At 36.7% G+C, this 144,179-nt stretch overlaps 1 protein-coding gene across 1 annotated transcript; it reads right to left on the bottom strand.

Moving 5' to 3' along the window:
- Window positions 1-33,322: 33,322 nt before the first annotated feature.
- On the bottom strand, window positions 33,323-122,383 carry YTHDC2 (YTH domain containing 2). Its single transcript, XM_036734275.1, has 29 exons — window positions 121,915-122,383; window positions 119,404-119,494; window positions 113,628-113,824; window positions 110,838-111,037; window positions 106,661-106,827; window positions 105,907-106,009; window positions 103,335-103,491; window positions 98,283-98,390; window positions 94,737-94,885; window positions 93,445-93,580; window positions 89,514-89,640; window positions 89,264-89,329; window positions 82,650-82,828; window positions 82,309-82,405; window positions 82,023-82,110; window positions 81,854-81,934; window positions 77,767-77,849; window positions 69,363-69,468; window positions 68,484-68,603; window positions 66,758-67,030; window positions 62,736-62,862; window positions 58,923-59,128; window positions 57,393-57,588; window positions 50,460-50,569; window positions 49,324-49,616; window positions 38,963-39,140; window positions 37,625-37,828; window positions 34,929-35,111; window positions 33,323-33,742 (listed from the first exon to the last, which is right to left on the bottom strand). The coding sequence occupies exons 1-29, from the start codon at window positions 122,108-122,110 to the stop codon at window positions 33,662-33,664; spliced, it is 4,302 nt and encodes a 1,433-aa protein (XP_036590170.1). The 5' UTR covers window positions 122,111-122,383; the 3' UTR covers window positions 33,323-33,661.
- Window positions 122,384-144,179: the final 21,796 nt, after the last annotated feature.

The raw sequence follows: 144,179 nt of genomic DNA, 5'->3' as shown, positions 1-144,179 counted from the left end.
AGAGAGAGGTAAATTTGCTGGCAAAATATTTTCCTTCTAAGCTCTATGCATACAGCTGCATTCACATAGACTCTGAGAGACACACAAACACAAAAAAACCCAACATATAAACAGACCAACAGCTATGAGACAGTGGCCCTAATATTCCCTTACTAGCAAGGCTTTTCAATTACCAACCTTCTGCACAAGCATGTTCCTATTCTCAATTTGATCCTTGCTAAATGTATCCAGAGGTGTTGTTAACTCACACACACAAATACACACAAGCACACCTAACACAAATAGCACTATGAAAAGATAGGCAAAAGACTGCAGCTTTCTTAAAAATAATTTTATGTACACAAATGAAAGCCCCCTTTTAGGTCATGTTCATATGTAAATGTATGTATGTATGTGCGCATGTATATGTGTGTATGTATGTGTGTGTATACACACACACACACACAATTTAGATTTAGATTCTCATTTATAGTTTTCTAGATACCAAAGAAAGACTGTGTCCCATTGAGGGTTTTGATGGAGGATCCTGCCTTGTCTAGAAATGATTTGAATTTGTCGCAATCAAAAGAACCCAACTGTGGCTGGCAATGATGGGCATCAGACTTTGTTAAATTCTGCCTATTATCCAAATACTTGCAAGTAATTGGTCCATTATTTGAAAATACGTTCCCTTACTGTCAGAGCAGATCCAAAATTGCCCATGGATCTTTATCAACCATCAATCAAAGAGCCAGGAGTTCAAAGATTCAGGAAATCACTTAGCTAAGTTGAACCATCAAGTCTTTTCCATACTGGACACTAGAGGTCCATGCTGGTACCTGGTGTCTGAGGTTGAAAACAGTGGCTGGGCAGGCAGGAGTCTTCAAATTCCACTTCTGACTCCAGAAATAAAGAGGGCTACCAAAGTAGCAGTAGCAAGGGTCTTTAATCAAGGTAAGGGAATTGCAATTCAGGACACTGCACTGATGTACTGAAGTGCCTGAGAGGGTCAGAGGGGGCAGGGTTTAAATGTTTCAATAGGGAAGGAATTTCATGGAAGGTGCCACCTCATGATGTTGTTAAATAAGTTGTTTTGCATAACAACCAAAACTCCATAGAGAAGCTTAGGGAGGCTCCAGGACTGGTGAAGTCGGGTCAGAACAGAGGGCTCCAGGTATAGCAACAGGGAGTTTCTGGAGAGATCACAGGACTGGCTCCAAATGTTTCAAACCTGCTCCAACCATGGGGTCCGGGTCAGGGTTAGATAGCCCCTTCTGATGATTGCATTCAACACTATTAACACATCTAATTTGTACTACACACTAGACTGTTGATATAGAAATGTCCAAAGATTCATTCATTCATTCATAGGTACTGCTGCTAATCATACTTATTAACACAGAGAGACATTTTAAGAACCAATTTTATTGTACGCTCAGAACATAGACTGGGGGTATCTATGAAAACGTCCCCTGAGCATCAGATAAAATTTTCATAAAACTTATATAGTTTCTAGTTGTCATTATTTAAAAAGAAAATACAATTGGAATTTAAAGCTACCAAAAAGGAAAGGGAAAGATTTATATTTCAAAGATAAACTTGCAAAAATTTTAGCAGCCTAGTGGAGAGGAAAGAGCAGAAGGGGAGAAATTATATCAGGTCAAACTATAAATTGATTAACAAATTCTGAGAGGAGTTACTCTGGAATTAACAACTAGCAAATGGTCATCAAAAAATGGAACCTTTGTAATAGTTTAAGAATCCTTTTATTTTGCTAAAAATTTGACTTTTCCCACCTAAGGTGCCCTACCTTAATCAAAACTGATTTGTAAATATGCCTACATGAATCTATCTAAATTCTGTCTCATATTTCCCAGGAGAAGAGACTATGTATGATACACATTTGTCCATCACCTACTGACGGTGTGCGTCACACTCTTGAGTGTGATTAATAAATTGAAATTTCTGTCTGTCTGCAACCTGTGCTGACTTATTTGTGCAATGCCTAGCAAGAACCATAAAAATTCTTGCAATAATCTATAACCAGTTGAGCATCTTCGTTAAATTATTGGATACCTTGGCTAAATTCCATATTATAAGGAAAGTCTCAGCCAGTTATGTGATCTTACTTACAAATAAAATGGCCACACTGGAGCCAAATAGAAAGGAAATTAAAAACTTTTATGACCTTGTAATAAATTACTTTTTTGCCAACATGGTAATGAGGTATATTTTAAAAAGTTCTGCATCACCCAGCAGAACCTCCACAGAGAGCTTTAGGAACATTTCCAGGTTAAAATAAATATGAAAGGCAGCCTTGAAAAGTAAAAGAAGTTGAGGGGTGGTAGGGCAGGATTACAAAAGGGTGTAGATGGGGAAAGTGCTTCAGTGAGGTTTATGACAATGGGGAGAGGTTTAAGGCTAATAGTAAAATGTATGCATATGAATTCCTCAAGGCTTTCCCCTTTCCACTACTGGTTGCCTAACTAAATCACTGTCTGCATACCAGTTACTGCTGAGCCCAGGCAATCACTCTAATTCACCAAATCCAAGGGAAAGTTTTGTAGCCCTGGACCTTTCTTTAAGTTGCAAGATTTCTTTTCTCTTACCTCTATAGGCCTGCAAACTATAGTCCCCCCACTCCCCATCCCATACACCCTGTGATTCAGCATTTCCTCTTGCTCTGAATGAGACACAGCTTATAAAAATGGCAAAATATTCCAGTCACATTGGAGAGAAGGAGGAAGAGGAGGAGGAGGAGGAAGTGCTAGTAAAAGATATGTAGTTCTGATTTGCTTTATGTAATGCTTCCCCACCTCCGTCCCCACCAAGTTATGTGTCATTTGTCCCAAACCAAATCATTAATGGCAGAAGAATTAATTCCTTGGCACACCAAGCAAATCCTAGAGATGATGGGCTACGTTTCCTCATAACTAAAATGAAAATGGTTCTGCTTCTTATTTTTATCCTTATGCATTTATCTGGCATCTTCTGATCAGCAAACAAAGGGGTTTTAATAAAGACTTGGAAAATCACGCTAATCTTGCCTTTGCTGCCAATCACACACACACATACACACACACACACACACACACACACACACACACAATGAATTAAAAAGTCAGCTATCAAGCAAACTGCAAGAATATATTGAAATTCTCCCTTTGGGTATGGGAGCGCAAGGAAGCCATTTAAAGTAACTGTATAAAAATCTGTTTTACCTGGATGTTTATCTGCTTTCTGTGAAAGCAGATTTATAAACTTATTGGGAAATCAGAGGTTATTTCTACCTATGACTGTTGTGGTATTAGGTTATTTCCCATCAAGCTCATGTGGTAGGTTACTACTGCTGAATAAATCTACCACAATGCAGAAATTATAGAGGTTAAAAACCTAGGTTTGATTATGCTTAAGCACATGTTCAGGAGGGAAAAAATCCTAAACTCATATTGGAGTTTTTGGCAAGCCTTTATAGAGAAAATAATGTCAGAGAAATAATTTTTAATTACTTTAATTAATTAATTTTAACTAACATGCTATCTTGAAAAGTTTCTTGAATAGACTAAAGTTGGTCTTTAAATGATTTTCTTCTACAAAAAGAAGATTCAGGCTCCCTTTGGCAATAATTTCAAATTTAAATATATTAATTTGGGTATTTTCTTAGATAAAAACTTCCAATTTAGATCACTTAGATTTGGAGCCATGGGAAAAATCATAATTCAACTAATAAGAGTAATGAAACAAATGAAAAAGCCAAGAGACTGAGTGTCTGGGTAATTAATAATCAGTTTATTAATTAGGCTAGCTGAGAATCAATAAATCGATGGCCAGTAGTTTCTCTTGGTAACCAAAGACCCACCATAGAGATCACTGAATGCTTAAATACTTTGGTAAAAGGGGGTGTCCCTGAGAGGTAGAAATCAACTCTGGTGAACAATCAATGAGAGGGTGGACATATTAATGAGAAAGTAGGCTAAAAGTTTTCAGCCTCTCCCACTGAGAATGTGACTTGATCTTGAGACTTAGCGGCCTCCAGCAATCTGGAAAAAGGAATCTACCTCTACCTGAACCACTCTGGTTGATTTTCTCCTTCATGAGCTGAGTTCTTCTAGATTGCGATGGAGGGGTACAAGGGGTACAAGGGCATGGGCTCAATGTTTTAGAGCTGGGATGCACTTAGATTAGATTCTGTTTACACTATAAACAAAAGTAAGGTTCCCTAGTTGGATGGGTTCCAGCCCAAGATCAGTCAGGAAGCATGTACCCAGAGGACTAGGCCAATCTTATCTATCAGCTCTGTCCTTCAGAAACTGGCTGAATGATCTGCAGGGACTGGTCCGTGAATGAGAAAATCAAAAGGAAAAACCTCAGTCCTAATTTAATATTTGGTTATTAATATAACAGAAAGATAATCACATCTCTGTACTATTTGCAAGGTCCTGTGCTGAGAGCATTACAATATTATCTCATTTGGTCCCTACAACACCTCAGAGAGGCAGATGCTATTATAATCCCCATTTTCCAGTTGAGGAAAGTGAGTCAAACGGAATTTAAATGACTTCCCCAAAGTCATACGGCTAGTTAAAAGTCTGAGATAGGATTTTTGAATCCAGGTCTTCTTTATTCTAGGCCCACTCTATCGTACCACCTAGCTACCTAACTGAAAGAAGTATCTCATCCTGGCTTATCCTAGAGCTCTTTACTCAGAAATGAATGGTTTTATTAGTTTCAATGTCAATCTTTAAATCACTAAAGACAATTTTGCATTTCCCAAGTAATAATATCATCAGCATCACTGTTTCTTTTTGACAGTACGACTAGAATGCTATTTCTTGGGCTTCTAAATAATTAACACTAAGCAGGATGTCACTTCTGTCATTTGAAAACTTTATTGTTAATCCAAAACTTTATAGTTAATAATAATGAAATAATAATAATAATAATAATAATAATGAAAACTTTATAGTTAATCCAAATCAATTCAATTCAACCATTACTTTGGACACTTTAGCACTACGTACCTATATACTATGCACATTGGAATATGCATACGTGTGCAATACTGGAAAAATTAGTTACTGTTAGGAACCCCTGAGAAACCCCCTAGCTTCTGACAAGCACCCCCAGAAAGAATGGACTCAGATCTCTTCGGCATTTAGCAGATATCCCTGGGGCCCTGTGACTCCACCAAGGAATGTCAATAGATAGGACCATCCCACTGAAGCTTAACCTGGCAGACCCTTTCTGTCTAGTAGATATCCCTGGGGCTCCATGACTCCACCAAGGAATGTCAATAAGATTATCCCACTTAATGATAACCTATCAGAATCTTTTGATCAGTCAGGACCCTTTGTTCCTGTTCCCCCCACCCTGTGACCTGGCCTGTAGGTTCCAGGAGATAATTAACCTCTGTACCCATATGTCCTATAAAAGCCACACATTCACCCCAACACGGGGCCATTGATTTAGGTAGCAACCCCGATGGCCGCCGGCTAATAAATTCTCCATTTAAAACTTATACTCTGTGGCATGTCTCACTCGCTTCTGGTACAACATTTTGGAGGCCCCAGCGAGATGAGGTGGTATTTCGTGTTACCGCCCTGGAGACACACACAGAATTTCGGACCTCAACAGGGAGTCTCTGCCCCCAATCCACCTTCTCTCACTTCAGAGGGCCGACTCCTGGGGATTTCTTTTCCTAGGACTCTGATGTGGGGTGATGGTCTCTGAGAATGGGCTCTTTACTGACTTGTCCCTTTTTAGCCTACAGAGAATTCTGGTTTTCAGACCTCTAGAGGTAAGTTTTCTGGTTTGGGGCTAGCCGTTTGCTCTCTGTTATCACGATAACCCTAACGAGGCAGTGGTGCAGAGTTGGGGGGCTGGGACGCCTGCTTCCCCCATTGGGGTGTGGGGAGATTGGGGGTGTTTTCCTTGAAGAGGAAACCTGGTTTACTTTCTTTCCTCTGAGGGGACCTATTTAGCCTTCAATTGACCCATGCTAGTGGTTTTCTGTTTGTGTTGAGGTGTGAGAGAGATTGGGGTCGTATCTCTGAGGAGGAGAATCTTTCCTCCGAGGGGACTTGTTTAGCCTTCGATTTCACCTACACTGTTGGTTCTCTGTCATGTTTTGAATTTGTCGGTGTCCGTGTGTCTATGTCAAAATTGTGAAATGTCTATGTTTCGTTAAAAAATCTGAAACATAGGCAGCCAGAGATTTCAGGCTGCAACTAGGGAAACAGACTCCTTTCCTTGTGGTTCCCGTTTGGCCAACGTGGAACTACGGTGGAAATGAGTTAAAATTTTGGCAGATTCTGGTTTTTAAACTGTTAAAAAGTTTGGAAATTGGTTAGTTGAATTTTGGGAGAAAAGACTCCTGGAATTGTAAAGTCATTCCAGGAGCTCACTCTTGCTGAAACACCTCCTCCCAATGAATGCCTTCTGGCTAAAAAAAAAAACCTCTGTTAAGGTCTTCAGTGGGACTCTTGCATTTGTCTTAGTCCCTGATCACAGTTAGGAGGGAATCTTTTCCCTTAGATTCAAGTGCAAAAAAGGTTTTTTAGGGAGTAAGCAAAGGGTGAAGTTTGCTTGAATTACAATCATTGAGATCTTTTCACTATTGTTGTCCTGTCTCTGACCAAGCTAGGGCTGCAGTAAAAGTTGGAGCAGTTAAATCAGGCTCCTCTCCTCCCAGATTAGATTAGAAGAGAATGCAGGAGAACTGTAGTGAAAACATAAATTGCCCTCCCCACCAGGCAAAAGGAGGAGAGGGACAGAAACTCACAGACTGACAGTCAGTCCTGTGCCCCTGGGTACCTTTGTAGCCCGTCCTTGTGGCAAAGTTTTAAAAAAGTAAATTTGTGAAAGAGAGAGCTAGAAACTTGTATAAAGGAATTTAGGGGTGTTGTAGAATAGCAGCTTGAGACCACCTGGCTAGCCAGGGGCCCATGTGCTGCTCTTAGCTGCCATGTGCTCCTGGCCTCACCCTTCCCCCACCCTCCACATTGAAAGATTATAGGAGCTGAAGCTAAAAAGAAACTTGTAAAGAAATAGGGCTGGTTAGTTAGTGCTTGGAAGGGTAGGCTCTTTTGCCCTCAGGGGGCTGCCAGGCCCCACCTAGGGAGGAGCCCTTAGAAAACTAAAAGGGATTTTCCCCTTTATGTGAGACAGCAGGCTGAAGCGGAAACTAGAAATATTTTAGCTTGGTAGAAAAAATGAGTGGGGGAGTGTGTTGGCAACCAAAAATGGGCTCCTTAGCACTTAGTCAACAAGTGCCCTTGACTAGTTTGGCTTTTTCCCCTGAACTGAATGCTGTTTGTATGTTGGACTGGAGTAAGCTTGTTGGCCCCTTCACCTTTCTTCTCTTGCTTAAGCTGATGGAAAGAACCTGTGCTTTCCTGGTCAACCCCTTCACCTTGCTTAAGCTGATGGAAAGAACCTGTGCTTTCCTGGTCAACCCCTTCACCTTGCTTAAGCAGATTGAAAGAACCTGTGCTTTCCCCGGCGTACCTTACACCCCCACAGAAGCCGGATGGTTAAAAGCAGCTCCTGTTGGAGCCAGAGGCTGCTATAGCTACAGCCACAGCCACAGCCACAGCCACAGCCACAGCCACAGCCACAGCCACAGCCACAGCTGAAGCAGGAGCTGCCAGTGGCAGAGCTGACCTACGGGAGGAAGCTGAACAAGGACTTCAGGCCAGTGGGTAATCTTTTTACCATAGAGGGGGAAGCATGATTTTGCTTTATGCAATCATGCTTCTCTGTAGCCTCCTGGTCACTCTTTCCAGGCGTACTTATTGGGCCTGGAAGCTTTTGATCAATATATCAAAATGGGGTTGCTGGTTCATGGGTTGGTTACTGTGGAGCCTAAATATATGTTTTGATTCTTCTGCCTTCTACTTTGAGAGTTTCTCATATCCGGCGGTTCCGAACCTTTCAGACATATATATGACCCTCTTTGAGATTATAAACTCTGCCCTCCTAATACAGGGAGTTGCAAGCCCATGTGCTCTTAAGGACCACTCCCTCTTATCTTCCTTAGGAGTCAAAAAAAAATCCTTTTAGGCATTTTTGTATAAGATGAAGCTTGGAAAAAGTGGGTGCAAATTAAGTTTCTCTTTCTTTTATAAGTTCATTCATGGCCAGGCAAAAGTTCCTAATACCTGGGCCAGAGGTAGTGGGTGTTGAAGAATATACAGCTAAATAAAGTGTATTTAAGATGTTAATGTATTATTATATGTGATGCATGTATTTATATATTAATGTATTAATATAAAAATACCAGAAGTAATAGGATCAACAATTTCTATATGTGATAATCTGGAAATGCAATTAATGTCATCTGAAATTTATTGTTTCTATATTTCTAAAATTATACTGTATTTCTAACATTCTCTTAGATTGTGTAATTTGAGAAGACCATTATGGGATTTTAATCTGAGTTTGATACATGTGAATTGGATGTTTTTAAAGATGAAAAGTTGGTAATTTTAAACTGTCATATTTGGTTTAGAAATGTATCTACCTAGACTGAAATGAGTAGTTCAAATTTTACATACATAATAATGTTTAGGGCATCATTACATTTCTATGATATAAAAATATTTTGTTAGAGTTGCATTAGGTCAAGAAGTTGGACAATTGCTGTAACCTAAGAAATTATTACCTCCAAGTTTTGTCTGGAAGTTCAGTTGAAATTGTTCTTGTTATAAATCAACTATTTATACAAAGGCCTTGTTAGGTCTTCGTGTAATCTCTGTCAATTCAGGACACATTGTGAGCTGTTAAAATGTGGTTTTATAAACAGTAATCTTTTCTTTTTCAATGCTGAGAGTATTGGGCCTTAGAAATTAAAATGTTACCACTAGTGGTTATAAAGCAGATTTGATTTGCTTATCCAACTCAGTTGTGATCACTAGACTGGTAATTAATTAGAATCTGTTTCAAGTTTTTAAATACATGATAATTGCTTGTGGTGTACTTATTTCTAAATTTGTTATATTATACCAATTGGTTAACATCGCATTACCTATGCTGCTAGAAAAATAATTTCTCTTATAATCTGGATGTTGTTAGATTAAGAATTGTACTTAATTAAGAAATTGAGGTTATTAACTGAACCAAGGACATTTGGATATTCAAAGTTTTCAGAGTAGAGGGATTCCTATGGACAAAGCTTTTAAAGTCCTGGTAGACTTTGTTATTGTGATAAAGCTAATTTAATTGGGTATGTAATTATAAAACTAAGTGTCCTCCATATTACAACACTTTTTGACTAAGGAACTTTGTAATATCTAGGAAATCTGTGCAATATTTAAGAATGAGGACATTTGGCACCAACTTAGTTAATGAATTCTAGCTTTTAAGGGTTAATTTGCTTTAAGGAAAGAGAAGGAGATAGATGTCTATCATTCTAAAACCTTCTAAATAATTCTCTTCAGAAAGGTTTAGTGAATATTCCTTTTTAACAGCAGGATAAAATTTTAAACTGTTTTAAAGAAGGGAAATACTTTTGAAAATGTTCTTTAAAAATCTTGTGAGGAGCTCTACATTCTTTACTCCTCCCCGCCCTTAGTTTAGATAAGAAGACAGAATTTCACCTTAGCCCACCTGTCAGAAGGGAAGAAAGGGGGAAGGGCAGCAATTACTGGAATTTGAGTTTTACTGAAAAGCCTCCAACCTGGCTTCTTAAAAATTGATAATATTAGACTAAGACTTGAGATGGGTTTGGTCTGGTAGTTTAATTAGTGAAGTCTGCCATGTCATGGAGAAGAACCCACCCTCAGGGTGAGATGAGATGGCAGATCTCTTTAATAAGTGTTCCTTTCCTTTAGAATGAGTTAACACGAAAAACAAATCCGCTTTTTGTGTGTTTAAGAAGCTGGAATGGGATTCCAGTATACACAGTTATGACAGTAAAAGTACTAACTTGTGAGTTGTTTTCTCTTATGGTTGAAATGTAAAGGAAGACTGAGTAATGGGTTTGAAAGATTTGGAAAGGGAGAGGGAAAATAGGAAAGGCAGATAACAGAGTTTCAGGACAAATGGGAGTTAGCTAACCCTCCCCTGTCCTGAGAATGATAGTTCCAGATGGTATAAGTAAGTTGGAAATAAGTGTGAGGAAGTATTTAGAAGGTGGAAAAGTTATGTAGCTTGATTTGATAATTATTAGCTCAATGAAATTTGGGCAGTCTCATCTGAAGGATATTTATTTGCTATTTAAGATTTTATGGGACTACAATTTAATATTGTTTTAAGCTCTGATTATAGGAATAGGTCACGTGAAGCCAGTAATAGTATGGCAGGCATTACAAGCTGAGAACTTTAAAGGTGGCTGTCTGTGCCTGGGAAACAGTTTTGAAGATGACCTTGGACATGGCCTAGGTAGAATCTTCCTGACTCTACTTCCCAATTCTTCTATTTCCTTTCTGAAAAGGAAAGTCCCCACCTGGTTACTCCTAAGCCCTGTTTTCAGCACCTGGTGACTATATGATTGGCTATCAGATATGACTCATGCCTGGAATCAAACAGAGCTAAGGAAGTTCTTCCCTTCTGGTAAGATGTATGACATTGTCCCTCATTTCTTTCATAGCAAATTTATATTATCAAGAAGTTTTGTAAGCACTATGCTAAATCTGTTAGGTAATAGATGAATATTGAAATATCTCTGAGTTATTATAATAGGATACAGGTATGAATAGCTTACAATTTTAACCTATGTTCATGGCCAAATAAAACATCAAAATAATATAGGGATAACATCTTCCAAAAGGGGGAAATGATTAGAAAAAGCAAATAAGGCAAAGATATAATGTGATCAATGTCTAATAAAAGGAAGGGATAGTGAATTTTGAAAAAAGGCAATAGGATCAGATTGGTTTCCCTAAGAATTATGTACAGATGTGTATGATTGTCTCTAAAATTTATCAATTCTGGAAATTCGGGCTGATAAGTATGTTTTGGAAATAAGATCTTAAATTTGGATGCTAGCACAAGAAAATTGTATAAGATAGTGGTACAAGTGAAAATAGATCCTCTTTGTAAAGTATCTGTAAGTTATATTAAGTTAAAATTGTCTGAGAATATCTAGATCTGAAGTAGAGAAGCAGAACTCTCTTTTACTATCAAGGGACCAGATAACTACAATCAGGCATCTGGGATTTAAAAGGGCTGCTTGAATGGACATTGTAAATATGTAACTGTAATTTAAAGTTACTCTGTATACAAAATGTGCAATTAAGTGCTGGAATTAAATCAGAAACATCTTTAGATTTGTTAAGAATGGTTTGTGGACTATTTGTAAATGCCATCAGAAAGACATGGCATGGCTAAAAGTTTATGATGTTATATATGATTGTTAATAATGATTGCATTACTTTGTATGGTTCATGTTTAAGTTTTCTTGGCTATCTAATTTCTTGGTTATCCCCCTCTATTGTGAATCATCTAAGTCTGTACCTGACTCAATGTAATTGTGCAGTTCGGTAAATTATGAAAGAAAAACTTTATTGTAATTGTTTGAACTCAGCCCTGTGTGGCTGGAATACTGATGTACTTATTGTATTTGTTTGGACTTAGCCCTGCATGGCTGGGACCTATGTTGTGCTTTTTTTTTTCTCTCAATCATCAAATCACATGGGTTCTGGGAGCCCCTGGTAGGTGGCTATCGACTCCTTGCTCCTTCTGTCACATCTGAGGAGTGGAAACTGAGCCTATAGGAGACCTTGCCCCGCAATTCCAAAGAGCCTGAGAGGGACAGCATTAGACGCAGAAGGCTCCAGAACCAGAACCTGAGCAAGACCTGCTTTTTTCCTTTCTGAGTCTTGTGTTCCCAAGACTGTTTTCCTGAATTTTAATATTATGTTCCCTCTGCTTGCTTACAATCCGTTTACAATTTCTGCCCATCCCTGGGGATGTCCAAACACAGAAAAGGGAAAACCTGACTCCACCTAGATAGGGATTTTAGAACTTCAGCCCTGAGGAAGATAGAGGTTTTTCCATACCTTAATTGGTCTTTAGGAGAAACTTTCAGTTTGCCTTTGACCAAAAGGGGGAAATGTGGAACGTTTTATACCATTTTTTAATTTCTGGAATGTTTTATACCTTTTTTAAATTTCTGGAGTGCAGTACCTGGGAGGCTCCTTGGGCTCTCCTTGAGTCTTCCAACTAGGTCTGGCCTTCCCCTGGGGCCATCGGCCTAGCGTTATCATTAGGCCAGAATCTATGCCTGAGCCTTGCCCTTTATTGTTACTATCAAAATGCATGCCTTCCCCAGGCTCACCCCTGCTTAGCGTTTTGGTTGGCCCCCTCATTTTATTACTATGTCCCATCAGGTCGTTCCTTTTTCAAAGATTTGAATACCTCCATAAAAGGAAGTGGGAAATGTAATACTGGAAAAATCAGTTACTGTTAGGAACCCCTGAGAAACCCTCTAGCTTCTGACAAGCACCCCCAGAAAGAATGGACTCAGATCTCTTCGGCATTTAGCAGATATCCCTGGGGCCCTGTGACTCCACCAAGGAATGTCAATAGATAGGACCATCCCACAGAAGGATAACCTGGCAGACCCTTTCTGTCTAGTAGATATCCCTGGGGCTTTGTGACTCCACCAAGGAATGTCAATAAGATTATCCCACTTAACGATAACCTATCAGAATCTTTTGATCAGTCAGGACCCTTTGTTCCTGTTCCCCCCGCCCTGTGACCTGGCCTGTAGGTTCCAGGAGATAATTAACCTCTGTACCCCCATATGTCCTATAAAAGCCACACATTCACCCCAACACGGGGCCATTGATTTGGGTAGCAACCCCGATGGCCACCGGCTAATAAATTCTCCATTTAAAATTTATACTCTGGGGTGTGTCTCACTTGCTTCTGGTACAACACTTGGTGTATTAAACCAAAGATGAAAACAGTACCTGACCTCAAGGAACTTACACTCAACTGAGGGAAAAAAAATTATACATGCACAAATCACTACAAAACATATATATATATTTACCTGGGATTGTCTGGATATGCCCAGATCACTCAAGGAGGCCTCTGCATCTCTTACATGGCTGAGTATAACCTCTTTCGATTGATTGCATTTTTAAAAACCGCTAGGACTAAGATTGTATACCTCTTTCTGACACCACCCTGAAGGACTGGAGTCATTTTCAGAGAGCTTAGACACCCAACACTTCCTTAAGGGTAACTAGAGAACTCTGAGGGAAGGGTGAAATATAACACATTGGAACTTCAGGCTATAAAGGCAACAGCAGTCACTATTACATGTGGGATTTTGTTGAGGATAAACTGGGCTCTTTATTTTTGCAGGGATTCCTAGATAGATTATCAGCTTGGGTCTTTTGATTTTGAGATACCCTAGTCTGTGAGATCCTAGAGAAATTTGGCAAAATAATTTTTTAGGCTATACAATTGAATCTTTTTTTCCCAGTGTGTTCACAAGTCAGTTCCATTAGTATAATTTCACAAATTTTCTTTAACTACTGATGCTTTCTGTATTGATGAATTCTGTAAGGTTTGATATACTGATACATTTTGTAGGGCTGAGTATAAATATTGATATTAAAGTTTTATATGAGAAGTATCTGCAATCACTAGATTGCTATTGGGTAGTAGAAATGTTCATATTATTCTGCATTTAAATAGACTAAGACAACTTGCCTTTTGTGAAAGCCCTTTGCTATGCCTAAAATCTACAAATACCTGACATTCCTTTGCTACTTCTCTAATCGAGGTAGTTTGCCTACTTGTACTGAAGAGGGAGCTTGGTTTACCCTGTCAGTAGCAAAGACTTGTAGAGGGAAATTTGGTGCCCTTTGGCATAAGGGATGCAGAGGAAATTTCCTGGACCTCTGTGCAGATCACCTATGCTAGAGGGACCCCTAAGAAAATTTTGGTGTTCCCTGTGTAGATTTTTGGTGGAGGCCAGGTGGATGTCCTTATGCACTGAGGGAATCGTTGAAAGAGTCTCTATCCTGACAGTTTTCTCACATGAGAATGGGGTGACTCCAAGTTGACCCAAGTCCCAAATTGCTGTGGGGAGAATTCTCTGCAGCATGGACAGCTGAGTGTGGGCACAATTTCTGTTCCAGGTGGAAGCTGTTTTTCTTTATCTCTGCTTTCTCTTTTGATTGTGGGTTGATAAAGGCCCTGTAAGGTTAAACTAAACAAGCAGAAATATTTGGTGAATTTTGTAGGATGCTTATTTTCTTAAATCCACAAAACTTTATATTTGAAGATAATTTTGATTTTTATCTGTACATGTGGGAAAGCAGGGACTTGTCTAAAGTTCTCCCCCAGTACCCTCCAAACACCTATAAAAATGGCTCTGAACAAATTCTAGAACTGCAGAACCCAAGAAATAGCAGAGGGAAGCAGGGCTCCAGCCCAGGACAACCTAGATGGTTGCTGGGTAAGGTCTATCTATGAACAGGCAGTTCTCAGAGGAAGAAATCAAAGCTCTCAATAGTCATATGAAATGCTCTAAATTACTATTAGAGAAATGCAAATTAAAACAAATTAAATGCAAATTAAAACAACTCTGAGGTATTACTTCATGCCTTCAGTTTGTCTAAGAAGTCAGAAAAGGAAAATGACATATTTTGAAGGGGATTTGGGAAAATAGGCACACTGTTGGTAGAGCAATGAATTAGTCTAAGCCTTTCTTTTTTTTTAGGCTAACCATTTTTGAAAACAATTTGAAACTGATGCTGAAAAAGCTATTAAACTGTGCATATCTTTTGACCAAGCAATACTGCTCCTAGATCTGTATCCAAAAGAAATTAAAGAAAAAGTGAAAGGACTCATGTATACCAAAATATTTATAGCAGTTTTTTTTTTTTGTGGTGACAAAGAATTGGAAACTGAGGAGATGAATGAACAAGTTATGGTATGTGAATGTGATGGATACTATTGTGCTATAAGAAAAGATAAAGGGGATTGTTTTCGGTAAAAATTTGGGAAGAATTACGTGAGCTGATGTATAGCGTGGTGAGCAGAACCAGAACAATTTACACAGTAACAACAATCTTGTAAAGATAATCAACTGTGAATTATTTTAGTAACCTGATCAACACAATGACCCACTGCATTTCCAAAGAATGTATGATCAAAAATGCTATGCACTTCTATGTAGACTTGTAAAGACTGCATATCAAAGCATGTTTTTCTTTCTTTCTTTCTTTATTTTGGCAGGAGGTGGGGCAGAACTTGACTAATGAGGATCATGGTTTTGCATGACTTCACCTTGGTAGTGGGTTTTGTATTTCTTGCCTTTTAAATAGGTGAGGGCTTAGAGGAGGGAGAGAATCTGGAACTGAAAGTAATCTTGAATGGAAAACAATTGCTTTTCTTTGTTATGAAGGGATGTTCAGTGAGATGGGGAGGCACATAAAAACAGCAAAATGTTGGTGTCAGGAGATTGACTGAATTTATGAAATCACCCCACTGCATTTAAAATGCCAAGGTATTAAGTCTTATTACTTTAACCAGGTATTGAATCAATCACAGGTTTTGGATGAAATTGGAAAAGTACTTGATCAACTAGGAACATACAGGAAATGTGTTCAGATGGTCTGATGAAATTTTTTCATGCCTTGTCGATGAGTTTTGGGGTTGAGGGGTGCTCGAGACCCCAAAATACTGACATGCTTTGTCCTGCCAAAAGAATTAGACCCAAACCTTCTCAGCCAAGCAAAAGGACAAAGTTTATTAAGGATTCGCCATAATGCATAGACTTTTAAGGAGACTGAGCACTTGTGACACTTGTTTTCACAAGCAGGCCAGATTCAATCTGAGCTAGATTGAATCTGGGCGCCTTCATGGAGGCAAGATGAGATTTATATACACAAAGATTGTAGGAGGGATCTAGGGTGGTCCTGGGGTGATGGGAGGAGGGGTTTAGGGAGGGTCTTGAGGAGGCATCTAAGGAGGAGCTTGACGGGACTGGGATGAGGTCAGACTCCAGGGTGGGAAATAGGTGAAGGCTACCTGGAGATGACAGACAATAAGAGAGCTAGGGTAACAGAACTAGGTTATAGATATTTTGATCAGGATCAAGGGTGGGAAACAGCCAGAAGGCAATCCAGAGGTAGCCAGACAATGGAAGGCTGGGCTAGGCTAAGCCAGGCTATTTGGGCATGAAAAGTCAGATCAAGTGGGAAGATTCAGGGTGTGGTTCAAGGGATTTCCCACAGTCTAAACCCCATCACTGGGGGTCAGCTACAAAATAGAGCTAGTTCAGGCCCAAGAAAGTCATTCAAGTGCCTGGAGCAGAGAGCAGAAATTATTTTAGATAACCCCCTTTTCATGTAAGGATTTGAACTTTTTTTTTTTATCATTGTCCTAACAATGTTCTTGAGACAGCAGTAGTTAGCAGAAATGTGCACGTTAGGAGCTAAGAACAGACTGGATATGATGAGAAAAGGTCCAAAGATCTATGAAGAGCCTAACTGAAAAGCTACATCATATCTGAAGGGAATTTCATGAGTATGCCATAAAGGGATTGTTATACCAAGAAGCGAGCTAGACACATCACAGAGTATAAGTTTTAAATGGAGAATTTATTAGCCAGCGTCCATTCCGGGGTTCAACCCAAATCAGAATGGCCATGAGTAGAGCTGAAAAAGTTGTATTTATACAGAAAAAACAGGGTGCAGTGGTTAATTATCTCTCGAAATTTATGGGCCAGGTCACAGGGTGGTCGGGTTGGAACAGGAACAAAGGTCCTGACAGATCAAAGATTCTGACAGGTTATCCTTAAGTGGGATAATTTTATCTATTGACATTCCTTGGAGGAGTCATGGAGCCCCAGGGACATTTGCTAAATGCCGAAAGATCTTAATCCATTCTTTCTTATGCAAACTGGGGTTTTCTCAGGGGCTGTGGGGCAGGGGCTGATTTCTCCAGCACCACACTACAGGATGAAAAGAACTTTCAGCAACAGCGAGCTGTTTTGAGTTATCCCTTTGCTATATGTGCTTTCTATGTCATAAGTCCACTTTCCCCTGGACACTGTATATAATGGTGGTAAATTGTTGGTTGACTAATTGACTAATTAATAATCATAAAGGGAAGCCCACTGTTGGAGGCTTATGTGTGAGGTAAATAAATGAAATGTGAAGACTTCACAGGGGAGGATGTGTATAATATTCATATCTATATACAGGAGTGTTTAAAAATCAAGATATAGGGAAGGGAAAGATTCTGAGGCTGCGAGAGTCTGATGGCTCAGCCTCTGGGAGAGTCTACCCTGAAACTTTTTGTTCTTTCTTCTGGTTCTGGTTTAAAGATTTGCTCAGTAAGACAGGGTCATAATGACCTGTTTTTCTCTACTGTAAAGAATGGAGAAGGTCTCCCCCTCCCCTTTTCCTATTCTCCTTCTTTAGATTTATAGATGTCACCTCAGTTGTAATCATTAACTAAGGGAATGGGAATTGGAGTTTCTGTGCCTCAATATCCTGGTTCTTTGTCTAGCTTTCGTGCTCAGATTGTAAGCCCACCTCCCAGCCAATGGTGAGAAGGGCCAGAGGTGGGTGGGAATTCTCTTGTGTTAGGTGTAATTATGGGTGCCTAGCCTCTTGTAAAGCACCTCCCTTGCTGGATTTGTTCTAGCGGGGGATGCCCAATTCTCGAGAATTGAATAAAATTTATTTCTGTTCCCATCCTGAGATGGCTCCTTATTATAAATTTAATTCATGAGGGTCTTTCATCCCACACACTTATATTAGGAAGACAATCTAGTTTTTCCTTCAGAACTACCTCTGGATCCCAAGAAGAGCTTTAGCAGGTATGCTCTGCGGATTCAGCCTGCTAGCACAAGTGTGGGTAGTCCCATATACACCACAGAGGTAAAGACAAAAATGCATCAAGAATTTTATCAAGATCAAGGAGAAAAGGAAAAGGAAGAAAATGATTATTTTTTTTTAGGTTTACAGGTTCTAACAAAGTTTTCTTTCTCTTGAGATTATAGGACCTTCAGTAGCCAAAGTTTTGCAGACTAATTGGGAAAGTGTTCTCTATTAACTTCTTTAGTAACCTTTGTTGTTAAAATACCTTCTCCTCTTCACCCCTCCAAAAACTTTCTATCTTTAAAGGCTCACTTAAAGTCCCACCTCATTAATGATTCCTTCCTTGGTAACTAGAACCATCATTTAATATCATCCCTTTCTGAAAGCCCAAAACACTTAGTTGTGGAGGGCCAGCTCTGAGATAGTCTGTGGTGGGAAAGGTACATGCCAGGTTTTCCTTTGAGCCTGAGCCTGTTCTTCTCTGGGCTGTGTACTCAGGATGTGGGCTCTCCAACTCCCTTTTAGCTGACCCTGAGAACATGCAGAACAACATGTGGAGAACCAGCTATATCCTGTTTAAACCTCAAAGGCAAGGCCATTTGGGGCTAGGTCTCTGCAAGGCAAGACCATCAAAGGATAAGAGGACCTGGCAAGGAACTGCCCTCACAGCTGTTATCCACATGAGAAAGAACAGTAAATGTTTCAATATGGTTAGCATCTATGGAACTAAGTAACAACATGTCCCAGGGCTACATGGGCTACGTGACAGGATGCTACAAAGGAACGAAGTAAAGTAATAAAGCAATGCAATGCTTGGTCCACTTATCTGATTCCATAGATTATATAAACTCACTGCCTTGGCTTAATAAACGGAGTTGTACTGTACTCTCCCGCCTGGTCCATGTCTTTCTTTCACTCTCTCCAGCATCCTTATATCTCAGTGCCATCTCCACAGGTGGCACTTAATGTCTTTATCACTGGCACCTAATTTTTAATTTTGCAGTTTATTTTCTGTCTTTTGTTATTCTAAAATTCCTTGATATGTTTATTTCAATAAGATTACAAACTCTTTGAGGGCAGAGACCTTTTGTTTTTACAGATAAATTTTAATTTTTCTAACTGTAAAAGGTTATCCTTTGCTTATTTGTTTGGAATGGAATTAAACAAGCTAATTAGGCATTATTGCTATTTTTATTATATTAGCCTGGTTAACCCTTGAGCAACTATTTAATGTCTTTATTTTCACAAAGTGTTTTGCAGTTGTATTCACATAATTTTTGTGTGTCTTGGCAAGTAGACTCTCAAGTAATTTATATTTTCTATAGTTATTTGGTGGCAATATACAGAAGTGCTGATGATTCATGTAGGTTTATTTTATGGCCTGCGATTTTGCTGAAGTTAATTATTTCAATTAATTTTTTTAGTTGACTCTCTAGGATTCCCATCGTATCATCTGCCAAAAGAACAGTAGTTTTGTTTCTTCGTCTATGTTTATTCCTTCAATTTCTTTTTCCCTGTCTTACCACAATAACTAGGATTTCTACCACTTTATTGAATAGTAATGAAGATAATGGACATCTTTGCTTTTCCCTCCTGATCTTACTGTAAAGACCATCTATTTATGCCCACTATAGATAATGCTGGTGTTAAGTTTTATCTGTTTGTTTTTTCAATCAACAAAAACTTTCTCCTATTCCTCCCACTTCAATTAAGGAAAACAAACTCCCTGTTTCAAACACTTATTGTCAAGCAAAACAAATTATCCCACTGGCCATGTCTAAAAAAGAAAAAAAAATGTCATTTCCTATCAAGAGGTGGGCATATTTCTTTATGGATGCTCTGGAATCATGGTTGGTCACTGTGCTGATCAGAGTTCCCAAGTCTTTCAAAGTCATCTTTATAGCATTGTTGTTCCATAAATTACTCTCTTGATTCTGTTCCTTCATTCTTCATCAATTCATATAAGTTTCCCCAGCTTTCTCTACAACTGTCTCCTTCATCATTTCTTCTAGCACAATGTTATTCCATCTTTGTGTATGAACACTTTGTACATGCTTAGCTTGATTTGCATAGGACCATTCCCTTTTTTCTACTTTCCTTTTCATTACCCTCTTTCATTTCTCCCCTTTTTCTTATGTTTCTCTATGGAGTAAAATGTATTTCTGTATCCAGCTATGTGTGTATATTCTTCCTTCCTATGACCATTTCACAGGAGTGAGGCTCGTGTTGTTTGCTACCCGCCACCCCCATCCCTTCCTTCTTGTTTGTATACACTTTTCCTTATGCACCCCAATGAGGTGATATTACTTCCCCCATCTTTTCCTTTCCTTCCCTCCACCCCGACCCTAGTATATTCTTCTCCCCCTCTGTGATAGGAGCATTTTCTACCAGCATTTCCCAATTAGGCCAATCCACCCTTCCCTTGACAGAGATTATTTTTCCGTAAAAGGAGATAAAGCAGTCCTGGGACTGGACTGCCCTATTCTCCTGACTCAGCTTCCTGGTTAGCTTAAGGCCCCACATATGCACGGCAGGGGTCCCTGCAACTTGGTGTATTTCTAAAGACAATTCAAGTCACCATGTCCTTCACTATATCCTGTCCCAATGACCATATGTGTTTCAATATGGAGACAAGAGGAAAGGGAATGTCCAGAGAAGTTAAGTGATGCTGCATCCTCATTGCATATGGCAAATTTACTCTGTCAGGGCAAGTTAACCATTTGTTAACTGTTCAATGATTTGTGAGGGTTTCATTTCATCCTAACATCAAACCTGACTAAGAGTATTGATATTAGAACCACCTTCAAAATCTTAGTTACAGCAAAACAGGATGAGATGAGATGGCCTTGTGGGTCACATGGTGATTGAGTTGAGGAAAAAGTGCTGCAAATATGGAGGGTATGCTGATCAGATGGTAGGATAATGCATAGCTCTCAGTGGCAAGAACCTTCCTGATCATGTAGTACCCTCTATGGAACAGGAAGCAGGCTCCTGCTCAGGCATAGGAATGAGCTCAGTGGGGCTCAGAGGAACAAATTCAGCATTTCCTGCTTATTGTTGACTGTTCTGCATAAGTTGAACTTTAGTAAACTGGGCCAGCGCATTCAGCAACTAGAGACAGAGTTCTCAGCTTCTGGGGAATGTACAATGAAAGCTGAGGGGCACCTAATGGAGCTGGAAGGGCATGCAAGTGAAGGGATTTCTCCTGACAGGGCTGAAGACTGAAGTGCCCCAGTCAGCAACTCACCTTAGTTCCTGCTGAGATCAAAGCAAGACAGGAAGAGAATGAGGTAGAGATTTGGGAACTCATGCCAATAACAAGAAAACTCCAGGCATATCAACACTGGTCCTAACTCCCAGCTCTGAAGAAGCAGTGAACAGACATTATACACTAAGGAGCTGGGTTATTTGCAGGAGTTCAGACAGAAACTTGATGAGTCACTAAAGAGATGGCTGCTGAGGTCTAGTGGAGTCAATGTCAGCAGTTTCTCTGATATCCACAGTTTACTTTCATAGGCCAGCGAAGTTCTCTGAGAATGTACTTTTACAATCAACTAAATTTATTAAGAGCCCCTAGACAGAGAACACTTACTTAGTCCCTTTTTAGGTGGCTAATACGGGGATTTATTTCCATATAGCCATATAAAGAAGACTTTCCACAGCAATCAATGATTTCTCCTACCCACCCCCCCTTGCCCCGGAAATCTGCAAGGGAGGAGGTGAAGATTCAAAAGGAAATGAGTTTGACAGATTGGATTTGTGTTCCCTCCCCATGACCTGCCACACTTTATGCCCAGCCAGTTTCAGGGACAATTAGATGCCACCTTCAGCATGGAGCCCCCAAAGAATGGCTTCAGGCATTAGTTATAGGTCTCCTTGGCTACACAATTTTACATAGGAGGTTGGGACAGCTATAGCTTGGGCAAAAACTACTGTTAATGCAAAGGGGCAATCTGGGAACTGGGGGAGGAGTCTCAGAATTCATGACCCTCCTAAGTGGGCAAAGGGCAATGTTCCCTTATCCCAAATAGGGCTTTGTGTGTGGATTCTAAAATACAAGGTTGATAAGAAAATAATTGATAGTCAGCCTATTGCTGGGGTGCTAGTAAAACTACAGGAAAATTCAGCACCAGGACTTTCCAGGTCCACCCAAGCCTGAGATATTATATAAAGTCACAATCCCATTTTGACGTTTAGGGGAAGACCATGATGTTTAGGGGGCAGACCATGGAAGGAAGGGGTATTATGAACTTATTTGAAAGCTTTTCAAAAAAACCTCAAGGAATATTACCAAGCAGGGCCACAATGGAAACTCTTAAAAGCTATCTAAACTATCCAATGTCATTACCATAACTGTATTCCTAATAATAGAGATGACGCTGAAGCTCCCCTCACAACAAATCTGCATTACTTTTAAGCAAGGTAGATGGCAAATGGAAGCTTACAGTAGACTAGAGGGCTGAACAAAGCTGTCACACTCATCACTACAGTTTATTTCTGACCTCATTAAGGTTATAACCCTGTCAATGTTCTTCTCTATTCCTGTGACTGAGACTAGTCCAGGAATAGTTTGCTGGGAAGGAGTCCTATACACTTTCATCACCCTTCCACAGAACTACTTGAACTCTTCCTCAAATTGTCAAATTATCATAAGCAGAGGCCTGAAAGAGGCCTCGCTTCCCTTCCTGAGGACATTAATGTATATCATTTCATTGATGTGGCATACTACTGACCAGGTCACAGCGACAGAAAACCTAGATCAGATCATGTCCCACTTGAGGGACAAAGGATCAGAAATCAACCCCAAGAAAAACTGGGATCCAGCCCAAACAGTTTGGGGAAATATAATGGGTAGGAAAAACCACTCTGAGCACAGTACAGAATAAGCTACTGACACTTGCCTTCTCCATAGTCTAAGAAGGAAGGTCAGATATATTGTACTCCTCAGGTTTTGAAAACCCCAAACTTTCCACCTGGGTAGCCTGATGGTTAGTCTGCCTCCTTCAAGTGGCTACATCATGAAAGGTCTAGAGCAGAGTGTCCAGAAGTCAGCCTCTTCCCTTGGGCCCTCATTTCCCTGAAAAATCCATAATCTTTGAATTCTCTGTCTATAAAGATCAGGTTGAAGAGAGCCTTTTGACAAGCACCAGAAGGTAGCTAGAATAAGCAATTGTTAGGCATCTGGAGCTCCAAGCTCCCTAAAGCAGTCACAAACTACACCACCTGTGAGTGAACAGGTGGTGCAGGGTTGTCTTCCTCTAGAGTTGCCCATTACGGGCTAGGTGGTAAAACACGGTCCTTCTAACAAGATAAACAGAATACAGGAGGCTTCTATTGCCCAATGAAAATGGTATTCAAAATAATGCTTGCCTGGGGCCCTCTGGTGTTACTCTTTATTCACAAATAGGTGAGAATTATCCTAGAGACTGAAGTCCCCAATCCAGATCCTGGAATCCTGCCTCCTCTGGTCCAATGGGTTTCCACCTCTAAGGACCTCCTGAGGAACACCATTTTGCCTGGTATGCTGATGATTCAATCTGCCATGAGAGAAGCATAAACATTGGACTTCAGCAGCCACTAATCTGGTAACTGCAAATATCCTAGGGAATGAGGGTCTACCCAGGGCTTCTCAGTGGAATCAGCTACAGGCTGCATAGATAGCTTGTGAGATTTGGGGATGGGGTATAGAAGATTTTTACTTACATCAATTTCTGGGTGGTGGCCATGGAGGTAGTTAAATGGTCTGGAGCCTGGAGAGCACAGAATCGGACAATCAAGTTGGAGTCAGAACCAACGGAGCAATTTAGTAGATTCCTCCCATAGCAAACAGTTTGTGGGGCATGTGAACACTTCTTAGAGACATCATATGCTAAACAACCATTCTGGGGTCATTACTAGAACAGCAGAGGCTGAGGAGTGGATCCATTGCTAATCTGGACTTTGGAGTGGTGGTACCATGTTGGGTTGGGTATAGGACTACATGATTCCCCTAAAGTAAATGCAAGTTATTTCTATCCAATTGGAGTTTTTGGACCAAAGAACTCATCTAACCCAAGTGTTCCTCAACTTATCCCCAACTGGCAAAAGAATATTTTCCCATCTCAGGGCAAGAGGTCTACCCCCCTAATGAAAAGCTACATTGTTGTACTCCTTTTTGCTTAGATGGTTTCCAACCTCCAAGAAGTCATGACTGATAAATAAATGATATCCTAGGAAAGAAGAGGGCTCTCTGTTGCAGTGGTTTCTCAAATCCAGGCTCCGGGCTTCCCTTGATAGAACTCCAGCTCACCTTCTCCAATCCCTGCCCTAAGAGAAGGCTTCCTATACCTTAAGAAATAGCTCATGTCCCCCTTAATTAGCAGGCTTCCTTTTCCTCTGAAATTATTGGGACAACACCTTCCTAGAAAGGATTTAAGAGACCGAGGGGTGGTAAAAATGAGGTGTCTGCCTTTGTAATAGCACTGAAGAGGTGAAACCGTTGTGGGTGTATATTTACTTAGAAGAAAAAGGACTCCTTAACTGGCTTGGTGGAATTTCTGAGTTCCTGGATGGGGGTGAGGGAGAGTCCTTATTTAGTCCCTGTGAAAGGAGGAGGTAGCCCACCCACAGAAACCTTTAGGGGGAAATATTCCCTATCCTTTCCCTGATGTGGCTCTAAGGGAGGGAGAGATTTTGGCAGATGGGCTAGAGGATACTGAGTGTATGTACATACAGGGAGAGCCTTAGTACCAACTTAGGCCCCAAGATAGGTTGCATACAAGAGAATTATGACTTATTTACTACAGATGACTGATACGTGATGAAGAATTTTTGACTGTAGCAGAAATATCGCCGATGTTCCTCAAGCTATTCTTGCTCATGGTTAGCTCCTCATGTCAGGAGAAAAAATCTGTGACTCTACTGGAGGTGTCATCTGTGCTGTCAATTTTGATGTGCCTGGTTCCGCTCTGATTCATCACTACTACCTTGTGTTAGAAAAGTTATCATGAATTGCAAAGATATGGTATCGCTCACGACATGGAGTATACTGTTGAAACTTGAAACTTAGTCCTTCTGAAGGAGGGAGGAAAAGCCTAGAATCTCCAGCTTAATCTTTAATTTCTCTCCCCTTCTCTTTGTGCCTCATTATGGTGACTCCTTGGCCAGAGGCTGGGTGGGTTGTAATTTTATTGTTGTGTTGTTTGTTGTTGTTGGTGGCTTTGTTTGTCCCTTCTCTGTTCTCCCCTTTCCCCTTAGTATTGCCTTTCCAGAAAAAGCCCAGTGGAAAAAAAAAAGTCCAGTAAATGCCTTAGAAGAATTAAAATGGTAGAAGACCCTCTAGAAGATTCTTAGGACCGTACCACTAAAGGATGGTATTTAATGGGATTAATATCTAACAGCATTTCTTCACAACACAGGTTAGGCCTACACTTCCTCTTTCCTTCCTGCAACAGAGATTAGTTTTCCCTAAAAGGACACAAAGCTGTCCCAGGACTGACTGTCACATTGTGAACTCTCAAACCTCTCCAAAATGGGAATTATGTTCAGGAGATAAAGCAATTTCAGCTGTCTTCATAGTCTAGATTCTAAGATAACAAGAAAACTAGCAAGGTAACAACCTGACACACTAGGAGAGAAGGCTAATCTCACTCATTATTCCCTATTCCCCATGAGGCACCATGCTTTGGCTGGGCGGCAGAAGCCAATTCATAGGATTACAAAAGAATTAAACTTTCACCCCACTTCTACCCCCTCTCTCTCTACCCCTGGTCAATGGAAAACAAAAGGCTTTCTCTGGCTGAGACTATAGTCTGATAGCACTCTGAGGAACCGGGAACCAGGGTACTATGCAGTAGTACATGGCAGTACCACAAAGGTTAAGCACCCATCCCCTACAGGAAGTGATATTTCCAAAAGAGAGGCACAAAAGAAAAAAAAAAAACAACAGGGCAAGATCTTAGGCAATAGCAGAGAAACTGTTTAGAAGAGAGAAACTCAAAATAGTTACCTTAGAAACTTTAATTTCATGAGGAAGACACAGACTAAACAAGAACCAATAAGGGCCACCATGAAAAAAAAAAGTTAATGTTTAGAATAGGCAGAGAAAGAAGAAAATAATGAAGAGAAGAAAAAAATTCTTTTAAGAAAAAGTGCAGAAAATATAACAAAAATCGAAGGGAAATTTTACTTGACTTTTTAACTGAGATAAAAAGACAACTAAATAAAAAAGAAGAAAGAAAAAGGAATGAATAAGTTAAGCAAAATTCTAAAACTAGGGAAAGGAGTGACAATTGAGGGGAGGAGGAAAGTGACATAAGGGGAAGGGAGGTGATAGGAATAGGGTTGCTTTAAAAGGGAGCAAGCTAAAATAACTGAAAAGAAGCACTGTCTTTAGAAAGGAATAGATATAAAAATCCTAAAAAAAAAAAAAACAAAAACCCGAGCCAGTATTAGGGACAAATGGAAGAATATATAAAACTAACTCATAACTTTAAATCAGGAAGAATTAAATAATTTAGTAAAATGAATAAGTGACAAGTTGGATTAGAAAACATAACCCTACAATGCTTTGGTTATTAAAAAAAAACACACACATAAGAAACAAAGACATACAAAGAATTAGGGGCTGGAAAAAATTTATTATAAATCAAGTGAATGCAAAAAAGCAGGCATTGCAACATGTTATCAGACAAAACAAAAATAAACATTAAAAACATAAAAAGGGAAAACCAAATAAGTCACATTATGCTGAAAGGAACCCATAGATTACAAACCAATATCAACATTAAACTTATATACTACAAATGCCCGCCCACTCTAGAGAGCTATGCCCTTCATCTTGTCATCACCCACAAATGTTCCACTTTCAGGTTCACAGGACTTTGAAATTCCCATATCTAACTGCAATCTGTTCTCATTCCACCTCTCCCTCTGCCGCACAACTCTGAATACCGTTCTTAATCCTCACTGCAACCCCTAATCTCTTAACCCTTGAGTTGTTCCCCGGGGCCATCTGCCCTGTATCTAACTTTACCATCCTTCCTCCCCTATCTTTATCCCTTGGCGAACCAGTTCAACTCAATCACTGTCCTCCCTAAGTCCCTTGCCCCTTACCCTATTGCCAACCTTGCCCTGCCAAGGTTCAGTCTTGGATCACTCCTACCATTCACAGCCTTCACTCCTACTCGTATGCCGCTGAATGAAGTTGGAGAAAATCGTAAAACCCCGCTGACTGGGCCCTCAGTGTTTTTCACCTACCTAATTGTCCTAATCAGTATCCTACTCACCACAAAGGCTCTTCCAAATCTTAAACCCCCCATGGTTACTCTTTTCCTATACTCTCAGATAGCCCATCAACTCCTCTCTTAGCCCTCCCTCACATATCCAATCTGTTGCCAAGTTCTGTCAATTTTACCTTTGTTTAACATTTCCATATTAAGTCCCCTTCTCTCTTCTAACACTGCCACCACCCTATAGTTCAGGTCCACATTATAGCATACCTGGATTATTCCAACTCCACTCCATTCTATCCTCCATCTGGCTAGTAATTTTTCTGAAGTACAGGGACCCATTCCTATCCCACTTGTTCATTCTTCATATACTTTACTATCCTCCATAATTTTTGTGATTTAGCGACACTGGCCTCTTTGCTATTTCTCAAACAAGATACTCCATGTCCTGACTCAAAGCTTTTTTACTGACTGTCCCCCATGACTGGAATTCTCTCCCTCCTCATTTCTGCCTCCTGGATTCCCTCAAGCCTCGGCTAAAAATCTCACCTTCTATAAAAAGCTTTTCTTGATCCCCCTTAATGATAGTTCCTTCTCCCTGTTAATTATCTACAATTCATTCTGTATGTGTGTTACTTGTACATAGTTGTTTGAATGTTGTCTCTCCCATTAGACTGTGACTTTCTTGACAGCAGGGGTTGTCATATGCTTTTTCAAAATTCCTATTGTTTAGTACAGTGCCTGGCACTTAGCACGTGTTTAATAAATTCATATTGACTTGACAATAAAGACTGACTTCTCCAGCAATTACAGAAACACCACTACTTACTAATACTTCTGGCTTCATCAGTATAATACTCCTATACCATTACATTCATACTGATAACCCAGAGCAACTGCAAGATTGTCAATCACATATACACAAAGATTATGCCCGTTTTACTTTTAATGTTAGTGTTATTTTAGAAAATGTGATATAGATGATTCCATTAGTCAAAACTTTTAACCCAAACAACATCCTCCCTGACCATACCAGAGAGAAAGTGTGAGCGCAACTGGAATGTTTTGTGTCTTTCCAACTTAATACAATCTCTAAATAGACAAAAGTATGAATATGGAGTGTAAGTATGAACATAATGTTTTGAAAAATCTTAATGCACATCCTGGGAAAGAGAGGCTTAATTTTAATTTATTCTATGTGACTCAAACACCAAACCCAATTTGTTTGATTCCTGGTGATTAGTATCCTTAGGAAAAATGGCATGGTGTGTAGATAGAGAAGTGGACTATTCTGGACTATTACCTGGCTTTAAATCCTCCCTCAGTTACTAGCTGTGTAACCCTGAACTAGTGAATGAACCACTCTAAGCAGTAGTTTCCACACCTGTAAAATAAGGATGATAATAACAGCACTTACCTCATGGGGTTGCTGTGAGGATCAAATGAGATAATGCTTAACGCAACAAATAACTATTAGATTTTATTACTTGGTGTGGCTCTGGGCTTTCAGTGGTGCACAGAACTGCTGACAAAAAAATTCCCTCTACCAATGCCAAACGGACAACTACTCTATAATTTATAGGGCTGCGGGCAGTAGTAAGGGGTTAGGTGACTCATCTAGGGTCACACACCCAATTTGTGTCAGAGGTGGGACCTGAAAACAGATCTTATTAATTCCAAGGGGAACCATCTATCCAGCACACCATTATGCTGCTGCTCTAAGATTATTTAGAAGGTTTAATATTAAATGACACTTCAAAAATCATGAGAAATTTAACTTCTACTTGAGATACTAATTTTATTTCCAGAGAAAAGAGACAGCACAATATTGCTACTTTATTTAAAGGGGCAGGAAAAGGAACCTATGATACTTTAAAATATCCTATGCAACTTCTCTGAGAGACTATTTGGTAAACAAATTTACATGGCTATAGGAAAGTCATGAAACTTCAATTTTACTTAATCATAGTAGATCCCTACTATTCAAGAATTTTTAAAAAAATGTTCAATGATGTAAAAAATTACATTTCTGAGTGAAAAAATATACTTTGCTAACCATGAATGACAGGTGCAATTTCTATTTACTGGTTCTATATGTATACTTTTGTTGGAAGTTTAAATAAGACTAACTAATACATAGTTCAGCAATAGGGGCATATTTACAGAACAAAATTAAAACACAGAAGAGTTAAACCAGTCAAAATTATAATGGATATTATCCCTAATAATTGGAAAAGTTTTGGAAAATAGGTTACTCAAGTTCCAATGCAGTATTTATCAATAAGTCTTTTGAGCTCTAAGACATAAACATCAGTGATCCAAAATGCATTGTAAAATTAATTTTGTAACAAATCTTATAAATTTGGTAACATTTAAAAAATTACAAATGAGATTACGGAATCTCTGTAAACCAATGACTAGAGAACAGATCTATTACTCCAATCTCCAGCCTCTTCCTTTCCTTGTAGAGTTAAATGGCCTGTGCTCTGCCTCATTCCTCATTATTTAGCAATTTAGAAAATACTCTCATTTCACAGACACTGACAATCCATAGCATGTGGATTGATTGTGCATAGTTGTTTGCATAACATCTCCCCCATTAGACTGTGAGCTCAAGGACAGGGATTGTCCTTTACCTTTCTTTGTATCCCTGATAGTGTCTGGTATATAACATAGTAGGTACTTAACAAATGCATACTGACTGAGGATTATGGGGCACTCCTAGTGCCACACTGGTTCTTTGTTAAAAGTCCCCATATATTTGAGTCCCGAGGGGCTCTGAGCCATTTGATTGGAAGGCAAATATCTTTGCACAGCTGCATATTTAGAACCACCCCACTGTGTGCTGCTGTAAGGACTATGGCAAAGGGGCCCACACACTGAGTTGTTCCCCACTGGCATCTGTTCTCTTCCTCCCCTCCTGAGTAGTGATAAGTTTTCAGAGCTACCCCTGTGTGAGGCTGCCTCTCTTCATCTGAATTCTGTTGCATTACAATTTCTTTTGTCAACTAACAGTGAGATGTGAGAAACTTAAAAAGGAAGAAAGTTTACCATTGTTCGCTTTTAGCAAACATCAGCTGGTTTTCAATTACACTATTATTACAATATTTTTGGTAATCAAAAATATCAGCTAAATTTTGTAGGGAAAAGTCATGTTTCAAGAGAGAGTTTAATTTGCTATCAACTTTCAAGGCAAAATTGAACTTGATTTTAGTGTGGGAGGTAGTTTGTTATGATGAATGCAGTGCTGGGCTTGGATTGAGAAAGACCAAGGTCAAATTCCATCAATGTTTATGTTCCAGTTGGGTCACCATGGGGAAGTTCCTTAAACTCACTGAAACATGTTTCCTCATAAATAAGATACTATTTTACCTACTATTGACAAAATTGTTGAGGTAGGTATTACAGGTGCTTCCTTTGAAAACTATATAACTATATAAATGTTAGTTTTTATTTTAAGTGCTTGAAATAAATGCTTGTTATATTGAAGGAAAAACTTTAATCATTTTAAATAACTAAAAATGTAAGAATATGACAAGGCTTTTGAGTTTAAACAGCTTTTCTTCATGAATAAATTCACTTAAATGGTTTCAAGATTTCAACATGGCAAAGAAAAGGTATTCACCATGTCAACTATTAACATGCTAAAAAAAAAAAGGAATAAAAAAATGAAAATAATCAGGCAGGCCTGTCCAAATAGCATTTCTATTAAAATTCTACCAAACTTCAAAAGCCAGCTCAAATGCTTGAAAGAGTTTTTGTCTCATCACCCAACCAGAAGTAATCTTCCCTCCTTTAAATTTTGTATCATTACATATCACCCAGTGCCTTGTATTGTGGTTATTTTTGTTGTCTCCCTTACTAGAGTATATGTTTCTTGAGGACTGGATTTTATCTCATTCCACACAGCACCTGGCACAATTCCTTTCACAAAGTAAGCACCCCAGATTTTATTTAACAAATGGCAATCAACTGTCCTCATTAGAATATGAGCTTCTTAAGGGCAAGGGCAAAAAAGCCTCTTTTTGTATCCCCATCACATAAGCACATTGTCTGGTAAATAGTAGGCACTTAAAGTTTGATTGATAGATTGCTTCTAACTCCATTCAGAAGACCAAATTCTTTCTAATATTAAAGAAAGTGATATGGGAATAAGGACTAAGTGTAAATACCATGTTCTTTTTGTTCATAGAGAAAAATATGAATACATAGATTAAAAAAAACATGTTTTCTATTTACTATCAATCACTATGATACTAGTAAAGAGTAACTACATTGGACCTTTTTGGAATTCAACAGTTCTTTACAGTCCCTAGAATTCCACTAAGTGTAAATGAGTTGCAAACCATTAAATAATAATCTAGTAGCTTAAAATAACGAATATACCACCTACTATAAGAAGGTAAGACTGTTCATGTGGACAGGAATAAAGTTGTATGTGCTGAGAAACCTATGTAAGATATGAAGCTAAAAATGCTCTCAGTTATTTCCTACTGTATGCTCAGAGAAAAATTTGATATAAACAACTGAAAGTCTTAACAATTACTAAAACTTGAGGTGCTCTACACCATATAGAAGCAACTTCCTAATACTGACCCCATGCATCAGTTTGAACTTAATTTCTGTATTGTACTTAATTTCACTGTAGTAAATGTGTCATTAACATTTACTTACCATTCCTTTCCTTTTAATATTGTTTTCACAAAGAACTTCTTTAAAAGTTTAAGCTATATATCATATCTAACTTATTTCAAGTGTTGAAAACTTGACAATATTTGAGGAATATAATTCTCAAAGTATCTTAATATATATTTATGAAGCATTTCATGTATAGGAAAATTATTATGTCACTATTTTAAAATATGTTTAAAGTTTATTTCTCCTACTACCATCACTTTCATTCAATAAATATACCAATAACTCATAATTTCTATAAGACTAAAATCTGAAGTACAGAACAAAATTGAAATGAGTTTTATTCAAGAAGGGAAAAACAAACCTTTCTTCCAAATTGAAAACACTGTAAAATGCTAAACAGGAATCTAAATAAAATATTTACATTATCACTAAGCTATAGCAAGTTGCGATCACAACATAATAAAACTGTGAGTACTGTGGAATATAATTCAAATGGAATGTCTGGAAGTACACACTAAAAAGTATGACTTCTAGGTAAAAATGGAAATATCAATGACTGAACTCACATTTTTTACATATGCAAATGTTCACACATCAACACAATGTTCTTCCAGAAATAAATGAAAGAATTCTCAAGGTCTTTCGTTGACCCATGTCATTTCTTAGAAGTTAGGGGCTTTTTTAAAAAAGGGATTTTTCTAATATTTTCTTAAATGAATATGAGGAATCCCTTCTCTAGGAGTTGTTACTCAAACCTACTTCATGTACAGTAACTATAATCTCTATTTTCTCTGAACTTCTTAATCATCAACCATAACCTTCATAAGGTCTCTAAGGAAACACAGTTTTAAATATGCAATCTGTAACAGCAAATATAACAGTGGTGCCACAGAGAAAAAATTTAAGTGCTTCAATCAAAAACAACAAATGTCAAGAATTCTTAGTAATGGCAGAGATTAATCCTGTGCTAACACTAACAAAGGCTTAAATTTCAAAGTGCCAAAAACTGGGGCAATGATAATATATGATAATGATCATAAGATAAACTATTTCCCCCTGATTTACTGATGAGAAAAATGAAAAAAAAAAAGGGAAAAAACTTCAAAATTCTGCTATGGATATTTTAACATGAGAGACACTTAGCATCTCTCTGCCTTCATATTGCTCACTGTTATGTAATTTTTTGCTATGCCCTTTGCTTTAGCCTTAATAAGAATGACTATTCTATTCAAATCATTCTAGCCAAAACAAAGATGTCCTAAGTACTATATGTCCATGTGTGACGAGAATCACTAAGTCAGCAAAATAAATGAAAACAACACTAAGTTAAATGGGACTAGCCATAAAACCTAGTCTAGTCTATAATCAAGAAAACCCCCCTTTACTCAAATTTTAATCTAACTGGTAAGTTATATAATCATTAAGAAGAACATTTTTTTCCTTTATGTCTTATATTAACTATGGTCAGATAACTAGCCTGTCCTAATATGAGTTTTGTTACAGTGACATTTTGAAAATTTATGTTCTCAACAGAATGATATAAATCCTGAAAGCTTTACCCAGATTTATAGAACCAATTTAGGACTTTTGAGAAAGAGAATAATGTTACATTTAAAAGTTATCAATAACAGACTTAAAACAATGCTTTAAATAACTTCAATTTTTTAAAATTTGAAAACATATAAAAAGAAGTACCATTCAATGTCAAATGAAGAAACAAATTTATTTCAGTTTTATTTAATTAAAAACACTGCCAACATATACTGTATTATCACTCACTATGATCTTCAAACATTAAAATTATCCTTTCTTCTTTTGTAAGATGGTGATTCTAGAGCAAGGGCCCAGACATAAGTCATTACTCCCACGTTCAGTTTTTGCAAGTCAGCGCATCCAATGGTCATAAACAGACGTGATATTGCATCTAAAGATCTTTTTAAAGTGGCTTAAAATACTTAGCTTAAGTCCTTTATCAACATAAAATAGTCAGTATTTAGAAAACTTCAACAACACCTCAAGGTATGCTACCTTGTATGCTAAATGTCAATCAGTTGCATTTTTTTCTCCTAAAGAAATACGTTCCCATAACTGTAAAAGTTGCTCTCCAACCTGGGGCTCCAATTCCTATGTGAAAAAATAAGAAAAAGTAAATATAAAAGAAAGTAACATTTCTCTTATGTGCTAGATGTAAAAGTAAGTGAAGGACTTGCGAAAATTAAGAAACTTCCAATTTCAAATACTTAAATGTCTACTATATAAAGAACATTGTACTAGGTGCTGGAAGGACACAAATGTTTAAATGACAGTCTCCTAGTCTTAGGGAGTTTATTATCCCCAACGGGAGGGAGAGATTTAACCAAACATAAATAAATACAAGATAATATCTAAAATATTTTAAAAATAACATTACTGAGTAAAGATCTGAATATCTCCATATTGGTGAAAAGCAAGATTTCATATTATGAGCTGCCAGGAGTTTACTTAGTCCATAGATGGTCTCCGATATTTCTTTCAGCTCCAGATTTTACATAAAGAGAAACTTTTTTCCTCTCTTTAGTATTTAAGTCATAAGACAGTTTTAAACCTTTAAAATCTAATCATAAATAGAGAACATCATATGCAAAAGATTGTACCATTAGTCCTTTTTCTAAAAAGCAAACAAATCTAGAAGACACACATTTCCAGAGGAAACCATTCTATTGATTTGAAAGTTATTATTAGACAAATATATAAACTTTCAAATCTTCTTTCTTTTTGATTCCTTAGAAAAAAATACTATCACATATTCTGAGGAAAAATATTTTCTGGAATTTCAACAAAAAGAAAAAGTCAAAAACATAAAACACTAAGTTATTTTATACTAATGATTAAATTATGCAAAAGATAAATGGCTACTTCCATCTTTAAGAATTTGGTCAAAGGCTCATGCTTAGTCTCTAGAGTATCTCCTTGACAATACATATTCAAAATAATCAGGAAGGCAAAAAAATATAGTGACTATTGAAAGATTTTATAATTTAACAAAACAAGAAAATTAAATCTGAAAAACTTCTGATTAGTAGTAATGAAGTTTGTGAAATTAATGTAAGTCAATGGTATTTAACCTAATTCTCAGTTTTCCCACGTGCAAAATGTGAATGATACTTATTATAATCATCTCAAAAGTTCTCAGGCCCCAGTCCACTATTTCCTACATGTAAATGGTCAACATGATTTATATTCTAATCATTAATCTTGGACAAAATATTGGACAATAGAAGGGGAAAAAAGTGTTTTTCTATAATATCAAAAAGCAACATATTTAACATACCTGTCCATCTCTGCTTATCTGTACTTTCTTATTGTCATTCCAAGGATTAAGTAAGTGGTGTGCAAACTGAAAAGGAAGACTTTCTTTCCGTATCCATTCCACCTTGAACACTCCTCCTAGACCTGCTGAGCCCCAATCCTGACTCTTTTCCCGTCCTATCTCTGAAGACATCCTAGAAAATCCCTGTAGTGAAATTTAGAGAAAAAAATACTCAAGAGTTTCCAAATATCTGTTTGAATTTAATATTTTAAAATGTAATTTTAGCATGTAACACAAACTACAAGAAAAATCTACAAAAATTTATTAAGATATTAATTTGTTAACACATCTCCATTTTTTTTTTGCAAACAGAGATACCAAGCATTATCAATCTTCTCTTAATAACTCTAAATATCTTTTTTTAAAAAAGATGGGTTTTGTCAAATTAGATCAACACCTATTCTGCAACTTATAGCCTTAATCAGTTGTGTAGGTCACTGAGAGATTACGGCTCTTGTCCAGGGTCACATAATTAGTATGAATATCAGAAGTGAGTTAAATTCAGGTCTTCTTGTCTCTGGAACAGACAGGCCACTATCCTCCATATGGCAGTGCCCCTTATAGGGCAATAAACATTTATTAAGTACTTACTATATGCCAGGCACTGGTGCTAAGCTTTTTAAAAACCTTTATTATCTATGTAGGTGTGTATCTGTATATATCTGTGTGTGTGTGTGTGTGTATATACACATATACATATATATATATATATATATATATATTTGTGGGTGACAACAAACATATATATAACAGCAAAATTAACAAATATTCAAATAATGCAATTTTGTCTATATTCATTCTATATTCATCTTTACTGCTAAACCTCTTACCCTTTATTTCTAAAAATCCACATAAATAAAATCTCATTATTTTGTAAATTTCAACGTTTTAAGGAATGAATATCCTCTTCCCTTGGAGAAAATTACTTCTGTTTATTTTCTAGAAGAGGCAGCATGGTGACAACGATAGAGAACAAGGCTCAGGGAATAAGGAAGATCTAGATTCAGTTCTACCTCTTCATACATATTGTCTCTAAGACCCCAGAGAAGCCAATCTCTGAGTACTCTAGACAACTTGATGTAATGGTAATGTAAATTTGAAGATCTTTCCCATCCACTAATAGGCCCATGTGACCTGCTTATGTCACAGGAAGCCTAAGTCACATGTGGAGGGAGGAGATTGCTGAAGGAGAAGAACAGGAATGGGTAGAGCAGGAAATGCTCAGAGCAGTTAGAGCTGAAGGAGAGCCAGGAGGGGTGCTAGCTGTGCTGTGTGTTTGTGGGGAGGCCCCAGCAAGGGGGAAGGTTATGGGATGGCAAGGCTCCATGCTGTGATATTGTGTTTTAAGTTCTTTGCTGTTGTGATAAAGTGGGCTTACTAGTTTTGGGAGTTGGTTGCTGCTTGGATGGGTTGGACTTATTGGTTCTGGGACTTGGTTCTTTGGTGACTGAATAAATGTTTTACTACTTCTGCCTTCTAGATGGAGAGTCTTATATTTTGCAATACAGAACTATATAGGTATATTCACAATTATTGTCAATGTTGTGTTTATTGCCTTGCCGATACACTCCATAAGATTTATGTTGCAGAAAATATGCTTATGTACAATGGTAAAGGAGTTTCCTTACCAAGCAGTTCTATAATACCAACGAAACTACAGATTCCACCTCTATCTATACATGAAGTAATTTTTTGTATCACAGTAAACAGGAACTTAATGGGTGATCTAATGAAGGACATAAACTTTTCAAGAGCTGATGATGAGTTTGTTCATGCGATCGCCATCAAGGCAAAACTGCTGCTAGGCCCAGGTACTAGCTTAGAATTGAGGAGGTCTAGTTTTACTGAAGAATGGAACCAGCTTTAACAATCCACTAGTCAATGCAAACTGAATATTACTCACACATTCACACACCTCAGACAGCCACAACTCCAGGCTCCCAGAAACATATAGCCATTCTCCTTGACCTCCTAACCTCTTTCCAAAATAAGAGGAGATGTTCATAAGGTAAATATAGTATGGTTTGAAGTCCCAAAGTCTAGGTGGCAAAGGGAACTCCAGAGGCCCAAGGGGAAAAAAAAATCCAAAAAAGCCAAAGTGATTACAAAGTAAAAATGTAGTCCACTCCTCACAGAGGATGATCGTGAAAGAAGCAAAGTTGGGATAAAGCAAAGAGCTATATGTTCTTTTCAGGTAGTATGATAAATTTGAACTTACATCGCTAATTATGGGTCCTTTCTGCTACTCATGGAGAACTAGGACTACAAACTAAGGTACTGTTTGGTCTTCAAAATATCTTGGGATTTTCAAGAAGTTAGGCTCACAACATCACACTGCTCTTTAGTTTAAACAGCAGTTAAGTCCTGTGGTTGTACAGTTTAATATATACCAGAGGGACAGGAAATTTAAAAAGATAACTATCACATTTGAGAATTTCACTGGAATCTTGACCACTTTCCATACTTCATCCCAAATTCCCTCCCCATTAGTGGGGCAGCTAGGTAGCACAATGGATAGTGTTGGACTTGGAATGAGGAAGATTTGAGTTCAAATCCTGCCTCAGATACTTAGGTATGCAAATCTTTTAACTTCTATAGTCATAAGAAAAAAAAAAGACCAAAATCCAAAACCATTTCATTGTATCAGGTTGACTTACCTGGAAATGTCCAGATCCTTGAACAGAAAACACCAAATAAACCATGCTGCTCTCCCAAAAGGCTCTATTTAACTTCCGTTCATTGCTAGGGGTCGTAGACCATATTCCCTTCTGTTGAGAAATCTCAAGATTTCTCAGATTGCTACTCTTCATTATGAAGTATCGAACTGGCATATTTGGTCTTGGTGAAGGGGATTTTGAGCCCTGCAAAAGAGCACCTAAGTTCTTGAAACGTAACATAAAATCCAAAGACACTCATATATAAGTACTACAAAAAGACAAATCAAAGTAATCTAACAGAACACTTTTCAAAATGTGTTCTGTAGAATTCTCGTTTTCCATGAGAGTATGTTGATATTAGTGTATTTCCCTCAAAAATGTTAAATACAAAATTATGTATTTATCCAAAATAATGAATACTCAATATAATTTTTCAGTTATAAAACAGGTTATTCTGCATAAATTCCATTACCTCAAATCTCCCTAATCCCATTTATGGACCCCTGTAAAGAATAAAACCTCAAAGTATTACGAAGCCAAATTCATTTGGAAAAACTACCCTAACAAGTATTTAAAAGTCAAATAATTTTAATGTGATGAAAATTATCCACAAAACGTAGTTAGAACTAGAGTGCATATTTTAGTGCCTTCAAAAGACATATTATGGAAAAAAAGGAATCTATTAAGATTAAAGGATCTATTTGCCATTCATCAAAATTAAAATACAATTTCTTAATACTAAAAATACAAATTCTTTTTTCATTATTTAATTCTTAGAAATGTAAATTTATATGAAATGACAAAATTTCGGTAAATAGTCTTTAATTCAATATTTACAATGCAATACATGTATGTGTGTATACACACACACACGTCTCTCAAGAAATTATCAAAGATATGAGGCCACCATGTAAATACTAGAAATCACTCATATAACTAACTCCTTAAAAAATTCCACTTTCAAACCTATCCCTACATTCAAACCTATCCCCCTATCTTGCACATGGCAAGCTCTTAATAAATGTTCTTAATTATGTTTGCTGAACTTCCTTTAGTCAAGTTTTTAAGAATAATAAATGATTAAACTCGAAGATTAAATACAGTTTTCAAACTGGTGTTTGAAGTAATTATAAGCCATGTCACAAGAACTAAGACACTAATTTTCTGACCCAAAGGTAATTTGCTTTTGAATGGATAAAATAGAAAGTACATATGATATTGTCTAACTGCACGCTCATAATTACCTTGCAGGGTTGTAAATAAATACAACATTAAAATAACAGCTAAAAATCTGGTCATATTCAGCTATTTTTAAGTTTACAGAAATAGATACTCTACCTTTCCTGAGGATGGAGGAGAAGGACTAGCACAAGGACTAGGATAACTATTACTATCTGTAGATTTCACAGAAGATTGGTCAGAGCGATCATCAGAGCTTCGTTTGGGATGTAAAATACCTCTATCTTTGTATTTCTGGGGTGCGTGGAATGCTGGAGATGGAGACTTCATCAAGACTCTTGGGAGAATAGGAAGGATAGTAAAGACAATTTGGTAAGTAATTTTATAAGAACAAAGTTAATTTAATTTCAATAACAGCTTTTAAAAATGTGTTGTAAGGGTTTTAAGATTACATTAAGATTAAATGTAATTAAGATCGCATTTTATGGAATAGTAATTTATGGAGAAATTGCATTTCCTATATCAATATTTAGAGGTCAAAAATATAAATCTGGATTATATATTTACTTTCATTTTACTTTCGTGTAAAAACTTCCCAAGAGCTAAAAATTTTTTGTCATCAAACCCTATATACTGCTTTTTAGGAATCAATAGTGATATCGATCATTTATAAATTTTAAAATTACTATTTTTAACAGATCTGTGATTTCATTGCCTCTCAGTGAAGAAACTCCCTTTATCTATGTGGAATACAATTGGTCTACAATTAATTTATTGTCTTAGTTGCCTGGGACCATTGAGAGGTTGTGACTTGCCAGGCTGACGTGGCCAGTATGTGTCAAGTGCAGCACTCGAACCCAAGTATTTTGACCACTCCATGAGGCTTCTCATGAATTTTTATATACCTGTTTTATACTGAAGTATCTTTTAAACTTAGGTGGTTCAGACATGCATAGCATACATAACATCACGCTGCTAGCCTTTTCTAAAAAAAAAATTTGGAAGACCTAAGGGCTATGTACAACAGACAGAAACACACAAAAGAATGGATAGAAAACTAAACTAGTCAGGAAATTTGGGTTCTAGTTCCAGCTCTGTTACTAATTAGCTTTCTTTGGCCTCAATTTTTTCATATATAAAATGAGGGGATAATCTTTAGGACCCATCCAACTCTACCATTCCATAATTCTCCATATACTGTGAACAAGATATTTTGCAACATCTTAACATTTTCTATCTTCAACATTTTGCAAACTTTACAAAATTTTTAAAAGTTACATTTACTCTGATTTCAAGACAAGCTAAACTAGTGCACCCAAAGAAAGGTTCTTCTTTCAGTAAATCTCATTGATCTAGAATTATTTCCAGAATGTTACTATGAAGCATCAAGGTAAATATGTAAAATGAGATATAAAACACATTAACAATGAAAACCAGGAACAGGGGCATAAAAGTTCCTTAATACTTTTTTCACTCTCATTTTTTCTAGTTACTTTTGGTATAATAAACAATCTAGCTGTGAAACCTGCAAAACTTCACCATGTTTAAAAACTGTCTAGATGACCTTAGCTTTAGATGAATAACTGAATAAGGCTGAAGCAAAATAAAATTGAAATAATGGTGCTGATAGCATTAGGACACTGTGAGGTGCTTGAGCTATTTTTTCTTATATGAAAAGAAGTGCTTGCATTCTTTACCACCAAGATTCTAGGATAGCTAGCATTTAGTTTTAGATCACTGTTTGAGTTGACAATTCTATTAGCTACATAAAATTTTCATTATCTTGTCTTAAACCCTTGCTATACATTCTTATAATTCCTCAATGGGATAATCTCAGTGATTATTTATGCCTTTGTAATCTCAATACTGGATTACTGAAATAAAATCAGATACCACTGAAAACAACAGAAACTTCAGAAAAATATGGTTTTACTTCTAAGTAGTACAAACCATAAGAAATTTGTAACAGAGCTCTGTAAGCCACTCACAGCCCACTGATTCCTGAGTATAAACTGGTATTGCCTTTGAAACAAAACTTCTCAATAATTTTAACCTTGTTAATAGCAAATCATATTTATCATTTTAATCAGAGCATTTATTAAGTGCTTACTATTTGCCAGGCACTGTGCTAAGTTCTGGGGTGAGTGCCATCGCACCAGGAACCAAAAAGACTGGAACCTCTACAATGTTAATAAAATATTCTCAAACTTAAAGGATACATTACTCCTTTCATTTAACAATCAATTTTTCAGAGATGCAGAAAGAATTGTTTGAGTGTGTTGGAAATATCTGTACTGTCAAAACAAAACAGAGCAATACATTTGTTTTTTAACTTGAGGCAAAGCCTAAAAGCACTCACTAGGGTGTGGATACCAGGCCTTGCATAGCATGAACAGGCCATCTTCTAAGTCAGCCTCATCCCCTCAGAAGGCCTCACCTTGTACTGATGGCTGAGATGGTGGCTCTTCTGAGTTTAATCTGGTTCCTAGGAATCCAGATATCTTCAATACTACTCTCAGTTATCCACTTTACAATATATGGAAAGGAAGCTCCTTGTAAGCTCCTAGAGGGCAGGGACTATCTTTCTTTTTTGTATTTGTATCCCCAGAACTTAGTGCAGTGCCTAGCACATAGTATGCACTCAATAAATGCTTATTGATTTAAATAATATACCAATGCTACCTTTTATCATCGCAGTAGATATTCTCACCAACAGGTACTAAGGTTAGGAAATTTGCATCTTTTGCTCCCTCAACCTAAAGCTTCAGAGACCGTTGCCCGTAACTGGAATTTTGGCATTACCTTCCATAATTATATTATCTTATTTTTCCACCTCTTACTGTTTCACTTCTCCTCTATTCTTCCTTTTCATAGCTACCAGCAGCATTCTTCCATCCTTCTCTGTTTTGCCATTCCATCATCCCTCCTCTGCCCTCACTTTTCTCTTTTCACAGTCAATTCTTTAGTCGACTGATTCAGCTGTAAACTGTCTTCTACCCTTGCCCCCTCGTCCTATCACATTTCAAATTCAAATAATTCTTTTTTTTGTTTTTTTTTTTAAAGCCTAGAAGAACTTTATTTTTTTAGACTATTTTTTTTCTTTATTTAACATATTTAGTTTTCAGCATTGATTTTCACAAGAGTTTGAATTACAAATTTTCTCCCCATTTCTATCCTCCCCCCCACTCCAAAATGGCGTATATTCTGGTTGCCCTGTTCCCCAGTCAGCCCTCCCCTCTGTCACCCCACTCCTCTCCCAACCCTTTTTCCCTTCCTTTCTTGTAGGGCAAGATAAATTTCTACTCCCCATTGTCTGTGTATCTTATTTTCCAGTTGCATGCAAAAACATTTTTGTTTTTGAACATCTGTTTTTAAAACTTTGAGTTCCAAATTCTCTCCCCTCTTCCCTTCCCACCCACCCTCCCTAAGAAGTCAAGCAATTCAACATAGGCCACATGTGTATCATTATGTATAACCCTTTCATAATACTCATGTTATGAAAGACTAACTATATTTTGCTCCTTCCCAAACCATCCCCCTTTATTGAATTTTCTCCCTTGTCCCTGTCCCCTTTCGAAAGTGTTTGTTTTTGACTACCTCCACCCCCATCAGCCCTCCCCTCCATCATCCCCCCCATTTATTTTTATCTTCTTCCCTGTGGGGTAAGATTCCCAATTAGATATGTATGGTATTCCCTCCTTAGGCCAAATCTGATGAGAGCAATGTTCACTCATTCCCCCCTCATCCGCCCTCTCCCCTCCTCCCACAGAACTGCTTCCTCTTGCCATCTTTATGCAAGATAATCCACCCCATTCTATTTTCCTTATCTCCCTCTCTCAGTATGTTCCTCTCATCCCTTAATTTGATTTTATTTCTTTTAGATATCTTCCCTTCATCTACAATTCACCCTGTGTCCGCTCTCTCTCTCCCTCTCTCTGTCTCTCTCTATATATACACACATAGATATATACATACATACACATTCACCCATATATATACATAAACATATATGTATGCATATTCCCTTCAGCTACCCTAATACTGAGGTCTCATGAATCATACACATCATCTTTCCATGTAGGAATGCAAACAAAACAGTTCAACTTCAGTAAGTCCCTTGCAATTTCTTTTTCTTGTTCTTTTTCTTGATTACCTTTTCATGCTTCTCCTGATTCTTGTGTTTGAAAGTCAAATTTTCTATTCAGTTCTGGTCTTTTCACTGAGAAAGCTTGAAAGTCCTCTATTTTATTGAAAGTCCATATTTTGCCTTGGAGCATGATACTCAGTTTTGCTGGGTAGGTGATTCTAGGTTTTAATCCTAGCTCCATTGACCTCCGGAATATCGTATTCCAAGCCCTTCGATCTTTAATGTAGAAGGCTGCCAGATCTTGGGTTATTCTGATTGGGTTTCCACAATACTCAAATTGTTTCTTTCTGGCTGCTTGCAGTATTTTCTCCTTGATCTGGGAGCTCTGGAATTTGGCAACAATATTCCTAGGAGATTTCTTTTTGGGATCTATTTGAGGAGGCGATCGATGGATTCTTTCAATTTCTATTTTGCCCTGTGGCTCTAGAATATCAGGGCAGTTCTCCTTGATAATTTCCTGAAAGATGGTATCTAGGCTCTTTTTTTGATCATGGATTTCAGGTAGTCCAATAATTTTTAAATTATCTCTCCTGGATCTATTTTCCAGGTCGGGGGTTTTTCCAATGAGATATTTCACATTGTCTTCCATTTTTTCATTCCTTTGGTTCTGTTTTAGAATATCTTGATTTCTCATAAAGTCACTAGCTTCCACTTGCTCCAATCTAATTTTTAAAGTAGCATTTTCTTCAGTGGTCTTTTGGACCTCCTTTTCCATTTGGCTAATTGTGCCTTTCAGGGCATTCTTCTCCTCATTGGCTTTTTGGAGCTCTTTTGCCATTTGAGTTAGTCTGTTTTTTAAGGTGTTGTTTTCTTCAGTGTATTTTTCAGTATTTTTTTTGGGTCTCCTTTAGCAAGTCATTGACTTGTTTTTCATGGTTTTCTCGCATCCTTCTCATTTCTCTTCCCAATTTTTCCTCTACTTTTCTAACTTGCTTTTCCAAATCCTTTTTGAGCTCTTCCATGGCCTGGGACCAGTTCATGTTTTTCTTGGAGGCTTTTGGTGTAGGCTCTTGCACTTTATCGACTTCTTTAGGCTGTATGTTTTGGTCTTCTTTGTCAGCAAAGAAAGAATGCAAAGTCTGAGACTGAATCTCGGTGCGTTTTCGCTGCCTGGCCATATTCCCAGTCAACTAACTTGACCTTTGAGTTTTTCAGTGGAGTATGACTGCTTATAGACTAGAGAGTTCTATGTTCCACGTTTGTGGAGGAGATGCCTGCTCTGCCACATCAGCACTGCTCCTTCCCCAAGAACCCCCAACCCGTACTGGGCTTAGATCTTCAGCAGGCTGTTGCACTCCTGCTCTGATCCACCACTTAATTCCTGCCACCAGGTGGGCCTGGAGCCAGACGCAGCAACAGCTGTAGCTACCCCACTTCCGCTGCCCCCGGGGCTGGAAGCCAAACCGTGAACTCCTTCCACTCCTGCAGCTTTTCCCACTAACCTTCTCAGCAGTCTTTGGTGTTTGTGGGTTGAGAAGTCTGGTAACTGCCGCAGCTCACTGATTCAGGGCGCTAGGGCATGCTCTGCCCGGTTGCTGGTCTTGTTGGTCCACGCTGCTCAGGCTGGGCTCTGCTCCACTCCGTTCCCAGCTCCCAGCGGGATAGACCTCACCCAGAGACCATTCAGGCTGTCCTGGGCTGGAGCCCTGCTTCCCTCTGCTGTTTTGTGGGTTCTGCCGTTCTAGAATTGGTTCAGAGCCATTTTTTATAGGTTTTTGGAGTGACTCAGTAGGGAGCTCACGCTAGTCCCTGCTTACCAGCCGCCATCTTGGCTCCGCCCCCTCCCCCAAATTCAAGTAAATTCTTAACCTTGTATTTCTGTCAACATCTGAATTCTCTGGTTCTACTCCCAAACTACTAAATGGCATTGGAAGAAACAACACTACAATATTGACTAGGACAACTATAAATTTTGAACTTCATTTTAATTTGTATATTAATAGTACATCGCAGGCACTTAATATGTTTATTATTAATTTATTCATATGTCATAATTTTTTCATTTCTTATTGCATTTCAACATACTTTGAGCAAGTTAATCTTCTGGCTTAAAAACAATTTCACTTTTGTTTGTTTCCAGCAAGAACCATCTATCTCTTTTTTCGTTTTATTTTTTTTCCATATTTTTATTATTTATTTGATATTTTTAGTTTTCAACATTGATTTCCACAAGATTTTGAGTTACAAATTTTCTCCCCATTTCTACCTCTCCCCCACTCCAAGATGGTATATATTCTGATTGCCCCTTTCCCCAGTCGGCCCTCCTTTCTGTCACCCCATTCCCCCCGCCCTATTCCCTTTCTCCTTACTTTCTTATAGGGCAAGACAGATTTCTATATCCCATTGCCTGTATATCTTATTTCCCAGTTGCATGTAAAAGCAACTTTTTTGTTGTTGTTGTTGAGCATTTGTTTTTAGAACATTTGAGTTCTAAATTCTCTCCCTTCTTCCCTCCACACCCACCCTCCTTGAGAGGGCAAGCAATTCAACATAGGCCACACATGTATCATTATGCAAAACACTTCCATAACAGTCATGTTATGAAAGACTTAACTATATTTTCCTCCATCCTATCCTGTCCCCCTTTATGAAATTTTCTCCCCTGACCCTGTCCCTTTTCAAAAGTTTTTGCTTTTGACTACCTCCTCTCCCAATCTGCATTCCCTTCTATCATCCCCCCTCTCTTATCCCCTTCCCCTCAACTTTCCTGTAGGGTAAGATACCCAACTGAGGGTGTATTTTATTCCCTCTTTAAGTCAAATCTGATGAGAGCAAGATTCACTCATTCCTTTTCACCTGCCCCCTCTTCCCTTCCAACAGAACTGCTTTTTCTTGCCACTTTTATGTGAGATAATTTATCCCATTCTATCTCTCCCTTTCTCCTTCTCCCAATATAGTCCTCTCACCCCTTAATTTTATTTTTTAGCTATCATCCCTTCATATTCAACCCACCTTGTGCCCTCTGTCTATATACATATATGTGTGTGTGTGTGTGTGTGTGTGTGTCTATGTGTATGTATATTCCCTTCAACTACCCTAATACTGAGAAAGGTCTCATGAATTACAAGTGTCATCTTTCCATGTAGGAATGTAAACAAAACAGTTCAACTTTAGTAAGTCCCTTATGATTTCTTTTTCCTGTTTACCTTTTCGTGCTTCTCTTGACTCTTGTATTTGAAGGTCAAATTTTCTATTCAGCTCTGGTCTTTTCATCAAGAAAGCTTGAAATTCCTCTATTTTATTGAAAATCCATATTTTGCCTTGGAGTATTATACTCAGTTTTGCTGGGTAGGTGATTCTTGGTTTTAATCCTAGCTCCTTTGACCTCCAGAACATCATATTCCAAGCCTTCAATCCCTTAATGTGGAAGCTACTAGATCTTGTGTTATCCTGATTGTTTCCACAATACTTGAATTGTTTCTTTCTGGCTGCTTGCAATATTTTCCCCTTGACCTGGGAGCTCTGGAATTTGGCTACAATATTCCTAGGAGTTTTCTTTTTGGGATCTTTTTCATGAGGCAATCAATGGATTCTTCCAATTTCTATTTTACCCTCTGATTCTAGAGTATCAGGGAAGTTTTCCTTGATAATTTCTTGAAAGGTGATGTCTAAGCTCTTTTTTTGACCATGGTTTTCAGGTAGTCCAATAATTTTTAAATTCTCTCTCCTGGATCTATTCTCCAGGTCAGTGGTTTTTCCAATGAGATATTTCACACTGTCTCCCATTTCTTCATTCTTTTGGTTCTGTTTTATTTCTTGATTTCTCATAAAGTCATTAGCTTTTACTTGCTGCAATCTAATTTTTAAGGTGGTATTTTCTTCAGTGGTCTTTTGGACCTCCTTTTCCATTTGACTAATTCTGCCTTTGGCTTTCTGGAGCTCTTTTGCCATTTGAGTTAGTTTTTTAAGGTGTTATTTTCTTCGGTATATTTTTTCAGTATTTTTTGGGGTCTCCTTTAGCAAGCCATTGACATGTTTTTCATGATTTTTCTGCATCCCTCTCATTTCTCTTCCCAATTTTTCCTCTACTTCTCTAACTTGCTTTTCCAAATCTTTTTTGAGCTCTTCCATGGCCTGAGACCAATTCATATTTTTCTTGGAGGCTTTTGATGTAGGCTCTTTGACTTTGTTGACTTCTTCTGGCTGTATGTTTTGATCTTCTTTGTCACCAAGAAAAGATTCTAGAGTCTGAATCCATTTTCACTGCCTGGCCATGTTCCCAGCCAACTACTTGACCCTTGAGTTTTTTGTCAGGGTATGAGTACCTTCAGAGTGGAGAGTACTTTGTCCCAAGCTTTAGGGGCCTTGTGCTACTGTTTTCAGAGATACTTCTACTCCACAGTCACCAGAAGCTCTGCCACACTAGCGCTCCTCTTCCCCCAAGAGCTGCCGACCAGGACTGCAACCCAGATCTAAGCAGGACAAAGCAAGAGAACCCTGCTTCTTAGCCAGCAAAGCGCTCCCTGCACTCCCGCTCTCATCCACCGCTTGATTCTTCCCACCGTGTGGGTTAGGGACTACGGAAGCAGCTGACACTGGAACTCTGGAAGCAGCTCCAGTGGCTTCCTGCTGATGCCGCAGAGCCACCTCCACCACCCCCAGGGCTGAGGCCGGTCCATGCACTTCTTTCACCCAGATCTTGGAGTTTCCCCACTAACCTTTTCCATTGTCTTTGGCATTTGTGGGTTGAGAAGCCTGGTAACTGCCACAGCTCAGCAATTCATGGCCCTAAGGCCTGCTCCACCCAACTCCCAGTCTGGTCTGTCCTGGCGTGGCCCACACTGGGCTGCGCTCTGCTCCCAGCACAGTTTGATAGACCCTTCCCAGTGACCATCCAGGCCATCTTGGGCTGGAGATTTGTTTCCTTCTGTTATTTCATGGGTTCTATAGCTCTAGAATTTGTTCAGGGCCATTTTTTACAGGTGCTTGGAGGGATTTGGGGGAGAACTTAAGCAAGTCCCTGTTTCCCAGCCATCACCTTGGCTCCATCCCCCAGAACCATCTATTGCACTGTGAAAGGCACAGACATTAATTTGGCCATGAGTCCTAGAAGTAGACCTGTACATTCTCAAAGTTGTGTTCATCTGATATGTTAAAAAACAAAAAATTTCACATCTAAACCCTTATGTACTGCATTTTTGAATAACTGTAGAAGGAACTCAGAAAATCCGGGGGGGCCAAGACACTTGTGTTTAGCTCACTACTCAGCCTGGACCTATTTGCCAAATCTATTATTTTAGTGACTGAAAAGAACATCCTTCCAAGTGAATTTTTTCAAATACTTAGTAGCCTTTCACGTATGCATGGCCTTGCTAGTCTGGGCAGTTTCAAGTGTCCCTGAAGTAGGCTTGGAGATCTGAGCCCCTTTGTCTCGAATGATATTGTAAGGCACTCCAAGTTCAGTAAGTTTCAAACCATTTTCAAGAATCACTTTGTAGGGCTGCCCAAAGGAATAGAATTTACTCTATAATTTTTTTCCCCAGTCTGGTCCTACAGTTTCAGTGAGGTGGGGGATTCAAAGTGGGAAAGCTCCTACCTGCTCCAAAATTTTCTCTGCCTGCATCTCATACAGGTTAAAATATCAATTTTTTATGATGACATTTTTACCCCTTCACAATCTAGCTACCATATTTCTAGTCTTACTTCAATTATTCTTCTCTATGACCTCTATGTTCTAGACATTATTCAGGATATTTTGCAATTTTTATTGAAGAAAACTTGTGCTTTATGTTCTTTTCTGGGCTCAGTTCAGATGCTAAGCCTTCCATATCTCCCTAGGAGTAAGTGCTCTTTCCTCCCTCAATTTTGCTAATATTTACCTGTGTATGTGTGTTGAATACTTGAGTAAAATATAAGATCCTTGAGGGTAGGCCTTTATTACCTCATGTCTGAGGTAAGAGACAGCCACAGGCTGTCTCCTTTGCCTGGGATTTACTCTGTCCTCACCTTTATCTTACAGAATCACCGGCTTCCTTTAAGGATCAGCTCAAGTGCCATCTCCTACAAGACATCTTGATCCCTCTCTTGATCCTATCTTGATGCTCTGGTTACTAGAACCCCTATACCCACAAGGAAATTACTTTGAATTTATGAGGAAGGGTGGCAGGATTTCAATAGAGCAATTATTTTATACTGACACTATCACTGCTGTAGATGTGCTTTGTTTAAACTTATGTTTTAATTTTGTCCTTGAATTCTGAGGAAAGAAAAGCAAAATTGAGGGGTAGAAGATGGAAGATAAGAGAAAACAGTAAAGAAGGAGAAGAGGATAGAAAGGGATAAATGTTACAATGAATTTTTCTATACACAGAAATTTTCTTCACATAATTTCTTGAAGCTAATGCTAGTCTTCATAGAAATCTAAAACATTTACCTTTCTGCATTGGAAGATTCATCAGAGAATTCAGTATCTGCTGAAGTTTTCCTGCTATTATTTGACCTCCAAGAAGATGCCAAAGGAAGTTCCTCTGAAGACATTGGTCTTGGTCGCTGGCCAATCCCTGATGGTTGCTGCAATCCTGCAGATTGTTCTTCTGTACTTAAAACAGCTATAATTGCTCTTATAGTGGCTTCATCAACTTGAGACCAAGGCTTAGAAGGAGCCCTCATACGGCGCAAAAATAAGCTATGCCATTTCTGTCTGAGTTGTAGCAATAAGCTGGCAGCCTGTAATTAATTTTTATCCAATTAGAATTCATATTGAAGCAGAGGATAAACTATTTGCTTATTCCATTATCCAGGGTATTTTGCAATTTTCATTGAACAAAACTTGTGCTTTGTGTTTTCCTCATAATTTTACCTTTTTGGGGGGGGGAGGTTGGATTCTTTTTTTTCTGGTTTGATTTTTCTTTAAAAAAATTATGTAAAAACAATTTTTTTAACCTTCATTTTTAAAACTTTTGAGTTCCAAATTGTCTCCCTTCCTCCCTCCCCACTACGCTCATTGAGGAAGCAAGCAATTCAATATACATAATCTGAGAGAAAAATTGTTGTCTCCTTTTTCCTCCCTCCACCCTTGTCTCTCTTTCTCTCCTTCTATGCCTCCCTCCCTCTTCTTCTTTCCTCTCCCTCTAGTTACCTAAGTAGAAAGTCTTTAGGCTCAGAGAATTTAAGGATGGGAGGGACCTCAGAAATCATCCCCTTAAACTTCTTAATTTTACAAATTTAGGAAACTGAGGCCTAAACAGGTGATATGAATCATGTAGTAAATGACAGAGAGGATTCAAACCCTTGGTTTTCTGACTTTAAATTCAATGCTTATGCACCTTTCTCTGTCTCTCTCTGTCTGTTAAACTATTCTCTCTTAACACTACCATCTTTATGGTCAAGAGCTTGATTTTTCTATCTATCCTTGGACTGAGCAAAAAACTCATCTGAAGACAGAGTCTACAGTGAGAATAACAACAGAAAAGGTTTCTCTCCTAACATTCGGGGAGAGAACTGGTTAGAAAAATCACATAAACATGAAGTTGCCAAATATGCCTATTTAGTCTACTAAGAGAGAATTACCTCTGGATCCATTTTGAAATTTAGCCACTCATCCAGTTTCAATGCAGCCAAATTAGCAGTGGTTCTATCTTCCATTTCACTGTCACTGCTGTCATTAGGAACACCATCCACTTTTCAACCAAAATATTAAGGAAGAAAAAAATACAAAAATTTTAGCATATATTTCAGTGCAGAAAAAAAATCTTAAAAGATATTTCTAAGGAATATTCCCATGCTTACATAAATCTTCCTGACTTACTTAAATATTTATGTGGACAGATCTCTTCCAGCTTTCCCTGTCTCAAAAGCCAGCAAGGAGGAATGGGAGGGGAGGTGATAGAAGAAAAGCAAACATCCTTCAGGAAAGCTCAAGTAGTCAAAGTAGATATTTGTATGTAAAGCATTTTGAAAACCTTAAAACACTATATAAATTCAGTTATTATAGTCAAGAACGAACATAAAAATCTTAAGATATTTTGGAACTACAGAAACCATGATAAAACTTTATAATCTATATTCACTACTCAAATATACTGTGCATTCATGTATCTTCCCTCCAACAACGAAGATCACAAATTACTCATGCCTACCTAATCAATATGATCTTGTCTTTTGCAAATTTGTCAAAGCAAATAATCTACCTGACATAGCCTTCCTCTTTCCCTTATCACTAAGACACCAGTGGAGCACCTGAAGTATCTACCAGTTATTATTCATGTTTTTCGGATAACTAGTCCACTTTCTTTTTTGAGTCATCCGGTCTCTGAGAACATATAGTACTCTTGTTCTTCATCGTTTTATTTTTCATAGTTGTCTTCATGTATTATAGCCTTTTCATACATACCATATTCTTTTCCATTGCCCTTTGAGTGATACTCATTTTTAAATCTTGAAAGACTGTAGTATTCCATGTTCCAAAAGTCCAACATTGGTTTCAAAGATATGGGCCTTTGTATCTGGGAGAAATTTGGGGTCACTAAAAGAGCTTTGCAATTTCCTAGCACACACTGATGAACAAGCACTATTTTCATCCAACTGCATGTCATAATCTGGGCAATAGACATTACTCAACCATGTGGTTTTTCCTGTGTGGATGGTAAGACCAAACTCTTTTGAATGGTTATGGTTGTCCTTCAGGTGGCTCTACGATGTCTCCAGACTTGACACAACACAATTTCATCTGCAAGTAAGAGTGGATGGAGGTCCTTATCACCTCTAGGGAATCCACTTCAACTTGGATTTTGCATTAGAACTCTCCACAACAGTGGCAAACCTAACATCAAAGGATTGGTAGAAGCAACATCTCATGCACACAGGATGGGTTAGTTTCTTCCATAAAATTAATGACTCTTCATTCTGGATTTAATTGGTTTTGGAGTCTAAGGCTCAATGCATTAACATAAATATAAAAGCCTAGTGAATAAGGAGGAGCTCACCACCAAGGCAAAATACAAAGGCAGGAGTGTTATGTACAACTAAATAAATGCTGTATCCCTCTTAAATATACTTTCTATGACGCTGTTGTTGTTGCTGTTGTGTCATTTCAGTCACATTCAACTCTTCAATGACTCCATTTGTGGTTTTCTTGGCAAAGATACTGAAGTGGTTTGCCACCTACTTTTCCAGCTCATTTTATAGATGAGGAAAATGAGACAAAGAGGGTTAAGTGACTTGCCCAGGGTCACCAAATAGATGCTAAATCCTTGTTGAATATCCTTTCCATGCTATTATTAAGTAAAATTAATTTTTCTAAATGGTCTGAGTGTCCCATTTTGTTGCAATACCAAATGTGAACCACTGGACCTACTTCAATCAGGTCAGGCCCAGAAATCTCAATATACAAATCATCAAAATGTTCAGTGATTTCATAAATTTAGGCATTCCTTTCAATGATGCAGATCACAATCCATACAGGCCAACTTTCATTTATGTCCTCCCCAAAGTTCTCCACAAGAGATCCACCCAATGTGCTTGCTTCTGGCATTGTAAAAGAGCCAGTAGAGCACTCTGGCCACCTACATATCATCCCCTGCTTCTCAACATATGACTAGCTCATCTTCTCTTTCTGTCCTAATATTACTTAATGAAATCTTTTCTACTTGTTCTTCAGAGTTCCTCATTGGTTATAGGTGCCTGCTCACATCTATTATGTACCTTTTCACTATATTCTCTGCGCTCATCTTTAGTTCTTAAAGGAAGTGGTGTTCCAGGTCTTGCTGCCATACTAGCAACACTGGCAAAATGTTTATATTGAAAAGATGGGCTTTTCTGGTAGGGGAAGCTTTGGATTAGTAAAATTGCACTGTAAGGTCCTAAAAGCAATCCAGTCCAGTCCTGACTTTACTTTTAACTCTGGGCTCATCTCATTATATGTATATGCGTGTATGTCACACACGCATATACATACACACACATAAGATTATATGTGTATATATGTATTTTATATACATACATACATACATACATATATATATATATATATATATATATATAAAAATCTAACTCAAATATGTACGTTGTTGTATAAGCTCTACTGGGTGTTCACACTGAAATTTTTTAGCTGATGCATGGTGAAATCAGGACAATAGGCATTTTTCATCTGTTTGGCTTTTTTATGAGGATGGACAAGTCAAACTCTTAAGTGATTATAGATCTCTTCCAGGCAGATCTATAATGACCTGGGGATACAACTAACACAATATCACCCTCTAAAAAGGAACATTTGGGGAACTTTACCATAGGGAACCCTTCTTCAACTTGGACTTCTGTGCTGGATATCCTCCATCACAGTGAATACTTATGAAAAGTATGTATCTCCCTATATTATACCATGCCTGAACTTTATTATAAGGTCATTTCTGCTGTTACATGTTCCAAGGAATCCTGAATGATCTTCACATTCAGGAGACAAGATTCACCTCACTGCAAAAGAGCCCGTAAGGCAGCATTTTTTAAAAATAAATTTTTATTGAAGTTTTTGCCTTTTTATTATATCATCAATATATATTATTTTATGACATGTTACAACACATCTTCTTTATGATGTTATATCATAAAATTTTATGTTATATTTTATTTTGATATCAATACATATATCAATTATATCATCAATCCTTCCCCTCCCAGAGTCATCCTATAATAACACATTTTTAAAAAGAAAAAAATAATCAAACTGATTAATTGAAAAAGTCTAAAAGTATATACAATGTACTTTAATCATGGACCATCCATCTCTGCAAAGGGGTGAAGTGTGGCTTTGTCCCTTCTTGCAGCTTTTCTTTGGGGTCATGCTTGCTTTTTATAATTTTGTAGCATTCACTTGTGTTTTCTTTGTAGTCATTCTCTCCCTTTTAGTCATCAGGTATATGTGGCATTCCCCCCCACCCCAATAATAAGAAGTTGAATAACTTTCCAAAACCAACAAATAGTGAGCACAAGATGTCATTCTTTATACTTTTTATAGTTCACTGTGAGAAATCACTTGTGAAAGCTTCTCGGTCCTTATTTGTACCCTCATCAAGGGTGCCTTCAATTGCCCTAAGATGACCCTCATAAACATTTTGAATAAACAGAAAAGTAGGCATATGCATCTTTTTTAACATCAAAAAACTCTGAGATCTTTTCCCATACCTTTGGTATCTTCTCCTCAAAATAACCTGTGAATTGTTGCCTCAATACCTTTTCAACTGTAATACCTCAAAAACAGGTTTCTTGAAAAAGGGCTAATTAGCCCTTTTCTACATCACAGGGGTTAGGGTTATGGTGCCCCTGCGATCTGCAAAATCAATGTAAAATTCTTTGGCTCTCCCTTTGTACCAGAGAAGAAGACTGAATTTGTCCTATTATGGGGTGTTTACAATACTTATTGTAAAATTTGGGTTAAGTATTTGGTCATAGCTCTACGTCATCTGCTGGCCATCACATGTTACCCTGCAGCTTCTACAAAATTCCTGCAAAATTTACATTTAATTTCTCATGCCAACCTGCGATATACTGAAACCGCAATGGGGAAAGTTACGACGTGGAAGGGGTAACTGTATACTTGATTTAATCTGGCTGCTTTTCCCATGTTTGTCCTTTTCATTTGTAAGTACCTCAGAAATTATGAAGCCACTTCATGTTCACTTTGTCCAGTGCCTACCAATTCTTTTTTTGATGAAAGAGTCCATGATATAGAGATGTAAGGCTTCTGTACAATCTCCAAGTCTTTGGTCAATTTCACTTCTTTCTCCTGAATCATACTTTCCCATACATTTATCTCTATTTTCACCTTTTCCTACCTTTCCACTGAAATCACCAAGTATCAGTGTAGACAGATTTGATTTGGAGGATCTTATGAAGCTGTTCAGAGAATTCCTATACTATTTCATTCTGACCCAGAACAAAAGATAATATACATAAAATGCTTTATAAATCTTAAAAGTGTTATAAAAATATTATTTGTTGTTATGTCTTTCAAAGCATTGTGAACAATTTTGATGTATGTATGAGAAAGATCTTTTACAAAGACAGTCTTTAAGGTTATGGTTTGTATGCTACTTACTCAAAAGATTCTTTTTTTATTTAACAGTCCACAGGCTAAGCACAATGAGATTTTATGTATATGTCTTTCAGTCAATTATATAGTAAAGATATGACCTATTGTAGAACACTGTTTAAGGAAGCAGTTTACACCCTACCTGTATCATCCATCAAAGATTCCCCTGATGTGAGTTTGAAAGTAGGCACCTAAGTCAAAAGCTGTTGTTCTGAGCTTTTTCTTTTTTTGTTATTTATAAAGTTCAAGATTTTACCATGTCTTTGGTACCTTCTCTTCAAATAAGCTGTGATACTTATTGACTTAACACTCTCACAATTGTATTACCACCAGCATGGATACTGTTTATGCACACGTTATCTAATCTCATTGGTATTTCCAAACTTGAGGCAGCTAGGTGGCTCAGTGGATACAGCGCTGGGCCTGGAATCTTTACTTGTGTTTCCCTAGTAGGCAACTAGGTGGCTTAGTGAATAGAGCACTGGGTCAGGAGTCAGGAAGGTCTGTGTTCAAATCTGGCCTCAGACACTTACTAGCTGTGTGACCCTGTGCAAGTCACTTTTATCTTTGTTTGCCTTAATCAACTGGAGAAGGAAACGGTAAACCACTCTAGTATCTTCACCAAGAAAACTCCATAGATAATATTGTCCACAGGGTCATGAAGAGTCAGACATGACTGAACAACTGAAAAATAAATTTCTAAACTGGTTCTTTAATGGCATTTCTACCTACTCAATAAAAACATCCAGGACTGGGATATTAGTGGTGGCTCCACTGTTCTTCATGGTGAAAACAATTTATTATAAATTTTTTTCTCCATCTTCTGTTATATTGTTCTTCTAGTTTTATTCCTAAATGCCCTCAGGATGACTCTACTCAATTCAATCTTTGCCAAGCTTTTTCAAAATTTGTTTAACTTTTCAGCTTCTCTCTATTTTATAAAGCAATAATGGCTACCACCACTGATCTCAGTAAGATTTTCTATTGCTAACTGGTGCAGTTGCTCTCGAATTACTCTCTTTTTACCTGGCAAGTAACTCAATTATTATCTAATGAAAGCAGTTTTTAGGTTCTTTTGGTCTCTTTTATCTCTTTTAGTCTCTCTTCAGTCTCCTTGGCAATTATGTCTATCAGCGAAACTTCTAAAGGAAACTACTATACTCAGCATCGATGTTCTTTTGTCCATCTATATCCCATTTTTAACATTGAAAACTTACTCAAAAAAATTAGGTTAGAGTTATTTTAACGCATACCATAATTTTCTCACTTTCCTTTTGGCTTTGTATTCACTTTGATCTTTGCTCTCATAAATTAGTGGTTTGAATATACAGATGGCTAATTTAGAAATTACTCCAATATAAGCAATGTCAGTTCAAATTTCCTGTTAACAAAATCATTTTCATTTTTTTGATGGGATGTCATTTAGTGCTCACTGTGTCCCTAGCTTTCTAAATTTCTTTTTTTCGAAGAAAGCATTTATGATGTGAAGTCACAGGTTAACTCTGAGAACCACAAGTTTTGATCTCTCTTAGTACTTATTCCAGATCCATACCTTCCAATATATTTTTCACTGATGTCACACTGTCCCTATTTCCACTTTTGTACTGAAGTTAGTAAGTATCAAAATACATGTCTGATTTGGAGAGTTAGCAAATTCTTCATAGAATTGTTCTATGACTTTGTCCTCAGAAATATACACTGGTGTAGAAGTTAAAATTGTTTCCACGGTTGTCTTTTTGTGAATACTTATAATCAAAACTGTATGAAATGATAATGTCCCTTGAAATGATGTTTCTTATTGCCTTTGAACCCCTAATAAAAAGTCACTCCATCAACTCCTTTATTTACATTTTCATGTGGCACTTTTCTTTTTTAATGATTTTATTTATAATGAAAATGTTGTCACAGCTATGATTCAGTTCTTCCAGTAGTGTAGCTACTCCTTTGTCAGTAGACAAAGATTTCACATTCAGCGCTAAGTCAAATTGGAGAGATGGTCTAAAAGCTGTGTAATTCTTAACATCCTCTGCTTACTTTTCTGGAATCTTGCCAATGGCCTTACAGAAACTGAAGGAATAGGGGTCATTTGTATTTTTCTTTATTTGGTTGGTTGCCCTGTCCAATGAATTTATCACCGAGCAGATGACTTGCTAATGATGCTACTTAGCTAGATAGGTCCCCAGAAAGGTGACTTATTCTGTTGTTGGGATCATACTCCAAGTCTTTCTAGTACAGTATGACCTACCAACTGGGAATATATTTGTCTCATGAAGAAATACAAAGGGAGTAAATGTTTACACTGCACTTCACACATAACGATAGCTACTGTGTTTGATTTTTCACTTGACAATATTCTTGTTTTAATAAAAGCTCTTAATTACAACTACTGAGTTTTATTTAACTCAGCACATACTTACCTCTAAAAGATGAAGGTTCCTGAAGAGCATTACTTGCCAATCTAGCTGGTCCACAAAATACTGCAACAGTGACAGGTGTCACAGCTGAACAACATCGGATATTGGCTATTCTATGTGCTCTGGTCATTTCGTCATATATAAGCCAGTCCGTGGGAAGTGCTTGAAGAGCTGCTGCTTGGCCATTAGCTGGAGGAATCTGTTAAAAGTGTAAAAAATAAAATTACATAAAATTATAAAAACTAAAATATGTAATTATAAAATTTTATAAACCTATCTTTGGAAAGAGACCAAGAAGTGGCACTGTTGGGTCAAAGGGTACTTTAATAACTCTTTGGGCATAATTCCAGATTGCTCTCCAAAATGTTTCAATCATTTCACAATTCTACCAGCAATGAAATAGTGTCCCAATTTTTCCACATCCTCTCCAACATTTTTCACTTTCCCCTGCTATCATATTAGCCAAGCTGGTAGGTATAAAATAAAATCTCATGGTTGTTTTAATCTGCATTTCTCTAATCAATAATGATTTAGAGTATTTTTATATGACTATAAATTGCTTTGATTTCTTCACTGGAAAACTGCTTATTCATATCCTTTGACCATTTATCAATTATGGAAATGTCTATAGTAGCTCTCTTTGTGGTGGCAAAGAACTGGAAATTGCAGGGATGCCCATCAACTGGGGAATGGCCGAACAAGTTGTGGTATATGATTGTGATGGAATACTATTGTGCTATAAGAAATGATGAACTCAATGATTTTGGAAAGACTTGCATGAAATAATGAAGAGTGAAATGAACAGAACCAAGAGAACTTTGCCTATAGTAACAGCAATATTGTTTAAGAAAGACTTTGAGCAAAAAAGTTATTTTGTTATCATAAATACCCAAATTAACTTTGAAGAACATATAAAGAAAATACTGTCTGCATCCAGAGAAAGATAATTAGATAAAAAGATAAATAGAAGTATATATAGAGTAATTTTAGATATGTTTGTATCTATTTGTGTCTAATGGTAGCTACCTCTAGGGCAGGGTGGGGAGAGGAAGAAAAGGGGAAAAAAAGAAATTTACACGATAATTTTGTTGTATATTTGAAAGGCATAGCAAGTTGTGCACAGCAGATTTGCAGTTTCATGTATAATCACCTTTTTTATTGTTTTATTCCATAGATTAAAAATAAAATTTTTAAAAATTATAAAAATATTTTAACTATTACACAGTTTACTTGAAATATTTCAAAATGTGGATGTTTTCTCATGGAATACATAAGTATGCTAACATATACCCTATTATCAGAATTCTGAAACATTTCATGAGTTTAAATGAAATAATTTATTTATTTTACAGCAATCACTCTAGTTCTGTCATCCCATCAAATATGCTTTTTCCTGGTGTTTCATTTCATATATTTAAACGTTTCAACTCTAAAAGAAGTCAAATAAACCAATTCCTGACATTTTCATATTCTGAAGCTAATTTTATCCTATTCATTCTGCATTTTAAAAGTGAAATCAAGAATATATCTTACCTTTTTATATTGAGGTTGACTGAGAACAGAAGTTGGATGAAACCGTACTTTTTTCTCCTTTGGTCCTGTCAATACTACATTCTCTCTGTCCACATGAACTAAATTAGGATACATGCCTGCCACCAATGCAGCTTTAACCACAGCCCAATTCTCAGAGTTTGTGTTAACATCCCGAATGTCACCACCACCTCGTGCTCTAACAAAACCTAGAATGGAGAAAGCCCATTTATACTTTGTAAATGATTCCCAAACTAAACAAAAGCTTTCTCACAATAAAAGCTACAACCCATTAAATCAAATATGTGTGTGTGTACACACACACACACACACACACACACACACACGTATACATACACACATATAATGTGAATTAATGTGAAATAATGTGAATTTATGGAATATCCTTTTCTGGAAAACCTTTAAATAGGAAAAAGCATTTCAAAAAGTAATTCTGTAATCTTAATAAATGAAGTCATAGATTCTCTGGGATTGTTTCTTAATCTATAAAATGAGTGGGTGTGATGACATGTTTTCTTAAATGTCATCATTCTATGATCTCTATAACATATTTTTGGGTCATCCAAGATGAAGGTAAATAGTCGGAATTAAACGATGTCCCAAGATCTCTTCTATTTCTATTATCTGAAATGTTAGTCCTTGACCAATTAGTTACTAGGTGCTACCAAAGGGTGCCACAAATGGGTAACTGAACGTTTCTCCAGATCAAAGTAAACTATATATAATGGCTACAACACAAAGTGAAATGTCAAAAACTTTTTTTTTCCCTTTCTCCACATTCAACACATCATTAAGCTCTACTCCTTCATCCTAACAAGAGCATATCTTTCTTTTGTCTAACCTGTAATCTAAAGCCTGGGAGTATTTTTCCTCACTGAACTTCAATCCTCAATAACTGATTCAAAGTAATTATCCTAGAGGAAAATGGAAATTTAAATGTTCTCTAAAAGGGAAAAAAAGGCATGGTGCCATAAAGCAATCAAGTGCTTTTTAAAATCTTTATCAATTTTATTTTAATTTCCACAATGTTCTATTTTGTGGTGATGCTGGGTTCTCAAAGACTCTACCATAGGAACTTAAGTTCTAACAGCCTCTACCATACTGGAAATTCTTCAAGTACTGCCCCAGAAAAAGAATGAGTCTGTTATTCAGGAATCAATGTAACTAAATACAGAGAAACTTATTACTAGAGAGCTGGCTGCTTGGTAATTAGGTATTTAGCCATAGCAACCACTGAAACAAAAATATAAAAGTCATTGGTTCCATGACTACCTCCTTCTGTTTCTGCACTGACAGTGGCAGAGTAGCAGAAAGTACAAAGAATCAGTTTTTAGACCATCTATCAGCCTTAACTTAGCTGTTAGTACTCTAAATGAGAGATTCTTGTCAATGACAACTGAATGGACAATGTTAGAAAAGCTGAAACCTAATAATCTTTGCTATAAAAAAGACCATAAGAAGGAAGTTGCAGCTAAATAAAGGGAGAGGTTAGTTTTTCCTTGAAAAGAAGCAGAGAAGATTGAGTTGATTTTGCTGTATGCCCAAAGGCAATAAGAAACATTATTTTATACAGTAGTTGGTCACCTTATATACTAATACTCATGCAAAAAGAACACCATGAAAATAATTGTAATTTATGTATCAACATTTTTTACAAAAGATTAAGGGGTAGAGAAATTCTATGAAGAACTTGATAAGATCTTCCAATCAACAAGCACTGATACTTATTGACTTTAATGCAATGAAACTAAAAAGAAGGGTAACAAATGGAAGAAAAATGGAAATAATCTGCAAAGATCAAGATAACACATCAAGAAAAGTAGAGCCAACACTCTAATACCACAGTCTTAGATATCTTTATAGACGAGACAGAAATATTCTTTTTTTTTTTTTTTGCAAGGGAGAAGGCAGGGCAATTGAGGTTAAGTGACTTGCCCAAGGTCACACAGCTGGTAAGTGTGTCAAGTGTCTGAGGCCAAATTTGAACTCAGGTCCTCCTGACTTCAGGGCTGGTGCTCTACTCACTGTGTCACCTAGCTGACCCGAGACAGAAATATTAATGAACAGAACAAAGACTGGAAAAGCAGCAGAACTGGACAATGTGTATATAAAAGAGAAACGTATTAGAAGTAAAACAACTGTGAGGGCTTTCAGGAATCAATAAACCAGAGAGCTGAAGGAGGGGAACGCTCAAGGGTGTTGGAAAAATTTCAGATTTCATTAATAATAAAGGTGGCCAAGAAAATATCTATAACTACTTTCCCTCCTATCATTATAAAATCTTTATGAAAGTCATTTTTGCTCAAATGAAGGGCATCCTTGATGAGGGTATTAGTAAGGAACAAGCAGGCTTCGTAAGCAATATTCAACAATGGGTCACATCTTTCACTATTTTATAACTGACTAAAAACGTAGAGAATACAAGAACCCATTGTGCTTATTTATGGATTATGAAAACGCATTTGATTTAGGAAAGCAAAATGCCACTTTAAAAGTTCTCTTCCAACAAGGTATATATCCCACCCAAAAATTATAATAATTCTAGATTCCTTGAAAGATATAACAAAAATAAGTCTGTTCCCTGACCTTCTCAATTTGGTGAGGTATACGAGAATCTATGCTTGCCATAGGTGTTTGTCACTATGATGGAAGAGATTCAACACTGAGTGTGAGTTGAAGAAGGATAATGAAGTACTCCAGATGCTAATGTTTGCAGATGACATTGTGTTAGTTGTATCTAGCCATGGATTATTGTGATACCTCCTAGAAGAGAGCCAAAACCACTCAAAAAAAAAAAAGACCTGATCATTCACACAGGAAAGACCAAGTGCATGAAGATTATCTATTAACCAAATTATGACTCGTATTTGGACAACCTACAGGACTCATCTATCACTATATATATATATATATATATATATCTTGGATACGCAATGCAATGATTCAGACAATAGATGAACACGTAGAGAGTGGCCTGGATTGCCTTTGGGAAATGGGAAAGCTGCTTTTATAATTCCAAGGCTTCCCATGAAAATAAAGGCCCATCTTTTTAATACCAACATTCTACTGGTGGTGGTGTAAGGCAATAAGACACAAAATACAAGTCTTCAAAGAACTGAAAATACCTCTGAGGCCAATGGAGAAACATGTGGTGGGTGTGAGCAGGCTATGTGACCAGTGAAAAACATGGAAGAAAAAACGGAGTAAAAGAGGAAATACATAAAAACATATCACATGAAAAGGATAAAGGAAGACAGATGGACAGCCACAGTGCTCCACTGTTATTTTCTTAATGTCAGGAGAAGACAAGGAAGGCCTTTAGCACATCAGTTAGACCCCTTTGGCAAACACATAGAAGGTGGATAAGAATCATACAGGATGAGAAAGCATGGAAGTGTGGCAGTAACCTTCATCACTGGAAGGAACAAGCGAATTTTAACTTTTACAATTTCTCAGTCAAAATGTTGACCATGAAATATTTGCTACAAGATGTGTGTTTATGGGGAGTAAAAAAAATGGGAAGGAGGGAGGGAGAGAGGAGAAAGAGAAAATGCCAGTCACAAGTGGATGAGTACATGTTATTTTGCAGATATATCATAATTTCAGATGTTTAATACTAATTAAAAATGAGAAGACTAAGGACAGACAAGTAAAATTCCACAAAGCAGTTTGTTAAACCTAATATGTGCAACCTGATGTGTGTACTGCATGACAAAAATAAGCTGTGACTGCTAAAAACATCCTAAGTATGAGCCAGTGCTTATATGCAATATAGTAACTACTTTAGAACTTTACCTGATGCTCTAAGCTGACCAAGCAACTGAGTTCTCATGCCTATGATGATTTCCATTGTAGCTTGTGAAAGAAAATTCTTTTCACAAAAAGCTCGTTCCCAGCCATCACTTCGTGCTTTCTGCCATGCCTGCAGAGAAGATTCAACAATACTTAACGTCTAAAATATATTCAGCAACATTACTGAAAACTAAGACCTAATTTACCTTTAAAAATTATCATAGGCCTTCTTAGAGGTCTTCAAGGGGGGAGTCTCTCCATGTATTAGTTGATCAGTAATGTCCCTTTGAACTTTCAAATTCTATGACTCTGTGATCCTCTAATTTACCAAATGAAGCAAAATTTCCTTAACATATCTGTTCATTAAATGGAGGGAAGGGCGCCAATGATGTAGGCATGCTATCTTAGCTCCCAAGTTGGGAAAGGTCCAACAATATTTAATTACACTTTTACTTTCTGCTATTGCTACTCCAAAAAGCTAAAAATTCTATACTGTGATTGACAGTTGATTCATTCTCTTGTCCTCCTCCTAAGTTGGGAGAATATCCAATCTCTAATGAAACTTCAAATAATACATGTTGCAAAAATTTATAGCAGCCACCCTATCCTAGGCCAAAGCCATAACTCTCACCTTCCCTGAATGGAGCTAGAAAGCAAGGACTTTTGTAAATTGCCTATGCAGTAATGGAAGCTGCTCTGATAAACAGCAGAAAGCAGAGTAGCAGTAAAAGTGGGAAGCCCACAAAATGACAGAATCCTCTTGGCCCTCTTCCCTCTCCCTCTTTTCCAACCAAGTTCTGTTTTTGAGGGAACAGAGGGAAATTCAGATCAAAAATACTAAATGAAACACTATTTCAATATTCCTTCTAATGTTTATCTGCCTAGAGGCAGACCATGGTATTTAGTAAACTGATGGCAGCTTGTTATAATGTTAATAACACTTTGCATGTAATAGGCATATGTAAATTTTCTACTACACAATAATCATTCCTAGCCCCATAAACACCACATGAGCCAAAAGAATTCTGCATGTAGATCTATTTATTGGCACTAGATGTATGTGCAATTATACTAGAAAACTAAAAAAAATGATAAGAAAGAACGCATATTCGAACTGTTAAAATAGATCACAAGATGTCCAGGATGGAACCTTAGTGTTTTGGCCAGGTTGCTTAGTGACCGAGCAGAGTTTTTAATCCGGGTTCTACAATCTAAATCCAATGTTTTTTACATTATACTTAAGCTCCTACATCTTCTATCTTAGAAGTGGCAAAATATACAATCTTCTTTCTTATATACTACTTCCCTCTATTTCCCATTTCTCATGTTGCTTCCTGTTTATCTCCCTGCTTCTCATATTTTACTTTGTTATCCCTCCTTTACCATATTTTTAGTCACAGAGTATAAGAATCTTTTTTAAAAAATTATATTGTTGGTATCATCCACTGAAGTTCTACTCTTCACTAAGCACGGTACCTGGCACATAATAAGTCCTTAATAAATGCCTGCTGACTTGGTATCTTATCATGGAAAGACATTCCTAGGTATCGAAATAAGACACAAATTTTAGCAGGTTCCACTAAATTATAAAGATTTCAAATATTAGGCTACCAACAGATTATATGTCTTTCATCTAAGAACTAGCCTAGCTAAGTTGGGAAGGGTTCATCATTAGAAGGTTAAGAACAAAATGATTAATTTTCTTGTTACAACTTGCAAAGACCATTTATTAAGGCATTAAGGTTGTTTGATCTACATTAGTGAGGGAGATCAATATGACTGAAATCACAAATTCTTAAAGTATTGAAATAGTATTTCTTACATATGCCAAACAAAGATATTAAGAGCCAAAAACATAAACATAAAGACATAGGCCTAAATGCAGATAACTGTGTTTGGATACAATGAGATAATCTGTAGGCCAGCTGTCTCTCTTGGTAAATGTAACTGAACACTTTAGAGATTTTAAGTTTTTTTCTCCCCCATACTATGTACCCCTGAAATCTGCCAAACTCCTAGGGGAAAAAAACAACTAAAACTAGTATCTTTTAAAGTTTTCAATAATCTTTTACTTGTTGAATCCAATGGCAATCCTGGTCCTTCTTGATCTGATGATATTATTAAGCACCCTCCTCCTCCCAAATACTCTGCACTACCACAGATTTCAAAGATGGAACTAAAATTCAGCCCTTCCTAAGTCTAAATGCAGAAATGAAGCCAATACATCATATTACTTCTCTAAAGACTCCGGTATTTGAGCAAAAAAAAAATGTATTCTCCCCAAGCTCTGTCCTGGACACTCTTTTCTTTTTTACAACTTCTCATTTATTAGCTCCCATAGATTCAATTATCATCTCAATGAAGATGACTCCCAAATCTATACATCAAATCCTGATCTTCTTGTGAATAGTAGTTCCCCTTCAACCACCTGCGTACTAGACATCTCTAAGAGGTTTTCCCATAAGCATCTTAAATTCAACATGCTCAAAATTAAACTCTTTATCTTAAACACATAAACCTAATTCTTTCCCAAACTTCCCTATGATGCCTATGGGTACCGCCATCCTCCTAGTAATCCAAGTTTATAATCTCACAATTATCCCCTGACTTTAGTGGTCCCTCACTCCACATGTCCAAATGGCCAAATCTTGCTGATCCATGTCTTCTGATGCCATTCTTCTCTCTATACTCACAAAGACTCCATTTTTATTCAAGCCTCCTGCCTCTCACTGGGTGTAATATAACAGCTTCCTAACTGGACACCCAGCTTCCATTCTCTCCCCTCTCTAGTTCATGCTCCACACAACTGCCAAAATAATCTTCCTAAAGCACAAGTCTGGTCATGTCACTTCACTGTGACACGAACCTTTAGTGTTTCCTATTTATCTCCATAATAAAATACAAACTCCTCGATACGGCATTTGAAGCCCTTCACAATCTGACTCCAGCCTATCTTGCCAGGATCATTTCACATTATTTCCATTTGGTGTAACCCTATATTCCAGCCACACGGGCCTACCTTCTGTTTCATAAATTTAACATTCTGTGCCTTTGTACAGAACTTGTTCCTAGAATGAATTTCCATCTTCTTTCTACCTCTTAAAATCCCTGGTGTTTAAAAGCTCATGCGCCACTTCACTTCCTTCGGCAGGCTTTCCTGACCTTTCCACTACCCCGATTGTTAGTGCTCTTCCTATGCTCAAATAAAATATGTATCTGCTTACCTTACATCTTCTACACTCCCAGGAAAATGTAAGCTCCTTGAGAGAAGGGACTGTTTTATTACCTGGTACCTAGGACAGTTCCTTGGCACACATCACATGCTAAATAAATGTTAAGATTAAATTGTTGACTTGGCCTTGGGGAGCTGTCTGCGGTTGATCTACAGGGCTAATAAGTGGCAGAAGATGAATTCAAATTCAGCTATTTCTGGATCTAAGAACAGCCCTGTAGCCACTATATAACACTACCTACCTAAGGACTATGGTATTAAAGCAAAAAAGGATACTAATGTTCCTTAATGCACCAGCTATTGCTGTCCTATTTTTTGAGATGACTATTACTAAAAAAAAAAAAAAAGTTAAGGTAACACATACTTAACTACTTTAAAAGAGCTGTGATTTCATGAGTGCAGGTATTTCTCCTTAACAAATATATATCATAAGTATTTTACACCTTAGTAGATGATTTCATGAATTTCTGTAATCAAAAATATCCATCATCTAATGGTCAACCTTCTGGTGATGAATTTTTTTGGAAATTTAGGCATGCTAGTCCTCAAAAGACACCACTGGGCTAAATCTCAAATTTCTTGCAGTTTACTATAAGAGCTTTTATCACACTACCATATAACTTCCAACCATGCAGTATGTGCAACATAGGACTTCAGCAGAATGACATACATAACATAAGGTAAATGTAACTAAACACTTTTGAGATTTTAAGTTTTTTCTCCCCCATATTATGTACACCTGAAATCTGTAAAACCTGTACTCTTTCCACACATTAAATAATAATGACAGTACCTGAAAAGCTCTCAGAAGTGCCATATGGTCGCTAAAGGTGCCTGCAGTAAAACGTTTCCTACACAGCATGGCTGCACGCTTTTGAGAAGCTTGTGTGGGTAGCACAAAAGGATCTCTATATGCTAGAGTACAGGCAATGGTAAGAATGGGGTCCAGACACTTCAAAACGACAGCACACAAGACCATTTTACCAAGGTGAGGCTCTACTGGCAAGTCAGCCAAATGATATCCAAGCTCAGTCAGATCTTCCCAGGTATCCATGGCATCTATTGTCTAAATAAATGACACAGTCAAGTTTAACTGCATGTTAGTTATACCCAGTTAATCATACTAAACAAAATTATATACCCATGTTTAAGAAAACAAAATAAAATATTTTACTGCTATTTCCCATACTCATAGAATGTGAGTTGGAAGGAACCTTCAAGGTCAGCTAGTCCAACTCCATTATCAATGCACAAATCTTGTCTACAAGATCCCTAACAAGGGCTCATCAAGTCTTAGCGAACACCTTGAGTGAGGAGACTCTTTATAAGAGAGCACATTATATTTTTTTGGACACCACTAGGCATTAGAAATGTCTTTCTTATACTGAGACAAATCTACCTCCTTATAATTCAGTGATTCCATTAACTCTTCTATAGCTATATAAAGTTTGATCCCTTTACCATATGGCAACCTTTCAAATGTTTGAAGACTGATATTATTCTTCTATCTTCTCATCAGAAATACGGCAATTTGCTTCAAAAACACCATATTCATTTAAGATGTAAAATACTGATTATCATCATACTTTTACTTAAAAGTGAAAAGTTTTTATTAACCATATGAAAGAATGTTCCCAAATCACTAGTAACATGAGAAAAGGAAATCAAAACAACCCTGAGATTTTACCTCACACCCAGCAAAAGGGCAAAGGTGACGAAAAAGGCATATAGTCAAGCTGGGATTGCATGCACTAGGCACATTAGCTTATTATTGTTAAAGGTATGAAGTACACGAATAACATGAATTACAAGAGTTACCACTATTTTGGAAAGCTATTAGGCATATACCTCAAGGAAGTCATAAAAAAAAATTTCCAATATATATCAAAATATTTATAGCCACACTTTTTGTCTTGGCAAAGAACTGAAAACAAAGTAGATGCCTATTGATTAGGAAATGGCTAAAAAAAATTGTAGCATATGAATGAAACGCACTATAACTATGCTGTAAGAAATTATAAATATGGTGAAGATAAAGATGTATTGAAAGACTTACATGAACTGATGCAGAGTAAAGCAAGCAGATCTAAGAAAGCAATATACTCAAGGACTATAATAATGTAAATGGAGAAAAAACAACTACAAAACAACTCAGAGTGAATGTTGCAAAATTACAGAGAACAATTAGATCCAAAGAGATACAAGAAGACACCTTCTACCCTCAACTTCTTTGCAGAGATGGGAGGTCCATAGCTGTGGAACACTGCATATATTTTCAGATTTTTTTCATTATATTGATTGGTTTTGCCAGTTGTCTTTTCTTCCTCTTTTTTCTTTTAAAAAAATACTCTTTGTTATATAGGACAGCTCTCTCTGGGAGGGGAATATGGAAAGGGTACAGGGGGAAATGTGGGTGATACAAAAATAAAAGATATCAATAAAAATGTATTTTTAACAGGTACAGCTTTATACAAGAGAGTACAAAAGCAATTACAGATTAATACTATTAAGACACTTACCTTGAGCATTTGAACAGCATTTCTAACAATCAAAGCTGGTGGAGGTTCTGGGGCTTTCATAAGAAAGTCAGCAATGGGACAATTAATAGGTGCTAACAGTTTGGTATGTAAACAAAGCTCCTGTAAATCAAAATCAGCAAACATATTTTGAAAAAAGCAATAAAATTAATTTCTAACATTGACTTTTGGAATTTTCCCACTTGCCAAAGCAGTATATATCTTTTCAAATAAAATTTTAAAAAATATATGGTTTTAAATTAAATTCTAGATTTTATCTTATGTGGTAGCAATAAGCATAGAAAAAGCAGATCCTGCAGAATTTGAAAAGTGCCTAAAAAGAAGGGCTGGCTGACCTACCAGGAATGGGTGGGGAGGAGGGGGGAAGGTATTTTTGTAAGATCAGGTTTCCTACAATGTTGAAGTGGCAACGACTGATAACAAAAGATGACCTAGTATACTAGAACATAGATGACCTAGTATACTAGAACATAGGGAACCAATATACTTTTGGCATTATCCCTTAAAAAACTAACAAAGCTTCTTTTACTTGAAATGACTTTATCTGTTTATTTTCTAAAACAATTGAAAACTTAAGAGAATAATAGAGAAAAGAACTTAAGAAACGTGCTAGTGAAAAGCTGTACATAAAGTATTTCCCATAAATTGAAACTACTGAAAATTTACTACAGAAATGATAGCATTAACTTTAAAAGAACATTAAAGGATGAATTTTCCTTCTGTAATGCAAATAAATACTCCCTAAGACATTTGCTTTGTGAGTTTAGAATTTTTGTAATTATGTTTTCTTAAAAGTAAGTCACATCAGCATGTTCAGTATCACTAAGTTCTGTTGTTCAAAGTTTTCAATCAAATTCCCACCTGCAGTGGCATTCTCAGAAGTTCTGGGGTCTGAAATTCCAACATATTCTGAAATCGAAGTCTGCTGAATAGACGAAAACAAATTCCAGGCCTACATCGCCCGGCCCTTAGGAATAAAATATTAAACAGATATTGAGTATACAAATATACGTAAGTTCAAGGAAAAAAAACCCAAATAATCAGTCCCTTAATGACATAGATATGGAACATAAAGTGGGTTATGACTTTTCAAGCAAATGGTTCCTATATAAATGTTGGCCAATAAGATCCTTTCAACTAAAACACTAATCATCCTAATGAAATTCCAAATTCATGTTCAAGATTACTTGACTTCTTTGGACATCATTTGCCTAACCAGTAAAAAGATTTAAGTTTAAGATCAGATTAATTTAGCAATCACAAGAGTTCAATCACTCAATACCTACTTGATCACTACTTCTCTGGGCTTCAGTTTCCTCATCTCTAAAATGCACTAGATAATCTCTAAGATTCAATTCAATTTAATTCAATAATGATATAGCTCAGAATAAGCTGAGGCTGTCCAAAGTAAGCAAGGACAACAAAAGGAAAAAAGGAGGATCAAAAATAGGTTCTTTCTTTGAGGTAGATAGAACAATAATAACTGACAACAGAAAAAGCAGACCCGCTCAGTTCTTGTTGTTTTTTTAGAAAATTAACTTTACACTGGAAATAACAGAACAAAAATAGCTAAGAGAATTGATAACCAAGTCATATAAAGAGATGGTAAGAAAGCATCTATCTTTCCTTGATGAGTTTTAGTTATTAATCCCAGATAAATTACATCCTTCAGTCCTGAAAGGACAGGGAGATGTGGCTGCTGAGCCACTACCAGTTATATCTGAAAGATCATGGAAAAAAGGGAAAGGAACCATGAGAATAGAGAAGAGCAAATTTCTGGATTTTGAAAAGAAAGAAGAGGATGGTCTTGGTTATAATGGTTTTAGAACAGTCCTGGGAAAATTTTTAAATGTATAATTTAAAAGATGGTTGGTGAACATCTAGAAAGGGAAGCAGGGATTATAAAGGTATGGCTTCACTGAGAACAAGTTATACTAATCTCATTTTGATTTTAAAAAGATTAGTAAATTAGGAGAGTGCCATGGCTATACTTTACCTAGATTTAAGCCTAGCTTTCAATAATGCAATTCTTCTGAAAAAGGGGGAAGAGATATAGATTAAACAGTAATGATGCAATTGGATGGATTCAAAACTGGTTGGACGGCCAAGCTCAAAAGAGTAGTTGTTAAAGGTTCAATGTCCATGTGGAAAATATCTCCAATGGAGTACCCTAAGGATCTGTGCTTGGCCCTGTGCTGTTTCCATTTTGACTAATGACTTAAGACACAGATGGCATGTTCGCCAAGTTTTGCTTATGAGACCAAGCTGAAAAGGACAGCTATTATAACTGATGAAAATATGAGGATCCAAGGGAGATCTGGATATGGCAAGGGTAGGGAACCTGTGGCCTCAAGGCCACATGTGGCCCTCTAGGTCCTCAAGTGCAACCCTTAGACGAATCCTGGGATTTGTTCTGTGAAGTTTGGATTCAAAGAGTCACACTTGAGGACCTAGAGGACCACATGGGGCCTCGAGTCTGCAAGTTCCCCACCCTGTACTAGGGCATCAAAATGTAATAGGATTATTTTTATATTTGGGGACAAAAAACAAATAAAAATACTTTCAGAAGTACAATATGGAGGAAGGCATGGTTAGGAAGCAATTCTGAAAACAGGGAGTTTTAGTGGATTGCAAATTCAGTATGAATCAGAGAGGGAAATGGCAGCCAAAAAAACTAATGTGATCTTGAGCTGCATAGATCCAGGAATAGAAAAGTGATAATCCCATTGTACCATACCCTAATCAGACCTCATCTAGAGTAGTATGTTCAGTTCTAGGTACCACAGTATAAGGGGTGATCTATAAGAGGTATTGACTTGGAAAGGGGAAAAACTATGTCCACATCTGGGGCAGTTAGATGATGCAGTGGATAGAGTACCAGGCCTGGAGTCATCTTCCTGAGTTCAAATCTGGCCTCAGACACTAGCTGTGTGACCTTGGACAAGTCATCTAACCCTGTCTGCCTCAGTTTCCTCTTTGTAAAATGAGCTGCAGAAGGAAACGGCAAACCACTCTACTATCTTTGCCAAGAAAACCCCAAAAGGGGTCATGAGGAGTTAGACACTACTGAAAGGCGACTCAACAACAAAAATGTTCAAATATGGTCTCTGACACTAGCTGTTACCTTGCACAAGTCATTTAACTTCTTTGCCTCACTTTCCTCATCTATAAAATGAAGGGGCCACCATTGCTCGTTAGGTCCTTTTTAGCCCTGAAGCTCGGGAGTCTTTAAAGGCTGTTTATAAGATAGTGTCCACAGGAAGGCAACTAGGATGGGCCTTGAGCTCCTGTCATATGAAGCTTTGTTAAAGGTACTCCACATAAATAAGAAAAGATTCCTAGGACACGGGATAATTAACTTTAAGAATCTGAAGGACTAATATGTGGATGAGGGGTTAGATTTGTTCTATTTGGCCCCAGAAGACATACCCAGGAAAAATGGATGGAAGTTGTAAAGAGGCAAATTTAGACTTTATTTCAGGAAAAAAAAAAACCTTCAGAACAAGGAAAGCTATTAATGAGCAGAATGGGCTGCCTTGAAAGGTGAATCGATCCACAGTCTTAGAGGTCTTTAAGCAGAGGCTGGATGCCCACCTGTCATGAATTACTACAAATTCCTTTTATGTATGAGTTGAACTAAATGGACAATTCCAACTCTCTGATTATGTGATAGTTTAGATTCCCTCCAACTTCAAACTATAATTCTATTATTACAAGCTATCACATTTCTTTAATCTTCTCTTCCATCCTACGATCATCCTGTCCCACAGTCTCCCCAATGGCACTTGATTCCAAGAAATTTGTTCAAAGTTTTTCTTTTTTCATTACCTCATTCTACTCTACTCTTACCCACTAACCCATATTCCTCATTGTTCAAATAGCTCTTAAAATCATACTTTTACTATGAAGTATGACTTTTATCGATTAAACAAAAGTAGAAACTATGGATTTTCTTGAACCTATATCTTCTGGTCTTATAATTCCCAACACTCTCTAACCTTTGACAAACACATGTTAACATTTTTATTTTCCTTTTTCAAATCATAGTTATTTCTGAATAATATTTGTTAGCTGTTGTCTTATATTCTTCCCATGCAAAATTTCTTCTCAGTGTCATTTTCCTCTTCCAAAATCCATTTCCAGGCACTTTCTCCTCTGATCAATTCTTTAATATCACTCTAATTTCTCCTTCTATTTGTGCAATGCTAATTTGTACAGTGAAAGCTTAAATAATGTTGCTAACTTTTTAAATTCCTGGAAAGCAAGAATCATGTCTTTCTAAATCCTTCAATTCCTAACATTCCATCACATAAAAAGGGTATTTAATAAATTTTTGATAAATAATGCACTTACGTAAAATAGTAAGCTATAATATAGTTTATGAACCAACAATTTAAAAACATAAATGACTGCAAGAATCCAGTTATTAATACATTTCAATAAATACCGTGAAGTAGTCTTAAAAATTTTATAGACATGAGAGATCAGCTATGGATTGATAATTTCCAATAACTACCTGTCTGTCCTTTTCTGGTTAAAAGCACCAAAAAGCTGGAAGCCTCCCTTGAGATACCTTAAAAATCAAATCCTGAGTCTCCTTAAAATTATCATTTCCAGCAAGGATATCTTCTATATGCATTTGATCAGGTACTGTAATTCTTATCAACTTCATGATCTTAAATTGCCAATACTAATTTCTGAAGTAGTTCATTGGGTTTTTAAAGTAGCAGAATTTACTTTCATCGATAGGACTAGACTACCATAAAAACATGATCAGAGTTGTTATATTTTGACGTTAACATCTGTTGTCCTCTTTCTAATTTCTTTTACAAATGTTCCCATGATAATCTGATTTTGCTGGACTTTATGCCAAGGTTTGTACAAGCTGATTTTTTAAATTGCTTTTCTCCATTTTTGTGAGATCATACATACACACACACACACACACACACACACCCACCACCACTTTCCCCCGTTCTGCAATGTTTCACAACTGAGCTTTCACTTTAAACTGATGCTGGAATTTGCCACCAGTCTCTTCTCTTAGCAAAGGTATTATCTATCTGCTGAGTGACATGGATTCTGAGCACTTTCAAATAATTAACAGATTAGAAACTGTTGCAAAAAACTCTCCATAAAAATATGTTTAAAAGATGTGTTGTATGTACTATCGCATAGTACACAGTTTTATAATTAAACTGTTAATAATAACCTTTAAGGTGGCTAATATTTGAAAGAAAAAAATGATCTTCACCTTGAGAACCCAAAATTGAAAATGCCCAGGAATAGCCAAAAGCCACAGCTTACAGGTCAAAGAAAAAATATTGCAAGAAGCCAGAAAGAAAGCATTTCGAGGACACACCACAAGGATCATAAAAGGATAAGCTTCAGTTCTTCTAAATAAAAGGAAATCCTGGAATACCACATAACAAAAGGTAAAATACAAAGGTTTAAAATTAAGAAAAACCTATCCTGCAAAACTGAGTATAATCCCACTGAGGGAAAATGGACTTTTAATAAAGAAAGAAAAAAGAACTTATGAGTATTGCTAAAGAAAAGACCAGATTTGAGTTGAATCTTTGAAATAAAAACATGAGACAAGACAAACTTGGAAAGGTAACTACACTTGAGTATACAAAGGAGAATAAATGATGATCAAGTGCTAACATTTTAATATGTGGAGAAGACAAAGGTATTCATTCAAACTCCCAAGGTTCACATAGAAAATAAAGTTAAACACACAGCTTAAAAGTGGTTTTGGTTCTATTTTGTTGTTTTTAAGAAAGGAAAGAAAGGAAAGAAAAGGAAGGGAAAAGTTAATGTCAAAGAAAGATATAAAGAAGGCGCAGCAATTTAACTCTTACTCATAACTGGGACTAATCATGCAACTAATAGTTATTAAGTGCCTACTATGTGCCAAGTGCTGTGTTAAGCACACAGATACTATACTAAATGTGGTACTATGAAGAAAAGCAAAAATAAAACAAAATAAAAAGTCAGGCCCTGCTCTCAAGGAGCTCTCATAAAAAGGGTAAAAAGCCATGAAGGTAGAACTGGGGAAATTAGGCATCTCATGAACTACCTGGGGAAAGAAGGGCTGAAAACACACACACACACATACACACACACACACACACACACACTTTAGTTTACAAGGAGGAAAAGGAAATAAGCATGAAAAGTGAATGGGGAAATAGAAATTTAAGAGAAAGGATGGAACCAGGGAGACAAAACAAACTTCAACTTCGGAAAATGAATCATAAAGGTGGATTATATGGAAAGAGAATATAAAAATCAGTGAGGGGGCCTAAGTTGAGTGAAGAAAGGAGGGGCAAAGAAATGGAATGAGACCATTTCAATTATCAATTATGGATTACTAATATCAACCCCATTCTGTTTACTTTTCCACTTTTGCTCTTTGTAAAGTGGAGGTGGAAGAGGCAAAGAAGAGACAAAAACTGTAAGAGGAGATGATGGAAGTAAAAACACAATTAAAAATCATAATCGTGAACTCATCCATAAAATAGAAGGTAGCAGAATAGCTCAGAAAGCAGATTTCAACAATATGTTGTTTACCAGAAACAGATTTGAAGCATAAAGATGTACAATGACTGAATTGGGGGGCTGGAGCAGAATTTATTATAGCATATCAATCCAAAAATGTTTGCAAAGGTTGTCAATCATGATCTCAGACAAGGAAACAGTGAAAACAGACATGGTTACAAAGGATAAAAGCAAGGAAGCTACATTATGCTTAAAGGTGCCACAGATAATGAAATACTACCAATACTTAGAATATATGAATCGAATGGCATATTAAGTACTTTCAGGAAAGCCAACCAAACTACAGGGAGAAATACATAACAAAACCACAAAAGTTGAGGACCTCAATGTGTCCCATTCAGAAACAGAAAAATACAATAAAAAGATTGCAAAAAAGGAAGGCAAAGACCTTTTAAAAGTTAGATATGTTGTATCTTGGGCAAACAGTGAATGAGAATCAATGAATAATATCTCCTACTCCTTCCTACTTTTCCAAGTCCCTTGGGAGCCATCCACAGTTGTCCTGATAAATATCTGGCCACTGGATCCAGACAGCTCTGGAGAAGAAAGTAAGGCTGGTGACCTTGCACAGCCCTCCCTCACTCAAATCAAAGTCAATTCCAAGATATCATCATCTCCCTGATGTCATGGTCCTCTTTGAGAATGAAGGACAAACACAACAACAACCAAGTCTCTTCACCATAAAGTGGTCCTTCTTGCCAAAGTCAACTTCTTTACAATTGCACTTGATCCTATGCCATTCTATTTTCCCTAACAGAATACAGTCTAAATCATTCCATCTCTCTCAAATATTCAAGCTCTCCCTATCTATTAGTTTGCTGCCTACTGCTTTTAAATATGCCCACGTCTTCTCCATCTATTAAAAAACCTTCACTAAACTATACCATACCTTTAAGTTTTATCTCTCCTTTCTCAGCCAAATTCCTTGAAAAAGTCATCTATACACATTGCTTACACTTCTCAATTCTTTGAGATCAGAAAAGCTCTTCCCTTCTAATTTGTATCCCTGACTCAAGTCTCTCACCACTCTAATTCCTCCTCCTCTTGTACTTTATGATCTAGCCAAATTGGCCTTCTCCCTGTTTCTCATATATGACATCCCACCTCTAGTCTCTATGACTCTGTAATGGTTGTAAAACTGAGGGTGGAAAAACAGGTTGGGGGCCAGGCTGTGAAGGGCTTTAAAGCTAAACAGAGATGATTTTATTTGATCTAAGATGCAACAGGGAGAGCTACTGGAATACAGCAGAAGAGTCTTGTGTTCAAATCTTCAGTTAAGGAAAATCACTTTGACAGCAATATGTAGGGTGGATTAGAATGGTGATAGACTTGGGGCAGGAAAACCCATGAGGCTACTGAACTAATCCAAGTAGGAGGTGATGAGGACCTGAATTCTGGTGATAAAGAGCTTTATGAGTAGAGAGGAGAGGTCAGATGTGAAAGATATTATAAAAGTGGAAACACAGTATATAGTAATTGAGTATATAGGATATGAGGTGTAAGGGAGAGTGAGGGGCTAAGGATAACGCTGAGATTAATTAACTGGGAAACTGGAAGAATGTTGACATCTTTAACAGAAATAGGGAAGTTTGGAAGAGGGTTGAGATCGTGGGGAAAAATAATAAATTCTGTTTTTAGTATACTGATTTAGGATGTCATAAGAATATCCAGTTAGAAATGTTCAATAAGCAGTTAGTGATATCAGACCGAAATTCCTGAGACAGGGCCTGAATACACAGCTCTGTGAAATCACTGAAACAGATAAACTGTGGTAATCAAGAAAGAGTGTGCAGAATAAGAGAAAAAAGCTTAGGACAGAGATTTGGGGACAACCTACAGTTAGGGAATGATTCAACAAAGGTAAGAAGGAGCAATCAGACAGGTAGGATGAGAACTAAAAGAAGTAAGCCTCTAGTGGATATCCCTGTGAAGGACTTACATCAATAAGAATCACATGGCATGAGAAGGCATAGAGATATTTCAATGTGCATCAATGAATAAAGGAATTATTGATCCAGTAAAGTGATTTTATTCTTGCCATTACTTCTGCATTAACAAATTAAAGCATCTCAATATCAGAGGATTTAGAGTTAGAAGGATGTTAAGAGTTCATATAGTCCACGGATTCTTCCATGAATTTGTTTTCTTTTTAATGTTTTGACAACTGTATTATTTCAAATTAATTGGTTTTCTTAGTAATCTCATGTATATTATTTTATGCATTTAAAAACGTTATCCTGAGAATGAGTCCATATGCTTCCCCAGAATGAAAAAGGAATCCACAATACAAAAAAAGTTAAAAACCTTAACCTAATCCAGTACTCTAATTTTATAGGTAAGAAAATTGAGGGGCAGCTAGGTGGCACAGTGAGTAGAGCACTGGCCCTGGAGTCAGGAGTACCTAAGTTCAAATCTGGTCTCAGACACTTGACACATTTACTAGCTGTGTGACCTTGGACAAGTCACTTAACCCCAATTGCCCTGCCTTCTCCCCCGGAAAAAAAAAAAGAAAATTGAGGCCCAGAGACCCTAAGTAATACAAAATGTCACAAAGAGAGTGAATGACAAAATTGGATTTAATTATTGTTTCTCCAATTACACTTTATTGCTTCTCATATCCAAGCTTCAACATCAATTTTTAACATTAGCATGCAAAATTAACATCCTAAATTTAATAAAATCCACATTAAATACACATTACCTGCCTTTTCTTTGGATAGCACTGGCTTTTGAAATCCACACCATTTTTAGCATCGTAACGTAATTCAAGGCATCAAAGGATTTCTGCAATATTTAGTTCACATTCAAATATAAGAGCATGAAAATCCTTTAACAATGAATAGTAAAGAGTTTTATCACTATACTTTAATACAAAATCCTTACTATCTCTCAGAAACAGTAATGGAAGGGAGTAATATAATAAATAATCCAAAATTCTTTTCCAATGAGCAACACTGTGAACAATTCAACTCAGGAAAAACCATAGTTACAATGCTGAATTGCTTTCTGTTCTATTTTGGTGAAAAAATTTTATCATTTCTCATAATTGTTGCATAATGCTCTAGTTTAACAATTCCCCTTTCTAAATTTACTTTTTAGGTGGATTACATTTTCCCTGAGAGTACAGAGAAAATGGAATAAGGATATGGTTCATGTTTATTTGAAATACTTTTCTTGGAGGCTGTGGCATGTTAGGAAGAATGAAAACAATTCTTGTTGACCAGATCCCTTCCCCAGAATGAAGAATTCAAACTCCCTTCTCTTCTAGCCTTTGCAACAGATAAACACAAGATATAAAAACAAACAAGATCATAAAATTAAAACACAGTAAATACTAGCCACAGTGATCATAAACCTTCAAAGTTCCCCAAATTAAAATTAACTGCACAGGTGTAAGTTATTTCCAAAGCACGGATTCTAAACTATAATATGACCCAGTGGAAAAAGCATTAGAATTAGAAGAAGCATTTTTTTTTGTGCCTACCACACGCCAGGAAATGTGCTATGCTTTTTACAAATAATATCTCATTTGATACTGACGACACCCTTGCAAGGTAATTTTATCGTTGACGAAACTGAAGCGAAAAGAGGTTAAGAGTTCTCCAGGATGGATTTAAACTTTAGGTCTTCCTAATTAAAAGCCCAGCAGTCTATCCACTGAGCCACCTATCTGCCTCTAATTAAAGAAAGAAAATCAGAATTTGAATCCTAGAACACTTCACCAGAGAGCAAAAGTGGATATCCTCCACTGCCTTTCACTGTAACTTGGACCTTAAAAAGGTTCTGGGCCTTGAAAAAATTTACATAAAATAGTTTAAATAGAATTTTTAAAAAAGGCATTGCTTGCCTACCATATACAACAGAATGAAACATTTCTTATTTGTCCACTTCGTGCACAGAAATATATCACCAATTTTTGTTGAGTCATTTCAGTCATGTCCAACCCTTTGTGACTTTTGGGGTTTTCTTGGCAAAGATACTGCAGTGCTTTGCCATTTGTTTCTCCAGCTCATTTTACAGATGAGGAACTCAGGAAAACAAGGTGAAGTGACTTGCCCAGTGTCACCCTGCTAGTAAGTGTCTGAAGCTGGATCTGAACTCATAAAGATAAGTCTTCCCAATTCCAAGCCCCCAGTGCTCTATCCACTGTAATACATAATTGTACTTATATTATTCATACATAATATTAATATAGTAGTCTTTAAAACCAGGGCATCTAAAATTTTCCCAACTAATTTTTAAACACTTTCTTAACTGGCACAGCAAAAGAAAGGGCAACATGGGACAGTGGAATAAGTGCTAAATTTGGAGTCACTGGACCTGGGTTCAAATTCCAGACATATCCCTTACTACCCCACCTTGGGCAAGTCATATCATCTCTGACATTTTTTCCTCCCCTGCAAAAGGAGGAAATTTGACAAATTAACCTCTAAGGTACCGAAGGTTCTAACCTATGAGTCCAATCTAGGATCCTTTACTTAAAACTATATTAAAACAACTTAATTCTCTCATAAGATATCTAATTACTTATCAATAATATTTTATCTATAATAGCTTAATTTTCTTTTACCAGACAAAATCATTAATAAGACAACAGAGTTTACATTGTTTAAATAATTTAATCCTGTTACGGTAAATTTCCACAAAGTGCCCAAATTCTTTCACATTAGAACTGTTCTAAGATTTCTAAAGATTAATTCCTCAAAGTATCCAATAATTGAAAGAAAATAATCTTAATGAAGCTTAATTACGCCCTCTAGTGTACAGATTCAATACAGATTTTTTTCAATGACATGGAAAACATTTTTTCTACAATAATCAATCAATTGTTATTACTACTGCTTAGTTGAGAAACATTCCTTTGGTGTTTCATTCATTCTGTCAGATTTTTTTTCTACTGTTTTCCATAAAATGTGAAAATTGCCACTATACAGAAAGAGGGAACTGAGAAGATAAGGTTTCATTTGGTTTTTTTTTTGTTCTTTTAAGAAAAACAAGGCTATGTGTTACTTCTAGGAACCCACCTAGGAAACTTCATTACCCTTTGTTACCATTTGCTATCATCCAAATGAAAAGTTCCCACAACTAAATAATACCTTTACTTTTCTCCTTATACAATACTAAACAATTAGACACCAGTCTCTGCCCCCCTGGCCCATATTGGCAATTAACGTAAATTAAAAGAGATAAGAATTCATTGTATTTATTGTATTGTATTTATGATGGGAAATTCTGCTCTGAGATGAGAAAATTGCTATTACAGGGGTCAACAGGTGAGACCAAGAAAATTTCTATTATAGTGCATTCTGGTTGTAAGAATATCCATTGGACTCAGGTCTGATCTACTACTTTCTTCATGATCTAAGTGGTGAAGTGATCCATCATCAATCAATCAACAAGCATTTATTAAGCATCCATTTTGTACCAAGGGCAGCTAGGTGTCACAGTAGATAGAGAACTGGGTCTGAAGTCAGGAAGATTCACCTGAATTCAAATGTGGCCTCAGACACTTACCAGCTGTGTGACTCTGGACAAGTCACTTCACTCTGTTTGCCTCAGTTTCCTCATCTGTAAAATGAGCTGAAGAAGGAAATGGCAAACCCCTCTAGTATCTTTGCCAAGAAAACCCCAAATGGGGTCACGATGAGTTGAACAGCAACAAAAACTTTGTACCAAACATTTTGTTAAGTGCTAGGGATCTAAAGACCAAAGCAAAATAGTCCCTATTCTTCAGGAGTGAATATTCTAACAGTGGAGAAAGCATATATAGATATATACAAGATACATATGAAATGGGTATTTAGAAAACTTAGAGGGGAAGGCACTAGCAATTGAAGGGACTAAGAAAGGAACAAAAGGTGGCATTTCAATTGAGTCTTTTGAAGGAAACCAGGGATTGCAAGTGGCAGAGATGAGGAGGGAATAGGAAACAATCCAGCGCAAGGGCACAAGATGGAGCACCATGTGTGAGGATCAGCAAGTATGCCAGACCACAGAGTGTCTGCAGTGAAGTAACGTAGAAAAAGCCCGAAAGGTCAATTGGAAATGGGTTGTGAAGAACTTTTGGGCATCTGTTAAAGGCAAACGGAGGAGTTTACATCTAGGGGTAAGAGAGAACCACAGGACTTTACTGAATAGGGAGGTATTATGCTCAAATGTGAGCTTCAGGAAAATAACTTTTGTTGCTTTTGTAGAAGATAGAATGCTAAATGGGGAGACTCATATAAGACTAATTTGCTGAGGTTTAGTTGTTTCAGTTGAGGTAAACAGAGTTAAGTGACTTGCCCACAGTCACACACCTATAAGTATCTAAGGCCAGATATGAGCTTAGGAAGAAGAGCATTCCTGATTCTAGGGCCAGCACTCTATCCACTGTGCCACCTAGCTAACCTAACACTAACTAATAGGTTACTACAACATAGTACAGGCAAAAGATAATGAGGGCATAACTAGGATAGGGGTTGTGGGAGTAAAGATGGGAAGGTATGAGAGATGTTCTGAAGACAGAAATAACAAAATTTGAAACTGACTGGATGTGGGGTGAGTCACAGGGAAGAATCAAGGATGACACCAAAGTTATGAACCTGAGTAAATGGAAAGATGTTGTATCCTCTCTTAACAGTAATAGGAAGTTTAAAATACTCAAGTTTGAGGGGAAATCTAGTGAGGTGTTTTGGACAAACATGCAATACAAAATGTCCAATAAGGAATTGGTGATATAGATCTGACTGTCATATGCATGAATGATAACTAAATACATGGGAGCTAATAACAACAACAAAACATACCTCTTTCACCTTGCCAGAATCAATAACAAAGACAACATCATTAACTGTAATGCTGGTTTCTGCAATATTGGTAGAAAGGATCTGCAATAAGAACATTATTTTTAAAGTAATGCTAGAAAAGAGAAAAAAAATAAATAGGAATGAAAATGAAAATTTACATGATACTTACTATTTTCCGAATACCTGAGGGTGGATTTTTTAGTACCTTTTTTTGATCAGACGTTTGCATATTTGAATGAAGCATAAAGACTTGATACCTGTGGGCAACAAAAAGAGATAGTATAATAGTACATTAAAGAAGATTAGCAATGAACTAAATAAGAAAACTTCAGCTTTACTTATATATAAACCACTTCACCTCTCTGGGTTTCAATTTTCTCTCATCTATAAAAATACATGGCTTGAACTAGATAATCTCTAAGGGCCATTCCAGTTCTAAAATTCTATGATTCTACCTATGTGTATTATCTGCAAAACGCTTGTCATCAAACAGAATGCGATCCCTCAGTCCAACAATTTCATCATATCCAGGCAGGAAAATTAAGATTGCTCCTATGGGAAGAATAAAGAAAAAAAGTCCAACAAAACTTAATACAACTTCAGTCAAACAAGAAATATTTACTGAAGGTCTACCATATGAAACAACCTAAGTATAGCCAATTTGCAATACTAAAATCATTTTGGGGACTATTCATGCATTATTATAATAGCTCCACAAAAACAATTTGGAAAAACAAGAATCACCTTAAAATGAATTATTTTGGTTCCTTAAGTTTAACATATAGTACATATTTACCAGCATCACAGCTATGGCAGATGTTATAGAGAAGGTGCATGATCAAATCCAAGTCCACTTTTTCATCATCAAAGCTGTGATGATAGGCTTTCAGTAATTCTCTGTCTTCTGCATTGAGATCACTTCCATTTGCTTGGACTAAGGAACTTTCATCTAGATTTCCAAACTCCAAAGAAGCACTTAAAAAGCAAATAGAATAAAGAAAAGCTATTTTCTCACAAAAAGCAAATTTCAAAAGCTAGTACTTTCTCAAAATCATATTACAAATTAAATTCTCCTGCTACTATAATGTATTCACATAACCTGATGATAACTGCTATTTGGGGTTTCAAAAGTGCTTGAAGTCCCCTTGAAGAAACATGGCATAGAAGATAAAGTTACAGCTAGGAGCCAGGAAATCCTGACTTCAAATTCTGTCTCCAACTCTTAATAGCTATAAGACCATGGGCAAGTCACTTAACCTCTCTGAACTTGAGTTTCCTTATCACTAAAATGAGGACAACATCCATAGTAACAAATACAGGTTAGGCTCAGACACATAATGTATATAAGGCACTATGCAAACCTACACATGCTAAAAGCTGGGCGTTATATATTCTGGACCACCAGAAAGCTACACCAACTATTATTACCACTTTAAGATACGGTAGAATCAGTGTCTGTTTTAAATAGGCTGTGCTATTGGTTTCTCTTTAAAGTGGCAAGGAAGCTGATCATAGAATCTGACCAGATCAGTGAACCAAGAAAACCCCAAATGGGGTCACAAAGAGGCAGATATGATTGAATAACAATTTTTGTTAATGCAATATGTAATGATAGGATCTTCTGTCTTGTTAAAAAAAACAAAATTACATACTTATTTTTAAAAATTTACAAAACCAAGAATAAAAGAAATTTAAATAATTAAATTGTGACATGACTTTGTAAAAAAAAATAGTAACACTAAAAGACAACTAAGACCATTTAGTAGCTAAACAGTTTTTATTTTTAAAACTGGACTATAACCTTAATATCCCCCAAATTAAGGTGACCTAAATTAAAGTTTCCCTAGTGGCAAATAAATGCCAGTTCTGTGCCATTTTTCTGCTTTTCTTCTGGGGTTGTGGTAAAATGATTTATGGAGATGGCTATGAGGTATAGTGGAAAGAACACTGGAAGTAAGCCAGAAGACCTGAGTTCAAATTTTGCTTCTCATCCTTAACTGACTATATTACCCTAAGTAAATCATTAATTTCTCTGAGCCTTAATTTCCTTATCTGCAAAATGAGAATGATAATATCACACCTCTAGCTCCAAAGGGCTGTTGTGAGAAAAGTGCTTTGTAAACCCTGAAGTGCTATAAAAATGTGAATTATAACACAGTTTACACACTGTTGAAATCATAGGTGCAGAACAAAAAAAATCATCAGATTAGAAATGTTTTCATTTAATTGACAGTGTTGGCAGTGGTCTTAACAGGCTGAAAAAAACCATCATTTATTTTGTAAATTTTTGAGTTCCACATTTTGTCCCTCTCTCCCACACCTCCCCCTCCTGGAGATGGCAAGCAATATATCAATTATAAATATGTAGACATGAAAAACATTTCCATATTAGTCATACTGTGAAAGAAAATGCAGACCAAAAAATTTAAATGAATCATAAAGACAGCAAAAAATGGCATTCAGACTCCATCAGTTCTTTCTCTGAAGGTGGATAGCATTTTTCATCAGAAGTCCTTCAGAACTGTCTTGGATCACTGTATTGCTGAGAAGAGCTAAGAATAGCTGAGAACAGCTTTCACAGATGATCATCCTTATAATATTGTAGTTACTGTATACAATGTTCCCCTGGTTCTGCTCATTCCATTTTGTATCAGCTTATGTAAATCTTCCTAGGTTTTTCCTGAAAGAATCCTACTTGTATTTCTTATATTCCATCACATTCACGTACACAACTTGTTCAGCAATTCCACAATTGATGGACATACCTTCAATTTTCAATTCTTTGCCACTACAAAAAGAGCTGATATAAATATCTTTGTCCTCTTCCTTTTTTTTGATCTCTTTGGGGATATAGGGTTCTCTATTACTTTTTACCCACATATACTACCACAAGGGCATAAATTACAAGATGGCAATAACAGAAAGAAATATACTACACAGACCAAAATAGTCACAGTAGGATTTTTTTTTGGGGGGGGAGGGTGTAGCAAAGAACTGAAGACAAGAGCATATTGGTTGGAGAATGACTAATGCACTGTAAGAAAAAATAAACATAAAAAATTCAGAGAAATATGGAAAGCCCTATATAAAGACAGTGAAGTAAGTAAAATCAGGAAAACAATATACAACTGACTACAACATAAACACAAAGAACAAAGCTGAACAACGAGCAATTAAAATGATCAAGTATGGACCTGGAAAAGAGTAGACAAATGCATTTCCCATCTTTCAACGAAAAAGTAGGGTTATAAGCACAGAAAATTCCATATACTGTGTTCAGACAAAATTAGTACGCTAATTGATCTGTTTTTCCCCCCTCTTCTTTAATATCTTTATACAGAACAAGGCTTGTTAGGCAAGAGAAGTAGAAGAACAATACATTTGAGAAATGTGACATAAAAACAAAAGCAATAAATCAATAAAAATAATTATTTTTTTTAAAAAATCTTATCAAACATTTCTCAGTAAGTTTGTTTTTAATTTACTTTTTATTTTATTTACTTTTCAAGGTTCATTAATTTCTTTAAGTAATGGTCAAGACCTGTAGAAATAAAATGAGTTGTCCAGTTGCCATATGGCAATTCAAAGAGTACTTTTATACCCCCTTCATTTGAATGCCTAGAGAATCTGAAAAGGAACACCACTGAAAAATACATGAAGGTGACTAACCCAAAACCTAATTATATTGATTCACCTCACCTCCTTTTCCTCCAGACTACGCTGGGATTGATGGGATAAACCTGGCACAGGTACAAGTACACTAGAATAAGCCCACAGAAATATTTTAAACTGCTAGGTGTTCCAGATTTTATAGCAGGTTGATGTGAATTTCCTATAATGGTGCTTCAGGTGTCTCTATCTAGATCTAGGACAATAGGACCTTTCCAGGTTTAGTTAATGGCTCTGCTAATAATTTGCAGTAAATTAGGACACCTTATTGCCCATTTTAAAACCATATTAACACTACCTACTGTAGTTTTCAAGTTTTACTTTATCCAGTAAATTCACTATGTTAAAAGAAAAAAAAAATCTAATTCAAAAGCATTCCATTCCGTAAGTAAGATCATTTTTAAATGGATATCCTATGCTAAATAGAAACAATTTCCCCTACAATTTTCTTTGATAAGATTCTTGCAGACTTAGAAAGTGAAGCCAAGATGGCAAAGTAAGGCAGGAACTTGCCAGAGCTTTCCCAAATTCCCCTCCAAACAAATTTAAAATAACACCTCAAAATGAATTCTGGAGTGGCAGAAAGGAGCAGATGAAACAATTTTCCATCTTTAAACAACTGGGAATATCAAGAGAAAAGTTCTGTCTCAATGAGGCAAGAGTGGAGTGCAATGCAGTGCAGGCAGCAAAAGCAAGCCAGCAGTAGGCCACGCCCCAGCAAGGAAGCGGCACGGTCCTGCTACCTTGCATTAGCAGCAGTGAGGCCCTCAACCCAGCAAGTATGGGCCTCGGTATGTGGCCCTAAAAAAAAATCCCCAGGGCCAGATGAATTCACAAGTGAATTCTACCAACTATTTAAAGAACAATTAATTCCAAAACTACATTTACTATTTGGAAAAATAGGCAAAAAGGAGTTCTACCAAATCCTTTTATGACACAAATTTGGTGCTGATACCCAAACCAGGAAGAGCTACAACAGAGAAAGAAAACTAAAGACCAATTTCTCTAATGACTGATGTGAAAAAATTTTAAAAATATTAGTAAGGAGATAACAGCAATGTATCACAAGTATCATACACTATTGGTTTTATACCTACTGTATGGATCATACACTAGGATTTATATCAGGAATGCAGGGCTGGTTCAACATTAGGAAATCTATCAGTATAACTGACCATATCAATAACAAAACCAAAAGAAATCAAATAATTATTTCAATAGATATAGAAAAAGCTTTTGATAAAATACAACACCCATTACTATTAAAAACACCAGTAAGCATAAATATAAATGGAGCTTTCCTTAAAATGATAAGTAGTATCTACATCAGCGACCATTATCTGTTATGGAGATAAGCTAGAAGCCTTCCTAATAACCTCATAGGTGAAGCAAGGTTACTCATTATTAACACTATTATATAATATAGTACAAAAATGCTAACTATAGCAATAAGAGAAGAAAAAAGAAATTTAAAGAATTAGAATAGGCAATGAGAAAAGAAAATGATCACTATTTGCATATGATATGACTGGTATACTTGGAGAATCCCAGAGAATCAACTAAAAAACTACTTGAAATAAACTTCAGCAAAGCTGAAGGATATAAAATAAACTCATAAGTCATCAGCATTTCTACTTATTACCAACAAAGCCCAGCTGCAAGAAGCAGAAAGAGAAATTTCATTTAAAATAACTGTGGACAACATAAAACACTTAGGAGTCTACCTGCCAAGTCAAACCCAGGAACAATATGACCACAAGTACAAAAGTTTTCACAAAAATAAAGTCACATCCTAACACCTGGAAAAATATCAAGTGTACATCAGTAGACCAAGCCAATATGATAAAAAATGATAATTCTACCTAAATTAATCTACTTATTCAGTGCCATACAAATCTAACTACCAAAAAATTATTTTATAGAGCTAGAAACAACAATGGCAAAATTCATCTGGAAGAACAAAAGATCAAGAATATCAAGGGAATCAATGAAAAAAATGTGAAGAAAGGTGGCCTAGCCATACCAGACCTCAAACTATTTAAAGTGGTAATCATCAAAACAATCTGGTACTGGCTAAGAAATAGAGTGGTGGATCAGTGGCACAGATTAGGCATACAACACACAGTAGTAAATGACCATCATAATCTAGTGTTAGATAAAACCAAAGACCCAAGATTTTGGGACAAGAACTCACTATTTGGCAAAAAATGTTAGGAAAACCAGAAAAGTTTGGCTGTAACTAGGTAAAGACCAGCATCTTACATCGTATATCAAGATAAGGTCAGACTGGGTATGTGATTTTTAGACATAAAGGACAAAATAGGGGAGCATGGAATAATTTACCTCAGATCTATGGATAGGGGAAGAATTTATTTATTTTTTTAAAATCATTATTTATTTATTAATTTTTTTTTTTTAGTTTTCAGCATTAATTTTCACAGGAGTTTAAATTACAAATTTTCTCCCCATTTCTAACCTCCCCCCACTCCAAGATGGCATATATTCTGAGATATCACCTCACACCTATCAGATTGGCTAAGATGACAGAAAAAGAAAATGATAAATGTTGGAGGGGATGTGGGAAAATTGGGATATTCATGCACTGTTGACAGAATTGTGAACTAATCTAACCATTGTGAAGAACTATTTGGAACTATGACCAAAGGGCAATAAAACTGTGCATACCCTTTGGCCCAGCAATACTACTACTAGGTCTGCATGCCAAAGAGATCAAAAAAAGGGAAAAGGATCTATATGCACAAAAGTATTTAGAGCAGCTCTTTTTGTGGTGGTAAAGAACTGGAAATTGAGAGAATGTCCATCAGCTGAGGAATAACTGAACAAATGATACATAATTGTGATGGAATATTACTGTGCTAAGAAATAATGAGCAGGATGCTTTCAGAAAAACCTGCAAAGACTTACATGAGCTGAAGCAAAGTGAAGTGAGTAGAACAAGGAGAACACTATACATAATAACAGCAATATTATATGATGATCGCCTGTGAATGACTTAAGTATTCTCAGCAAAACAATGATCCAAGACAATTCCCAAAGACTCATGATGAAAATTGTTATCCATCTCCAGAGAAAACTAATGGTGTCTGAATGCAGATCAAAGCATACTATTTTTCTCTTTATTTTTTTCAGTGGTTTTCTTTTGGTCTATGTTTCCTTTCACAACACAATTAATATGGAAATATGTTTCAAATGATTGTACACGTATATCTATCAAATATATATATCAAATTGCTTACTGCTCCATGGTGGGGTAAGGGAAGGGAGGGAGCAAGAGAATTTGGAACTCAAAATCTGTTTTTTTAAAAAATGAATGTTAAAAATTGTTTGGAAAAAATATTTAAAAAAATTCTTGTGCTTGGTTAAAATAAGTGAAGACAGTAGAATTTATTTTTTAAAAATCTTTAAAATGGTAATAATGTTGTTTTAAAAATTACTGAAACCTATTCATTTCATTACAATTAAAAACTTAAGGTACTGCCCTTCTGATTTTTTAGTCTATTAATAAAAATATGCCAAATCCCATTGATTCTTAGTTATCTAGAGTCACTATATTCCTATAAAAATCACAAATAAAACATCTTTAATATAACAGAATATTATACTCTATCTTACAGATATTTTCCTCAATCTTATTACAGTATATAATCTTAAAACAAAGATCTCTGACATATATGTGTGTATGTGTATGAAATATCTTTAAAGCAAAAAACATCACCTTACCTGTAAGACTCCAGAAGGTCTACAATCTCAGTCTGTCCAAAGTGTTTAGCCCAATCTAAAGCCATCCTGCCAAAATTTCAAAGACTCAATCTAAGTCGAACTTTCCTTTAAATTAACATTCAAAACATGCAATAGCTTATTATTCATCTATCAAAATGCAGGTGAAAGGAGCTTTTAGTATAAAGGTACAAATAAATCAATAGACATAAATATAATAAAAATAGACATAACTGAGGTTTAAAAAAATTACCATCCATTTGATGCTTTGCTATGGACATTGGCTCCCATGCTAATTAACTGTTCTACTTGACTCAAAAAACCTCTTCCTGCAGCAACCATTAGTGCTGTTGCACTGGTTTCACTGTGTCTGTAATCCACTAACAAAAAAGAAAGTAACAGAAACAATATTTATATGAACATTTTTCAAACTATCACATCAAACAAATCACATATTGCAAATTTAAGTTTTTATTCAACTGTTATATTTAAATATCTTCAATTCCAGATATTAGATGCTTAATCGCTACTAAAAATGTAAAAACATTAAAAAAAAACTAGCCATACTGTTAAAATGAGAACAAATTTGGAAGAGAATTATATAATGAGAGTGTAATAACAGTATTTTCTTCTTTATAAAAACCCAATCTCAAGAAGGTCAACATGAAGATCTTTGCTCTTATCTCACCTTCGACACAGATAAGATTAGAGAAAAGACTGTGCTACATGAAAGAATGATTAAGTGGAGGTAACAGTTAAATTTTTAAACAAAGAACAGTAATATCTGAAATCTGTAATATTGTTAAAAAGGAATTATCACTGAAAAGTTATTGTTTCCTAAATCACATGAATTATTTCCCTCAGCCTAGACTCTTTCTTGATCACAAAATAACACATAAATTATAAAGAGGACTCTGGACACAAAGATCAGGAAAACGCAAACTTATTTTTATCAGTAAGTGAGTGATGTTAGAGTTAGAAATCTATTAATTCAAAGTATTATTCACAGAGGATGATAAACTACGAGATAATTTCCCCATGGCATTTAAATAGAATTGCATCATCCGTAAAAATGTTATTTCCTATAAAAATCTCTCTATGAAGAAGACTGATAAGTTAAACATTTTCTACAATGCATTTCTCAGGGCTAAAAATCATTGCTTCTCAAAATAATTTGCTCTTATTAAATAACAAAAATTAAATGGGTAATTTCTGAAAAGAATTTATTATAGAAGACAAAACAGACTAATAAAAGTTGATGCATATTATTATACCTATGACTGAATTATTTGTTAGGGCCTTTAATATTCACTTGATTATTTCCAAATACATGCTGAATGACAATACACATACACACACATATATATATTTGTATGTATGTGTATGTAATGGTATATGTGTTATGTATAAGTATATGAATACACGTACCTATATATACATATATAACGTGCAATATTATATTATACATATAAATATATTTGTTTATATGTAAGCCATGTGTACATATAAACACACAAGACACATATGTATAATAGTTACATAATACATATATTATCATATTATTCACACAGCATATCATATACATTAAAATATATACATATACATATATATGCGTAATAAAACAATATTGTTGATCCTAGTGATTCCCAAATTCCCATGAAGCTGCATGTTCCCACCCTATTATACAAGATAACTCAACTTCAGCTTCTCTTCTCTTTCAAGTGACTTGTCTCAATTAAGCCCATCTTCAATCTTTTGGTGAGCAGAACAAGAAGGAGAATAAAGAGGTCTATGGAAAAAGGAGGAAGGAGAATAAAAATGCCTCTGGAAAGAAGGTACTCCAACCAAAAAAAAAAAAAACCATCACAGGGAGGAGGTGGATTTACAGAAAAGTAAAAATAGAAATAAAATAGAATTCAAAAGTCAACTAGAATAATATTTATTTTTAAAAGATCGTTTAAGGTTCAGCCATTGTGGTACTTGACTTGACCCCTGGATATTTAGGCCAGAATTCCTAAATTTGATGTACATTAGATATGTGACAATGTCAAGTTATTTAACTTCTCAGAAGGTTGTTCCTTCTGCCCCATAGTAGTCACTTTGTGAAGTTGTTATGAGGAAAAATTTGATAATGTATATAAAATGATTTGTAAACCTTAAAACATTACACAGAAAGTTTAATAATTAAATATCAGTCCTTGCTATTTTAATTCAATGTGTCTAGTAATAGCTGCCATTTAATATGTGTAAAATCCCATTACAAAAAATTTTATTAAAAATGGTTTTATGTAGTAAAGTTAGTTCTATGCCTAATGGATAGCCCACACAGTTAATAATACTAATTTTAAACAAATAACAGTACAAGCAATGCTTTCCCTGAATCACAGAACAGTTAACTCTAGAAGTGCAATATCTGATTTTGTAGTATCTTCATTATAGGAAAAGAGAATTAAGTACTTCATAGGTCAAGTATTTTGACACTATGTAGCAGATTCCTTTTATTTTACCTAGTACACTTTAATTACTTATCAAATTACTGTAAAATTCCCAGCCATAACCATTCACCCAAACAATATAAAAAAATATAAGTTGTCAGAGGAGAAGGAATGAATGTGCATGTGTGTATATTGTTTTTTTACAAAGTACCTCAAAATTCTTACGGCCATTTTAAGATACTAAAGCTTTATAATACACTATGACTTTTTGGAATACCTTGTATGTTCAAACTCAAAAAAAAAAAAAAAAAGAAGAAATGTTTTCCTAAAAAAATAGCCTAAACCTTCAATCTGTATAACAAAAGACACAAAACCCATAGATTTAAATGGTCTTAAGTGGCTATATGCAGACATTAGATCTTACAGGTCATCAAAAGCCTAAAGACTATCAGTATCATCATATGCACAGAGTGAGATATACACTCAAAGGGAAAAATGAAGGTACCTAAAGAATCTTCCCTTTTCCCTTCCTCTCCTTTCTGTAAATACCAGAAAATTTTCTTTTTTTAGGAAATGGGACCTAATAAGGAAAAGAAAGCTTCCTTGCTGCCCTGTCCTGAATGGAAGGTACCAAAGACCCAGTATAAACAAGGAGCAGCCTGCTATAATAAAAGAGTGTCATTAGTCATAAAACCTGAAATCAAATTCCAATATTGCCACTTACAAGCTGTGGCTTTAGGTAAATCTCTGAGTCTCAAGATCACTATCTGTTGTGCTTTCTACTTCAAATAAAGGTTGGGAGGTTCAAATGAGATAATGTATGAAAAGCACTTTATAAACTTTTAAGACTTAATTGTAGGCTATTTTATTTAAATTGCACCAGAAAGCTCTCACAAACTTCCTCCTCACAAATTTTCCCATATGATCAACTAATTAAAGATTCATCTGGTTTTATAAACTTTTAAGAAAATACAAACATAATCAAGAAGATGATCCTCATTAGTTCTCATGATGCATAAAACTTAGCTGAAATATGAATGAGCATTTTCATTACACACACACATGCATAAGCGTGCATGCACAAACACACACACACACACCCTCCTCCCTTTCCTATATGTATACAGGGAGGCAACTTTTGACAAATATGGCACACTATATAAGACAGGGGTTACGCTAGGACACCAAGACGACAGCATGAAGGCAATTAAGTGTCTTATAGGTATGGAGGAAAGGAACCAGGAAATGAAAGAAAACAAAGATAAATGAAATTTTTACAAATATTACCTAGGGCACTCTACACCCCTGAAAATGCATCCTGATGTTATTGTAGATTGCTAGTGATTATCGTATTCCACAAACATGACGTGGGGATACTTCATGAACTGAAATATTGGTAACACCATATATTATGCATATATAATATAGCTCAGTGTCTTATTATATAATATCATTTATTAAATTAGTAATTTAGTACATAAATGTTTTCCAATATATTAGTACGAACAGGTGGTTTCAGAGATATAAAGTAAGTACCGAACACAAATTACCTTATGATCATAAGGCAGAGACCATGCCTCATGTCTTTATATCCTCCACAGTGCCTTACAGAGTAGGCAGACATGTTTGAGGAAAGAACAACTTTTTGAAAATAAATGAAAAACTTATGGAATAAATTTCTATGTAACCTAAATTTTCTCTACAAGATAACTACATGTATTGAGCAATTTATTAAAAGATGTAACCTACCGCTAACATTTTCAGTTAAAATAAGGTGAAACACCTGCGCAAAGGCATCAACATCTTTATGCAGCCATATGTCAGAGAGACAAGCATCCATTTCTTTTATTAGCCATGGTTCAAGGCAATTCACATCTTTTTCAGTCTAAAAATGCAGAAATGTTCATATTAATCTAATGTCAGAAGAGATGGTTGTTAAGAATGTGATAATCTATAAGCATTATTTCAAAAAATCTTTAGTTATCAGTCAAGTAAAGACAAGCACGTTATGACTAGCCCCCTAGGTGACACAGTGGATGGATTGTTGGACCTATGAGTCAGGAAGACCTGAGTAAGAATTTGGTCACAAACGCAAACAGCTATGTGACCCTTGACAAGTAATTTAACCTCTCTCAGTCCAAGTTTCCTCATCTATAAAAATGAGGACAATAATAGCTTCTACCTCATAAGGTTGTGGAGAAGATCAAATGAGATAACATAGATAAAGTGCTTGGAAAATTTTAAAGCACTATATATATTCTAGCAATTAGGATTATCATTTTAAGTGCAATATATCATAGAATAATACAAAATATAAATATAAATAATATGATGATGACAATGATAATGACATGTTCTGCATGAGCTTAACAACGGGCATTCATGATGTTACCTCTAGACATATAAAGAAGATATAATTCCAACCAAGCACTATTAAACTTGCAATGACATGACCAAAAATTACTTTGAAATACTTTAACAGAACTGATCTGAAATTTCATTGGTATGTGTACTTCCTCCAACCACAGAGAGCACAACACTTCCATGTTTTAGGAAACAGTTTAATGTGTGCTCTAACCAAAAAAATTGATTGGTTGACCACCAATTACATAATGTCTATGAATTATGAATGAATTTAGCTTTGCTGGTCTTTAGACAATAGTTGGCAACGTGTAATACTTAAAGCCTTTCCAACTTGTAACACTTGCTGGGTTTATCTTTTTCAGGCAGTCTTTGTGAATAGAGGGTCAACTCTACATCACAATGAGGAATCAAAATATAACAAAATGGAATGGCTTTGAATGTGCTCAAATCATGAAACATACCTCATAGAAATGAGTATATTATCACAGCAACTACACAAAGAGGTAGAATTTTAAATATTTTCCTTTTTTCTAAAAGCTGATATAGACACTTTAAAAAAGTAAAAATCCTAGCACCATTTAAGTGATGAATTCATCCTCTAAGTTCATAAAGAACAATGTTCAGAAAAAAAAGAATGAAAATCCTCAAAGTAACAGGTGAGACAGTAAAAGTCTTACCAGCTGACTAAACACAGCATCACCACCATCATCCAATAAATCATATTCTTCAGTAACATTTGGAACAGTTCTTTGCCTTTGAGATTCAGGTTTGATGCTATTCTCTTGAGCAGAGTACCATTCAGTAAGAGTAGTTTGCTGTTTCTCTTCTAAATCATTTATAAGAGAAAGATTATTTGTCAGTATATTCTTTAGCTTGCTTTTCAAAATTTATTTCTTTAAAATTGTGGCACATGAATATTATTGGGTATTATTGTGCTATAAGAAACAAGTGAGTTTAGAAAAAACATTTGCAAAAGGATAGTGAAGTAAACAGAACCGAAAACACACCAACTACAATAACCCACTAACTACAACAACGTAAACAGAAAGAACAATAAAACGAAGTTTTATCCCAGATAAAAACTGAGAAGATGCACCTTGAACCCTTCATTGAAGATGTGAGTAAATACTATGTGCATTGTGTTAGACAAGGTCAAGTTGGCTGGCTGACCTTTTCTTTTTAAAACCTGTCACAAGAGAAGAATTGATGGGTAGGAAGGTACATGTGGAAATGAATATGATATAAAAAATAAAATACACCATTTTTTTTAAAAGGAAAACTTTAAAAATTTATCCACTTATACAATTAAATAATATAAATGTAGTGGCATTAAAAGCTATGCCCTAAGATATTAATACCTCCCTTAAAGTTCTTGTCATTTATTGGATTAAAAATGTTAAAATGTACTTATAAAAGGAAAATGATAATGATGTGGAAAAATTAGAATACTAATGCACTTTTGGTGGAATTGTGAACTGGGCCAACAATTATGGAGAAAAATTTGGAACTATGCCCAAAGGGCTATAAAACTACATATCCTTTAACCCAGCAATACCACTACTAGGTCTGTACCCCAAAGAGATCAAAGAAAAGGGAAAAAGACCTATTTGTACAAAATATTTATACCAGCTCTTTTTTGGGCGCAAAGAACTGGAAATTGAGGGGATGTCTACCAATTGGGAACTGGCTCAAAAAGTTGTAGTACATGATTGTGATGGAATATTATTGTGCTATAAGAAATAACAAGCAGGATACTTGAGCAGAACCAAGAGAACATTGTACACAGCAATACTGTAAGGATCATCAACTGTAAAAAAAAAAAAAAAAAACAACTTGGCTACTCTGATCAAGACAATGATCCAAGACAATTCCAAAGAACCCATGACAAAAAATGCTACCCAGCACCAGAGAGAGAAATAATGAAGTATGAAGATTGAAGCATACTTTTAAATTTTTCTTTATTTTTCTTGGGTTTTTTTTTTACGTGTTTTCTTTTGTAACATGGCAAATGTGGAAATGTGTTTTGCATGACTTCATAAATATAACTTACATCATATTGCTTGCCTTCTCAAGCAGAAAGAAGGAGGGAGAGAATTTGGAACTAAAAATTTGTAACAACAAATGTTAATTTTTTTTACATGTAGTTGGGAAATATTTAATGAAATAAAAAATACTTTAAATGTAGTCATAAATTGAAACATTTTCCTATGAATGATGCTCTCAGATCTGAAACTATTTGCCAATCCAGCCTACTAATAAGGTGTCTGTGATAAGCCATGCAAAAACTCCAAAATGAATTTTTCAAAAGTAATACCAAATTCTTTCCTCAATGGATATGTGATGAAAAGATATGAACAAGTATTTCTTGAAACACAAATTATAAAAGAAATTTACCAGAAAAAGTGTACAATTTTGAATTACTAGAAATTTACAAAGGTACTCAATGGCAATAAAACTTGAAGTTGGAAGGGTTGTGGAGAAATAAGTAGCCCATTACATTGGTAGCATAAAGTAGTAACATCTTTTTTGAAAATATTATGGCAATATACAATAAGAGCCACAAAATGTCATATCCTTTAATCTAGTGTTACTACAATTAATACTATATTCTGAGGATGCTATAGAAAGAGAAAAAAAAGAGCTATTTGTAAAAGTATATTCAGAGCAGTTTTATTCATGATAGTAAAATACTGGAGGTAACCCAGAATCAAACAATTCAATCAGTAAGTATTTGTTAAGCATCTGCTTCATGTCAGTCACTATACTAGATGCTAGAAATAGAAATAAAAAGTAATATAGTCCCTGCCTTCACACAGCTTATATTCAGCTTTTTTTCTTGTTATTTTACAATTGTGTCTGACTCTTCGTGACCCCATTTGGGGTTTTCCTGGCAAAGATACCAGGATGGTTTGCCATTTCCTTCTCCAGCCCCATTTTACAGATGAGAAACTGAGGAAAAAAAGGTTAAGTGACTTGCCCAGGGTCACACAGCTAGGAAGTGTCTGAAACCAGATTTAACTCAGGGAGATGAGACTTGGTTACCACCTTGGTGTTTTATCCACTGTTCTACCTAGCTGCCCCATATTCAACTACAGGAATACAATCTATTCATAAATAAATACAGAATGAATACAAAATAAGCACATAGAAATTTGGAAGTGGATTACATACTAAAAAGTATGACTATGTAATAATAGGATATAATTGTACCATAAAAAATGACAAATGGGAAGAACACAAAGAAAAATGGGAGGCCTTATAAAATATGATGTAGAATAAAGAAAATCCACAACATACATATTGACAACAATATAAAACAAAATACTATTATTACAAAATACTATGACAAAAAAATGGGCTGAGAGGAACCACAGATCAGAAGAGGAGGAGTCAAACACAATGTTTATATTATCATTTTGTTAAAGTAAACATTTTATAAGTATAAAAGTCTGGCATATAAAAGAGCTTAATAAATTTTGTGGAACTAAAATTGTAAAGAATAGGTTTATGGCTACATATACAATCAATCACTTTATTTCATTTCATTCAGTATATACTGAATGTTTACTTTTAACTGATAAGTTAAATACTTAAATACTAAATTTAGAATCTAAATGAAAATACTTAAAACACTCCAAAAAATTTCTATGAACATGAATAATGAGGTTAAACTAAAGAAATGTCAAATTCTAAAAACTGCAGCTAAGGTAAAATTTTAAGCCTTATTAGAACCATATCAAAACTGAAGACAAAATGTTTATAAGATCGTAGAATTAATAAATTGAAAGAGACTTTAGAAATAATTGAATCCAAACTATTCATTTTACCATAACCAAGACTGGAAATATAACATAACCATTTCTAGGACTGTAAATCTTAAGAGGAAAGACAGAATCTGCAGGAGATGTTACTGTCCTATACACTTTCCCTATCCCCCAGCAAGATCAGTTTCAAGCTAACATAATTTCTGTTTCTGGCGCACATTTCTTTTCCTGCTAAGTACAGCCGATCTTCCCCATTCTTCATGTCACCCAGCAAGTCAGCAGCCATACAGAAGGGCATGGTTTTGCCTTAGACATATGGGGACATGCTTTTGGCTTGTGTTATCAGGTGACATCAGCATTTATATAAGAAACAAAAACAAAAGTATTTCAACTTTACCTCTCTCTGTTATGTGTAGTTAAAAAAAACGTATTTACGTTCTCTATAAGAAAAAAACTCACCTCGTTGTTTTTCCTTTTTGTATTTTAACATTTCTTTGTTTGTGTATCCTGTACTTCTTAAAATGTCTTCCAGAAACATCTCTTTTACTTCAAATGGTCTTCCCTGTACTGAATAAACAAAAAATATTTTTTTCTCATTAAGCAAATTAGAAGTATTTTACCTTTTCCCCCAAATTCCTAACATTAAGACATCTTTTTAAAAACTGATTTTTAAAAGGAAAATGGTTCAAAATTGTCTTTATTCTTTATAAAATTCCTTTACTTTTTTTTAAACAAATTTTCTTGACTTCAACACCTCAATATGCCATACAAGTAATCCTGGGTTGTTGAAGGCTATGTTAGCAGAGCACAAACTCTGGAAGGTCCTAGAAAGACTCTGGCCCTGGTAACTGTCTTCTTTCTGAGCATCAGTCTAGGTAGCTTCCTTAACAGTACACTGGCCGCTAAGCAATGAATTCTTTGGCCGCAGTAAGTAGCCCAATGAAATGAAGAAAAATGTAAAATATCCTTTATAAGACTACCTTCCCATTTCTACAGTGGTGGAAGCAGAGTAGTTGAAAAGGGGTAAAGAGTGTTAACAATTATATAGTTTTAGACAATAAGTTAATTACAGATCTCTTTGTTCACTGATAAATATGGGCAAATTTGTGTAGAAACCACCAAAAAGATATTAAAAATACTCCAAATCACTAAATAAGAGGGATATAAATTAAAATGCCTCTCAGGCTCCATAATAAAAAAAAGAAAATGAACAATTGTTAGAAGGGTTGTGGAGGGTCAGGCACCCCAATTCATTCTTTGTGGAACTGGGCCCACCAATTATGGAAAGAAATTTGAAATATGGCTATGTTTATTTCATAAAATACAAAAATCTCCAAAGGAATAAGTTTAAGGTCACTCAAAGTTCAATGAAAAGATATGTGACCTGTATGAGCATTTTAACAACAAAGCAAGCTAGAAGCAATGTAAAATAGTGGTGTCAAACACAAACAGGGACCACTACACTGGATGTATTTTTATTTTATTAAACATTTCCTAATGACATTTTAATTGGGTTCACGTCACACTTGTGAGTGTGGTAGGCTGCTGTAAGGTGATATAAAGATGCCAAAGAAATGTGTGACTGAAAAGTAGGTGAAAAGATCAAAAGCAGGGAGAACAAGGAACAACAGATAAGCAGCCTTTATGTTCATTCCTATCTACATAATGTCAACAGATCTAGAGCAAGACCTCCAACACACTGGGTGGCCCTCTTGTGGCTGGTTTAAGGGCAAACATGGATAGGAGTTGTACACATTTTCATGCTACACATAAAAATCAATGAAATGACAGATTTTGTAAACTATTACATTTTCCTATTTACTGTACTTCACAGATAACCCTTGATAATTATTGGTATTATTGAGTCCTGACAGTATATAAATCACAAACAGAACTGTTAACTATTTTTTTATAAAAATGCATATAAAATTTGCAGGTAACACAAAACTGAGAGGAAATGGCTAAAAATCCACGAGAAAACTGAAATCAATCAAAATCCAAAATAAACAAAGTAAACAAGAGAATAAGTTTAATTAAAAAATTTTTAAGAATAACCAGATCAATTGAAATGCCAAAAACAATGAAAATGGAAAAAGAAACTAAGCAAGATGTTTTTCTTCTACCTATGTTCAGTTGCCTACCTGAACAATTCAAAAGAAATTAAGCAAAAATAACCAATGCTAAGAAAATCACAGGATCAAATAAAAGATCTTAAAGTAAAATGTCATACATTAACAAGCATAAAAAAAGGCAAATCAATTACTAGTCAATAGGCAATAAATATTTATTAAGTACCTACTATGTGCCAGGCACTATACCTAGCCCTGGGAATAGAAAGAAAGGCAAATCACAGTCCCCACTCTCAAGCAGCCCACAGTCTAATAAGGGAGATAGCATGAAAACAACTATGTACAAATAAGCTATGTACATGATAAATTAGAGATAAATTAAAGGCTTGATAGGAAGAAACACTTCCTAGAAATTACAATTATTCAAAAGTGGATTTTTCTGATTTTTAAAATTCTTATTTATCTGTTCATTCATCCATTTATTTATGTTTTTTCATTTGTTATTTATTTCTTTGCATGATCCATTTCTGAGGCAAGGAATTAAAATGACTGAACTCTCACACAACTGAAATTATTGCTTAAAGTGCTTGAGTTGGTTACATATTTTAAAATGAAAGTACAGATTATTTAAAATGAAAACTTTTAAGTATTAGCAACACAAATGGAAACTACATGGATAGAGAAAAATATTTCAGTTATGCAGAAACAGGAGGCAGAAATAAATCAATATAACACTAGAAAATGATTTACTAATGTAAACTGAACAAGAAAAAAAATCTATTTTTCTACGACCCATGCCATTTACAAGGGTGAATTATTCAGAATGGTACCTATGAACCCCTTGGTTACATATTAGCAAACAAGAGCAAAACAGTGCATGATATTTTAGTTCACATGAATATACAAAGTTGAATAAAAAATGTTATGTTTGAAGATAAAATCCACCACTGTAAGAATCCATCTATCTAAAATAAGCCCTAAACTACAGTTAGAACTTGGTTCACTGTTATGCAGCTCCATAAAATTAAATGTGTAAGGAATGTTTCCAGGGAAGTGACAGATTCTTCCATAATTATTTAACTTCAAGCAAAGTCTGCGTAACGACTTACTGGGTATGTTGTAATGTGATTCTTGTTCACAGATAGGTAAGAGTTCTAAGGCTTCTAAGGTCCCCACCAACTCAAAGATTCTGTAAGTATTCATAACAAAAATTTTAATAAAAAATGTAAAGAACCCATAACTCTGTAATGAATCAGTGAACATTTATTAAGCCAGCATTGTATGAAGGTAGTATGAGAAATATGAAATACATACATGGTCACTGGCTTCAAGAAATTGAGTGGCACGGGTAAATAAAACTAATCCATGTGAAACAATTAAAGACTAACTGTATACAAAACTGTGTGACACTATCTATAACTACTTACAAAAGGGAAAACCTGGTGTTTACTGGAAGAAAATAGCCCTCAAGGAAGGACCATGGGGTCTAGTGCTGGAAGGGATGTTGTATTTTACAGACTTTACAGGTGAGGAAGGAAACTGAGGCCCAGGAAGATTAGGAAACTTAAGTCACAGAAATATGTGGAACTTGAGGTGGAATTTGAACCCAGGTCCTCTGACTCTAGAAGCAATGATCTTTCATTTAAACTATGACAAAAATACTCCAACTATAAATTCTGAACAAGGCTGCTGAAAACTCTGATATATTAAAATTCTTAATGACTTCTCAATATAGCTGAAGTAGCAAGGCGGCCTGAGGGAGAGCCAAGAGGTAACATGTCTCAGGTAAAGCAAACTACCATAATCACTATCACCAACACCTAGGTCACCACCTCCCTTCAGATTTTTCATACAAAAACAACCCATGACTGACACCAAAAGCCTAGGGAGAAGCAGTACCCCTATACCACTGTCCTTCCTTTCAGCTTAATCAGGAAGCCATCAACAAGGGAAACAGTGTCCTCCAAAAGAACGAATACACCATCCTTGCCACTACCAACACAAACAGATGACAAAATGCTGAGCAAGCAAGCTAAGGCTAAGAGCCCCAGGAAGAGAACCGCCTGCTCCAGGGCCCCACTAGCCATCAGCCAGGAAAGGAACCCTTTGAAGATGGAGTGACCTAGCTACTGCTTCAGGAATCTGGGCAGACCCTGCCTCCTCAGCAGCCAGTTACTGAAGGCCTGAAAAACAAAGTTCTCACTACTAAACTCTCACTTTCAAACGGTTTAACCTAAGAAAAAGTCATTTTTTTTTATCAGTGGAGACATCATTAAAGAAGATGCATTGACATCTGTTTTTCAGATATACCCTTAGATATACCCTTTCCTACATGGCTTGCAGCTGAAATTTCCTATGTGTATTGCCTTCCCCCTTTTGGAATGTGAGCTTCACGAGAGCAGGAACTCTCTTACTTTTCTATTTGTATTCCTCCAAACTTAACAGAGCGCTCTGCACAGACTAAGCACACAATAAACTTTCCTTCCCACTATTAACACCTTAACTCCAGCCTTGATTATATTTTACCTGAATCATTCAAATAGTCTCTTAACTTGTGTTCTTGGCTCCAGTCTCTCCCTACCCCATACTCAAACTTAAGCACAGATCTGCTCACATAATTTCCATAACTCAAAAAGTAGTTCCCCATAGCTTTTGTATTAGAAGTTGAAGCTGTATCTGACAAAGTCTTCCACCATCTGGCTTCAACTCATCTACCCAGATTCCTCTTATTACTTTTCTACACATTCTATTCCCCAGAGAAACTAGACTACTCTTTTCCAAACCCGTCCTTTCCCTCTGTATCTTATACTAAGCTACTACTCTTTACTCCTAAAATGCCCTTACCATCCCTGCACCTTCTGGATATATCCTTCAAGCCCCAACTCATATGTTACCTCCTACATGGATATATCCCTGATCTGATCCCACCCCTTTCCCTCACAGAAGTAATCAGTTGCAGCTATAAATGTCCACAGTTCTTCTTAGGACACATCAAGTTGTGCCTTCTAATAGTTTTTATTCATCTTTGTATCTCCAACACTGCTTTATAATGGTACAAATATGTTAAGTGTTTGCTGAATTAGTGAATGAAGGCAAAAAAAACCCAGTTTTCTAAAATGTACCTCAGGGTAAAAGGATTTAAGAAAAATAATGGGCAACATTTGGGTGTAGTTCAGAGGGTACTGGCCAGGAACTTAAATATCTGGAAGATACATTCAATTCCTCTGTCTTCTCATTACCACTGCATTGGAACCTATTCCTAGTTCATTACTATACTAATCCTACTCAACTCTGTATATGACATAGATAGGGTTAAGGTGAAAAAAGAAAAAGTAAATTTTACTTCCAAAATTTCAATAAAGAATATTTAATAATGATATTCATAATACTTTTCCCTGAGATGTTTTATTTAAAAGTTTGACCATATTTTATATTTACTTACTGTATATCACTGGGCAACTTCCAAAATATCTTATAAAGAGATTCACATCCAATGCAGCACTAGAAAGAATCAGTTTTAAAGTTGGATGCTTCTGTAACAAGTCTCTTAACTTTGTCAGTAAAAAATCACTAAATCGATCCCTTTCATGCACTTCATCCTGTATCAAGAGAAAAAAAAAGGTAATTGTTAAGATATTACAGGTAACTATGATTTCTTTTGTTGTACTACTTTTTGATTATAAAAAGTAGGCTAAAAACCTTAGCAATTCAGACAAACTAGTGAGGATGGTCAATTTGAATTAGTGAAAATCTAAATCGAATGTGAAAAGAAACAGTTGATTAAGTGAATTCTCTATAGGCATTAATTAACTAACAAATCATGGCAAATCCTTTTTCCTAGAAACAAACAAAAAAAAGCAAACTTCAGGCAACCCATTAGTCAAATTAATATAAAATCTGAACTTAATGGAGTGAAAATAACAGTTTTACTTTATACCCCAACTCTATTACTTGAAAAGCTGTCACTGAATTTTGAATTGACATCACTCAAGTAGCTCAAAAACACCTTTAAATCTGAACTCTAGATAAAGGACTATGTGAGAGGATGTATACTATATGGAAAATGCAGACTCTGAAGTCAAAGGACCTGGGTTTGAATTCCAGGTCTACTACTATGTAATGCTGGGCAAGTTGTTTAACCAATTTGTACCTCAGTAAAAAGAGGGGACTGGATGACACAATCTCTGAAGATCCTTCCAGGTATAAATTTTTGATGTACTCACTATTAATTATGAAAAAGCTGTTTTCTGCTAGTTTAAATCACCCTAAACGCATATGATTCTGGGACACAGTAATAATTTTATTCTGTGATAAGCCACAGAAAACTAATTACTTAATTCTCAGGTAAACCAGTGGCAGGGAAGCGAACATTTACTGATTACTTACTATATGCCAGGCAAGGGGCTAAGCGCTTTATGAATATTATCTCGTTTGATCCTCACAACCCTTATTATCCCCACTTTACAGCTGAGGAAACTGAGACAAACAGAGGCTGAGTGACTTGCCCACTGTCACAGCCAATATTTGAGGTTGGATTTGAATTCAGGCTTTCACGACTCCAAGCCCAGTCCTCTATCCACTATGCCACCATCTGCCTTTATTGGTTGCCAGTTAGTTTATATGATTTGAATGCAGTAATGAGGTAAAAGGTTCAATGCCTAGGTAATTAAGTTAATAGTCACTTTCTACCATTAAGTTGAGAGTCACTCTCTACTGTGGTCAAAGATAATACTTCAAAGGTGTCCAGTGAAAGTACAAATATATCACTCAAACTGAAACAGATTCATACAAAGTTTCCAATGATCTAAATGCCAAATCTGATGATCTATTCTCATTTCTCATCCTTCTTGACCTGTCTCTATGGCATCTGATGTTGCTGACCAACCTTTCCTTCTGTATATTCTTGTGTTTTCCTGACACTATTCTCTCCTAGTTCTCCACCCACCTACTCAATCACTCCTCAAACTCCTTTGCTAGCTCTTTATCCATATCAACTCTTTAAATGGGGTTAAGTGTGGATTCTTAAAAGCAAATCACAGCTAGGTATGTGGGTGGGGGGAGGGGTGAAGGGGCAGCTTGGTGGCTAGATAGCACTGGCCCTGGAGTCAGGAGGACCTGAGTTAAGATCTGGCTTTAGACACTTACTAGCTGTGTGACTCCAGGTGAGTCACTTAATCCCCTACTGCCTTTAAAAAAAAAAGAAAGAAAAAAGAAAATCACAACTAAACAAAGTGCACAGACTTCTTTGATGGTCAATTCTTCAGCATAATTTTCTTATATTAAAAGGATAAGAAAACTATATCAATATTATAATTTTCCATAAGGTCTGTTAAGTAAGGTCTTATAATTTTATTAATCATAACAAAAACAATTGGTATTTATTCATTGCTTCACAGTTTGTAAAGCACTTTAAAGATATCTCATTGATTCTCACAACGAGCCTATAAAGTTATCATTCTCATTTTATAGATGAAGAAATTGAGGCTCAGAGAAGTTAAGTAACTTTCCCAGGATCATCCAGATAGTAAGTATCTGTGAAGGATTTGAACCCATATCTTCCTGTCTCTTACAAATTTAATTTTCTTTTAAATATAATACAAGAAATAAACTCATTTTTTAAACATCAAAAATCATCGTATGTAACAGTGTACAATAAACAAATATTTCTTTCTTTGGAGGAGTGGGGTCTGAACCTATGATTTAATCAGTATAGGGATATCCTGGTATGAAAACATCTTCCACCCATATAGATCAGTAACTCCCTCTGTAACTTGAAACTTACAGAGTCGCCTGAGGCAGTGAGAGATTAAAAGAATTATTCCTTATCACACAGCTAATATGCATCAGATTCAAGATTTGAATATCTGCCTTCCTGATTTCAAAGCCGGCCCTCTACCCACTATGTTATGCTACCTTTCTTTGGCTTTTATTTAGTCTGCTCTACACTGGCAAATAAAAGTCATAATCACAATTACTGAAATTCAGTTATATATAGGAAAGAGCAAAATTCTTACCACAATAACATGTGTCACAGTTGATAGTGTGCTATCTCCTGCCATCAATGTGCGAAGTAATACTCCATTAGTGCAAAATGTCAGAAGAGTCTTTGGAGAAACTCTAAGAAAATAAAGTATCTTGCAAAGTTACAAATCTATTATGACTGATTATATTTTAATTATGAATCCCCTTATAATAATAAAATTGTTATCAGCTCAATGGTTTATGTGCTCAATTACCACAGCGTTGTGGAAAATGTCACAAATTATCCCTCAACCCCACAAACACAACACTACCCAGTCTCCTTTCGCTAACAAAGTGACACTTTTAAGTAATCAAGCACCCTTCAAAGTTTTTCTTTGGAAAAAATGTCCTCTTCAGTAAAGCTGTTTTCTTAAGCCACAATGGATGCCTCATCTGCAAAGTATATAGAATAGCTGAAACTTCAGCTAATCCAAATTAAGGTACTAAGCAATGGAAAAGGCGAAGAAGCTCTTATCTAAAACTCAAAACCTATGAAAGATTTCCTCCCAAATGGAATTTGGAATTTGGAAACAAGAGAGAGAAATATTTTCTATTTCCTGTCTTTAACTCTTTCTCTGCCAAATATTCAAAGGCAATTACTATTTTAAAGACTCAAATGGATTTGGTTACCAACTTTGAGTCCAAATTCCCTTTGAGTAAATTAATGGAATGAAGTGTCTATCTCATTTTGACTAAACCTGGAAAATGCCAAACAGGCTAAAAAAACCGTATTTTAGGAAAATTTACCTGCTTTCTAATCGTATCTGATAGCCAATTGTCTGGCCAATCTTTTCTCTTCTTTCTGCAGCAACTCTTTCAGCCACAGCAATAGCAGCTAAACGTCTCGGCTGAGTACAAAATATACGGCAGGGAATTCCATTTTTGAAGCAATCATCTAAAAGGAACTGAGGAATCTGAAAGAAAGGTTTCAGTCTCCATTGTGATTCTTCAAACTCAATCAACAAGACAGGTAGAGCTGATTATTTATATACTCATTATGAAAATTTACTGTAATTATTTAAATCCCAGGAACAATTACCTACAAATAATTTTGCAAAAAACTCCAATGACTTACAATAGTGTACTTCAACTGCTTTCTTCCCCACCTTCCCAGGGTCTCATCACATCTTAATTATACCAACAAGATAGATCTGGAGTTCCTAATGAAAATTTTAAGTAGCTTGGCACAATTAGTAAATTAACATGAAAAAGTAAAAAAGCTTAAAATTTAAGGATATAAATGGGGAAATCTGATAATATCAATTGTTAAAGGAAAAAGTCAAATAAGGAAAATTTAGATTTATCATGATATTAGAAATCTACACACCACATTCCACTAACAATGCATATAATTACAATAGAAATGAAAAAGATTTCAAACGAATTACCTATTCCAAACAATAGTTGATACTGAAACAAAATATTCCAGCACAACAAAGAAAATCATTTCCTGGAGTTGACTAGACCTGTACTGCTAATTATAAAAGGGCTTTGCATAAAAAGAAATTTAAATTGTATAGTCTGATTCTCTTTGAGGAAGGTGGAGGAATAGTAATAACAACTCAGAAGGACTTTCAATACTTAAGAATGTTTCCATTGATTTCTGTTCAGTATGTGTAAAAAGTGAGCAAAAATGATAAGGGGCAATGTGTCATTCTATCTGTTGAGTAAATATAAAATTATATATGCTATTCTCTTTTCAAATTTCACAAACTTCTCTTTCTCCCCTACCCTTTCAGCTGACAACCTAATACTCTGTTAAGAAAAAAGAAGTCATTCCTTAGCTCTCCTCAGCAATACAATGATCCAAGACAATTCCAAAAGACTCATGATGGAAAATGCTAATCACATCCAGAGAAAGAACTATGGAGTCTGAATGCAGACTGAAGCATATTATTTTCACTTTTTTTTGTTCCTTCTTTCTCATGTTTTTTCCCCTTTCATTCTAATTCTTCTTTCACAATATGACTAATGTGAAAATAAGTTTAACATGATCGAACATGTATAACCTATATCAGAGTGCTTGCTGTCTTGGGGAAGAGGGAGGGAAGGAGAAAAATTTAGAACTCAAAATTTTACAAAAATGAATGTTAAAAAATTATCTTTACATGTAATTGGAAAAAATAAAACACTAATAGTATAAAAAAAAGAGGTCATTCATCATGAGCTTCTTCTCCTCTTGTCATCTCAAAAGCCATTGGTATCATCCTCTATTCTTTTTTCCTTTATTTCTAGCCTCTGATAATGAGATGGTCCTCCTCTCCACCCAAGCCAACACATGCCCTTTCTTATCCCATCCTGGCTCATTAAGAGATTCTTTTGGTATTAAGAGCAGATTGCCTCCTTTATCACTCTCTCCCTCGGTCTTTAATCTCTCTTATCTATTGGTTCTTTCCTTGCTGAACACAAACACAGACATCCTTTAAAAATAACCTGTACTAAAAAAAATAATAATAACTTGTATTACCATCACTTCAGGGTTCTAACCCCAACCCTCATTTTCTTAGCCAAACTTCTAAAAAATTTAAAATTAAAAAAAAAAACAACCCACCAAAAAAAACCAAAAACCTTGTGTCCATTGCCTTCACTCTCTCTCCTCTTACTCCTTATCCCAGAGGAATCTTGCTTCCCACCTCATCACTCAAGTGAAACTGCTCTCTCCAAAGTTATCAGTGATCTATTACCAAATCTAGTCTTTTCTCAGTCTTCTCCCTCCTTGACTTTTCTGCTACATTTGATCCATTTAAGGACCATGCCTTAAATCTAAATCACTCTGGCCCTCTTTGACTGCCCAACAATAGGTCTTGGCCCAAGCCATAGGGTTATTGTTTGGGCCTGATTGCTCAGAGTGAATGTGAGTAGCTATCTATCTGTATTACATGTATATATATATGTACACACACATATACCTACACCCACATACACACATATACACACACTGTTTTTTTTTTTTTTGGACTAGGTAAAACAGGCCATTCTTTGCCTCATTTCTTACCTAGCCATAATCACTGAATGGGTGTTGCCTCAGTCAAACTGAAACCTGGGAAAGACCTCAGCTTAAAAAGGCCGTGGCCTCCCATCGTATCTAGGGCCATCTCTAGTTATCCTAACCTACATCTTGCCTCTGGACCCAGATGGCTCTGGAGGAGAAAGTGAGACTGGTGACTTTGCACAGCACACTCCCTCACTTAAATTCAATTCACTTACAAATCATGGTATCCCCTTCCTGATGTCATGGTCCTCTTTGAGAATGAAGGACAAACAACAATAACATCTGATACAGTTAATCACTTTCCTTTTAGATACTGTTTTCTCTAAATTTTTATGACATTACTCTCCTCTGGTTCTCCTACCTGTCTGCCCCATCTCTTATTCTCTGTGAGTGTACTCCACGACCTTGTCCTGGGTCCTTTTCTCTTCTCTCTTTATACTCTCTTGATTATCTTATCAACCTCCATGGGTTTAATCATCATCTCCATGCAGATTATCTCCACATCTATAAATCCAACCTTAGCCTCTTTTCCTCTGAGCTTCAGTCTCACATCACCAATTATCTACTGTACATTTCAAACAAAATATTCCAGAGACAATCTCAAACTCAACATGTTCAAAATAATTATCTTTAATCATTATCTTATTATCTCTTCCCACAAGTCCACTCCCTCTTTCAAGCCTCTTATTTCTGTCCAGGGCATCATCATCCTTCTAATCTCCCAAGTTCACAACTTTGAAATTATCTTCAATTCTTCACTCTCCCTCATCCTATATATTCAGTCATTTGCCAACTCTTACCATTTCTAGCTCCACAACATCTCACATCCATTCTTTTCACTCTACTCACAAAGACCATTGGAGGGCTTTATCTCTCACCTGGGACTACCCTACGGGCTAATTTTGGTCTCCTTGTCTCAAGGCTCTCCTTACTCCAAATTCATCTTCTATTCAGTAACCAACACCTTTTTCCCTAAGCATATGTCTGGCTCTGCCCCTCCACTACTCAACAAACTCCAGGGACTACCTACTGTTTCTTGGATCAAATCTGTTTCACTTTTAAAGCCCTTCACAACTTGGCCCTCACCTACCTTTCCAACCTCATTATACATTATTCCCTTTTCCACATTCTGTTCTAGCCAAACTGGCCTTCTTCCTATTCCTCACATATGACACTCCATCTCTCATTTGTGTCTTTACATAGGCCATCTCTATGCCTGGAATACTCTCTCCACTCACATTCGTGTCATATAATCCCTTATTTCTTTCAAGACTCATTTCAAGCCCTACCTTCTACGTGAAGTCTTTCCTGATCTCCCTAGTAATACTGCGCCCCACTTTCCTAAACTACCTTGTATTTATTTTGTATGTAATTATACCAACATATTTCCTATTGAATTCAAACTCCTTGAGGATGGTAAGTTTATCTTTTTTGTTTTTCTATCCCTATCACCTGGCACACTGGAAGCACCTAATGAATGATAGCTGAGTAAATGATATAGTATTATTGTGAGGGTCTGGTATATTAATTACATGGTTTCATTTACTCTGTGATCACTCTTGTCCTGCTTAGCTCCTTCCTACATCAAAATTCACTGAGGTTTTTTCTCTTGACATTTCCTCTTAACTATTTACCCAGGATGTGGCATCCACATTCTCACAGCAAAATGTAAGGCCTTGAGGAGATGTTAACTTCTCTCACTGTATTTCTAAAAACAAGCACAATGTCTTACATGGAGAAAGCACTTAATAAATAGTTGTTAAATTTAATTTTCTTTTACAACTAAAATTTTCTTACAGATTCCTAAATAGTACTACCTAGTCAGATGCAAATTTTGTCTAAATCATATTTAGATCCTTGTCATGGATAAAATTAGGCTTAAAACTACAAAACATAATCAAATATTTTTCTTCAATTGAATTAAAGACAAACCTGTGTGGTCTTTCCTGACCCAGTTTCTCCAACAATCAAAACAACCTTATTATCTTTAATTATTTTGACAATTTCTTCTTGTTTCTCAAACACTGGTAAAGACTGTCTGAAAGCATCAAATTCCGATTCTCCCCTTTTCACTGGAATCTGAGGTATACCGTTGTTCAGCCGTCCACTTGTCTTACTCATTTCTCGGTTTTCTTTAAAAAATGAAAAACAAAATAAGACAGATATTAACAATCAATAGTAAGGAAATATTCTTTTATATATATGTATATACACATACACACACATATATACATATACATACACACACATATACACACACGCGCACACACATATACATTTTATTTTCTCTTCCATTGATAAAGACAGATATTCAGGTAGCTAACCAGAGCGCACAAAAAAAGAAAAACAACAGCACAAAAGATGAAACAACAAAAAAAATAATGAAACTGTGTCTGTAAATTTCTGTTATTCACTAAATATAACCCCCAACCTTAGTATGTGTACACTGAGTTCAAAAAGCCATATCCTTATTGTCCTTGCTGTCAGGAACCTTTATTACATCTGATTTATATTTTTAAGTGTTAAGATTTAGTCTCCTGTTATAATAATTAGCACATCATGACAGTAGAATTTTTTTTCATCTAGAGGAAAAGACCTTACAATTTTTCTACTTCAGCATGAATGTGGAAATAACCTGAAAAAATAGAAATAACTAATAAAATAACTTTAAAAAACTCAAATGAAGGAAGCAGAATTAGACTATACTAGACTATTAGACTATTACTATATGACCATAGTAATGTTTAAAAAAAAACCCAAAATGAAAAGAAAACAACTCTGATCAAAGACAAAGACCAACATTGATGGCAAATGATTCAAGTTACCAAGCACACATATTTCCTGTCAACAAATGTTAAATTACAAAAGTCAACATAACTGTTGTTATGTCACGTCAAAAGTAACAGACACTGGCAAATGAAATCAATCTATTAGGCACTTTCATTCAACTGTTTTCTAGGGACCATATTTTGTGAATATTAGACAATCTGCTGTGTCAAAACAAAATAAATCAAGAAAAAATATTTTTGAAGTATATCATTAAGCGACTTCAATTAGGAAAGAAAGTGCTCACCACTAAAGTCTTGGCATTGTAAAATGGATTCAATTTCAGAAACTTTAGGTTTTTATCAATGAAGATGATACTACTTCTACGTGTACTGAAACCGTCGATTAGAATATGAGCTGCAGAAGAGGATGAACTCTCTTATTATTCTACTTGTATCCACAGTGATTTGCATGTAACATGAACTTAATAAATGCTTTTTTCATTCATTTATTCATTCAAGTGTTTAATGAATTATCAAATTTTCATTTCCATACCAAGATTGGGCTTATGTTGATCAGTGACTGGTATAGCTCCAGAGACTGTGCATTAACCTCCTTCAGCCTCTTGTTCGAATGGTATCATTAAAGTTGAGCTCCCTACATCACTGGCCCTCATTCATCACTCCTTATTACACAATTTAGAAAACATTCTCATTTTACTAGTCGTATAAGAGGGCGATCTCACATTGGATTCACGTTTGTTGTCTAAAACTCTCTATAAATTTGAGCCCTAAAAGGTACTGGGATTTCAACTGGAGTGCAAAAATCATTCCATATCCAATAACCTTCCCTCTGTGTGCTGCTCCCTATGTTAGGGGCCAGAGGAACAATCCCAAGATTGCTCCTTGTTGGCTTCTGTTCTCCTCTGCTTATGAGCAGTAGTAATAAAATTCTATTAGCTATTCTCCCTGTATGGCTCTGTTACTCTTCATCTCAATTCTTTTACCACAGTTTAACACAAACATTTAAAATTACAGATGTTCCAAAATCTAGAGAATATTATTGAGTAGAACAGAAAACTTACTCTAAAATATTTACTCCAACATACAAGGATTTGTGACTTCACACGTGGGAGTACTAATACTGATTTGTGATCTAAATTTGTGATCTATTGGCAGAACTTTCAAGACCTTAAGTATATCTCTGTATCCTGATGAGGCACTGAAATAGCACTTAAGTGGAGTTATTTATACAAAATATAAATTTCAGTGTCAGAATCCAAATTAGAGAAAATAAATGCTTATTAATTTAAAAAAATTAATTTAAAAGAAAAAAGTATGATACTCCAAAAAGTTAACAAACTTATCAAAACACCTTTTTAATTGAGTGTTCCAAAACAGAGGCATCAAATTCACAGCCCACAAGCTGAAGTCAATATATCCTGTACATAATTACAGGTCTAATTATTTTCTTAAATAGTTCTTAAATTCTTGAGACTTGGAACCTCACGCTGTCTGCAGTCTACATCATCACACATAAAATCCAATAGTATATGCTATCTCTTACCAGAAAAAAAAAAAAAAGAAAATGCTGTAATAATAGAGGGAACTAATTATTCCTATTTTCTTTTCTAAATCGGAAAATTTTAATCTGATGTCTTTACACTTTGGAACACAGGAATCTGATTTCAACAATGGTTACCTCTTGATGGTTCTCAATTCAAAATTAAGGTTACTGGTTAACTTTCTACCATTCCACTAAAAGAATAACTAACAGTCAAACTCAGTACTATATATTAACACAGAAAATTTCACATTTAAATCCATATACTGCACAACTCAACTAATCAAATCTGGAAAGCTTGTTTCATCCTAGTTTTAATTATACTAATCCAGAGGAGGGGAAAATCATCACACAGCAAAATATAGAAGCAAATTCATTAGAAGATAGACATACCAGCCTCAACTGCAAACACATTTCCCCGTTCTGTTTTAGGCAGAAGTTCAGTACGCTCTTTATTTGTGACTGGAAATCTTTGAATTAGACTCCTAACAGCATGTTTTGTATTGTGAGTCAAACTACAGGTCATCATCGCATGTGCTGTTTCTGATCCATCCTTCTTCTTCACAGTTAGGTATCTGTTTGCTCCCTTTCTGAAAAATAATTAAAAAATTATAAACTCAATTATATACACAAAATTTATTCCTACTCAGAAAACATATTTCTAATGGTTTTGTTTACTTTTTGAATGGACCTTTTGACTGGACTAGTACTGGGAGCACAAACAAGGAACTTCATCAATGTGGATGAACAACTTCTCTGCAACTTCTAGTTTTAAAAAAGCTGGCTGCTCAAGTAAGAAATTAAATGAGCTACCCAAGGTCACAAAGGCAGTTAAGTGGTGGAAACTGGATTTCAAATGTATTTATCCATTAAATGCCTTCCAAAACATTCGGTAAAAGTGAGTCATGTCCAAATTTATCACAAAAATATTAAACAAAAAAAGGCCCAAAACTCAATTTACAAACACTGAAAAGGGCTAACTTACCTACATGAAGATTGCCTTCAGCAGTTTATGGTTGATAAAACAAAACCAGCTAATGAATGCTGAAGGGCATGGGGGTAAGGAGTGGGGGTAGGATCAGTAGAAACAATTCAAACAGGATCCAGAAATAAGGAAAGTTTAAAGTCCCCATCCAGACAATATTCCCTCTGAATGTCTCTTTAGTATGTATGACGATACTGTCATTCTTATGGACCCCTGCTAAGAGAATCTAATGTAATGGGTATCTTTAATCACAAGGTGGCATAAAGGATAAAATGCTGTGCCTGGAGTCAGGAAGACTCATCTTCCTGAGTTCAAATCTGGATTCAAACACTTACTGGCTGTGTGACCCTGGGCAAGTCACTTAACCCTCATTTGCCTCAGTTTTCTCATCTGTAAAATGACCTGTGGAAGGAAATGGCAAACCACTCCAGCATCTTTGCCAAGAAAATCCCAAATGAGGTCAAGAAAAGTCAGGCACAACTGAAAATGACTGAACAACAACTCCCACTCTTAGAGTAGTAATTGTGATGACCAATCTTATCCTCAGTGAATGCACCTTTCTCCTACCTTAGGCTATAGGTACAAAATGTTGCCCATGTAATTGTGTAAACAGTGGTTTTACTTTAAAAAATGACGTTGTAAAAACAAAATCATCAAAAAAATTCTACTATAATGATTAAAAATATATAAATCCCAGTGTTACCATTACAGATTCATCTTTGGTTTTGATTAAGCAGCTACCTTAAGGTCTATTTCTCCCATTTGTAAGGAGGTGTTATGGTTTTAAAGTTCTTTGATAGTTATTTGTCTCAAATAGAGTTCATAAAGTGAGGGAACACATTTTCTATCACCCTAAAGTTAACTGTCTCTTCAAAAGTCTCTTCATAGCACAAAAATGGTGTCAAATTGGGTTCTTCTAGAAGATAGCAGAGCATGTGATCAGATGAGTTCAACTAAAGCCATTCATTTATTATCTTAGAATACATTTTATTGATATCTTTTGTTATTTACACAACCTAAATTTCCCCTTCTATTCTCTCTGTCACTAATATCCTAAGAGTGGTAAGAGTTCATAAGAGTGAACATCAATAGCTACAGATCTGAAAATACTGAGGCACTGGTAGAGTGGTTTCTCCAATATTACAAGAGAAAACAACAGAAGGCCATTTCTATCTGTAATTTCAAGTACCTTCTACAATCGATCCATTATATTTCTATTGTCTTTTCATTTCCTCATTTCATAGATTAAGAAACTGAGGCCTTGACTTTCTACTTTATGATATAAACAGTTATTGTGATGAAATCACTATGCTAATAAGAATGGGAATTTTCCTGTTAATACGTTAATTGTATTTATTCCTTATTTGACTATTTATCAAGTAGAATCTGGGCATTTACACTATCTTTTCGTATTGGAGAGTAACTTTTACTAGGTATATCCATCACACGTCTTAGTACTCTACTGCTTTTTTTCCCTTTATTTTGGATACTAGGTGTCTCCTATTTTACCCAGGCTGGAAGTACAGCAGCCACTCATAGGTCCAATCTCACTGCTGAGATGTAGAGAAACTTTGACCAGCCCTGTTTCCAAACTGGGCCAGTTCATTTGGGCAGCCAGGTGCCCCTCCCCCCCCCACCCCTCACCACATAGATGCAAGATTTAGTGAGAACTGATCAACTTTAGCACTACTATAGCTCAAAACTCCCAAATTCAATTGATGAACCAGCTTCAGCCTCCCTATTAGCAGAGACTCCAGGTGTGCACCATCATGTTCAGGTGCTGTTTCCTTTTTGATGAAATGCTGAACTCTTACACCTTGTTGCATAAGTTTCTTTTACATGTACAAATACAGTCAACTTATCTCTGGTTGTATTCTTCACTTCCACAAAGAAATTGATCTCTTTCATGGTGAAGATAAACTTAATATTGCACAGAGATTAATTTAAAATATCTCACTGGAACCCTAAGATAAATTCATGCCAAAGATCAGTGCTAGGAACTAAGGGGGAGAGCCAGAATGGATAACAGGCAAAGTCATAAGGGCTATTTCAAAGGAGTTGTCATTCAAAAATTAGACAAGACTACCCACGTGACGTTAGGGGACCAAAAAGCATGAACGGGCAAGTGAATTCTAGAAATCAAGTCAAAAGAAAATTTTAGTACTCCATGAAGTGACTCAAATACAACCAAAAGAAGAAGTTACCTAAAGAATCAGTGAGACCACTTAATCATATTGGAAAAGCTGTTCTTAGGTATGAAAAGAAATCGTACCAAGTGAGCAGGGAAAAGGGTGTCTTGATCAAGCTGCAACATCAGAAAAGGAAAATGAATGGTGCTTTAAAAAATGATACTTTTTTTATACTTCCCCTCACACTAGATGTTTCCTTATACCTTTTCTTGCTCTGCATACTCCTCTACCCATTTTCTTAACCACCTCCCACCAAATGCCATTGCAACCTAAGGACCATGGGAACAGAGACTGTCTTTTCCATTTGTATCCCAAGTGCTTGGTATACTCCTTTGTACAAAATAAATGCTTAATACATGCATTTTCACTCGCTCATTTATTCATTACGGCCAGCATAATTCTTTTCTTTTTCCCTCTTGTCCCTGTTGATATCTCTTCTACACTATCCTGATCTTTTACCCCCAAATAGATCCCTCATTTTTACCTGAAACTAAATACAAATTTCCAAGTTATCAGCAGTTCATATTCCAGAGACCTTTTTAGTAAACCAATTATTTGGAATCTGGAACTTTTTTTTCCTTTTTTTGTTCACTTCTATCTGACTCTCTGTGACTCCACAGACCACAGCATGCCAGGACCTTTTATCCTTCACTATCTCTTGAAGTCTGTCCAAGTTTATGTTTGTTTCTTCCATGACATTATCCATCTCATCCTCTGCTGGAATCTTCTCTTTTTGCCTTCAATCTTTCTCAACATCAGGCTTTTCTAATGAGTCCAGTCTTCTCATTATGTGGCCAAAGTATTAAAGCTTCAGCTTCAGTATCTGACCTTCCAAAGAAAAGTCTAGATTAATTTCAGTACCGACTGATTTGATCTCCTTGCTGTCCAAGGAACTCTCAAAAGTCTTCTCCAGTACCACAATTCCAAAGTGTCGATTCTGCAAGCCTCAGCTTTCCTTATGGTCCAACTCACAGCCATACGTTGCTACTAGAAAAACCACAGCTTTGACCAGTGGACCTTTGCTGGCAAAGTGATGTTTCTGCTATCTAGTACATTGTTCAGATTTGCCATAGCTTTTCTTCCAAAGAACAAGTGTTTTTTTTTTAATTTCATGGCTGTATTTGCTGGCTGCAGTGATCTTTGAGCCCAAGAATGTAAAATCTGACACTGTTTCCATTTCTTCTCCTTCTATTTGCCAGGAAGTGATGAGACCAGTGTAATATAGCTAAAATATTGTATATTTAAAATTAGAAAATAACCACAATAGCATAAAGCAATACTGTTGTAAATGTATGGTTCTCCTTATCCTTGTGGGCTGACCTACAAACTATCCAATACTATTAATTATTTCTATGGGAAAATGTGTTCCAAATTCCAAATAAAACTTTTGGGACCTAAGAAGCACATCTTCCCCTTTCTGAAGCATTAGCAACAAAAAGGGACTCTACCTACCTCCCAGTGAAGTGATCATTGAAAGCAATAGCTCCTACCACAATAAGAATAAGATGGGAGTTCTGTAGATTCAGGCAACTGTGAATATTTAAAGGGTATTGGGTATTTGTGGATCATGTGTGGAAGAATGCCTGCATAATTCTTTCTGTTGATTATTTTTTTGGCATTTGACTTTTCTTCTCTCTAATACAGGAGTTCTTATCATGGAGTCTGTCAAATTGTTTTTTGTTTTGATGACTATTTATTTTGGTAACAATTTCAATAAAGTCTCCTTTGTAATCTCATCTATTTTAATTTATGCATTTAAAAACATTATCCTGAGGAGTCCATGGGTTTCACCAGATTGCCAAAATGTCCCATGATGCAAAAAACGTAAAAAGAAAAAAAAACACCCCAAAACTTCTGATTTAAAAGGTAAATAAATTAATTTCTCTCTCCAAAAAAAAAATGTGCTCAACACATACTGCTTTTTCATTGAGGATATCTCTAAAATGGACCCTCCTACTTTTCCTTCCCCTCTACCCAATCTGTTTTATATAACTAGTTATTTTGAGACAGGATCTCTCTATTTTGCCCCACATGCTTATCTCCAGGGTTGGTACAGAGGGATGCATTTTTTAGTCATAGTAGCTATCAAAGACTTGTAAGGCTGTGATCAATATTAGTACCCACATGTGCAAAGTCACAAATCCTTGCATTTTGGAGTAAGAGCTAATTATTATTAGTGCAACAGCTAATCATGGACCTAATTCCAAAACTGATGGCATAGAACTTTCAACCTGTTCTTTTTTTCCAACCTGGGCCATGAGCCTCTCCTTAGGCAGCCTAGAGTGGAGACTACAGGGGACTCACTATCTTGTTGCCAGATTTTGTGCAGACACTTAATAAATGGGCTCTAGCCCTACTGTAGTTCAGAATTTCTGAACTCAAGCAATCTACCAGCCTCAGCCTCCTCAGCAGCAGAGACTACAGGTGAATGCCATCATGCTCAGCCTTACAATTGTTTCTAAAACCTAAAACCTGGTTAGGAAGAGAAAAAATAAGAAGAGGACATGAACTATAATTCCTCATTGCAAGAAATCCTACAACAATAAAACAGATGTGTATAAACAAACAAAAAAATAGGGTACACGTGGAACAAGCAGCAGATTCTAGCTCTGCCATTCATTAATATGATGTTGGATAAATCATTTCACTTCTCAGGCTTTATTTCTTCCATCTGCAAAATAAGGAAATTCAACTAGCTAATTTACAAAATCACTTTCTGTTTTAACATTTCTGTTCTGATATCAAGTCAAGATCATCTTTCTCTTTTTTCAGTAAGATAGATTTAACTGCTTTCTTCCTTTTTTCCCTCTTTGGAAGAAATTGTTTAGGAGATATAAGAAAGAGGAGGAAAACATGGGTATGGGTATGCAGAAAAGTCAGAAACAGTAAAAGCAGTGTTTCTCTTTCCTCTTTCTCTCTCTCCTTCCCCCTTTCCATATAATTGTAAAAAGTAGCCAGAAATTTTTCTTTGATAAGAAAATGCAAATGAACTTACCCTTTGCTTTTAGAGACCAAACCAAGAGACTGACTTAATCGATGAATAAAAGCTCTTTCAGTACTGGTTAAAGAAGAAGGAAATTCCATTTCTAGAGAAAGAAAAATACATTTTTTAAAATGGTCATATATGAGGAAGAAAAAAATCCTTTCTTTTATTTAGCCTTAGCTAAAACAATATACTTGAAACCTCATTTATCTTTATGATGTTTACATTAAGGTAGTAAGTACATGCAATTAATTCACTTCAACAAGTATTCACTACTAAGTCAGGCTTTAAATCATTACTTAAAACACAGCACCCAAATGTTAAGCCTGGCAAGGAAAAAGCAATTATACATATACCACCAATATGGTCCAAAATAAGTTAAGCTTCATCTGAGCTCCTTGTTAACTTTCTAAACATGCCCATTGGTTTCCTATCTCTATTCTTTTAAACACAGTGTTTACTCACCTAGAATGCTCTTCCTCTCTAGCTCCAAATCTTCAGTTCTTACAAATTTTTAAGGCCTCAATCAGTGACATTTCCTTCAAGTCAGCCTTAGCTGGAAGTAAACACTCCCTCTTCCAACCTAATGTAACACTTTATACTTTCATTCTCTATATTGCATCATACTTATTTGCACTTTCATTTTTTACTTCTCATTTTAAGTATGACTATAGTTCTATGAAGTCTAGGAAAATTTTTCTTCCTTGAACTTCTAACATGGCTCGCATTTTAAGAAATAGAGAAATGTTAACCCAAACACTTGGATATTTTGACAATTCAAAACATTTAGTCAATGCCTACTATATGCAAGTCACTGGGCGAGGCCGTATTAGAGATAGTTCAAGGAAGAAAAAAAATAACTGTCGTATGTACATCCTATCCTAGATAAACTATTGCTTAGGATTGTTGCACAGTTTGCATTTATTAAGTGCTTACTATGTTTCAGTACTATGTAAATGCTGGGGATATACAAGCAAAAAAAGAAATAGTCCCTACCCTCAAGGAGCTGACGTTCTAATGAAGAAAGACAACCCATAAAAGAGGAGGTGAAACAAAGTGGGGAGAAGGAAGTATGTGAGGTGGGGGAAGCATGGGTGTATAATTGGGAGAATCAAGGCTGGCTGGTCTGGGTCTTTTCCCAAGATGAAGGCTCTGTGAAGAACTCACTAATAAGGTGAGCAGAGTGAGGAATCAAGGAAGGCATGGTGAGTTGGTACAAAGGTCCAGGTCCTACTTCTGCCACATACTGGTTGTGTGACCTTGGGCAAGTCATCTCACTGCACCAGGCTACTTTCTAAAGCTGTAAGTTGCAAATAAGTCTGCAATGAAGTGGAAGATACTTAGCAAGAGCTCCCTACACTGACCGACCCACACATCTGTTGAAAAGAAAACCTCTATATTCAAGTCACTGTTACTGTTTTGGATTGGAATCTTCTAATAGGAGGGAGTCTTAAACTTTTTTTTTTTTGTCGTGTGAAGTCTATGGACCCTTTCTCAGGATAATGTTTTGAAATGCATAAAATACATAAAATTATGAAGGAAAACAATTAAAACAGTTATCAAAAAAAAATTTTTTTTAGACTCATGGGTCCCAGGTTAAGAACCTGTCTTCCAGAATCTAATTCACTTTGTACAGCACCAAACTTAAGTGTACAAGCACCAGAACTAAGATTTATATAATAATGCAAAGTACTCTACGTACATTATCTCATTTAAGCCTCCCGACCTCGTAGGGCAGTTATTCTAGCTATTACTATTCACATTTTACAAATCAGGAAAACTAAAACTCAAGTAATTTGCCCGGGGTCCCACAACTCCTAAGTGTCGGAGGTTAAGATTTGAGCCCGGCTAGGTCTCCCGACAATGCCACGAACAGATGACTGTGAAGTGCACCATCTGAACTCGGCCCGCAGCTAGAGGCGATGGTTATCCCAAACGACGAAGTCCCATCTCACTTCACCGTGTCGGAGGCGAAGAAAAATTAAACTTTTTTTTTTTTTGGGGGGGGGGGGAGTGTACAATTATTAGTTCTTGACAAACCGCAAATTTTGCTCAGTTCTCCGTTGCTGCTACCAGCTTGGTGCGCTGCCTCCTTGGAAAGCCCCACCGGGACCTCAAGCTATATGAAAAACGGGGGACCTTTTTCTTGGGCTAACTCCTGCCTCCAAGCACCTAGTATCTTTTTCCCCCTGCCACGAGGTCCCGGATTTCACGGGTGTACAGAGTCCCTGGGGAGGAACCCCCCCCCCTCCCATCCCCCCGATCAGCATAAGTGTCTGCCCCGGGCTCGGCAAGGCTCGGGCTCACACCCCAAGTGTGTCAAACACCTGACTCCCGCTGGCTGCTCTGTCCACTACACAAAGATGACGCTCGGCACCGGCTAACAGCTACGATTCCTCTGCTTGCCGGACCCGGAATGACCACCGCCTCCCCCGGCCGGGGAGGGGAGGATGCTGCTGGGCTGGACCTCAGAGAAACGAAACCTAGCCCGGCCGGCGAGGCGGGGAGGCCGGCCTCACTCACCCCTCTGGTCTCCGTAACGAAACCGCTCCAGGGCGATGTTGACGGCGATCTTCACCTCCTCGTCGATGCGAATGTCCTTCAGCCCCCTGGCTCGCCCGCCGCCGCCCCCTCCGCCGCCGCACTGAGAAGAGACTCCACCGCCGCCTCCGCCGCCTGGAGCCGGGGGCCGCGGGGAGACGCTGCTCGGCCTGGACATGGGAGCTGCCGTCGACGGCACTGAGGAGACGCTGACTGAGTGATGGGGCGCGAGGCGGGGGGAGGCAGGACCCAGCCCGAGCCTCGGAGGAGGCCTACGGGGCGCCAAGATGGGGAGGTCCGCGGGGCGAGGGGGAAGCCGAAAGCCGGGGAACGACACAGCCCCGCACACAGGAGAGCCCGGAGGCTGCCCAGCCACAGTTAGCCGGGGGACCGCCACTCTCTTCCACTTTTGCGCGACCGGGGCTACGACGCCGGCGTCGTCGTGACGTGATCTGACGTCAGCACGTCGCGGCGAGGGGTGGAATGCGCTGAGGGAGCTCTCCAGGCGTGCTTGGGACGTTGGGAGAGGTCATGGGAGCTTGGGAGAGATCCTAGGAGGTAGAGACCGTGCAAACTTTGTGGATGATCCACCTCAAATAAAGTTAAGGCTTAAGGAAACAAGCCCAAAGAGCCCCAAATTATCACAGTCAGGCTGTCTCCCATTTTCCTGCACTTGATTGCATTTGTGGCTGTGCCTGCGCCTCTTGTCTCCTCTCCTAAGTCCTCCAGCAGAAGCCGAGTTTCCTCTAGGTGATCTCGTCATCTGATATTTCTGTGAGAATCTTAAAGGATTCTCTTACATAATCTCTTTCCTCTCCTTGTGACCATGTCATTCCCCTATTCAATAAACTCCATTGGTTCTCTAATGTCTTTAGAATCAGAACTCTTTTGTTCGGCTTTTTAAAGAACTTAACTTGATTATAAAGCAGTAATTATCAAAACAATCTGGTACTAGCTAAGAAATACAGCGGTGGATCCGTGGAATAGATTAGGTGCACATTACATTGTAGTAAATTGCTACAGTAATCTAGTATATGATAAATGCAAAGATCTGAGCTTTTGGAACAAAGACTCATTATTTGACAAAAACTGCTGGGAAAACTGGAAAAACAGTATGGCAGAAACTAGGTATAGACCATCATCTCACACCACATACTAAGAAAAGAGCAAAATGGGGACATGATCTACATATAAAGGGTGATACCATGAGCAAATTAAGAGAGCATGGAAGAGTTTATTTGTCAGATCTATGGATAAGGGAAGACTTTATGAACAAAGAAAATATAGAGAACATTACAAAATGTAAAAGAGAATTTCAATTATAGAAAGTTTAAATGTTTTTGCACAAACAAAATCAATGCAACCAAAATTAAAAGGAAAGCAGAAAATGGGGGGGGGGATTTTGAAACAAGTATCTCCGATAAAGGCCTCATTTTTCAAATATATAGAGAACTTTGTCAAGTTTGTAAGAATGAGTCATTCCCCAATTGATAAATTGTCAAGGGATATGAATAGACAGTTTTCAGAGAAAGGAATCAAAACTACCTATAGTCATATGAAAAAATGCTCTAAATCACTATTGATTCAAATTAAAACAACTCTGAGGTACCACCTGATACATATCAAATTGACTAATATGGAAGAAAAGGAAAATGATAAATATTAGAGAGGATGTGGGAAAAGTGGGACACTAATGCATTATTTGTGGAGTTGTGAACTGATCCAACCATTCTGGAGAGCAAATTGAAACTCTGCCTAAAGAGGTATAAAACCCTGCATAATCTGCATATCCAGCAATACAACTGCTAGGTCTAGATCCGAAAGGCATCTTTTAAGAAAGGGAAAAGAACCTACATATATGTACAAAAAATATTTATAGCAGCTCTTTTTGTAGTGTCTAAGAATTGGAAATCAGGAAGCTGCCCAACAATTGGGGAATGGCTAAACAAGATTGGCATATGATTGTGATAGAATATTATTATACTATAAGAAATGACAACCAGGGTGATTTCAGAAGAAACCTGGAAAGACTTATATGAGCCGATGCAAAGTAAACCAGGAGAAGGTTGTACATAGTAACAGCAATATTGAATAATGAAGAACTGTGAATGACTTAGCTATTCTCAGCCATACAATGATCCAAGACTCATGATGAAGCATGCTATCTGCCTCCTGAGAAAGAACTTAAACTGTCTGAATTCAGGTTGAAATGTGCTATTTTTCATTTCTTTCTTCCATTTTTTTTATTTGAGTCTTCTTGTACAAAATGACTAATATGGAAATGTTTTACATGACTGTATAAACTATATTGGATTGCTTACCATCTCATGGAGAGGAGAGTGGTGGAACATTTGGGGAGGATTCTCTAAATTTGTGCATCTCATGTTTCTTATGAGCTACTTCTATTCTGCTTTGCTTATAGAGCATAGGAGAGGGAGGAAGAGAGTGAGATGGAATTTGGATCTCAAAACTTTAAAAAATGTTTAAAAAGTTAACATGTAATTGGGGAAAAAAGAAAATATTCTATATAAAGAATTTTACTCCATGTCCCTAACTTACCTCTCCAGCCTTGTTATACATTATTCATCTTTTTGCCTTCTGTAGTCTAGACAAACTGAGCTCACACATGACACTCGATCTCCTGTTTCTAAGCCTTTGTACTAACTATACCCCATGTCTTAAGATTGAGATAGAGATATATCAAGTGATTAGAAAGAAACAGTTCAAGTACTGTGGAATCACTATATGGAATTCACAAGGCATGACAGCTTCTATTGAAAAATGAGAAGAGATCTTGGAGTACAATTATTATAAAAGGCAAAAGATAATAGGCTTATAACTAAAGATAACGCACCCTGCAAAGCTGCATATAATGAGGGAAGAATGGATTCTTAATGGAATGAGGAACTTTTAAACATTTCTGAAAACACCAAAGCTGAGGAGGAACTTGGTTGGGTGGTTGGTTGTTCCATTCTTGAAGAGGACTAAAGTGACATTGCTATGTTAAAATCAAGTAACGGTGTGTTCAGCTGTGGGTGATCAGACTAATATGATTCAGAATGTTTTACCACAGTTTGGGCACAAATAGTGTATGTGAACATTTGGGGTGGATTCTGTAAATTTGGGCATCTCATGTTTCTTATGAATGACTTCTAGTTTGCTTTTCTTGTACAGCATAGCACCATCTTTGATGAGGGCATGCCATGCTGGGAGGTCCTGTGCTCCCAGGACAGCCTGTGTGTCTCCCAAGTCACACAATCAATTCCAAACTTCTTCAGAGAGACCTCGAGAATGTCATTGTATTGCTTCTTCTGACAATCATGTGGGCTCTTGTGTAGAGGCTCGGAGCTGAGTCTGACCTTGACATGAACTCTTCATGTTTTGAGAAAAGGCTCCAAGGAATGCTCCAAGCAGGGCTTCCATGTACCCGGGCCGAGATGGAACAGGGAGATACAGTATGGGAAAAAGAAAATGTGGTATGTAAAAACAAAGTGATAATATTGAAGAGACACAGGCAACATTCTTGGCATATGACCCACACAAAGGCTTCAAAGCAGTAGAAACACTACACGAGAACTTGCCTAGCTTTCAATAAACGTGCTGTGTTCCGGTACCCACTCGACCCATGTCTTCATTTTCTGGTGACTCTGGTTGAGGTCTGCCAGCCGGACCCTGACGCTCTTGCCTTGTGTGATTTCTCCATAAAATGGTCTTTTAGGCAAACATATGTTTGGCATTTGAACAACTTGACCAACCCATCAGAGTTGCACTCTCTGCAGTAGAGTTTGAATGCATGGCAGTTTAATTTGGGAAAAGACTTGACTGTCAGGTACCTTATCCTGCCAAGTGATCTTCAGAATCTTCCTAAGATAATTCAAATGGAAGTGATTCAGTTTCCTGGCATGGTACTGGTATACTGTCCAGGTTTCACAACAATGAAGTCAGCACAATAGCTTTGTAGACCTTCAGTTTGGTAGTCAGTCTAATACCCCTTCTCTCACACACTTTTCCTTCAGAGCCTCCCAAACACAAAGCTCGCTCTGGAAATGCATGTGTTAATCTCATTATCGATTTGTACATCCCTGGAAAGTATATTGCCAAGGTAACTGAACTTATCCATGGCATTCAAAATTTCTTCATTTGCTCTAACTGATGGTCCACATATGGGTGATGTGGTGGTGACTAATGGAGCACTTGTGTTTCCTTGGTGTTAACTGTTAGGCCAAAATTGGTACAAGCAGCAGGGAATTGATCCATACTTTGTTGCATCTCAGCTTCAGATGATGCATTGAATGCAGAATTGTCTGTGAATATAAAAAATCAAGCACCAACTCTCCCTCTACTTTAGTCTTGGCTTATAGCCTTTTCAAGTTAAATAATTTACTATCAATGTAGTAGCTGATCTTGATACTGTCTTCATCCTCATTGAAGATATTTAACAAAATTGCTGAAAACATCATGTGAAAATGCATGGGAGCAAGCACACAGCCTTGTTTCACTCCATTGGTGACTGGGAAAGCACAAGCACCATTGTACATTATCCAGAACCTAGGCAATCATACTATGATGAAAATGGTGTACAATATTGATGAAATTCTCTGGGCAACTAAATTTTGACATGATTTTCCATAAGCCCTCACAACTGATAGTATCAAAGGCCTTGGTCAGCTTGACAAATGTTGTGTACAGATATCTGTTCTACTTCTGGCATTTATCCTGGAGTTGTTGGGCAGCAAAAACCACATCAGCCATTCTTCAGCTTTCAGGTAGGTGACCATCTTCCAGGTGAAGGATCAGCCTATTAAGGAGGACTCTGGCAAGAATCTTGCCAGTAGAGGCAGAGCCAAGATGGCGGCTGGAAAGCAGGGACTTGCCTAAAGCTCTCCCCCAGGACCCTCCAAACACCTATAAAAATGGCTCTGAACAAATTCTAGAATTGCAGAACCCACAAAATAGCAGAGGGAGGCAGGGCTCCATCCCAGGACAGCCTGGATGGTCACTGGGTAAGGTCTATCACACAGAGCTGGGAGCCAAGTGGAGCAGAGCCCAGCATGGGCCTCATCTGGACCAACCAGACTGGGAGCTGGGTGGAACAGGCCCTAGTGCCCTGAATCAGTGAGCTGTGACAGTTACCAGACTTCTCAACCCACAAACACCAAAGACAACAGAGAAGGTTAGTGGGAAAAACTTTAGGGACTGAGTGAAAGGAGTCTGTCGTTCAGCCACCGCCCTGGAGGCAGTGGAGGTGGTGCAGCTCTGAGGATGCTTACAGAGCTACAGCTGCAGTTGCTTCTGGCTCCAGGCCCACCTGGTGGGAGGAATTAAGTGGCAGATCAGAGCAGGAGTGAAGAGCCTGCTTAGATCTGAGTCTCACTCCAGGTTGGCGGTTCTTGGGGGAGGAGTAGCGCTGGTGTGGCAGAGCTTGCTGTGTAGAAATAGCCCTGAAAACAACAGCACAATGCCTCAAGCTTAGGACAAAGTACTCTCCACTCTACAAGTAGTCATACCTTGACAAAAAGCTCAAGGGTCAAGCAGTTGGCTGGGAATACGAATAGGCAGCAAAAACAGACTCAGATTCAGACTCAGACTTTGCAATCTTTCTTTGGTGACAAAGAAGACCAAAATATACAGCCAGAAGAAGTCAACAAAGTCAAAGGGCCTACATCAAAAGCCTCCAAGAAAAACATGAACTGGTCTCAGGCCATGGAAGAACTCAAAAAGGAGTTGGAAAAGCAAGTTAGAGAAGTAGAGGAAAAATTGGGAAGAGAAATGAGAGTGATGCAAGAAAACCATGAAAAACAAGTCAATGACTTGCTAAAGGAGACCCCAAAAAATACTGAAGAAAATAACACCTTAAAAAATAGACTAACTCAAATGGCAAAAGAGCTCCAAAAAGCAAATGGGGAGAAGAATGCCTTGGAAGGCAGAATTAGCCAAATGGAAAAGGAGGTCCAAAAGACCACTGAAGAAAATACTACCTTAAAAATTAGATTGGAGCAAGTGGAAGCTAGTGACTTTATGAGAAATCAAGATATTCTAAAACAGAACCAAAGGAATGAAAAAATGGAAGACAATGTGAAATATCTCATTGGAAAAACCACTGACCTGGAAAATAGATCCAGGAGAGATAATTTAAAAATTATTGGACTACCTGAAAGCCATGATCAAAAAAAGAGCCTAGATACAATCTTTCAAGAAATTGTCAAGGAAAACTGCCCTGATATTCTAGAACCAGAGGATAAAATAGAAAGTGAAATAATCCACCAATCGCCTCCTGAAAAAGATCCCAAAAAGAAAACTCCTAGGAATATTGTCACCAAATTCCAGAGCTCCCAGATCAAGGAGAAAATACTGCAAGCAGCCAGAAAGAAACAATTTGAGTATTGTGGAAACACAATGAGACTAACACAAGATCTAGCAGTTACACTGAGGAATCAAAAGGATTGGAATATGATATTCCGGAGGTCAATGGAGCTAGGATTAAAACCAAGAATCACCTACCCAGCAAAACTGTGTATAATGCTCCAAGGCAAAATATGGATTTTCAATAAAATAGAGGACTTTCAAGCTTTCTCAGTGAAAAGACCAGAGCTGAATAGAAAACTTGACTTTCAAACACAAGAATCAAGAGAAGCATGAAAAGGTAAAAAAGAAAGAGAAATCATAAAGGGCTTACTAAAGTTGAACTGTTTTGTTTACATTCCTACATGGAAAGATGATGTGTATGATTCATGACACCTCAGTATTAGGGCAGCTGAAGGGAATATACATATACATATGCATATACATATACATATACATACATACATATATATATATATATATATATATATACAGAGGGCACAGGTTGAGTTGAATATGAAAGGATGATATCTAAAAAAAAATCAAATTAAGGGATGAGAGAGAAATATATTGAGAGAGGGAGAAAGGGAGAGATAGAAAGGGGTAAATTATCTCACATAAAAGTGGCAAGAAAAAGCAATTCTGTAGAATGGGAAGAGGGGGCAGGTGAGGGGGAATGAGTGAATCTTGCTCTCATCAGATTTGACCTGAGGGAATAACATACACACTCAATTGGACATCTTACCCCACAGGAAAGAAGAAAGGAGATTTAAAAAGCGGGGGATGATAGAAGGGAGGGAAGATAGGGGGAAGAGGTAGTCAAACACTTTTGAAAAGGGATAGGTTCAAGCGAGAAAATTGAATAAAGGGGGATATGATAGGATGGAGCAAAATATAGTTATTCTTTCACAACATGAGTATTGTGGAAGGGTTTTGCATAATGATACATATGAGGCCTATGTTGAATTGCTTGCCTTCTTAGGGAGGATGGGTGGGGAGGGTGGAGGGGAGAGAATTTGGAACTCAAAGTTTTAAAAGCAGATGTTCAAAAAAAAGTTGTTTTTGCATGCAACTGGGAAATAAGATATACAGGCAATGGGGCATAGAAATCTATCTTGCCCTACAAGAAAGTAAGGGAAAAGGGGATGGGAGGGAGTGGGGTAACAGAAGGGAGGGCTGACTGGGGAAAGGGGCAATCAGAATATATGCCATCTTGGAGTGGGGGGAGGGTAGAAATGGGGAGAAAATTTGTAACTCAAAATCTTGTGGAAATCAATGCTGAAAACTAAAAATATTAAATAAATAAATAATAATTTAAAAAAAAGAATCTTCCCAGCAATGACTAAGAGAGAGACCCCCCATTCCCCCGTGATTGTCACAAGACAATCTATTTCCTTTATAGAAGTGGACAATGGAGTTATTCTTGAACTCCTGGGGTATAACCTCCTCTTGCCATGTAACCCAGAAAATTCCAGTCAGCTTTTGTATGAGGAATGGGACCCCCCCCCACCTTGTAAATCTCAACTGAAATAGAATCAGCACCAGGCGCTTTGCCATAGAAGAGGAGCCTAATGAAATTCAAAACCTCTACTTCAGTTGGAAATTTGGCAAGAGGAGGATTGACTTCAACCTGAGGTAAATGGTCAAAGGCTTCAGCATTAATTGATGATGGTCTGTTGAAGACACTATGGAAGTATTCAGCCCATTTCTCCAGGATCATGGCCTTGTCATTAATCAATGTGGCTCCACCAGCACAGAGTAGTTGAGATGCACCATAGGTCTTTGGCCCATAAATAGCCTTCAAGGCACCATAAAAAATGCTGTAGAGTGTTACTATCAGAATAAAACTGAATTTCATTTGCCTTCTTACTGAGCCAAGAATCCTGCATCTATCTAAGCTTCCTTTGTATTTTACTTTTGATGCAGTTAAATACTGCCTTCTTAGAGATGGACAGATTATCCTGCTGGTAAACCCTGTAGAGTTCTCATTTTTTCATTTAGTAGCTTCTGAATTTCCCCATTATTTTCATAAAACCAGTTGTGATGTTTGCTGGTGTTCTGACCCAGATGAGCAAATGCAGTGCTATATATCAAATCTCTGAAAGCTGCCCACTCCTTTTCTGCTCCACTGTTGTCAACTGTGTGTTGGCTCAACTTTCCCTCTACATTAGCAATGAACTATTTGCCACTCAGAGGAGGGCTCTAATCTGTTGACTTTAAGTCTTCTGATCTGATCTAAGCCTTGGGGCTGCCGCTTTTGTTGAATGCAATTATTTAGCTTGGAGAGGATATCCAGCACTCTGCATTACATACTGCCTTCATCACTCTCACATCCTATCTCTTTTTCTTACAATAACATGGTCTATTAAATGCCAATGTTTACTATGAGGGTGTATTCATGAAGTTTTATTGCATTTAGGTAAACAAATGACAGTTTTGGTGATGAAGGTCATGAGATGCACAAGTCTTCAGTAATAAGTTACCTTTCTGACTTCATCCGTCCCAAGGACTCCCTGCCATGCCCAGTATTCTGTGCCTACTCTTGCATTAAAGTTGCCCAGAAGTATAAGCTTGTCATTTTTGGCACATTGATGATGAGGGTGTCCAGGTCTTCATAACATTTTCTTTTGACCTCATCAGGGTTCATCATGGTGGGAACGTAGGCACTGATAATGGCACTTTCCTGCCAATGGCAATTGCATGGTCACGAGCATGTTGTTCACTTCTTTTAGTAGGCATACAAATTTATTTACTAGATTTGTTTTTATTGCAAAACCTACACCAGCTTCACATGCTCCCCTTCACTGTGGACACTCCTGAAAAATACATATCCAGCTCCAACTTTGGTAAGCTAGCCTTCGTTTGCCAGCCTTGTTTCACTCAAGGCTGTGGTTTGGCTGTTAATACCTGCCTAGTTCTCTTGAAACAAGGGCTCTTTGTCTTTTAGGTCTACTGGATTTTGTGTTGTCCATAAATGTATGCACATTCCATGTACTGATTGTGAATAGAATCATCTTTGCAGAAGTTTTTGTACACTATTTTTGTGTGTGTTTTGACCACAGGGTGGAATCCCTGCCTGCCATGGTAAACAGGCCAGGGTTGGATAAGTAGACAAATTTTTTTGTTGTTTTTTTTTTTCCTTTTTTTTTTTTGGAGGGGGGAAGGCAGGGAAATCGGAGTTAAGTGACTTGCCCAAAGTCACACAGCTAGTACGTGTGTCAAATGTCTGAGGCCAGATTTGAACTCAGGTCCTCCTGACTCCAGGGCTGGTGCTCTACTCACTATACCACCTAGCTGCCCCAAGTAGACAAATTTTATAGCACCTTTTCTAGCCCCTTCTTCATACCAGTGTGGTCCTTAAAAGGTGGCTCAGATACGCAGGCGGCTGCTGAGTCCTATTGCTGCTCCCAGTGAGAAGATGACCCTATGGCCCGGGCCACTTATGTACAGGGTTGTGACAACAGCTCCCAATGTATCCTCACCTGCTGCTCTGTCATTTGCCTGTCACTGCAGGACTTGGAGATAAGTAAAAAATGGTAAAATGGTATGGACGATATCTTTTGATTTGTGCATAAATTGGATTTAAGTGAGGCACAGTTGCACAAAGTTGTCAACCTCACTCTCTATTCCAGAGTTGTCACCATCCAGTGACAGGACAGAGTCAAGATGACTGGTGATGGCTTGAGTTGCAGTGGATGACCTTGGTCTCTTCGAAGTCTAAGCAAGCTCTAAGTGCTTCACATCGTCTGCTTCAACCACTTTTATAGCCATTGGAAAAAATTGTTCTCATCTGCCCATTCCACCAGGGTAGGCTTTCACATGCTTGGGGTAAACACACCCCTAACTCACTGAAGGGTTTGAGACCCCTTGGTTACACCAACCCTTTCTGCCAAAATAGTTTATTCAGATGTGGTCACTGCATATGCTACAGCTTCTTGGAGCCACAGGTGAGAGTTAGGTAGATTAGGTATACACCAAAGGTGGAAAGTAACCTTGAAATGGGCTTGGCAGCCCTCATACCAAAGGTACTAGTCTTCCCTGAACACACCCTACACCCCAGGAAGCCCAGGAGCTTTGTAATGCAGACACATGAGCCAAGAGAAGTCTAGAAAGGTAAATTTATGTAGTGCTAATCTTATAGTAGGAGGGAAGTATCCCTTCAGAACCTTAATGCCTTCAAAAGATATTGAAGAACTAAAATAAGAAAAATAGAAGACTTGAAGTGGATTGGTTCTAGTTTTGAAGAGGGCAATGAGAGGGAAAGCAAAAGGGTTATATTATTGTAGTAAAGAAAAAGAAAGAATGAAACTTGGTGTGGTCTCCAGTATATCTAAGCAAGTCCAAACACCTCTAAATAACTAGAGTTCATAAAAGGGTATATAACTTTGGAGGAATAAGTGGGGTGAGTAGGAGTCAGATGAACTTCACCCTTATCTGAAATGGACAAGGAGGGTTAAATATAAACACTTTGGAGTAGAAATATATCAAAATTTACCTGCCATTCATATACTCTTAAAACTCCCCAGTATAAGAATTATATGCAAATTATACATTTTTGATGTCTCCATAGATTAAGGTACGAAAAGCCCTCTAAGGAAGTAGCATCTTGATGAACTAAAAGAAGGCTGCTCCACAATCCCCAACTCACCCACTCAGCATTATCTTTTCCTCTAGCCTCCACAGTCTAGCTGGAAGGCACATCAAGCTCACAGACTTGTGTTCTGGAATCCACTCAACAATTTCTTTGCTGCTATTGAAGTCTTTGCTATCACACCATGCCCCTACCCTCACCTCACAAAACTGTGGCAAAGCAACAGGATTTGAATCTGTCCAACCACTTCCAATGCCCTGCGTGTAGGAGGTGGAGGTATGATAAAGCAGAAGCCCATTCCCTCTGAAGGGGCAGCACTGCTCAGACGGAACATAAAGAACAGAGGAAAGTGGGACCCGGTAACCAACTCTGTGTGAGGAACTACACCAGAACTGAAGGAAAAGGGACAGGAATCTAGATGGAATCATTTTTGTCCTCCTATAAATTCCTTGAGGCGGGAACTCAGGCCAATGAAAAGTGAATCTCCCAATGTGGGAGGGTGCTGAGACAGCTTTAAGGTCCAATCCAAGAGATCTGCCAGCAAAGTGAAAAATCAGAAAATGAACAATAGAGGAATATAAGGGGAACAGACTGAAATTACCAAAGACCTCTAGGTTCATTCCACAATAATAATGCAATGTTTATAATTCATGTCTCAGTATGATTTGGCTGGTATTGCTGCCTTCGATAGAGAATCTTTATTACCATGGAACCAGATGAAATCTTTCCTATGTGTCTTATACAAAGACTCATGAAAATTCAACAATAAAACACAGTGCCATCTTTAGAGAAAGAGATAAAGAACTAGAAATCAGATGTATAAAATAAACAGTCCACAGGTCAAACTTGTTTTTAATATATCATGTTTCTTTGGTTCTTGGGATCTCAACAAATCAAATTGAGTGCTTTCTCTAACTGCCATGGAAACAACCAGTTTTATTCTTCTGAGTGGTATTGTTCTCAGCCAAAAAGATAGATACAAAGGAATGGCATATAGCTCCAGGGAAGCAAGATTTGCAAATCACATTCAATTGGAGTCCTACATATTATCTCAAGTTGATATTTATATAGGGAATAAAAGCAAAACCTGTGGAAATAAAGTAATATCTAGGAATTAATGTGCCTAACTAGGAAATTGGTCCATTCCTTGAATTAAGTACATTTTATATATTCCTCATACTTTTTATTAGTTTGGTTGTTATTGCAATCAAATGAAGCCAGATCTTTCATTCAATACATTTGAATAAAATCTTGACTTTTCTTGATAAAACTGCCTAGAAGAGAGTAAGTGGTATTCCAGCCAAACAAAACATGATGGAATCTCTCCAAACTTTTATGTAGAAGTGCAAATGGGGCCACATCAAACAACCAATCCAGTCTTTCACTTTATGCCATATTGCTGCCTATAAGAAGAATCCTGGAAACCCTGAAGGAAGTGTGCAATATACTCTATTGGAATCAGGAAATTTGATCAATGATTTGGGATTTTCCTTGACAAGGAGACTTTTCCTATATTCTACCAAGTCTAAACCAATTCACTGTGGTTCCACTCAATTAGGGTAATAGTTCTTTTTCCATAGGAAAAAAAAGAAACATACTCTTTAGTGAGATTGAAGTTTCTATAAGGATTAATATATCAACAAATCAAGCTTTGTGTTTTATATAATGACTAAAATATTGGTCTGAATATTCAGAACCAAGTAATTGCATGGAAAGCACAAGTTCCTCCTCACTTCATCTTTCAGGTTTGTATTTTTCTCAATAAATGGCACAGGTTACTTCAAGACAAAGGAATGGCATACTGTCTCTCTCATTAAGGTTTTAGAAGATGTTCTGCAAATTGCCAGTGGAGACCTCCAAGTTATGATATATTTAACCTATAAAAGGAATAAAAGCAAAATATTTGGAAACAGAACAAATGATCTAAAGGAATCAATGCACCTAGTCAGGAAACCAATCCAATGCTTAAGTTACATATATCATAATATTCCTCATACATTTTCCTAGTTAGGTAGTTATCATAGTCAAACGAAGTGAGGTTTCTCTTTCAATTTGCTTGAATGAAATATTGTTTTCTGTTAAAACATTTTCCTAGAAAAGGATAACTGGTATTTCAGTGAATAAAATGCAGTAGTAACTCAAAGGACCTTGACATAGACATGGAAATCAGGGAGATACCAGGAGGCAAATAAATGCCATGGAACTTATTGGCTTTGTGTAGATATAGTTCTTACTTGATGATATAGACGGTATGCATGTAAAGGAAAGATATAGTCAGAGAAAAAAAGCAAGACATCAACTCTCATACAATTTCTTCAGGAATTTCTCAAAGATTTTTATAGTCTTCCAACTTCTTGTTGCATTACTGCCTGGGGGAGGAATTCTGGAAACACTGAAGAAAAATACAATGTATTCTACTAGAATCAAAGAATGAAGCCAATGATGTATGTTAAAAATTGAGAAAGAGGCTTTTGCTATATATTTCATGATTTAGAGCAACGTCATTGTGATTCTCCTCTATTAAAGAATGGTTATCTTGCTATTAAAAAAAGATCTTATATTTGGTGTGCTTGGTGCTTACGTGAGGATTTGTAGAACCTCAGCAAAACAAACTACTTTTTCTAAGAAACAATTTACTGAATCAGATATTCAGTTCCATGTTGAAGTCAGTTAACTGGAATAGAACCTAATAGTTTTGTTTCTTTTGTGCCAGTATTGTTCTCAATTAATTTGAGAAGTTACTTCAATATAGATAATGGCATACTGCTCCAGGGAAGCAAGATATAAAACAATCATTCAGCTTCTGAAGTGTCTCCAGATTTGTCACATTGATAAATATTGAGGAAGTAAAGACAAACTATTTGCTAAGAGAAAAAATATTACATAGGAATTATAGTGCCTAATGAGGAATCTTGATCAATATTTGAATTACATATATTACGATGCCCCTCATAGAGACTCCAAGTTTGGTGGTTATTGAAGGGAAGTGTAGCTGTCTTTCTCCCTTAATCTACATCAAGGAAATCTTGCTTTCTGTTGAAAAAATGACCTGCAGGAGGATAATTACTATTTTAGAAAAGAAAAAGCAGTAGTAAATAAAAAGAAACCCAAAACTTGATATAGTGGTAGAAAATGGGGAGATTGTTGATATTTCTCCCAGCAACCTTAATTCCAACTTTTGACTCATCTAGCCTGGCATTTCACACAATGTACTTGGCATATAAGTTAAATTAGTAAGGTGATAGTATACAGCCTTTTCCAGTCTTAAACCAGTCAGTTGTTATATGTTTGGTTCTAACTGTTCCTTCCTGGCTCAGGAGACAAATAAGATAATCTGGTGCTCCATTTCTTTGAGGACTTGCCACACTATTGTTGTGATCCACATGATAGTATTCCATCACAATCATATGCCACAACTTGTTTAGTCATTCTCCAACTAATGAGCATCCCCTTGATTTTCAATTCTTTGCCACAATAAAAAGAGCTGCTATAAATATTTTTGTATGAATAGGTTCTTTTCCTTTTTCTTTGTTCTCTTTGGAATACAATAGATAGTGGTGAGCATAGTTCCAAATTGCTCTCCAGAATGGTTGGACCAGTTCACTACCACACCAACATTTCATTAGTTTACCTGTTTTCCCACATCCCCTCAAGGATTTGTCATTTTTGATAGCTGCAGGATGGTACTTCAGAGTTGTTTTAATTTGCATTTCTTTAATCCATAGTGATTTAGAGCATTTTGACTATAGGTAGCTTTGATTTCTTTTCCTGGAAACTGCTTGTTCATATCCTTTGACCATTTATCAGTTGGGGAATGGCTCTTGTTTTTATAAATTTTTCTCAGTTTTATACTCATTATATATTTGAAAAATGAGGTCTTTATCAGAGAAATTTGTAAAACAAATTTTATATTATTTCATTGTCTATGGTACATTTTAGCAAAATGTAGTTTCCCTGACTATCTTTTAAAATTAAGTCTATTTTTGCTTTTGCTTTGTCTGAGCCCATGGTTGCTACTCCTGCCTTTTTTACTTCAGCAGAAGCATAACCAATTTTGTTCCACCTCTTTATTTTAACTTCGTGTGTGTGTTTCTTTTCAACTGTGTCTCTTTGTAAACAACATATTGTTGGATTCTAGTCTCTAATCCATTCTGCTATCTGCTTCTGTTTTATGGGTGAGCTCATTCCATTCACATTCATAATTATGATTCATAACTGTGTGTTTTCCTCCACTGTATTTTCTTCTATTTCTTCTCTCTCTTTCTTTGTCTGTCCTTCCTCATAAGTTTCTTTTGCTTCTAACCACAGCCTCCCTTACTCCATCCTCCCTTATATTATGCTTCCTTTCTATTATCCCCTTCCCCTCCTAACTCCAGAATGGGTCAAATAGATACACAGCTGATGTATATTCCTCCCTCTTTGAATGAATTTCAATGAAAGTGGGGTTCAAACATCTCCCCATTTTCCCTAACACCAGAAAAGTTCTTCTATGAACACTTCTTTTATGTGAGAAAGTTTTCCCCATTCTACCTCTCCCTTCTCCTAATGCATCCCTCTTTCTCACCCCTCTGTTTTTTGGAGATCATTCCAACATAATTGACTCATACCCATGCCCTCTATGTAAACTCCTTTTAACTGACCTAATAATGATAAAGTTCTTAAGAGTTACATGTATCATATTCCTATATAGGAATGTAAACAGTTTGACTTTGTGGAATCCTTTTAATTATTCTTTTGTGTTTACCTTTTTATACTTCTCTTTAGTCTTCTCTTTGAAATCAAGTTTTGTATTCAACTCTAATCTTTTCATAAGGAATGCTTAGAAGTCATCTATTTCATCAAATGTTTATGTTTTTCCCTTGAAGGATTTACTCAATTTGATGGTAATTTTAGCTCTTTTGCCTTCCAAGATAACATATTCCAAGCCCTCCATTCCTTTAACATGGAAGATGCTAAATCTTGTGTGATCCTCATTGTAGTTCAATGACATTTGAAATATTTCTTTCTGGCTACTTACAGTAGTTTCTCTTTGACCTGGGAGCTCTGGAATTTGGCTGTAATATTCCTTAGGATATCTTGCAGGAGGTTATTGATGGAGTCTTTCAATTTCCATTTTGCCCTCTGGTTCGAAGGTATCAGGGCAGTTCTCCTTGATAATATCTTGAAATATGATTCTAGGTTCTTTTTTCATCATGACTTTCAGGTAGTCTAAGGGCAGCTAGAGGACAATCAGTAGTTAGAGTGCTAGAGCTGGAGTCTAGAAGAACTAAATTCAAATATGGCTGCAGATACCTACTAGCTGTGTGACACTGGTCAAGTCACTTAAACTGTTTGCCTCACTTTCCTCATCTGTAAAATGGGCTGGAGAAGGAAATAGGAAAAAAAACATTCCATATTTCTGCCAAGAAAACCCCCAAAAGGTATTATGAAGGGTAGAAAATATGATTGGCTGGAAATTGGGAATGCAGGCTAACAACAATCCCTCCTACCATGTAGGAAATTCTGATTCATTTGGTCCAACTGTAAGAATAGCTAATGATACTTAGAAAACAACTTTACAGGGGCAATTAGTGTATAGAGATAATGGGTTTTCTTTTAACTAAAGCAATTGATAGGGTAAGTGAACTTTTCAACTTAACTGAGAGAGGAAAACTGAACTTCTGGACTTACTGAATTCTCGATTTAGCTCAGAGACAAAGAAACTTGACTTAGGCAGCTATACAAAATGTTGGCAGTAATACAGAACAAAATCAATTACAAAAAGAATCAATTTGTTTTTCTCAAGGCTTTGTTTGTAGCTGTTTTCATGTCGTTGTCTTCTGAGTTTGTGTCTTAGTTTTCCCTGCTGCCATAGTAGACAAGTTCTTTTTTATCTTTTTATGCTTACTCATCTTCCAGCCTGTTTCTTGATTTTGAATTTCACGTTAAGGTTCAGCTCTGTTCATCTAGGGGTGGAGAGGCGCTGTGTCAAGCTTGAGGCTTTTTTGTGCTGCTGTTTTCAGGGCTAGTTTTGGGAGGTCTGCAAATTTTCGGTGTTTTCAAGGTGTTGTGATCCAGGGAGAGATGTGATCATTGCTTTCCTGGTCTGCACTCTGGTCTTTACCCAGGAAGGACCCCTGCTGCCCTGCAGCTACAAGTGCAAGAGCTCCTCTTGGCTCTAGAACCGTCATCAGGTCCCCTGCTCTCCGCAGCTGCAAGCACTAGGGCTCCTTTCTGCCCTGGAACTGTGACCCAGAACTGCTTATGGGCAATAGAGTTGCCAGTCAGTGCTAGCTGTACCCAGGGCCAGCAAAGGGTCCCCTGTAATCTCTTTCTAATCAGTTGTATGAACCCCTTACCATCTCTGCATTGAGAGCTCCCAAAGCTACTACCATGGCTGTTGCCTCTATTGCTGCTGCTGCATGTGTGTACTGTGGGTAAGCCTATCCCTCCCCACCCCCACCGCCCCCCCTACCCCCACCCCCACCCCCGGTGTCACAGACTTTGCCTACCAACCTCATAAGTTTTCTTAGACTGGAAAAATATCTCACGCTAACCTTTCGTTGGCTCTGCCACTTCAAATTTTTATTTGAGGTGTTATTTAAATAAGTCGTTTGGAGAGGAATGTTGAGAGAGTTCAGCTGGGTTGCTGTCTTTAATCCTCCATTTGGCTCTGCCCCCAAAGCCAGTTTTCTCTCTCAATCCATACGAATTAAATTTTGCATTTTTTCAGAGAATTTTCCAAAAAGAGAATAAATGTTATTTTAGTACTTATTCAATGGTATCTCAAAGGACTTTCATATAGTAGTGGAAATCACATAAATGGGCCGCAATACACCAGATTCATCCGCTTTCTGTGGGGATGGTTTTCCATTAGTGCCCCATTCACTCTGTCCATGTGAAGCAAAAACGCAATCCTAAAAAAAGCAAGACACTTAGTTCCATTATTTACTTCAAAATCTTCCATAATCAGGCTGCGGAGCCTTCTGTCTCATGTCCAATTGCATCCTTTAGGAGGAATCATGGGAAGCCTTTAAGAAGGTCACTATGTTGTTTACGGGAAAGAAATAATGTGGTAAATTACTTGGGATATTCCTTGAAAAAGAGACTTCGGTTCTCATGGTTGAGAGTAATTTCCGTGTGATTTGACTCAGTTAAAAGAAATGGCATTTTAAAATAGAAAACAAAGCAATTTTAATTGGGTTTGCACGCCACTTTCTTTAAGCATTTCGGGAATCTCAGTAAAATGAACTGTGTTTTCTCTAAGGAAAAAATTGTTGAACTGAATATCCGGTTCTCAACTGAAATTAAGAAAATGACAGAACACGGTGATTGTATTTCTTTTGACTTTGTACTGTTCTCAATTAATGGGATAAGTTACTTCAATACAAAGGATTGGCATGCTGTTCCAGGGAAGGAAAATATGTAACGTCAATTCAGTTTTCACATCGTGGTGGAAATGGGAAAGATTGCTGGAGTGAAATAAATGTTCCGGGACACACCAGATTTTACTCCTTTTTTATGGGAATGGTTTCCCAATGGTGGAGTATTTTACGTACATATAAAGCAAAGATATAATCCTAGAGGAAAGCAAGAAACCAAACTCCCGTTCCTATTCTGGAGGCCCTTCAACAATGAAGCTGTTTGGAGCATTCCATTTTATGTCACATTGTCTAAAACCTTTAAGAAGATTATATTGGAATGAAAGAATGAGATAAATTACATGGGATATTCCTTGATGAAGAGAATTTGGACTCATGGTTAAAAGAAATTTCCATGTAATCTTACTCAAAAATATAAATATAGGGGCAGCTAGGTGGCGCAGTGAGTAGAGCACTGGCCCTGGAGTCAGGGGGACCTGAGTTCAAATTTGACCTCAGATACTTGACACACTAGCTGTGTGACCTTGGGCAAGTCCCTTAACCCCAATTGCCCTGCCCTTCCCCCCCCAAAAAAAAGAGAAACAGGAACAAAAATATAAATATAAAGGAAGGAGGCTTAGCAAGACCAGATCTTAAACTATATTATTAAATTATTATTATTAAAACTATCTGGTACTGGCTAAGAAATAGAAAGGTAGATCAGTGGAACAGAATACATGCAATACACAGCAGCAAATGATTATAGTAGCCTTATGTTTGCAAATGAAAAGATTTAAGTTTTGGGGATAAGAATTCATTGTTTGGTAAAAAAAAAAAATTGTTGGAAAAACTAGAAAGCAGCCTGGCAGAAATTGGGCATAGCCAATATCTTATACCATTTACCAAGACAAGGTTAAAATGGGTATATGACCTAGATGTAAAGAGAGATATCACAAGAAAATTAAAGGAATATGGAACAAATTGCCTATCATACTTATGGATAGGAGAGTAATTTATAAATAAATAGGAGAGAGAGAGCATAGGAAGGTATAAAATGGATAATTTCAATTATATTAAATTAAAAAGTTTCTGTACAAATAAAACCAATGTAGCCAAAATTAGAAGGAAAGCAGAAAACAGGGGAAAATTTTATAGACAATCTCTCAAAAGGTCTCATGTCAAAAATATAAGGAACTTTGTCAGACCTATAAGAATACAAATCATTCCCCAGTTGATAAATGGTCAAAGGATATGAACAGGCAATTTTTCAATGAAGAAATCAAAGCTATATACCGTAATATGAAAAAATGCTCTAAATCATTATTGGTTAGAGAAATACAAATTAGGTAGATTGGCATGGCACTGAATAAATAAATTACTCTAGGCAGAATTATTATTATTATCATATTGGCTTGGCCAATCATAAGTAATTAAGATTTTTTCAATTATTTAGAACTCTATTTATGTGAAGAGTGTTTTACAATCTTTTTCATATAGTTCTTGTGTGTGTGTCTTAGAAAGTGGACTCCCAAGTATTTTATACCATCTGCAGTTATTTCAAATAAAATTTCTGTTTCTCTTCCTGCTGGGAAAAAAAAAAGTTGATCATACATAGAAATTCTGATGATTTGTGCGGGTTTATTTAATATCCTATAACTTTGCTAAAGATTTTAAGATTATTTTGACCAGTTTTTTTAAGAGTGACTACCTAGGGTTTTTTAAGTATTGCACCATATTATTTGCAAAAACTGGTAATTTTGTTTCCTCATTACCTATACTTATTTCAAGTTTTTATGTCTTGTTGCTAAAGCTAGCATTTCTTGTATAATATTGAATGATAATAGTGTTAATAGATATCCTTGCTTCACCCCTGATCTTACTGGGAAGTTGTCTAGTTTATTCTTAATGCAGATAATGCTTCCTTTTGGTTTTAGATAGAAAACTACCTATCATTTTAAGAAAAGTTTCATTTATTTATATGCTTTCTCATTTTAAAAATAGAAATGAGTTTTTATTTTGTCAACGGTTTTTCTACATTTATTGAGATAATCACATGATTTTTATTTTATTGATATGGTCAATTATGTTTGTAGTTTCCCCAATATCGAGCTAGCCCTGTATTCCTTCATCTTCTCATTTGATAATATAAAGAGTCAGGGCAGCTAGGTGGTGTAGTGAATAGAGCACCAGCCCTAGAGTCAGGAGGACCTGAGTTCAAATCCAGCCTCGGACACTCAACACACTTACTAGCTGTGTGTTCTTGGGCAAGTCACTTAACCCCAATTGCCCTGCCTTCCCCTCTCAAAAAAAAAAGAACTATATTATAAAGATTCTAGCCCAATTATGTTCCTCATGATTTGTTTACTTTTTTATGCCTTACTTGAGGCTTGTATACTAATGTTAAATTTTCTACTCAACTCCGGTCTTTTCATCAGGAATGCCTGGAAGACCACAATTTTGTGGAATGTCCATTTTTCCCCCAGAAGGATTATACTCAGTTTTACTGGGTAGGTTATTCTTGTTTGTAATCCTAGCTCCTTTGCTTTCCAGAATATCATATTCTAAGCTCTTTACTCCTTTAATGTAGAAGCTGCTACATCTTGTGTGGTTCTGACTGTAGCTTCACATATTTGAATTGTTTCTTTATGTTTGCTTGCAGTAATTTCTCCTTTAAGTGAGAGCTCTGGAATGTGGTTATAATATTCCTGGGAGTTTTCATTTTGGAATTTCTTTCAGGAGGTAATTAGTGGCTTCTTTCCATTTCCATTTTGCTCTCTGGTTCTAAAATGTCAGGGCAGTTTCCCTTATAATTTCTTGAAAGATGATATCTAGGCTCTTTTTTTGATCATGGCTTTCAGGTAGTCCAATAATTCTTAAATTATTTCTTCTCAGTCTTTTTTCCAGATAAGTTGTTCTCCTGATGAGATACTTCACATTTTATTCTATTTTTTCATTCTTTTAACTTTGTTTTGTTGTTTCTTGATGACTCATGGAGTTATTAACTTCCATTTGTCCAATTCTAATATTTAAGGAATTATTTTTTGTTCAATGAGATTTTGTACCCCTTTTTCTATTTGGCTGATTTTTTTTTAACAATTTTCTTCTTTGTGCTTTTTAAAAGATCAAGTTGTTAATTCTCCTTTCATAATTTTCTTGCATTTTTCTCATTTCTTTTCCCAATTTTTTCTTTACTGCTCTTATTTGATTAAAAAAATTCTTTTTTGCACTTTTTATATATCTTATATGTCTTCTAGCTCCTCTAGAAATTTTTTGTTGGGCTTGTGTCCAATCTGCATCTTTTTCTTTTAGGCTTTGCTCATAGATGTTTTCATGTCTTTTTCTTCTTTTGAGTTCGTGTCCTAAGACTCTCCATCATTGCTTTTTATGGTCAGGCTCTTTTCGCTCATTTTCTCAGACTATTCTTGATTTTGGTGAGGTCAGTTTCTCAAGCTTTAGGCTTTTTCACTCTGCTGTTTTCACTGCTAGTTCTGGAGATCTGAGAGTTTTTTGATGTTTCTAAGGTGGCGTGACCAAAGTTTGGTCACTACTCTCCTGGTCTTCATTCTGGTCTTTACCTGGGAAGGGTCCTTATTCACTTGTAACCAAAAGCTCTAGCACTCTTCTCCACCTTTGAACTGTAACTCGCAACTTGGGTCCCTGTTCTCTTGCTACCTCAAGAGGTCCTATTTGCCTTGGAACTGTGACCTGAAATTAAGTAATGGGCAGTGGAGTTGCCAAATGACACCCTGTGCTGTGGCCACACAGGAGTCCCTTATAATCTCATAATGACCAGGTGTCTGATCCCCTCACCATTTCTGGCCGGTGAGAGGTACTGGTGCTACTGTTATCGCTGCTACTACTTCCAAGCCTGACAACCGGTGTCACTGCTTTGCTGTGCTTTCACTCAGTCCCAAACTCACTGCTACAAACCTCTCCTTCTGACTTCCTAAATTGTCCTGGGCTGGAAAAATGTC

The sequence above is a fragment of the Trichosurus vulpecula genome, chromosome 1 (genome assembly GCF_011100635.1).
Source record: "Trichosurus vulpecula isolate mTriVul1 chromosome 1, mTriVul1.pri, whole genome shotgun sequence".
Classification (NCBI taxonomy): domain Eukaryota; kingdom Metazoa; phylum Chordata; class Mammalia; order Diprotodontia; family Phalangeridae; genus Trichosurus; species Trichosurus vulpecula.
Note: the sequence above shows the minus strand (reverse complement) of the source record. Positions and strands in the feature narration are given on the sequence as shown.

Excerpts from the sequence above, each read along its gene's own strand:
- YTHDC2 (XM_036734275.1), bottom strand. The coding sequence starts at position 122,110 with ATGTCCAGGCCGAGCAGCGTCTCCCCGCGGCCCCCGGCTCCAGGCGGC. Across the intron at positions 59,129-62,735 it reads TGGTCAGCTTAGAGCATCAG|GTTTTGTTAGAGCACGAGGT; the intron begins GTAAAGTTCTAA and ends TCTCCATTCTAG. Across the intron at positions 33,743-34,928 it reads AGATAAGCAGAGATGGACAG|GAATTGGAGCCCCAGGTTGG; the intron begins GTATGTTAAATA and ends TTTTTCACATAG.